General features: G+C 41.2%; 1 protein-coding gene and 1 non-coding gene across 2 annotated transcripts; both read right to left on the bottom strand.

Annotated features, from left to right (window-relative positions):
* Positions 1 to 2,712: 2,712 nt before the first annotated feature.
* On the bottom strand, positions 2,713 to 78,455 carry SUZ12 (SUZ12 polycomb repressive complex 2 subunit). The gene is made up of 16 exons (XM_056126850.1): positions 77,899 to 78,455; positions 75,636 to 75,682; positions 75,491 to 75,555; positions 67,059 to 67,127; positions 56,335 to 56,384; positions 48,818 to 48,903; positions 45,328 to 45,559; positions 39,996 to 40,089; positions 27,425 to 27,530; positions 21,931 to 22,108; positions 16,150 to 16,241; positions 15,723 to 15,866; positions 13,184 to 13,341; positions 11,192 to 11,390; positions 8,915 to 8,994; positions 2,713 to 5,005 (listed from the first exon to the last, which is right to left on the bottom strand). Exons 1-16 carry the CDS (start codon positions 78,203 to 78,205, stop codon positions 4,660 to 4,662), a joined length of 2,253 nt encoding a protein of 750 aa, XP_055982825.1. The 5' UTR covers positions 78,206 to 78,455; the 3' UTR covers positions 2,713 to 4,659.
* A 20,442-nt stretch (positions 78,456 to 98,897) lies between these two features.
* Positions 98,898 to 99,000, bottom strand: LOC130036378 (small nucleolar RNA U13). The gene has a single exon (XR_008794409.1). It is a non-coding gene; the product is annotated as a small nucleolar RNA U13 (small nucleolar RNA).
* Positions 99,001 to 110,804: the final 11,804 nt, after the last annotated feature.

Here is a 110,804-nt window from a genome sequence, read left to right as displayed (position 1 = left end):
TCTTTCCTGGTGCTGTGGCTAGAGAGGCCTGTTGGGGTTGTTTTTATTTTTGGTCTGAGCTGTTTGTATTTCCAGTTTGCTGGTTCCTGCAGTCCTGAGCTCGTGATGCAGAAGACAAAAAGAACCCCCAACTCCTGTCCCTTCTTGGGTTCCTACCAGTCGACCCTCTTCCACCCCCCTTCTGTTTCAGTTTCCATGGCTTTTAGTTAATTTGCAGAGGAATAGGAAAAATTCTCTACCCTCTCTGTAATAACAGGACTTCTCAATGTTGACTGTGCATTAGAATTTCCTGCGAAAAATGCTAAAACAGCAAAAATTTGACTTGTTATCAGTAGCACACAAGCCTTTCTTTTTGGATTTTGGGCCACCCAGCTGTGTTTGGGGGACGTTATGTGTGGTACCAGAAATTAAACCTGGTGGGCTGTATGCAAGGTTAAGTGCTCTACACATTGGCTGTACTGTTTCTCTGACCCAGGCTTTTTTCAAAAAATAAAATTATTTGGGTTGGTGAAATAATACACCAGGTACAGCTGCCTTGCCTGCAGTTGACTATGTTCTATCCCCAGGACCCCATTTGTTCCCAAGGCCACCAATGATTCCTGAGCAGAGTCAGGAATAAGCCCTGATCGCATGCAGCCAGGTGTTTGACCCAAAGGCAGATTTGGGAGTAATTGTTGTAAAGTATCAATCATTGGTGCCCATAGCATTCTTTTCTTTGGATGGATTTTGGGTCAGCTCAGCAGTGCTGGCTCAGGGGTCCATGTGGTGTCAGGGATCTGCTTTCTGGGCATGTGATCCAGTCCTTTTAACAAAATCTCCCCAGTTCCCCTGTGGTGATTTTTGGTAACTCTAAATTTAATCTATTTAAAAGACTATTCTTTTAAATAGGGCTCACTCAAAGTTCTGCAAGGAGGAATCACCCCTGGTGGGAAACCCTATGTGGTTCAAGCTGGCGAGTGCCCTACCAACTCCACTATCACTTCCCTCTTTTGTATACAACTAGTTGATCACTTGACTTCCCCTTACTCATCGATTTGCTCGAGCAGGCGCCAGTAACATCTCCATTTGTCCCTGTCGCATGCTAGTGTAGCCCAATGGCATCTGTTCGTTCTAGGAACATGAAGACACTCAAACCGATCGTTCAAGGTCTTGACGAAGTTTGGCCATCTGGTAGGTGGGTGGCCATGCGGTCTTTGATGTCCTGTGGAATCCAGTCTGTAACAGCTCTAGTCCAGTGGTCGTCTCCAAATCTCATTACATGTCCAGCCCATCTGATTTTTGATGCCTTGGCAAACGAGACAGCGTCCCTGATTTTTGACCGTCGATGGAGGTCGGAACTCCAGATTCTTTCTCTCATTTGAGTGAAACGTGATACTCCAAGCATAGCTCTTTCGATTCCTCTTTGGAAGACCCGAGTAGTGTTTTCATCCTGTTTTCATAGGGCTCAGGTCTCTGAGGCATATGTTAATGCAGCAAGAATGGTGGAATTGAAGAGATGTGCCCGGAGCCAGAGGTTCTTCGTCCTCTTAGTTATTTCTTTGATGCTCTTGAAGGTGTTCCAAGCTGTTCTCTTCCTCTTGCGCAACTCAGAAACCAGGTCATTTGTCATGTTGACTTCTCGACCTAGGTATACATAACTGTTGCATTCGGAGACGTTTGTCCCTTTGAGAGGGAATGGAACATGAGGAACGAGACCGTTTCTTATAAACATTATCTTTGTGAGATTCAGCTATAGTCCGACCTTTCCACACTCACGAAGTCAGCCAGTATTTGTGCCGCTTGGCTAATGTTTGATGTTATTAGAACGATATCATCAGCAAAGCAGAGGTAGTGTAGTTGCCAACCGTCTATCTTCATTTCCATTCCTTCCCATTCCAGTTGTTGCATGATGTTCTCGAGGGTGGCACTAAAGAGTTTCGGTGAAATGGTATCACCCTGCCGAACCCCTTCTCTTGACATCGATGATCACTTCCTTGTAGAATGGTGATATCTTGGTAGTGAATCTGTAATACAGCTCATGGAGGATCCTGATGTATTGCGTTTGAATGCCCTGATTGGCTAGGGCTTCAATGACTGCTTCTGTCTCAACAGAATCAAAGGCCTTCTTTAAATCAATGAACGTTAGACAGAGCGGCATCTTGAAATCCCGAGAAACCTCAATGAGCTTGGTTATCGTGTGGATATGGTCGATTGTGCTGAACACTTTTTGGAAACCGGCTTGCTCGCATGGTTGTCCTTCATCTAGGGTTCTGCCAATCTTCTTAAGGATAACTCGAGTAAACAGCTTGTAGATGACAGACAATAGGCAGATCAGGTGATAGTTGCCAATGTCAACTATTATATAACTAGTTATAATTGGTATTACTAGAAATTTTTTCCTTTTATATCCCCCCCCTTTGGGTCACACCCGAAGATGCTCAGGGGCTACTCCTGGCTCTGTCTGCACTCAGGAATTATTCCTGGCGGTGCTCCAGGAATATGGGATGCTGAGGAGTAGACTGCATGCAGCAACGCCCCCCCTACCTGCTGTACTATCTCTCTGGCCTGGGTATTACTAGACATTTAAGCAGGATTTCACATTGAGTTTTTCTTAATTTCTTATTAGTGCTAATAGATGGGTATATATTTTCTGGATACTTACTATTCTAGAAAAGCCGAAATTTTAGTACTTGTTCTGATAATGTACAATAATAAAAACAAAATCAATAAAACTTTTATATTATTGAACTTTATGTACAAAATCATTTGATTTCAAATAAACATTTAATGTAAAAACAAACATTCTTTTAAACTGATTTTTTTTACATCTATTGTACCATTCAAATGCTTTATCATCTTACATGATTTCTTCAAAATCTCTTACCAAGGGTACATATAGAAAAGCATTTTTTTATAAATAGAAACAAAGGGATTTTTTCAGCTTTTATTATAAGATGACATAAAAAGTTTACTCAACAGAAGTAATTTCATTACTATTTGGGGGAGGGTATCACCAACTTTTTGTGCAAACAATGCTAGCCTTCTTTTAAGCATTAAGAGCATGACTGCTTAAGAAATGACATAAGCAATAATTCTACACCTACATCTCCCCTAAAATAATCTATGTTTTTTTTTGTTGTTTTTTGTTTTTTTTACATATGTGCACAGCTTTAGCAAATTAAAGCCCGAGAGAAATGCTCGAGATCCACTATCCAGAGGCATGATCAGAGTTTACTGTAACTCAGCATTTGGAGAACTTACCAATCAAGGAGTCTGTAATGAAAGCTGCAGTTTCCCTCTTTCCTATTTTTTTTTTAAAAACACAAAATCAATGACTAAGAACTTAATACTGGATGACAAATCACATCCACACTATTAGTTAAATAGCCTCACAGTTTAACACATCTTAAAGACCAAATCAGTATTTACATTTTATAAATTTCTGAAGACACCATTAGAAAGCTTATACATCCCTTCATTAAACAAAATAGGGAACTGCATCTGACGGTGGTGGAATGAAATAAAAAATTAAAAATACCTGTATTTACAGCAGCATTGATCCTTTATAAATAAAGAATATGAAAATGCAATTATCTTTAAGGATAATAAAAAATTGAGGTGATGTTACTCAACCACAGTGCTTAGAGTTGGAATAAAAAGCTATTGGTGCTTGTTAATGTGCCAGTAGTGAAACCACTTTCTGTTGGAGAAAATCCAACTGCAAATATGTGCATAAAACACATACAACACAGGACAAAACTGCTCAAAACAATTCAAGTCAGCTTATCTGTATTGGATATTCTAATCATGAAATACATTACAAAGACATCCTTGTAAAGAAAAATAAACATTTCCTCCCTTGAAAGTGGTATCTAAAAATCTAACTCGTTTTTCTCTTGGTTTATAATCCTAAAAAAGATGCGGAGAGCTGAATTTTCCACATGATTACCTAATTGGAAAAATAAAAACCTAAAACCAACAAATTGTTCAAGTTTTAAAAAAAATATACTGGGTGAGCAATGCACTAAAATTATCCAGATAAAAACAAATGGTCAGTAATCATTTAAATCAGCATAACATTTCACTGTCAACAAGGTGAAAAGTCAATATCAAACAGGCATAAGATGAAGAAGTGCTATTTTTTAAAATGCAGAATGAATTTATGTAATGTAAAATATCTTGAAATTCTTCATTCCCAATTGATGATTTCTAACTCAAGGATCAAGGTTTCACTGGAAATAGTAATGGAACATTAACTTCACAAAAATTTTCCATTTAAAAAAAAAGGGAATTACATTCCAATTTCCCCTTCTCAATGAAATGTCTCACAATTTACAAGTAGAAAAACAGCCAGTCACAAATGCAAAAACATTTTTGAATATATGAAATTCCTAAATTTTCAATTCAATATATTTCATAAGACAGGTGAAAGGTTAAAAATACTCTGAAGTATTGCTTTTCATGCTCAAATTAAAGAATGTCATTACATGTAGATGTAATGCTGCATAATGAAGTGTGTAGAACCCTGATAAAAACATCCTTGCTGAAATCATTTACTTCATCTGACAGTACCTGTTTGGAAACTATGATTAAAAAACAAAACAAAATAAAATTCTTCCTAGAGGCTGAATTCCCTAGAATGCAATTTCAGTGTTTGTCCATAACAGGGGTTAGGCCTTTTCAGAGTTTTTGTTTCTTGGTCTGTTTTGAAACCCCTGAGACACCATCTGTTTCCAAAGCTTTCTCTTTTAAGTTAATTTCACTAAATCCGTTTGCTGTCCCATTTTGTTCTTCAGTGATTTCTTCATTTGGAGGGGAAGTTGATTCTCCTTTTTCTAATTTTTGCTGCATTTCACGGAGCTTTGTAACAGCTTTATCTATTGACATTATGCTAATAAGATTAAAGTCATGCATGCTGACTAGATGAAGCATGAAGTTTCGACATAAATTCTTCTTAATTATTTTCTGTCCATAGTTTTCTACAAACAGCATACACGCATGATTCATTTGATTGTCAGCAATAAACCTATTTAATAAAAATATGAAACATCAGAAGCAATACAGAGGATCTTCTATAATCATTACTGAACAGTAAGACATTATACATGTATATATAATTTTTTTTCTTTGAAAACAAATTTGGGGGCGAGGGGAAGGGAAAGTACATCCAGCTGTGTATGTTAACTCCTGCTAATTCCTAGCTCAGGGCTTTACTCTTGCCTCTTGGCTGTATTGGTGATTCCTGGTGGTGCTTGGGGGAACATGTATGGTGGAGGGGATTGAAACTGGGTCAGCAATGTGCAATCTAAGCGCACATTAACCTTAACCTTGTACTATGTCTCCCAACCACCAACCTCATTATTTTTTCCCTTGATCTTAACATGCTTTCCTATTTTGAAGCTGTATTTCTCTACATTTTCAGTTCATAGTAGATCTCTGAAGAAGATACCAAAAACATTACTGTGAAGCTGTGTTGGAGAAAATTAAGTGGAATACACAGAGTGAATAAAGCCTGACATACAAACCCCCCTCCCCCCACAAACCACCAATCCCCCAAAAACTGAATTAAGAAAATGGCTGCTCAGAACTCTATAAAACTGAGTCCTACCATCAAAGTTTTAAAAGTTAATTAAAAAAATCTATTTTAGGGCAGAGAGATTCTAATAGTAGGTAAGGTTCTTGCATGCAGCCAACCCCAGTTCAATCCATGGTACCATAAAATGGTATGTGGTCCCCTGAACAGAGAGCCAAGAGTAAGCTCTATGAACAGCTGGATATAGCACAAACCTGACCCCAACCCCAAATCAAAATACTTGACTCAACAGTACCTAGCACTTTACAGTGTCAGCATACAGTGAACTCCAACAATTAATTTCTGGATCAAGGAATTAAAATGGTACTTAAATATAGGGATCTATTTTCTTTTTTCTACTTAGGTTTTTTAACCGTATCTGGCTGTTCTCAGGGCTATTACTCCTGGCTCTGAATTCAGGGATAACTTCTGGTGGGACTCAAAAAAGACCATATGGGGCCAGACAAATAGTACAGAGGGTAGGATGTTTACCTTGCACACGGTCAACCATCCCCAGCATCCCATATGGTCTCCCAAGCACTGCCAGGAGTAATTCCTGAGCACAGAGCCAGGAGTAACTCCTGAGCATTGCTCGGTGTGACCCAAAAAGAAAAGAAAAAAAAAAAAAAAAGACCAAAAGGGATGCTAGGATTTAACCCAGGTCAGTCTCATGCAAGAAAAGCACCCTACCCTGTACTATCACTCCAATCCCAACAATTAATTTTCAATTCACCAATTCAGTAATTACTTAAACTAGATGAAATCATTATTTTTAAAATTTTACTTGTTTTTGAGGCCACTCTCTGCAATGTTCAGGGATCATTCCTGCTGGTGCTTGAGGAACCATTTAGTATGCTGGGGCTCGAACACAGGTTGACTATATGTACTGTACTATCACTCTGGTACCTGAAATTATTTCTTAAAAGTAGCATGTCAGGGGCTGGAGTGATAGTACAGTGAGTAGGGGGTCTGCCTTGCACACGGCTGACCCAGTTTCAATCCTCAGCACCCATATGGTTCCCTGAGCACTGCCCGGAGTGACTCATGAGCAGAGAACCAGGAGTATGCGCTGAGCACTGTTAGATGTGGCCGAGAAACAGTAAACAAAGGACAAAAAAAATTGCATATGAGGGGCTGGAGAGACAGGAAAGAAGGTAAGGTGCTTGTCGTGCATTAGGGTTCAATCCCTGGCATCCCACATGGTCCCCTGTACCTGGTAATAGTGATCCCTAACACAGAGCGAGGAGTAAGCCCTGAGCACCACTGGATATGGCCCAAAATACCAAAACCAAAAAAAGTAGCATGTCATGGTGCCTGGAAAATCAGTATACAGGTAAAGCATTTGCTCTGCAAGCAGCCAGATGGTACCCCTGAATACCACCAGGAGTGATCCCCAAGCATAGAATCAGGAGTAAGCCCTGAGCACAGTTGAGGATAGACTCAAAATAAAACATAAACTAAAAAAGTAGCATGTAAGAACAGAGCACCACCAGGAATAATTCCCAAGTGCATGAGCCAGGAATAACCACTGTGCATCACCGGGCAAAAGTCTTTTTTTTTTCCCCCAGGTAAAAGTTTTAATAGCTAAATCTGGTAAATATTTTCTTTATAACATGTTAGAAAGTATTTTAGGTTTTGCAAACTAAATGTGCTCTGCTATCTTCCTCTTTTTTTCTTTAATGTTACCTAGTAGAAATTGTGATTTTTCTTAGCTTAATATACCCCTCCCCACAAAAAGAGTGGCTATAAAAGCCATGTAATCCAGATATCTAATTGTAACTCATACATAATTCATATTCAGTTCTAATGAATAATGCCTTCCATTTTTCCCACTTAATCTAAGAGAAAAAAAAATCTTGGGTACTTGTGCTATAGAACAAAGTCTTAAGCGAAATCTAATAATAATGGACTGAAGAAATATGTGAACACTGGATAAAGCTCCCAGGAGAAAGGGACATAGAACCTCCTGACCCCACACCAAGCTGTCTTCACCGGGGCAACTCGGGGCAGGGCAGACTGAGTTTCCTTCCCAGGCCCAAAAGAACCCCAGCAGCTGAAAACCTCCACAACTCAACTGCAGCCATGCTCAAGGCCACTCTCCACAAGTTCGGATGAGCCTCACACACGAGAGGAACCTGCAGAAGAACCCAGGTATGTGGGACCCATGACGGAAATCTCTAAACTCAACCAGAGCAGGACTGGGCCTCCCCCCCAAGCAGCTCCCCAGTTTTCCAGTAGCTTTGCAGTCACACCCACAAATGCTGCCCCCAAGAACTCAGAGAAGCTAATTCCAATTAATCAAGCTACCCCCAAAATTGTGATGCTGGGCCAAAGAGATAGTATAGGAGGTTGGTAGTTCCTATGCATGTGACTAACCCTTATATCATCCCAGGTATCACATATGGTCCCGTGAGCACTGCCAGGAGTGATCCCTGTGCCAAAAGTCAGCCCTGAGCACCTTTGGGTGTGGCCCCAAAACCAAATGTAAATAAATTGTGGCACTATAACAATTTTATGAATTTCTGGGCATGTAGCACAAAGCATATTACTTTCATATACCATGGCAATAAAGAAAATAAAAAAGGGGTTGAAAGCAAGAAAAATAAATACTGGGTTAGAGCTAAAAGTGTGTATATAGATTCTTTTTTGTGTTTCGTTTTTGGGCCACACACATAGATGGTCAGAACTTTATCTTGGCTCTGCAGTCAGGAATCACTCCTGGAGGGGCTTGGGGAACAATATGGAGTGCCAAGGGATCAGAATCAGATTGGCCTTGTGCAAGGTAAGAGTCCACCAGCTGTACTGCTCCAGCCCTGAGATTTCTTTGTTGTTTTCATTTGGTTCTGCCGATGCTCAAGGCTTGTTCCATGCTCAAGGCTTGTTCCTGGCTTTATGCTCATGGATTACTCCTGGAAATACTCAAAAAACTATGTGCGTTGTTGGGGATCAAAGTGGGGGCAGTTGTCTGCAAGGCAAATCTCTCTGGCCCTTGTTTTTTGAAGTGTTAAGGGATTAAACTCAGAGTCATTCAACTTGTAATAACCATTTTTCATGATACTTTGCATTAGGCTGAGAATGAGGATACAAAATATCTAGATTAACACATTTTTCAACAAGATTCTTTTTTTTTTTTTTTTGCTCAAGCTTTTTGGTCACACCTGGCAATTGCTCCTGGCTCTGCACTCAGGAATAACTTCGGGCAGTGCTCAGGGGACCATATGGGATGCTGGGAATCAAACCCAGGTCGGCCTCGTGCAAGGTAAACGCCCTACCCGCTGTGCTATTGCCTCAGCCTCTCAACAAGATTCTAAGTAAATCTATATAATGTGAAGCAGAAAAAACATAAATTTAGAAATACCCTACCCATGCTTCATGACATGGAGATTCCATAGTTTCATCACTTCTTTTTCTCCTTCGTTAACATCAGAAAATTCTTCAATTTGCTAAAAACGAAAACAAAACAGAACACATATATAATTGTTTTTTTTTTCTGTTTTTACTTTGCTGAAGATTAAACACAATGTCTCATACATGCAAGGCAAGAACTCTACTGCTAAGCTACATCAACCAATTCCCGTTTTATTCTATTTTAAACTCCTTCACCATGGATATCCAGAAAGCAGCTGTCAGCATTGTATTGGTACATATGGGATTCAAGGTATTGAGCTTAGGGTCTGATGCCATCCCTGGGTGCTTTAAAAATCACTGAGTCACTTTCTAGGTCCTTTCTTGTTAGGGATCCTAAACAGCACAGCAGTTAGGAGTGCCTCAGCACATATGGACAGCACCAGGGTTTGAATTCAAAGTTCTACATTTACTTGCCAGGTAAATGCTGTAAGCCATTGAGCCCTGTTCTAATTCTTTAATTGGCATTTCTAAGAAAAAATTAAGACAATGTTAAGAAAAGTTTTTTTTTGCAATTAAGAATACTTTAAACAGGCAATGTTTCTTAAAATTAACAACTGGTTAGAGAGACACTGCAGAGGTTAAGGTGCTTCCATGCTTGCCTTCCATGCAGCTGATCCTAGCTGGATCCCCAGCACTACATATAGTCAGTCCCCTGCGTACCACCAGGAATGAGTTCTGCATAGACAAGTGTGGCCCAACCCCCTCCCCAACGTAATTTAAATAAAAGTAATTCAAAAAAGGAAAAACTCAGCAATGAAATAATTATCTGCAAATTGTAAAATAGGTCCAAAGGAAGAGCGCAGAGACCTAAGGACCTACCCTGCAAACACAGTCAGGTAAATCCCTGGTGTTTACCATGTGCAGTATGCAGCTTTTGTACAAGCCTGGTGGCTCTGTTGTAATTCCCAGCACGAATGATTTTTGGCTACACCAGACAAGTGTGTCCAAGCAACACAAAAAGGGGTCCAACCTCCAATGACCATCACAATTATAAAGATAAACAAGCAGCATGGACAGGAAATTTGACACTGGACATGCATGTATAATTTGTGTTATACCAACTCTGGAGCTATGGAGTTGGCTCAAAGGACGGGAAAACATGCACATGGTTGTAAACACTTGAGAAGGGGGATTAAAAAAATAAAAACAGCATTTTAAAAATATTAAACAGCATATTAAAAAAGTTAAATAAAACACATGTCAGGGAGGGAACTCTAGGTGACACCAATACTTTGCATGTTTGAGCTCTGAGTCCAATCCCTAGCACCATCAGGGATGACCCGTAAGTGCTGAGCTTAGAAAACCTTAAACACTGGAAAGTGAAATTCAAAAATCAAAACAAAAAAACCATGAACAAGTTTTCATAGAAAATATTTTTGCTATACTTCTTGTTGCCGGTGCCATATCTGACAATGTTGGGATGCCATAGGGCCAAACATTACTGAGAACTGAATCTAAGGCCTCATACACGTAAGCCATATGTTCCACTTCTGAGACCATATGCATGGCTCCTAGAACGGAAATATTGACCCTTTAATTGATAACTTTTTTCATTTTTTGGTTTTGGGACTACTCTAGGCAGTACTCAAGGGAATGGTCCTGGGAATCAAACTCTGAACTCCTGCACAAAATATGTGCTCCAAGATCACTGAGCTACTTCTCCAGTCCTAGCTGGAGGAGCCACCTGGCAGTGCTCACGGATCACTCCTGGTGGGTTTGTGAAACCATATGTGGTATTGGATATTAAACCCAGATTAGCTACATGCAAGGCTACGTGTCCTACAGCTGTACTATCTCTCTGGCCCTTCTAGCTGACAATTTTTTAAATAACACAATTGTAATACTATTGATTCCTAAATTCCTTAATTTATAAAGGGTATCTGTACAATTAGTTCATATTAAGTCATTAATATCATTAAAATTTAATGATAAAGATGTTTTTTTATCAGGGGCCATAGAGATAGTACAGGAGTTAAGGTTGATGTAAGGTGATGAACAGGTAATTCATTCAATCCTAACTGACACATGGTATCCTGAGCACTGCAGGAGGCAGTTCTAGAAGCACTGAGCACTAATCGAGGGCCTAGGAGATCTTTGGCACCACAGGGACCTCACATTAAACCATGAACCTAGTTGGCCAAGAATCACCACAGGGATCTAGGTTCAATTAGTATTGCTTGGGAGCAACCCCCATAAAAACAATTATCACATATTAACAATGATAATAATTACTGTAATGGTTTTTTCTCGTAGCCATTCAGGATCTTTTTCATCTTCACTATCTACTTCCATTTCTTGTGGACGAAGAGGTAAGCAGGTGTCACTATGGAAATACAGGCGATTGTGTCCACTACTGTATGTTCGTTGCTGTTCCACTTCACCATCTTCAGATTCAAGAAATTCAGACATACTTGCTTTTGTTCGTTTTGGCCTAATGAAAAGAAATGTTTTATGTAATAAAGCACTCAATAACATGATTATGAGTTGAGTTAGGCAATAATGTGCTTTTTATAAAACCATAAAACAATTGTATCTGAAGAAATACTCTATATAATTATAAAACTTAAGAATTTTCTTTGAATATAATGGAAAACATGCCTATTGTTGATTTAAACCCAGCATTGTAAAGGTGTGTCATTGTGGGTGTGAGAAATAGCACTGCAGCACTGTCCTCCTGTTGATCCATTTGCTTGAGCAGGCACCAATAATATCTTCATTGTGAGACTTGTTACTGTTTTTGGCATATCGAATAAGCCACGGGAAGCTTGCCAGGCTCTGCCATACGGGCGGGATACTCTCGGTAGCTTGCCGGGCTCTCCATGAGGGACAGAGGAATCGAACCTGGGTCAGCCGTGTGCAAAGCAAACAAACGCCCTACCCGCTGTGCTATAGCTCCAGGCCCAGGTTTGAGAAATACAGGGCGAAAAAAGCACTTTGAAAAATATCACATTTAACAGGGGGAAATGAAAAAGGAGAATGAAAGGTAAAGTAGAGGGGTTGTTTTGGTGATAAGAGTGGAGGTGTGAAGCTAAACTGAAATTCCACAGTACTGCAAATCAGTGATATATCAATAAATATATACATATGCACATACATGGGTATTTTTTAGGAGTCAGACCTGGCAATGCTCAAAGGTTACTCATGGCAGGCTCAGGGGACTATATGAAATACCGGGAATCAAACTCAGGTAAGTCGCATGCAAGGAAAAATGCCCTACCTGCTCTCCTATTACTCTGGCCCCAATAAATATTTTTTAAAAGACAAACATAGTTATGATTGTAAATCATGATGCCTTAAAAAAAAAAACCAAAAAGATAAGCTTGGTTAAAAGGAGAAAGGAAATACTAGTTAAGGAACTAAAATAAGAATACTAGTTAAGGAACTAAATAAGTCCTAAACATCAAGATTACATATCCTAAGCCATTTAAGCATATTCGCAAAGAACACTATAATACTGATTACAAAGATATATTAATCCAAAAATTATCTCACAAAGTTGAAAAATTCCCTTGTTACTTTAACCTTCTTAATATGAACACACCACTAGGACTATGAAGAATGGAAAGAGAGACAGTTCCATATGCCATCTAAAAATAGTGTCAAATGGACAATTGTCAAGGATAGTGTTCTTTATAGTTTACATCACTCAAACATTCTTTGTATTTCACATCCCTTTCTTTTTTGGAGGACACAACCAGTGGTGCTCCAGGCTTACTTCTGCACTCCTGGCAGGCTCGGGGGACCATATAGGGTACTGGGTATCGAATCCGGGCCATGTACAAGGCAAACACCCTACCCACTATATTACTTCAGCCCGAGTGATAGTAACATTTAAAACACAAACCAAAAAAATATTCTAAGAAGGGGATGGAGCTATAGTACAGTAGACAGGGTGTTTGCTTTGTTCGAGGATGACCAGGGTTCAATTCACGGCATCCCATATGGTTTCCTAGTACCACCAGGAGTAACTCGTGAATACAGAGCCTGAGCTGGGTGTGACCAAAAAAAAACACACACCCCCGAACTAGGTGTGACAAAAAAATTGTTTTTCTAAGAAGTCAGAAAACCTCTGCAGAGATAGGCATTTGGGATGATGACAAAAATACAATAGTTTTATACCTTAGTACTCAGTTAATAATGATTCCCACCTGACAGCTCCTTTACTCATCTTATCATCAATGAAAGGCAGAACATAAAGATTTGTTAAATGAACTTTGTCCTTACCTGCAAACAAGAATATGTGTGATAGGTGTTCTCTTTACTGGTCCATTGCGACTAAAAGCAAACCCAGGTTGGCGATGAATATCCTGAGGATTTCCTGCATAGGAGCCATCATAACACTCATTGATAGAAACATCTATCCTAGCACCTTTTGGATGATACTGCAACAAAAATGGAACTCTGTTTAGGTAAAGAAAATATCAACTGTCCTATTTTAAACACCTGTCATTTAAATTATTCAAAACTGCCTGTAGGGGCTTAAAAGATAGCTCCAAGGGTGACTAATCATGCTCTGCATATGGAAAGGAAATCCGGGTTGTTTTTTGTTTATTTTTGGTTTTAGGTTAAAACCAGTGGTGCTCAGGGCTTATTCCTAGCTTTGGAATGGTCCCTCAGGGGACCATGTAGGATGGTGGGAGATCAAACCCAATTTTGCTGAGTAGAAAACAAACACCCTAAGTATTGTACTATTACTCTGGCCTAAGGAAACCTAGGTTTGATCTTGGGCATTGTGTAGTTCCTTTAGAACTGCCAGAGCACCACACCAGGAGTATTTCCAAAGTACCACTGGTATGGTGCCAAAACAAACAAACAAACAAAAGGACACACAAACCAACCATGGACCTGAGCAACTTGCTGCAGAGATGGCCCTGATTTTGCAATATGCCCTTTCTGCTGGGCTGCTCCAGATTGGGGCAAGTGCCATCCCTCCACCTGCTCTTTAGGAGCCCACCATTTTTTACAAGTCAGCGACAAGCTCCAGGTACAAGTGGTGGTGGCGGCAGATACCAGGCCTCATGGGACAGGGGAGGAGTGGGCCCTTCTCCTTCCCACTGCCCCAACGGGACTCTGAGATTGACACCACCTCCGGCCACCGACTACTTAAAATACCTCACGGCCATGACACACAAACAAACTTCGGACCTGAGCAACTTGCTGCAGCGATCTCTTCAGACCCTAATTATTAAAATTTTAGAATTTCTAGAGCGCATAGCCGCTTCTGCAACATTATATGTATCCATAACAAGCAATACAAAACACATCGTCTAGCATTGCCTTTTTGGCAGGTATGAGTGGTGGTGGGACTGGTCTTGAAATATCAAGGACTGTAAAGTAGAGAAAGAGAGTTTTGTGCAAATAGTCTGCCATGCAGGCAGAGGAGGTGTGGAATGAGGGTGTGTATGTATGGGAGGGATATTGGGGATTTTGGTGGTGGAACACGTGCACTGGTGAAGGGATGGGTGTTTGATGGCTCTATGATCAAAGCTCAAACATGAAAGCTTTGTTACTGTACCTCACACTGAATCAATTTAAAAAAATAAAATGAAAAGAACATACTACATTAGGCACTAGCATAGAATGTTTTCAGAAGAAATGCTTAAGAGATTGCCTACTTTAGATGTCTTAGATGGAAGGGGAATTTATTTTTACTATATATTATTTTAAATTTTACAATGGGTATACTGTCAACTAATTTGACAATAAAAATAAGATAATCTAAGGTGAATAGAGGATTTTATGCATATCTTCTTAGAACATTTTTAAGAAAGTTATAGGAAATATACATATCATATATGCATATATATGAATTCTCTAAGTTTCGCTTAAATTAAAACATCAAACTAAAAAAAAAAAAAAAAGGGGGGGGGGGCAAGGAAGTTAGTACAGTGGGTAAGGTACCTTGCATGAAGCCAAATTGGGTTTGATCCTTGGCACTACATATTTCCCTAGCATGACCTAGAATGATCCCTGAGTAGAGATACCTGTGTATATACCCTGAGCACAAGTTGGTATGTCCTTCAAACAAAAAGTACCTTTTTTTTTTTTTTGCTTTTTGGGTCAGTCACACCCAGTGATACTCAGGGGTTACTCCTGGCTCTACACTAGGGAATTACTCCTGGCAGTGCTGGGGGACCATATGGGATGCCTGGGATCAAACCCAGGTCAGCCGCGTGCAAGGAAAACACCCTACCTGCTGTATTATGGCTCCGGCCCCAACAGTACTTAATATTTTAAAATGTTAAAAAAAAAAAATAGAAAAAATATATAGTAAAATAAGCAAAGCATACCAGCATGGTGAATAGGAAACCAGAAAACTGGAAATTTTTTTTGGTGTGTGAGAGGTTTTTTTCTTTTTTTTTGGGGGGGGGGGGAATACCCGGCGATGCACAGGGGTTACTCCTGGCTCATGCACTCAGGAATTACTCCTGGCAGTGCTTGGGGGACCACATGGGATGCTGCGAATCGAACCTAAGTCGGCTGCATGCAAGGCAAAAGCCCTACCCACTGTGCTATCGCTCCAGCCCCTGGAAACTAAAACATTTGTGTTAAAATCCTGACTTGTGCTACTTATTAATTCGTATGAATAAGAAACAGTTTGGTCGAGAATAAGGAAATTACTAAAGAGCTGGCATGAGGATGAATCAAAACAGATACATTAGGCAAATATTTGTAACTGATGCATTTACCAAATAATCACATGGAGTTTTATGAGTCACATTGTCTTATGAATGTTCCTGGTTTTAAAAAAAAAGTTACTTACAACATAATTGAAGATAAATCTGCTATGGCAGAGTTTAAGATGCTTGAGTAAACTATAAAGTTTGCGGCAGTTCAGTGTGCACCAAGGACAATGTAGGTCATCTCTTGCTTCAGTTTGTTGTCTTGTATTGTTGTTGTAAAGGAACTTGAAAAACAAAAACCACACCACAATGGAACAAATCTCATATTGTCTCAAGATAGAAAAGAAGTGTCAAAGAATCATTCTCTCTCTTTATATAAATGTAAAAAAACTCAGATGTAACATATACGGGATTCCTCTAGAAAACAAAACAAAACAAAAAAACAGAAAAAGAAAAAAAAAACAGATTGGGGACTGTCGCTCTGTGATGAACATTTGCTTTGCATGTGAGGCACTGAGTTTAATTCTCAGTCCCAAACACAAAAAATTAAAGGTCAGTCAGGTTTACCTGGTAAAATATTCTTAATTTTTGTCGGTTTTCATTAGAAGTATCCTTTTCTTTTCTTGTTTGCAGCTCTGTAGTCAATGATTCTTTAACAGCTGAAATGGAGTATTATTTACAGTTAGTGAAAACACTTGCTTCTAAAAATACTGATGCTGGATATTAACCCTAAGTGTTTTTTCAGTCTTCATCAGTGAATTGCCCCTTCTTCCACCCCCAAGTTTATCTTTAACCTTTCCTGTGTGCTTTACCTCTCCTTCTGTTAGCTACTAAATTCCCCAAGTCAGGTTTGGTTGCTTATAAAGTCAAACTTCTGGATTTTGTATTTTCAGTGAATTATTTGCTTTTCTCTTTCTCTTATAGGGTATTTTTCTATAGAGCATATTTTTCTGTAGAGCATATCATTTTCTGTATCATATTTTATCATCCTTTTCAATAGAGCAATGTTCTATGCTTAAACATAGACCAGTAATGTTTAAGTAATGTCCTTGCCGGTGTGACCCCAAAAGAAAGGGAGTTAAAATATATCTACATCTGTCACAATTACTTGACTCAGGCTCAGTTGCCATAGCTCCTAACATCCAAAAAGGCTGGGTCCCACCAAGGGACCGCCAGATAGACCCGGGGCAAGCAGCAAAGCTACCCTGGCATCGATATGGGACAATCTAGAAATCATAAAGCATGGTCTTGATACAAGCCATAATGACCTAAAAAGAGAGAACCCATTGGGTAAGAAATGCTAAACTGTCCTGATAACTTAGCCTGGGATTTACAGTAAAAGCCCAGCTGGCTCTCCGAACCCCTGCCTTCCCCGCTGAAAAAATAAGTTTTGGAATCTGTGTCTCTTACTGTGTTTATCCAAATAACTGCAAGTATTAATAAGAAGCAAACTTAACTGTTTAATATGTACTAGCAGCAAGGGAAAGGGAAAAACAATATAGATGCTTGTTGTCTCTGGAGAATTTCTCAGTATAGTCCCTAGAAGACTATCTCCTTGAGATAATCACCCCAAGAAAATTGCCTTCATCAAAACGTTTTACCTCAATCACACCTGCAGTCCCTATACTGTTGGATTACAGTTCTAAGCATTTTGGTTTGTCCTTGCCTCTCCCCATCCCCAGTTTAGGCTTACTGAGTTATTTTCATGGCAGTGCTCCCAAGGCACATCCAATTCCACTAGGCCCTCCCAATCCTCTGTGTTTATCTTTAACATCTCCTTTATGCTCTTCTCCTATCTGTTAATCACGCATATCCCCAAATCAGATCTTGTAACCTGTAGGTCAAATCTTCTAAGGGCTTTGAATTTTGTACATATATTGCTTTTCTCTTTCTTTTATGTCCTTTTCAAAGTTTATTTAGGAGCAATGTCCTTTTTTGTATAGACACAGGAAGACAGTTAATGCTATGCTTTTGTACATGGTAGTTAACTGACTCCGAATAATATTTACTCCTGGGCATCCGTCATATTTACTTGACTTAAAGTAAGGAACATCCCAGCAAAGGATAAGGATGAACCCAGGGCAAGCCACAAGCTACCCTGGCATGGGAAGGGGAAGAGTCAAGTGCCATAAGAAGTATAATTAAGAGCACATGGGGCTGGAGCAGTAGCATAGTGGGTAGGGCGTTTGCCTTGCACACGGCCGACCTGGGTTTGATCCCCAGCATCCCATATGGTCCCCTGAGCATGGCCAGGGCTGATTCCTGAGTGCAAAGCCAGGAGTAATTCCTGAGCATTGCTGGGTGTGACCCAAAAAGAAAGGGAAAAAAAAGAGCACAGTCATAGCCTAATTATCTAAAATTTTATCATTCCAGGAGAGTGCAGCCGCTCTTGCTGCCATGCAATATCTTATACTATTCATAACAAGCAATACAAAAGAGTATGGGGGAGACTGTCTGCCAGAGAGACAAGGGGAGGGGTAGAATGGGGGAATACTGGGGACATTGGTGGTAAAAAATGTGCACTGGTGGAGGAATGGGTGTTGAAAGCTTTGTTACTGTATATCACAGTAATTCAATTAAAAAAAAAGAAAGAAAAGAAAAGACAAAAGAGCACAGTTACAGACCAAATCCCGACAAGACCCAAAAAAGTGACTGAATAAGGGCCCTGCTGGGGTTCAGAAAGGACTATAGTCTGGAATATATAGCGAGATGTCCTAAGAAGAGTCAACATTTAAGTTTATATGTCTGTATTCAGACAAAATGACTAGAAATTTTATTAAGATGACTATTTAAATGGATTACTAGGTAAGGGAAGGAGAAAGCAATAGACCCTTGTAATTCCAGTCTAATTCCACCCAACAGTGGATTTCCTAGTAGGGATCTAGAGTACTGGATCCCCTTAGATGAGATTTTGTCCTTGAGTCAATCTCCTAGAAGAACATCCCTGAAGGAAGGGCTTTATGATACTGTTCAACCACACTTATGTATAATTGCTACGCGCAACCCTTCATGAACCTCCTCAGATGTTCTATAAGTACAGCTCTGAAATAAAGCGGCCATTTTAACTCGGTCTGTGGTCCCTCATCTCTGTTCCTTGCTGGGAGGCCGGAGAAGCAGTTCTCAGCCACCAAGTACATCATAGCAAGGAACCTGTGACACACTTTACTTCACACAGTACCTCTCACAAAAATATTAAAAGTTTCTGAGAATTCAGGATTGGAGTGATAGTACAGCAGGCAGTGCGTTTGCTTTCCACATGGCCAATCTGGGTTCAACCCCAGCATCCCATGCGGTCCCCCAAGACTTCCAGGAGTAATTCCAGAGATGAAGCAAGGAGTAACCTCTAATTATGGCTCCAAAAAAAAAAAAAAAACAAAACCGGTTTCAGAGAATTCTACTTTTATTATCACACATAATTTTGTTCCAAGCCTCTATTGATAACAGAAACTAATCATTCCCCTAATGAACAAACATAAGGGTCTCAGATACTAGGGTCTTTATTGGCAAGAGTGATTTACCCCACTTTATTATAGGGCAAACCCAGCTGTGCTCAGGCTTACTCCTGAGATTAAACCTCGTCATTTTCTAGCAGGGCAAGTAACTGCTTTATTATTTCTCCAATTCAATTTTGGTTTTTGAACCACACGTGGCCTGGTATTTAGGATACCATACGTAGTGCTACAGACTGAACCTGGGTCAGTTGCATGTAAGGCAAGTGTTTTACCTCCTGTTTTGTCTTTTCTTTTCTTTCTTTCTTCTTCTTCTTCTTCTTCTCTTTTGCTTTTTGGGTCACACCCAGAGATGCACAGGGGTTACTCCTGACTCTGCACTCAGGAATCACTCCTGGCGGTGTTCGGGGGACCATATGGGATGCTGGGGATTGAACCCGGATTGGCCATGTGCAAGGCAAATGCCCTCCCCACTGTGCAATCGCTCCAGCCCCATGTTCTGTCGTTTCAATCCCGATTTTTCCCCTTTAAAAACTACTTAAGTTACAAACCACTATAAAAGTGAGTTCATCATAACTATATGTAGTCCCTATTATATTTTAAACACCATAAGACCAGTGTGATTTAACTGATCTTGGATATATTGCCAGTACACAGCAGTGAGCAATCATCTGCCTGTGTTGGTTTAAGAAAATCAAAAATAAAAGATGTACTTGCGGGCTGGTAGACAGCTCAAAGGTATGGGTGTCGCTCTGCATGCAGAAGTCTCAAGTTTGATTTTTTATATTCCATGGAGTCAGCAATGCCAGGAACAATACCCGAGCAACTCACTGTGAGTAGACTGTGAGCACACCAAGGGGTGTGTTTTACTTCCCCAATTTATTATTTGCATCATTCCACATTAAAGGGAATCAAACTTTTCTGCCTCACTACCCTCTTCTCAGGAAAAATGTATTCTATGCTCCCTATAAAATGCACCTTATTCTTCACCACAGAATTCTTCCAGTGGTGTCTGAGGGACCATGTGGTCTTGGGGATTGAACTGGAGCTTTCAGCATGCATACCATGTACACTAACTCCTTTGAAGCAGCTCTCCAATTTTAACTGACTATCACTGCCCTCTGGGATCATTCATCAGAGATGAATGTGGAGAAGTGTTCCCAAAGTGGAAAACCCACTTTGGAAACATCTTGCCATATCCCAATGATAATGGTACTAATTTTAGGATATTTCTTTATAGACTTAAATTGTTTTCATTTTTCTCTAATCTAACTAATTAGGTACAAAACCAAGTTTCTGTGCAACTTTTTAAATCTATTCAACCTCACGAGTCTTAAGAGTATACTGGGACAGAGCAAGAGAGATTAAGGCTCAAAGACTGGATCACATGCAAAGCACCTGGGAGTACTACTTTGATCCCTGGAATTGCATGGTGCCCTGAGCACTGACTGGGAGTAGCCCCTAAGAACAGCTGAGAATGTCCTAACCCTGCAAAAAATAACCTCAGGGCTGGAGTGATAGCACAGAGAGTAGGGCGTCTGCTTTGCATGCAGCCCATCTAGGTTCGATTTGCAGCATCCCATATGGTCCCCCGAGCACTGCCAGGAGTAATTCCTAAGTGCAGAACCAGAAGTAATCTCTGTGCATCACGGAGTGTGACCCAAAAAGAAAAAAAAAGGGAAAAAAAAACCCTCAAAAAATTTTTAAAAATTATTTGGTTTTGGGGCCATACCTGGTGATGCTCAGGGGTTATTCGTAGCAGTGCTTGGTGTACCATATTAGATGCTAGAGATGAAACCTAGGTTGGTTACATACAGGGTGAGCACCTTATCAACTAAACTATGGCTCTGGCTCCCCAAATAAGTAATATTTTTTTTGTTTTTGTGTCATACCTGGCTGCGCTTAAGGGACCATATGGGATACTGAGAATCAAATCTGGGTCTTACTGACCGTACTATCATTCAGGCACCAAGTAAATAATTGATTTAAGAATTATAAGGATTTAAATAAAAGCACATGAATGCCCTCAGGACAAGGGCAATGTTGGCAGATACAAAATGACAGAACACTGCAACCTGGCTTTCACTCAGCAGAGCAAATTCTGTTTGTAAATATTTTTCTTCTTAAATATGCACCAAAGTATTTATTAACCTAATTAAACTTGATTCGTGATGGTCTTTTACCAAAATAGTAAAAACATTTAAATTCTGAATTCTCTACAAAATTTTGCATTCCTATCCCCTGATAAAAAGCCCTAGCTATTAATTCCAAAATTTTAAAAGCTCTAAAATCCAACTGAATTCTCTTGAGGAAAACTTGGTTAGTAAAAAAACTTGATCTAGGGCACCAGGGATGGTACTTAGTGGTAAAAAAAACATGTGTTGCATGTGTAAAGAACCTTGGGTTGATTCTTGACAAAACAGATGCATGCATGCACCATGCACACACGTGCATGCATGCACATATACACAATCAAAAATGGACATAAAACTATCTCTAATGTGCTTATTATGTAGATGTTATATAAGACACATACAGTATGTCTAAAATTTTCTGAGTATGGAGCTGGAGTGATAGGACAGCAGGTAGGGCGCCCCACATGGTCCCCCTAAGCACCTCCAGGAGTAACTCCTGAGTGCAAAGCCAGGAGTAACCCCTGTGCATCGTCAGGTGTTACCCAAAAAGTAAAAAAATAAACAAAAATTCTAAATAAACAAAATTCCCAGACATATCTGGGACAAAAGTTCTGGATACAAGAATACTGATTTGTACTTCAACACAAATATCACATTTGATAAAGAAAAATCCTAATTTACCAAGGCAAATAATTTGTCTAATAAGCCAAGTGAAATTTCTTACATAATTCTACAAAGCATGATTAGACAGCAGTATCTCTTACCAATAGTTTGAGTAGGTTTAACAGACCCAGGTTTATTTTCTTGATTGAGACTCTCTGAATTTCTAGTGGCAAGAGGCTTAGCAATAGGAGCAGTAGATTTATCATTGGTCTCTCCTGTCCATCGAAGAGTAAACTGCAGCGTAGGTCCCTGAGAAAATGTTTCAAATGGAGGCAGCCTCTGGAAAAAAAAAATCCCAAACACACAAAAAGTAAAGATTCATATAAAGAACTGAAATTGTAGGAATTAAAAAATAAAACCACATTAAGTCAATTTGAATTAAATAAGTTTTCTGAAAAATTTAAAACATGTATAGGATCATCAGGCAAGTAAAGTATGGCATGGTGCAGTACACACTTTACTACCATAGAGCCTCAGGCTATCAAAAGTGGCAGCCACTTATCAGCAACAGCTGAATTTTTGCCAAGCACGAACAATGGCCTAGAGAATATTTTGTCAGAAACTCAAGTTCTCACAGAAATCTTCTCATTTTTGTTATATTGGTAAATAATTCGAATATTATTAAAAACAATAGAGCAGGACATTGCTTAATTGGTAGGGCACATGTCTAGCATCCCTGGCACATCATGGTCCTCTAGAGTCACCCAAGTACAGCTGCAGGGCCTAAGCTGCTATAGTTCATATAAAAATAGTTCAAAATATTTAAACATACTCTGAAAGCTCTCCAGTTTGCAACCATGTTCTCAGATGACTGATAATTTTCTTTAATGGAAATTAGTAATTTTCCTTGATTGCTGTTACATCTGTGTGTGTGTGTTTGTGTATACACAAATGCACAATTATTGGAGGAGGTACTCTCGGGGATCACTCCTGGTGATCCTGAGGGACCATATGTATGCTGGGAATATAACCCAGGTAGGTTGCATGCAAGGTTGCTGCACTATCACCCCAGCTTCTGAAATTATATTTGACTCCTTTTTTTGTTTATTACCGACTATATATATTTTAGGAGGTTATGGGGGAACCACACCAGGCAGTGCTCAAGGGTTACTCCTGATTCTGAAATCAGGAATTAATTCTCATGGTGCTCAGGGAACCATAGAGGGTGCCAGAGATTGAACCAGGATGGCTGAGTGCAAGGCAAATGCCCTACCTGCTGTATTACCACTCAGTCCCATTATCACCAACTACATACTCTTATTTATTTTTTAGTTGTTGTTGCTGTTGTTTTGGGACCACACCTGGCTAAGCTCAGGTCTTAGTTCTGGCTCTACATTCCGGTATTAGTCCTGGTGGTGATCTGGGAACCATATGGGATGCCAGGGATTGAACCCGGGTCAGCTGCATGCAAGCCAAGTGCCCTACCTTCTATACTGCTGTTCCGGCCCCAACTATGTATCTTAAACTACCTTATTGCTTAAAACCTTAGCATTTCTTACTTCTAGTTTTACTTTTCAGTCCATATATAAGAAATCCAAAGAATCTCAAAGACTCTTTAATACTCCTTCTTTGAATGACGTTTCAGTGGAGTCAGTGACGTAGCTAGTGGTAGAGCGAAAGCCTTGTAAATGAGTCCCTGAGTTTGATCACTAGCACCACATCAAAAACAAAATCTTCACCAAATCTCAATAGATTTCATTAAATGTATTGACATACAGTCTACATATTTAAATTTTTATTTTTAGTTTTGGGGCCACACACAACAGTGCTCAGGGTTTACTCATGGTTCTCTGCCTGAGGATCACTTCTGAAGTTTAGGGGATCATACCAGGTGCTAGGGGTTGAACACAGGTAGGGAGCATGCAGGGAAAGTACCCTATTTGCCATACTACCACTCTAATCCCCAAATCTACTTTTCTTTTTTTTGCTTTTTGTGTCACACCTGGTGATGCACAGGGGTTACTCCCGGCTCTGTACTCAGGAATTACCCCTGGTGGTGCTCAGAGGACCGTATGGGATGCTGGGAATCGAACCAGGTCAGCACATGCAAGGCAAACGCCCTACACGCTGTGCTATTGCTCCAGCCCCCAAACCTACATTCTTATTGGAAATAATCCTCTTAAAACTTTATTTTAGTCTAGGTTGAGGTTGAAACTGCTATTATGCAGGCCAAAGAAATAGTACAGGGATCAAGGTGTGTCCCTGCATGCAGCCAATTCCCGTTTGAATCTGGCTAGCACATCAGGTCCTCCAACAGCAGCAGGAGAAATTCCCAAGTAAAGTGCAAGGAATAAGCCCTCAGCACAGCCAGGTGTGCCTCCCTCACAACTAAAAAGTTTACCGCATAAACTTGTTTTGAACAGTAGATTTTATTAAGGAATATAACTTATATGAGACTGCTTTAATAAATCATATGACACACACTCGAAGAAAAAAAACAGAGTCAGGACAGAACACTAGTCTTGCAACTGTGAGGTCCTAGATCTGATGCTTGGAACCACGAAAGGGAAACCAAACCACAGATCTTCTAAAAGGAAGCCAATTGGAATGGTATATAAAAGGTTGCCCGTTTTATGTCTCAATTTTGGGGTAAAATAAACAACTAATATAATCCTTATTTCTGTATGGAGGAACTTACTTGTATTTTTTTTTTTACTTATTTGTATTTTAAACACAAATTTAAAATACGAATAAAATACCTGCAGAAAAAACTTCAGGAAGCATAATGAAATTAAATATGTATATATCTTTTTGGGGGGAGGTTTTTTTGGGTAATACCTTGTGATGCTCAGGTGACACTCCTGGTTCTGCACTCAAAAGTTACTTCTAGCAGTGCTTAAAGGATCATATATGAGATGTTGGGGTCACGTGCAAGGCAAATGCCCTACCCATTGGGTTCTATTGCTTCATTCCCAAAATTAAATACATTTAAATTCCTCATCTAAAGGGATTATTACTTTAGAAAAATATTAAATTTAATTTTAGAAAAAATTTTTTCTAAAATAATACTATTTTAGGAAAATAGGGAGTATGGATATTGTTGAGTAAAAATTATCCTGTCACCTTCTCTTAAGTTTAAGGTGTTGCCAGATTTTTCATATATATATGAAATAAAATATATATATATAGGAGGTGAGAGGTTTTGGGCCACACCCAGTGGTGCTTGAGATTATTCCTGGCTCTCTGCTCCAGGGCTGCTCTCATGGCAGTGCTCAACAGAGTATATGAATGGATGGGGATTGAACCTGGGTCAGCAGCTTGCAAGGCAAGCATCTTACCCAGTGTATTATCTCTCTGGTACCCCTATCTAAAATTTTTTGATTTAGAGGTTTTATTTACACTTCTTTAGTTGACTAACTTCTACCTTGTAAAAAAAATTTTAAAAGTGGAATTTAATTTCTAATGACTACAAATACAGCATTTTTATGTGTCTGGTGCTGGGGATCTTAAAAGAGCTAAGACATGCAAGGAAAGTGCTCTATCATTGATCTACATCCCCATCACATAAATTAAGTTTTATCCATTACGCTTGTCCACCCTCCTGTAAGGTTATAACAACTTACCCTTCTATCAAAGTATTATGTGTTGCTTAATGATATTTTGGTCAAAAATGTACCTCATGTATAATATATACTGTTGTATATTCTAGTTTGTGTAAAACTACGACATTCACATAATGCATTTCTTCTTCTTTTTGTTTTTAGGCCACACCCATTGGCGCTCAGAGTTTACTCCTAGCTCTAAACTCAGGGTTTACACCTGGTAGGGCTTGGGATAGCATCTAGTGTACTAAGGATTACACCTGTGTCGACTTCATGCAAAGGAAGAGCTCTACCCACTATACTATCATTGAAGTCCGTATGATAAATTTCTTAAAACATATACACATCACTAAGATGTATTTGAATAGTCCTTTTCTTTGCTTTAGGAGCCATATTTGGCAGTGCTCAGGGCTTATTACTGGTGTGCTCTGGGGACTATATGGGATGCCAGAGATTGAACCCAGAACAGCAGCATTTAAGGCAAGCGCCCTATCCACAATACTACTGCTCCGGTTAGATACTAAAAGTTTTCTTTTTTTTTGGGGGGGGGGGCAGCAGTTTAGGCCACACCCAGCAATGCTCATTATTCCTGGATCTGCTCTGGAATTATTCCTGGTGGTGTTCAGGGGACCATATGGGATGATGAGGATCGAACCCAGGTTGGGCACATGCAAGGCAGGAGCCCTACCTGCTGTACTATCTCTTAGGACTGGGATCCTGATACTAAAACTTAACTTGCTGTTTTTGTTTTTGATTATTTTTGGACCATACCCAGCAATGCTCAGGGGATATTCCAGGCTCTGCACTCTGGAATTATTCCTGGCAGTGCTTAAGAGACCATATGGGATGCCAGGGAAAAAACCCAGGTGAGCTGCGTGTAAGGCAAGTGCCTTACCTGGTATACTATCTCTCTGACCCCAACTTGATATTAATCTTAAGGATTAAAAAAAAATTTATTCATGGTTTTGCTTCTGCTGGCACAATAATCTATTTGGAAATAAATAGCATTATTATTCTGCTCAAGAAATAAATGTACCAATAAATAAAATGTATTTTACTTCTTAAGTCTCAGAAATTGTCCTTGTTTTTGGTTTTTGGGCAACACCCAATGGTACTCAGGGTTTACTCCTGACTCTAAGTTCAGGGATCACTCCTTGTGGGGTTTGGGAACCACATGAGGTCCCAGAGATGGAATCCAAGTTGAACACAAGTCAAGCAAGCATCCTACCCTACCACTGTACTATAGCTCTGAGCCTCAGAACCTTTTCTTTTTAAATGTAGAAGTACTGCTATTTGTTCAGCCACTGACTATTTTTGTTTTGGGGGTCATACCAAGTGGTGCTCAAGGCTTACTACTGGCTCTGCTCAGAGGGATCAATCCTAGCAGGCTCAGGAGAACATAAGGGGTATTAAGAATAGAACCCAGGTTGGGGATGTGCAAGGCAAGCACCACACCTACTGTACCATTGCTCTAGCTCCTCGGAAATTTCCTTTAAAATGTACTCTTTTCTTAATTTTGCAGATTTGTGGATAAATTCATTACTAATCATCTCTTACCTGCTGTTAATATGAATGGGGTTTAAAATAGCAATTAACAGTTATTGAGCACTTAATTTATGTCAGGAAAAAGCTAAGCATATTTTATTATTTCATTTTAACAGGGCAGGAAGGCAGGAGACACACAGCCCTAATGTTTGGGGTACCACGCAATGCCAGGGACTGAACCTAAGTGTCCCTCCCATATGCAATGCATGTTCTCCAGTCATTTTAATATTACCCATTCAATCCATCAATTTTATGTCTCATTTTACTGATGAAAAACTCTTAACATCTTAATATTAATATCTTGCCAGATACCATATAGCTATTTAAACCTGGCACTCTGGCTTGAAGAATAATGCCTTTCATTACTGACTAGAAGAGTTTTACTTATGTTTTTCAAAATATCAAACTTAAGAACTTTTCTTTTTTTAACATGAATTTACACTTGGGGAGAAAACACAAAATGGGAGTTCATAACTATAAAGTGCTCAACCTTCTAAGCAATTCATACCTTCCCATCAAGAATAGTCTCCCATGTTGCTCTTTTCTTGCTTATTGGACATTCTTCCATTTCCTGCATGGCTACTTCATATTCCCCATCTAAAAGCTGTAAGCGCCTGTTAGACAAACATATACACTTTAAAGTAACCTGTGTGTCATTGTAAGTACACAAATTCTACATCTTTAATTAATAAGCATTTATAATACTTAAAAGTTAAAAACTAGTTTACATACTCAACATTTAAAAATATACCTACGCTCGGGGCTGGAGCAATAGCACAGTGGGTAGGGCATTTGCCTTGCACATGGCCAACCTAAGTTTGATTCCCAGCATCCCATATGGTCCCCAGAGCACCACTAGGAGTAATTCCTGAGTGCAGAGCCAGGAGTAACCCCTGAACATCGGCGGGCATGACCCAAAAAAAAAAAAAAATATATATATATATATTTACACTCAATACCTGACAAAAGCAATGATTTGCTTTAATCACTAGTGCTATTATTGCAACAGAAATATTGTATTACTGTACCTACCCAATTATAACTTTGATTTGGGGGTGGAGAACATCCCAAATTGTGTTCAAATCTTTGGGGCCACTCCCTGCAATTCTTGGCCAATGGGGTCAGCAATTCAATACATAGACCTAAGAAATGAGGTACTGATTGGCTCTGTGGTGCCAGGGATGAGAGAGCCACCACACAGTGCTCAGAGAGACATGTCAGGGATTCAACCAGTCTGATATATGCATCCAAATACACATACTATATTCTCAGATTCACAAATGGAACTTTAAACATTTAAGGTTTAGAATGTCTAAAGTATAAAATTTTAGTAATATTTTTAACTGATTTTTTTTGTTCTTTTTTTGGGGCAGTGTTAGGGATCAGACCCAGGGTCTCATACAAATGAAGTATACATTTTACCATGAGTTAGATCACCAGCCCAGAAGTTCTAAGTTTTAAATATTAATTATAAATATGTATACAGGAACTAAGCTGTAGTTAAGTCATTCTGTGTATGTGGCGAGGGAGTTGTATTTAGGTCATATCTGGAGATGCTTACAATTGGTTCTGTGCTCTGAGGACCATATGTAGAGGGCCATATGTAGAACCTGAGATCAAACTGAGGTCAGCCACACACCAAATGGTACTGGGACTATCCCTAGTGGTGCTTGGTATTAAATTGAGATTACAGCATGAACCAGCACTCTGGAGCAGAATCTACTTTCTCTGTAAATACCTGAACTACTGTGAATACTAGCACTAGATAGCTTTATTCTAGATCAGTACACTATAATAGTCAACATTCTGAAAAATATAAGATCCTGGAGGGACCTGACACAGGTAACTCAAACATTTCAGGAAATAATGAAAAAATACCAAAGATTCAATAAATCTATACTCCAAGAATGATTTTACATGCCATAGATAGGTGGCATGTATGTAATTTGTATTATTTCCACTCCACTTTTTGTTTGTTTTTTGTTTTGTCTTTAGGTCATATCTGGAGATGTTTTTTTGGACACACCCACTGATGCTCGGGGATTACTCCTGGTTCTGCACTCAGGAATTACTCCCGGTGGTGCTTGAAGTATTGTATGGGATTCTGGGGATTGAACCCAGGTCGGCCACGAAGAAGACAAATGCCCCACCCGCTGTACTATCACTCCAGTCTCCCCTAATTTTTGGATGTGGGGAGAGTCCATTCCTGGTTTGGTGCGAAAAAGACAATGTGATATGAAAGATAAAACTCTGGTCTCCAATATCCATTTTAATGCTGTATACATAATTCGCTTAATCTTCTCAATAATTTCATGGATATCACAGTTTACAAAAAAGGAAACTGAAGCAGAGAGGTTAAGTAACAAAGTCACATTGTAGTTAGCCAGAGGTAGCAAGTGAATACAAATAATCTAACTTCAAAAGTCTGACTTTTAACACCAAATGATTCTGACACTTAAGTATTTGCCTTTGGACTGGATATGGCACAGTTGTAGAACACCTGTCTTGTATGTTTGAAGTCCTAGACTCAAATCTTAGTTTTTATGCTGTTATCACTTGAACAAGACATAAAAGTTTTTTTTTTCCTTTTTGAGTCACACCCAGCGATGTACAGGGGTCACTCCTGGCTCTGCATTCAGAGGAGTTACTCCTGGTGGTTCTCAAAGGACCATATGGGATGCTGGGAATTGAACCTGGGTCAGCCGCGTGCAAGGCAAACGCCCTACCTGCTGTGCTATTTCTCCAGCTCCAAAAAAAGGTATTTTTAATGTTGTTTCTAGGATTTTGCTCGAGAGGGCCCAGTAACGTCTCCATTGGAGATTTTGTTGTTACTGTGTTTGGCATATCGAATACAATCACGGGTGGCTTGCCAGGCTCTGCCGTGCGGGCGAGATACTATCAGTAGCTTGCCAGGCTCTCCGAGAGGGGTGGAGGAATCGAACTCGGGTCGGCCATGTTGGCTGCGTGCAAGGCAAACGCCCTACCGCTGTGCTATTTCTAGGAGAGGAGGCTGAGGCAATACCCAGTAATGTTCAGGGCTTATTCCTGGCTCTTTGTTTAGGGGATCCCCTAGTGGTGCTTGTGGTACACCATGAGGTGCTGGGGATCAAACCCTGGTCAATCATAGTCAAAGAGCCTTGCTCACTGTACTATCTCTCCAACTCCCTAAATTTCTTATTTTTTAAAGCAAACTTTGTGGCGGCCAGAGAGATAGTACAGTGGGCGGGGTCCTTGCCTTGCAAATGGATGATCTGTATTTGATCCCCAGCAACTCATATCGTCCCACACTTCCAGGTGTGGCCCAAAAAACAAAAGTAAAATAAAATTTTCAATGGAGGATATAGCTCAAGTAGTAGAGCACATGCTTAGCAAGTTCAAGGATTATTCCTGGCACCTTAAGGCTCAAGCACAAATAGATATGGACCTTTAATAAAAAATAAAGATACCTTTATTCATTTGAATAATACACTCATAAACTAAATTTCAACTTCTAATTAAGCTCTTGTGCATGGTTCCCTTATATATTTACATGGGTAGTAATTAGGGTAGGGATAGAGCATGGGCCTACTATAAACAAAACCTCCTGCTTTGGCCCTATTGAACTATCTCCTTGACCCTCAGTGTACTATTACATGAAAATCTTTTACTTAAGAATGACATGTGTAGGGGGCTGGAGAGAGAGCATAGCGGGTAGGGCGTTTGCCTTGCACGCAGCAGACCCAGGTTCGATTCCCAGCATCCCATATGGTCCCCTGAGGACCACGAGGAGTAACTCCTGAGTGCATGAGCCAGGAGTAACCCCTGTGCATTGCCAGGTGTGACCCAAAAAGAAAAAAAAAAAAAAGAATGACATATGTAGGGTCTGGAGTACCGAGGGTGTTTGCTTGCATGTGGCCAACCTAGGTTCAATTCCTGACACTTTGTATGTTCTCGAGCCCTCCAGGAGTGATTCCTCTGTGCAGAGCAAGAACTAAGCCCTAAGCATTACCAGGCGTGGCCCCCAAACAAAACAAAAAAACCAACTAAACAAACAAAAAAAAGGATCACATACATATGCTAAAAAATATTTGGTAAACATGTTGATAATCCTGACTCATTTATTCTTGTGTTGGGCTATGGCATTTTTCTTTTTCTGACCATACCTGGTAGTACTTAGCTTCTATGTTTAGTGGTACACAGAATATCAAGGGGCTAGGAATCAAACCTGGACCTCCTACAAGCAAAGCATACATTCTAGACCGTTAAGTACTTACCCTGGTCCCAAATATTCTTTTTATCTCTATCACCCTTTTAGGTGCAGTGCTAGGGATTGAACCCATGGCCTCGTATGTGTAAGGAAAGTGTTTAAATGTTTTACTGCTGACCTACATCCCCAACCTTGTTTCTTATTTTTACTTAGTATGATCTTTTAACTTAAGAGGAATGAGACATCTATCCAAAGTACTAAATAAAATTAATTTTCTTTTAGCTTGTGTTTTTCAAGAGGGGAGCACCCAGTGGTGCTTAAGGTGTAGGGGGGGAGAGGGGGGAGAAAATAATCAGTGGGGTCAAACCGAGGCCAACCACACCCAGCCCCTGGCTCTTGGTTTCAAAACTCTAATATGGTGAAGTATTTCGTGCATGTTTTCTACATGGCTTCTGAATTTATACTTTGTTTTTTGGGAAGTGTGATCTAAGCAGTACTCAAGGAGCCTCTCCCAGAGACTGTCACTGTCCTGTCATTGTCCTCCCGTTGTTCATCGATTTGCTCGAGCGGGCCCAGTAACATCTCCATTGTGAGACTTCTTGTTATTGTCTTTGGCATATCGAATACGTCACAGGGAGCTTGCCAGGCTTTGCCCTGCGGGCAAGATATTCTTGGTAGCTTGCCAGGCTCTCCAAGAGGGGCAGAGGAATAGAACCCAGCTCGGCCGGGCTGGCTGCGAGCAAGGCAAATGCCCTACCGCTGTGCTATCACTCCAGCCCCTTAACTAATTAAAAATAACTTTTTCAATGAGTATGTTACATTTCAAGATGAAGTTAACAGTTACAAACTGCTGCAAAACCTTTGAAGAAATTTATATTTAATTCTGAAGAGATCATATTTGGTCACAAGGATGCAGAGAGGATCTCAAGAAATTATTTAACAAACCGAAAGTGGGTTTTGATTAAATTTTGTAGAGTTCTTCAGCACATACATTTGCACATGCTATACCATATTATGTAGTTGATTACCAGTATGAAAGATTGCCATCCAGCTCTATATTGTGGCTAATCATCAAAAATATGTTATTAATATGTTAGTAAACTAATGGTGTTTCAAAAGGACAGTTCTACCTTTGATAATATAAATTTTTGCCTCATAAAAAATGAGATTTGAAGTTTTCAAATATGGTTTTTGCTTTTGAAAATAAAGTCATTAATATCAGAAAAATTTGCAAGTTGCATAAAGGAGAAAATGTGAATAGATTTTATTTTTGTTGAATTTACAATAATGCATAAAGATAAGAAATATGATTGTTACTCGGTATTACTGTGTTTAAAGGTTTAATTGGACAAGGGTGGGGGCGCACATCCGGCAACGTTCAGGGTTTACTCCTGGCACTGCACTGAGGCTCAGGGAACCATATAGGATCTGGAGGTGGGCGGGGTGGAGCCCGAGTTGGCTGCTTGTAAGGCAAGTAGCCTATCAACCATACTATCTCTCTGGAACCTAAGGTTTAACTGAGTCTCATGCTCTACTAACTAAGCTAGGGGAGCACTCCTAAGGCTTATTTGTTTTTTCTAAATTCACAAGGCTGATTGGCAGCATTAAATTACTAATTTGGAATTTCAATTTGAAACTTAAAATCTGAAATAATCTGGTCACTAAAAAAAACTCTGTGCCAGTCATCCTTCAGATCCTAATTGAAAAACATGATGCACAGTTTAAAACTGTGAAGTATGAATAAACTATTAGAATTCTATAAGTCACCCAATTAAAGTAGACAGAGTATCACAGAAGTCAAAGAGGTCAGTCTCTTCTATTCCTTCAGTGGTCCTTAATAAAAATCTAAAAATATGTATAAAGGTAAAGGTAAAGGTAAAGGCCCTCCCGTTGATCGTCGATTTGCTCGAGCGGGCCCAGTAACGTCTCCACTGGAGACTTTGTTTTTACTGTGTCTGGCATATCGAATACTCTCGGTAGCTTGCCGGGCTCTCCGAAAAAATATGTATAATTGTATAAATTTCTTCAAAGGTTTTGCAGCAGCTTGTAACTGTTAACTTCATCTTGAAATGTAACATACTCCCAGAGACTGTTGGCCAATATTAGCCAGCAGTTCATTTTAAGGGCCTGTGGATACAATGCTCTTTGGGCACTGTACTACTGGGATATGGGAAATGCCAGGCTACACCTGGTGCTGGAGACTGAATGAGGGAATCATACACATGTAAGACATGCTTTAACACCTATACTATCATTAAGATCCTCTGAATTTTGGTTATTTTAAAGCATTTGCACGGTTCATTGAGCTATCTCCTATCTCGTTGGCCTAATTCTGGTTATTTCTTTTTATTTTTTTTGTTTTTGGGGCCACACCTGGCGATACTCAGGAATGATTCCTGGCAGTGCTCAGGGGACTGTATGGGGCAACAGGGATTGAATCCAGTTGGCCGCATGCAACCGCTGTACTATCACTCCAGCCCATGGCTATTCTTTTTTTTTTTTTTTGATGTTCTCTCAAGCAGTGTTCACAGATTCCAGGGACTACTCCTAGTGGCATTTAGCCAATGAGAAAATGCAATGAAGTTCAAGGAATTCCTGGTTCACTACAGCAGTCCTTAAGGTGTTTCTAAGAATGCACCAAATGATGGTAAGAGGACCACAAGGTGATGTAGATTGAACAGGGAGTTGGCTGAAAAGGTATGGGACTTAAACCCTATACTGTATCTCCACCATTTTTTCCACAGATTTGGGAGCCACAACTGGCAGTGCTCAGAGGGACCATACTGGGTGCAGTTGGATCACTTGCATGCAAGGTAAGTGTAGCACCCATGAAAATATTTCTCTCCACCCCTCCCAATTTTGATTATTCTTATTGGGAGATATGCATAGCGATGCTCAGTTTTACTCCTGAGTCTGAGTTACATTTACTACTGGTGGTGCTGGGGGGGGGGGGGGGCGGGGGGAAGAGGGGACTATATGGGATGCTGAGAATCAAACCTGGGTCTGTCATGTGCATGGCAGGGGCTCTACCCACTGTACTATCTCTGCAGCCCCCAATTTTTATTATTCTTAAGTAGACAATCTGATTTCCTGTCAGTTTATGAAAAGAATTTTAACACACCTAACACCCTAGATTATGGCTTACAAATATGGTTCCTACACTAAGGAAACAAGATTTCTTGAGGGGAAAAAAAGCCCATTACAAAACACAGGAAACAAAGGATAAGGCTGAAAAATTGAACAGTAAAGTCAAAAGGGCACAGAACTCTTGCTTGGAGGGCTCCTCCAGATCAAATAAGAGAAATTACAAATAAAGGGAACTGTAGAGAGAGTACAGCAAACAGGGCACTTGCCTTGCACACTGTCAACCCAGTATCCTATATGGTCTCCTGAGTCCCGCCAGGAGTGATTCCTGAGTGCCGAGCCAGGAGTAACCTTTAAGCATTGCCCAGAGTGGTCCCAAAACAAACCCCCCACAAACAAAAACATGAAAGGATTAAAAAACTGAATACAAATTGTTCATATGTACTGTTAAATCCTGAAAGAGATACTCTCCTTCATAGGAAAAAGGCAATACACATGGAAGTAGCTACTATTTGGCAATTGCCAAAAAGTAACTTACTCAAACACCATTCATGTACAATGCTAAAATAATGGGCGAAAAAGCTACCTGAAGGGCTGGAGAATAGCAGGGTATCTGCCTTGCACACTGCCAACCCAAATTTAATCCCTGACACACCCTGGCTTCCCCTGAGAGATCCCCGAGTTTCAAGCCAGGATTAAGCCCTGAGCACTTTTCATGAGCACCACCATCACCAAAAAAAATGAAGTTTCTTGGCATACAAGGAAGACTGAACTAAGGACTAGAGCACGTTTTGTAGACTGGAGTTATGCTTGATACTTGGCACCACATGGTGACCCACTGATCCCTGAGCACTTCTGAGTGATTCCCCCAATCACCCTCATAACCCAACAAAAATACCAGAAAAGATTATTGGGAGATCTAGCACTGCAGGGTTCTAGCACTGAGCCATTAGGCCTATACCTCAGATTTTAAGTATCAATGGAAACAGGTCCCTGATGAGTGAAGCCCCTTAAAAAAGAAAACTGAGAAGGGCTGGAGATAATAAAGGGTTGGTGAAGCTTCTGTCCTGTGAACAGTTGACTCTGAATTGATTTGTAGCAACACATAAGGTCAAACAAACATCGCTAGGAGTTACCCCTAACCACCCTAAACACAAGCAGGAAAAGTAAAGTTAGAGCTAGAGAGAAAGAGATCAATGGGCTGGAGTGTAACCTTTGCAAGCAGGAGGACCAGATTTGATCCCTGGTACTAGACTGCCCCAGGAGCACTGGAAAAGTGATTCCTATGGGTAACTATGGGTATTGACAAAACCAAAAACATAAAGCTATTGATAGAATTAAGGACAGTTATCCCTTTTTTATGTATGACCATAGATTCCATAATTAAATCAATTAAAGGAAGAAGTAATTGCTCCAGAAGAAAAATTAGTATCACCTAACCAAGGGATCAAACCTATATCTTGTGTATATGACTTACAAACATATCATTTCAGAAACGTTTCATGTTCACCAAATCACCCTAACAATAGGGTAACAGTCACAACAATCCAATAGCACAGGCATTCTGCAAAACTACAGATCTGTAGTCTTTGTTTGTTGTTGGACCACACCCATTAATACCCAGGCACAAGTTCTGCCTAGGTACTTTGTGGTCAATCCCTGATATGCTTTGAATATCATGCAGTGCTGGGAACTGAATCCAGGGCTCCTTTGAGCAAAGCATGCATTCCAGTCCTTCGAACCATCTACTCAGCCCTATACTTTAAAAATAAAAAGGGGGGAAGGGAGGAGTTGGTGGTGGGAAATGTACGCTGGTGGAAGGATGTGTGTTGGGAACGTTGTATGATGGAAACCCAATAATGAACAGCTTTGTAAAGGTTTATTTCATGGTGACTCAATAAAAAGAAAAGAACCATCTACTCAGCCCTATACTTTAAAAAAAAGGGGGGGGGAAGGGAGGAGTTGGTGGTGGGAAATGTACGCTGGTGGAAGGATGTGTGTTGGGAACGTTGTATGACGGAAACCCAATAATGAACAGCTTTGTAATGGTTTATCTCATGGTGACTCAATAATAAGAAAAGGACAAAAGGGGGTGGGAAAGGGAAGATGGGAACCATAGAGTTAATATAGTGATTAAGATGTTTGCTTTAATTGCATTCATCTGGGGAACATAAAGTAACAAAATAGGAGACTAACACCCAAGAATGGCCGAGATTCGTACCAGGACTTTTACTCCATGGCTTGGAGGCCAACCACACATACTAGGGGAAAAGGGAGCTCAGATAAAGAAGGGAACACCAAATAAAGGTGTTGGGAGGATCCTCCCAGGATGGGAGAAGCATGCGGAAAGTAGACTATAGACTAAACATGATTGTCACCCATTGCCTCTTTTGCAAACCACAACACCCAATAAGAGAGAGAGAGAACAAGAGTGGGATGGGGGGACTGGGATCCGTGGTGGTAGGAAATGGGCACCGGTGGAGGATGGGTATTTGATCATTGTATAATTGAAACCCAAGCACAAAAATGTGTAAGTCTGCAACTGTACCTCATGATGTCTCACTATTAAAAAAATTTTAAATAAAAAATAAATAAATAAAATTTAAAAAAAATAAAATAGAAAAAAAAAAGTTTGCTTTACATGTGGCCAATGCCAATCTGATCCCCAAAACCACAGCCCCCTGAGCACTGCTTGGAGTGACTCAGAGTGTGGGTTCCTGAAACTCCCCAATGAAAATAAGTAAAACTTCAATATAAATATAAAAAGAGGTCCAGAGAGAGTGTACAGGGGTTAAGGTACTTTCCGTTCATCTGACAAGCCCAGCTGAAACCCTAAGAACTGCCAGAGTCACTTCTGAGCAGAGTTCGAAATAAGTTCTGAGCATCAGGAGGTATGGCTCAAACCAACTCTATTTAAAAAAACTTGAAAAAAGTTGGGCTGGAATGGTAATTTAGCGGGGAGGGCGTTTGTCTTGCATGTGGCCAACCCATGTTTGATTCTTGGTATCCCATATGGCCCCCTGAGCACCACCAGGAGTAATGCAGAGCCAGGAGTAACCCGAGTATTGCCACACAACCCTGAAATCTAACAAACAAAAATCTTAAAAAAAAATCTTAAGGGGCTGGAGTAATAGCACAGAGGGTAGGGCGTTTGCCTTGCACACAGCCGACCCGGGTTCGATCCCCTGCATCCCATATGGTCTCCCAAGTAGCACCAGGAGTAATTTCTGAGTGCAAAGCCAGGAGTAACCCCCGAGCATTGCTGGGTGTGACCCAAAAAAAAAAAAATCCTTAAAAAAAATTAAAAAAAAAGATGCTTGGAGGATGTAGCTTGATAGTACTGCATATATCTGACATGTATGAGGCCCTTGGTTGATGCCTGGCACTCAAAAAAAAAATTTAAGAAGGCAAAACACAAAACTGAGAACTATTCCAAATTGAATTAGAATGTACATACACATGACACATAAAATCTTAATGATTACAGGAGAGGTAAACATTACTGGAATAAATGGGGGAAGTAATACTATATTCACTGTATTAAATTTTCTGAGTATGATGGTGTATTATGGTTATGGAGGGAAATGTTCTGGAGATATAAATAAAGCTGTCACTTTTTTTTTAACTCTGAAGTGATACAACAAAAAATAAGATATATACAAAAAAAGCAAAAGCTAAAATGTTAACATCTGATGAATCTAGGTAAAGCCTCTATAGTTATTATCTGTGCTTTTCCCCTAACTCTGTTGTAGGTTTGGAATTTTTCCATGTAAGTTAGGAAAATGCTTCATTCCTCCCTGGTTTCCACTTGGCACTATTTTCATTAAACAAAAAGTTGTCCACTTTCTGCTTATAAGAAATATCCTAATATATATGTAAGGTAAAAGGGCAGAATGTATATCTCATGCTGATAGTACCAACATAAATAAGCCCAGTGTACCATATTTCAACTGCTTTTCCCACAGACACAACTACACTCTCCTAGCACATTTGTTTAATTTAAGTGTTTTCCAGATTAGGTGATACCATTTCAAGAGGTAGTAGAATGATTAGAGGGTGAGAATCCTACTTGTTTAAAGTAGATTTCTAGGTAGCACTGAACAATTTTTTTCTTTTCCCTTTGAAAAGGAGTCAACCAGTCAAATAAGTCTGAGAACCAGTGATTTAAACTTTTGGGCTAGGAGAGAAATCAGTGGGCGAGTACATGGCTAGAATGGGGCTCCAGAATTTAATCCGTTAATGGTACAGACACTCCAGCAGCACTAGACATGGTTCCAGGCCCTTTGAAAGTGATGAGGCCCAGGCCTTCATCTGACCAAAAAAAAAAAAAAAAAAAAAAATCAATCTTACTTAAATTTCTGCACTACAATCAGATTTTTACTTTAAAAAGACACTACTGGTTTCTGCCAGTATTAAGTGAAATAAGTGATATATTCCAAACATGGTAGTCAGAATATAATAATGCACCTCAAACACCTATTCCTTACACTATACACTATCTCTCTGGCTATGTACATTTTTTAATAGCAGAGGAATATACTGGTTGCTCTTGCAAGGCACATTCTCTCTTATATGGACTGTAATCACTACCAATGAGCAGCCCAAAACATTATGATTATCGGAAAATATACACTTCATCCTTTACAGTGTAAATAAAGCATTTGCTATTTACATTTTGTCAATAATGCTTCATTTTCAAATGAAAACTGTGAAAATGTTTATAAATCTATGTGTTATATACTATCCTGTACCAAATAAATACAGAGCTAAATGATGATTAAAAATTATTTTTTTCCTTTTTGTAAATATCTAAGGATTGACACCAGGCCCAATTTATTCAGATCTCTGTTCAAAGACCCAAAGGCTATTCTCTATAAAATAATAACCATATATTCTTTTTCTTCACAGCACTCACCACTGTGATATTACTTGACATAATATTTTTCTTGAGGGTATACTGTTTCTTCCATTAAGTTAAGCTTTGCTAAAGCAGGGATTTTGTTTCCATCTCTCTACCTTGAGGTATCTAATAAAGACATATAAAAAACTACTTGCCAAATTTTTTTTCACATTTTGGTTTTGGGGCCACACTTGTTGGTACTCAGGGCTCACTCCTGATAATGCTCCAGGGTGAACACAGGCTACGGAAGATTAATCCCTAGTCAGCCATGTGCAAGATAAATTCCCTACCCGCTGTACTACTTTTTTGCAGGGAAAAGTTTGGGGCCACAGCTGGCAGTTTTCAGGGGTCATTGTAGACACCCATGTGGTCATGAGTTCTACCAGGAGTGATCAAACAGAAGTCTGAACACTTCTGGGTATGGCCAAAATACAAAAAACACAAAAATTAGGGTTGGATACATACATAGTCAGAGCCTTATCCCCTATACATCTTCCTGGCTCCTTAAAAAATATATACATATCTTCTTCTTCATCTTTTTGTTTTGTTTTGGGGCTACACGCAGAAAACTATTCCTGGTCCTTCACTTAGGAGTGACCATTGGCAGGGCTTATTCCTGGTACATGGTGCCAGGGATACAAAACAAGATTGGCCTCAAGCAAGGAAACTGCTTTAGCTCCTGTACTATTTCTCCAGCCCAAAATAAACGAGTATCTGAGCAAATCAAATAGTTTCTCCTCTGTGTTTACTGATATCTGTATGACAGAGAGAAAATGTCAGTATTTACAAATCTGTTTTTCATTTATAAAAATAAAAAGAACCAAAAGGGAAAAAATCCTGTAAAATTCTGCTTCAGAATAAAAACAACTTTGAGAATTTTCCGAAACACAGCTTATCCATTAGCATTACCTGTTTTTATCAAACACCGTCATTTGTGCAACAAATGTCTTTTCACCATCTTCACGATTTCGTTTTCTTCTAGCTGGGAGTTCTTCATTAACATCTGAATTTGACAAACATTTCTTATTAATCATATATTCAAATAGAATACCATAATTATAATAAATCCCTTAACATGCTAAACTTATCCCAAACGAGATGCAAATTACACAAGCTGCAATACACTATCGAGACTTGGTTTCTGGGCCATACTGGCGGTGCTCAGGAAACATTCCTGACAGGGCACAAGTGACGAAATGGAGTGCCAAGGATCAAACCCCGGTTGGTCATGGGCAAGGCAAATACCTTACCCACTATACTGTCTCTCCAGTCCCACTATACAGACTCTTTGCATCTATACCATGTGTATTAAGTCCTTACTTTTCTGGTATTCTTTGACAATAATCCTTTATTTTTGCAAATGCTTATTTCTGTTCAGAATGGTTTTCTTTGCTATGTAGGAGAGAAGAAATCCTCATTTCAGATACTTTAAATCTCAACAGTTATTTTTTCCAAATGCTTTCTCACTCACTCACTATATACCATTAATTTTATTACAATTCTGTTTCTCCTTTTTTTTTGGGGGGGGGGGGGAGGATGATAGGATGGGGAAGCACAATTGGCAGTGTTCAATGGTGGTGGTACTCAGGGAACCATACGTGTGCTGGGGAATAAATCTGAGTCCACATACGGCAAGGCAAACACTGTTCTTTGCTGTACTATCTCTCCACCTCCAATTCTTTTTGCTCCCTAGTTTTTGGGACTGGCAAACTCCTCATGGCATAGTTGATATGCCAAAAACAGTAACAAGTCTCACAATGGAGATGTTACTGGTGCCCACTTGAGCAAATCGATGAACGGGAGGACAGTGCTACAGTTTTTGCGCCACTTGTCAGTGCTCAGCGGCTACTGCCAACAGAGTTCCAATGACCATTTGGTGCTGGAATCACAATGCAAAGCGTGCCCTCTAGGCCACTAAGCTCTCTCCTAGCCTCCAATTATTTAGTCTATCTCCATACTAAGTTGTTAGCCAGTGGATGAATTTTTTGGGTTTTGAGGCAACACCCACCAGTGCTCAGGGTTTACTCCTGGCCTCACACTCAGGGGATCAACCCTGGTGGGGCTCAGGATACCAAGGTGGTACTGGGGAACAAAACTGAGTTGGCCACATTTAAGTAAAGCACTCTACCGCCTACACTATGACTCTCATCACTGGAGCCAGTGGATATAACTGCGTATTTTGGTCATCTTTGCATATCCAGCACCAGTATATTGGTTGAATCACTGTCCTCCCGTTCTTCATCAATTTGCTCGAGCGGGCCCACTAATGTCTCCATCATGAGACTTGTTGTTACTGTGTTTGGCATATCAAATACGTCATGGATAGCTTGCCAGGCTTTGCCATGTAGGCAAGATAACTCTCGGTAGCTTGCCAGGCTCTCCAAGAGGGGCGGAGGAATCGAACTCGGGTTGGCCATGTTGGCTGTTTGCAAGGCAAACGCCCTACCCACTGTGCTATCGCTCCAGCCCATTGGTTGAATAATTATCTCAAAAGTAAAATCTTAACTGTTAGAAAGAATGAAAGGCAGAAATGTGTCAAGGAGCATAAAAAAACAGACTGTGGTAAAAAGGTATTCCATACAAAAATTCTTTTACTGAGGCGAGGGAAAAAATATATGCAGGGCCAAGTCCGGTTCCTGGAACAAACTGGCCCTCTAATACTGCTGGGTATAGTCCAAACTGTCAGTCTTACATAACAGATCTGAGCATCATTGGAAACAGCCCATGCCACCAAACATCTCTGGTCGTAGGTTCTATTTAAAAAACATTATTTTGGGGCCAGAGAAATATTATAGCATGTAGCACACTTGCCTGACACATGGCCAACACAGGTTCAATCCTTGGCACCCCATATGTTTCTCTGAGCACTGATGGGTGTGAGCAAACACTCAAAGTAAAATAAAAATTAAAAATTGTTCTTGAAGTAGTGTTTTGTACTTTTCTTTGTATAGATACTTCACCTCTTTATTTTTTTTTTAAATTTATCTAGTTGTTGTACTTGGGATGATTCATTAAACTGATCTTTTCTGCATGAAACTTATATTTATCAACAAAGACATCAAACTTTCTAAGGCAAAAATAATTTCTATCAATGAACTTACATATTTCCTTTTTATAATGTTAAAAAATATTTTTTTCAGTTTGGTAGAAATCCTAGAACTGAATTTGAAGTTTCCTTTCAGTGATTATGTAAATATTTCCTGAATCCTTGACCTCTTAGTAATATTTTTAATTTTTATTAGCGAAACACCGTGAGGTATAGTTGTAGACGTACAAATTTTTGTGCTTGGGTTTCAGTTATACAATGATCGAGTACCCATACCTCCACCAGTGCCCATTCTCCACCACCAAGGATCCCAGTATCCCTCCCACCCCCCATCCCATCCTGCCTCTGTGGCAGGGCATTCCCTTTTGTTCTCTCTCTCCTTTGGGGGTGGTTTGCAAAAGAGGCATTGAGTGGCAATCATGTTCGGTCTATAGTCTACTTTCAGCATGTATCTCGCATCCTGGGAGGATCCTCTTCACCTCTTTAATTAAGCTGATTCCAAGGTACTTGATCTTATGAGGCACAATTTTCTGTAAAAGGGATTTTTAAAAAATATCTCTTTTGGGCCACTTCAGGGGGGGAAAGGGTGCTATCCCTCCACCTGCTCCCCCTTGATGGCTCGGTGGTCACCATCCTCTAGAGGCCATTGGACAGTCAGATTTGGGCCTGCAGTGATGAGACACGTGGAGCCTCACGAGATGGAGGTGCAGCGGGCCCTTTCCTCCCCGCCCAACGAGACCCCAAGTTGTCGCCCATGAACGGCCTCTCTGGCTCATGATCACAGACTCAGGAACAAATCTCGGAACCCAGCAGGTTTTGGCAGAAATCCCTCCAGATTTAATTGTTGAAATTTCAGAATTCCAAAACTGCACAGCCACTACTGTAGGCGCATGACATCATATGTTTCACGGTCATGGTCCTCCCGTTATTCATCGATTTGATCGAGCGGGCCCAGTAACATCTCCATCGTGAGACTTGTTGTTACTGTGTTTGGCATATCGAATATGTCACGGGGAGCTTGCCAGGCTTTGCCGTACGGGCGAGATACTCTCAGTAGCTTGCTGGGCTCTCTGAGAGGGGCGGAGGAATCGAACTCCGGCCGGCCATATTGGCCGCTTGCAAGGCAAACACTTTACCCGCTGTGCTATCGCTCCAGTTCATCATATGCTATTCATAACCAGCAACAGAAAACAAAATGTCTACTGCTGCCTTTTCAGCAGATCTAAATGATGGGATAAAATCCCAAATAATAATGGTGGGTCTGATGTCAAATACTGAATGTAATCAAAGTAGAGAGAGAGAAATGTGGAAATCATCTGCCCCACAGGCAGGGGGAGGTTGTGGGATGGGGGTTATACTGGGATTTTTGGTGGTGGAGAATGAGCACTGGTGAAGGTAGGGGTGTTTCATTGTATGACCGAGACTTAAACCCGAAAGCTTACGGTGATTCAATAAATCAAATTATAAAAAAGGGGAAAAAAAAGGTAGAGTTCATGTCCAATTCAATCAGCCTAATCGATGGCTGAATAAACAGCAATACTCCTACATAAAAAAATAAACAAACAAACAAATGCACTTAGGGTCACCCAGGTAGCAATTAGGTAAATCAAGCCCGGGACACTGTGGGAAGCTCCAGAATCTGTGAACCTACCCCTTCACTTGGGTGAGGGACAATCTCTGTACCTCCTGTAACTGATTTAGGTGAAGAAGTCAATGCCACTCTTTGTGAACTCTGTAACCCTATTGCTATCACAAAAGTTATTCCCAAGAAATAAACTTTTTTCCCCTCTGTTATTTAAGTAAAGTAAAAGTAAAGTAAAGGCCCTCCCGTTGATCATCGATTTGCTCGAGCAGGCCCAGTAACGTCTCCATTGGAGACTTTGTTGTTACCGTGTCTGGCATACTGAATACTCTCGGTAGCTTGCCGGGCTCTCCGAGAGGGGCGGAGGAATCGAACTCGGGTCAGCCATGTTGGCTGCGTGCAAGGCAGACGCCCTACCCGCTGTGCTATAGGAAAGTCATAGACTTTGGAGTACTGATTTTATAATCCTGCCTCTTTACTATACTAACCTATTGCTTCTAGGAGCCTTTTGATTGAGTGTTGAGGATTTTCTAAGTATAGTATCATGTCATCTGCAAATAGTGATACCTTGACTTCTTCCTTTTCTATCTGTATGTCCTTGATATCTTTTTCTTGCCTAAATGCTATGGCAAATACTTGCAATATTATATTGAACAAAAGTGATGAGGGTGGGTAACCTTGTCTTATGCCTATAAAAATTCTTCTGACAGTTCTCTATGCATAAAAATGTTCGTAATAAAATATGTCACATTTATAAGGCCCTGGGTTAACTCCTGGGAAGAAAACTAAGTAAGACATAAAATGTTGGGGTAGATGAATTAATTGCTGAAAGACTAATTTTAAATACCAGACGTTTTCAGCAAATGTTCGATGCAGCTGAAGCTTCAGGGTACCTGCCTTGAATGTGATCAACCTGGGTTCAATCCCCAGCATCCCTTAGATCAGATACCCATAGACTGGACCCTGTCGGGACTGATCCCTGAGTACAGAGCCAGGAGTAAGCCTTGAAGCTGGGTGTGGCCCCCAAAAAAACCAAAAATTTTTTTACATCATTTTACTATATTAAAATAAGTTTCACCAATGACAACTTTAGAGATTCAAGTATCTGGTCTAGCAGAAGAGTTAACTGTCTAAGAGCAAAGAGCAAAGGCAACCTAGCATAAAATGATCTCAAACTATTGAGGTGTGCAAGTAAAAGACTACACTACTAGTATACATGCAACTTTTCCCCCCCTGTGGTGTTGGGGATCAAATCCAGTGTCTCATGTGCAAGGTATAAGTCTTACCACTGGGCAACATTACCAGGCCCATCTTTATTTCTAGTTCTTTATCATTTTCTTTCTTGAAATGGCAAAGCTTTTTGTGTTGGTTTTTAGGCCATGAAGAGCTTTGCTGGGGGGACCATATGTGGTACTGGGGATCAAACAATAGTTGGCCATGTGTAAAGCAGGGCTTTAACCCCTTTTCTATTGCTCTGGCCTGGCCCAGAAAGTTTGAATAGAGCAAAATAAATAACCTGTGATCAATTATAAATATGAAGACATACTGGTTCATTTTCACCAATGTTAATGTCACATGAAGAACACTAGTAAAGTTATTAAAATTAAAATTACCAATATTTTCATTGGTTTCTCCATTAATCATTCCATTAAACTCTCTTCTTCCAGGACGAGTCACTCTAAATAGCAATGAGTAAGACTTCACCATATGGCTGTTACTAGGTTCAAATTCATTACTGGAAACTGCAAGTGACGGAAAATTTCCTGGTTTTGTTTGATTGAGGTCAGGATTCAAAGGCACCTGCTTTTTACCTGTCGGAACTTGTCGTATTGGACAACTTACATCCTGTAAAGACAAAGATGATTAAATGCATAAATGCAATTCTATAAAACTAATTTTAAATTAGAAATATGAGGCTAAAACCATACTTATAAGATGTTTATTTATATAAACCCATCTTTTCCAATAAATTTTCTATTTTAACAGAATTATAGCATCATTAGAAAATTATTATGAGTCCATTGTCAATGTTATGTGAAACATAACATTGTTATGTTATGTCAAACATTTATACATTTAAATATAATGGTTAACAGAAACAGTATTATTCATCCTATGAGTTATGTTCTATAATTAAATAAGTAAAATTATGCTCAGTGAGCATAACAAAAAATTTAAAAGAGTCAAGGTTTTTTTTTTTGGAGGGGCCATACCCAGCAGTATTCTGGGGTCACTTCTGGCTCTGTACCCAGAAATCACTTCTGACAGGCTTGTGGACCATATGGGATGCCAGGGAACAAACCAAGGTAAGCCACATGCAAGACTAGTGCCTTATCCACTGTATTATAGCTCCAGCCCCAATGCAAGATCTTTTAACAAGGAAATAGTATATAATTTTATAGTAATTTCTGTTTTAAAAGAAACAGAAAACATTTTAATGAGCTACAAAATATTCACTATAAAAAAGGAAATCAAAGTTTCCTTTATTAACTAGGCCTTACATGCCACAAATGACTAGTATTAATAATTGGAGATACCTATGTATCCCCTTCCAAAAGGTTTATGCCTATTAAGTTTTTAACATGTAAAAAGTATCAAATATACTACATTCACATTTTTGCCTAAATAATAGCACAGTAGCACTCTTGCTGTTCATCGAGTTGCTCGAGCGGGCCCAGTAACGTCTCCATTTTGAGACATCTTGTTACTGTGTTTGGAATATCAAATACATCAAGGGGAGCTTCCCAGGCTTTGCTGTGCAGGCGAGACACTCTCAATAGCTTGCTGAGCTCTCCAAGAGGGGCGGAGGAATCGAACCTGGCTCCACCGGGCCGGCCACCAGAGGTGCAAAGCAAATGCCCTACCTCTGTGCTATTGCTCCAGCCCACCTAAATAACAACACAGCTTGAAGTATTTTTATGTAACACTTGCCATTAAATAGAGTGGGAAATTGAGAGGATTATTTCTTTAGAAATTTTAACTATCACCTATTTTTGCTATCACCTCAGTCCATTCACTCCATACCTAAACTCTAGCAGTTTTAAAGCCTTGTACCACTATAATTTGGGAAGAACCTCAGCAATTAAGAACTTCTATACAAGCTACCCAAGGACATGAAGAAACTGAAAGTATGTTTACTACTTTTAGTAATAAGCAACAAGAGAGTATTTTCGGGAAAAGTTATCTACCCTTAGCTCTTATTTAAAATTTCAATGGGGGGGACTGGAGTGATGGAGTGATAGCACAGCAGGTAGGGCGTCTGCCTTATACGCGGCCGACCCGGGTTCAATTCCCAGCATCCCATATGGTCCCAAGCACCGCCAGGAATAATTCCTGAGTGCAGAGCTAGGAGTAACCCTTGTGGATCGCCGGGTGTGACCAAAAAAGTAAATAAATAAATAAATAAGTAAAATTCCAATGGGCGGGCTGGAGTAACAGCACAGCAGGTAGGGCGTTTGCCTTATACACGGCCAACCTGGGTTCGATTTCCAGCATCCCATATGGTCCCCTGAGCACTGCCAGGGATAATTCCTGAGTGCAGAGCCAGGAGTGACCCCTGTGCATCGATGGGTGTGACCCAAAAAGCAAAAAAATTAAAAAAAGAAAAAGAAAATTAATTCCAATGGGTATAAATAATTAATAAGATAATAAATGAAGTGGCAGAGAAGCAGCTAAATTTGTTTATTTATTTTTAAATTTAACTCAAATATTTACTTATGTAATTATATGGAATACTGGGAATCGAACTCAGGTCGGCTGCGTGCAAGACAAACGTCCTCTCCGCTGTACTATCGCTCCAGCCCCCAAGCAGCTAAATTTATTATAAAATGCTGAAAGACAGCTTATTCTCTAATGATTAACTCCTAAAGGAGAAAGTTTTATGCAGTGATCTAGACTGACACAATAAACAAAGACCTGGAAGTCTTACAAGAAGGCTATCAGTTTGATAATTTAACCATCAATATATTTCAAGGCATTAAAGTTACAAAGTGTAATATACATGAATATATAATTAAGAAAATTATTCTAGGGGAATTCCAAAAATATCTCAGGAGACAAAACTCCGTGCCTGGCAAGCTTAGGGCAGGAATTCAATTCTTGGTGTTGCTCATACACACTGTGTATAACCCAGGCACTTCTGTTTAGGACCCCCAGTGGCACAGCACTGTGACAGCTCGCCATAGTCAAAAGTGCAAGTACTGTGACTTAAATCTGCAACCCCTGACAGCACAACAATAAAAAAATGTGCAAGCAACATAATTAAAGGGTGATCTCACACTAGTGGTGGGAAATATATATACACATGGAAGGGATGGGTGCTGAACATTTTGTGACTGAAACCCAGACAACTATGTAACTGTGCAGCTCACTGTGATTCAATTAAAAAAAAATAAAAGGTGATCCCCTCCCACCTCCCCTCGACCCATTAAGCTGATGTGCAATACCACAGTCCAGTGTGAGAGTACCAAAATCAAGTGTATGCGCAATCCTCCGTTACCACAATCCAGGGAAAGGAGAAAAAAAATAAATGAAACATGGTGTCAATAGACCCATATCTTAAAAACAGAAAATTATTCAACTTAATCTACTGACATCATTTATGTTACCTTTTCTTTTTAATCTTAATTTTGGTTAATTTTTATTTTATTTTATAAAACAGTTCACAATATTTGATTACATTTAGTATTCGAACACCAATCCACCACCATTATACCTTCTCACCACTATATTTTGGAAATTTCCATTCCAAACCCCAACCACTGCCCCAAAGCAGAACCGAATAATTTATTTGTATTGTTTGTTATGAATAAGCCACTGAAAATGCTCCAAAAAACTTTCCTTAGGAGAGTGTGTGAAGATTGTTGTATTTCACACAGAGATCATTAAGCTCTTCTGTAAGAGATTACATGCTAGGGCCAAGCTTCACCCATGAGTAAACCTACCCCTGGACCGTGAGGCCACAAATGCCTCATACCTCACACCACTCATACTCCAAGAGTAGCACACCACATTTGATGGGGTTTAAAGCAGAAGGCAACCAATCTTAGAGGGTAAGATATTTTTACAGCACATAAGGCTCAACCCTTAAAACATATTAGTTACCTTTCTTTTTTTGTGGCAAACTTTCACAAGCAGGACTTCCAGGGTAACAGAATTTTGTTCATTTTCTGAATTTTGAGATGGCTTATCTAAACAGAAGAATCAATAGTTTTAAAATGATTTTTGGAAATATATACAGCACTCATTTTCCTAAGAAGTTTTGAAATTTGTTTTGAAGTTTAGAAATTTGAAACAAAGAAAAAGGCTCCTTATAAGTGAATTCAACACATTTTTTCCGAATCTAAATCAACTACAAATTTGCAACAAACTCTTAGCAACATAAAGGGGTAGAGAGATAGTTCAAAGGATAGAGCACATGCTTTCCAAGCAAGAGGCCTGGATTCAATTCCCAGCATCAACAGGAGACACCGCTGAGCATCAAGATAGGAAAAGCCCTACCACTGGTGGGACCTCAAAACAAAAGGAGGAGGGAAAAAAGTGTAGAACCATTAAAAATAAACCTATTACAGATGAACCAAAATTATCTCCCCTATATATTATTTTCTTTCGTTTCAAATCGAATGACTTCACTGTTTTCTTATTTTTCACTGTTGCCAAAATTAAATGAAACTTCTGGAGTGTTTTTTTTTTGTTTTTTGGGGGGCCACACATGGCAGTGATTAATACTCCTGGGTCTATGCTCAGAGATCAATCTTGGCAAGGCATGGGGGGACCATATGGGGTGCTAGGAATTTAACCTGGCATTGCTATGTGCAAAAAAACACCCTACCTGCTGTAGTATCATTCTGGTCCCACACTGAAATTTCTGATATCAAGATTTAATTAAGATAACATAGCAAATTTCAACCCAAAAGCTTTGTTAATTTTTTTAGTTTTGAAGCCACACTGGGCAGTGTTCAGGGATATTCCTGGCTCTGTTCTTGGGGGTTGATGATGCTGTTCAGCATGTGGTGAGAAAACATGTGGTGCTGTGGACTGAACCTGGGGCTTCTAGATCCAAAGTATGTGCTCAGTTCACCAGTCTATCTCTCTAACCCTCATAAGCATTCTGACTTACAAAGTTAAAGCGTTTTAATGGAACAATTAAATAAAATAGTTCAGAAAGACAACCACAAAATGAAACACCAAAAGAGAAAGAAAAAAAAGACCAATCAGATATCTTTTAATGTTTTCCCCAAAAACACTTTCATTAGAAGTTGAATTATACTATTAGACTAAAATGCTTTTTTTAAAGTTTTTTTTTTGGCCCACACCCAGCTGTGCTCAGGGTTTACTCCTGACTCTGTACTCAGAGATCATTCCTGCTGTGGCTCAGGGAATGAACCTAGATTGGCCACATGCAAGACAAGTGCCCTACCTGGTATACTACAGATCTGTCTCCTATTACAATACATTTAAATTATACCAGTTTCTATTTAAAAGTGCTTCTTGGGGGTAAGACGGGTGTTGGGGATGAAACCTATCAGTGTTCTGGAGATGACTCTGTGCTGAGTTTTGATCCTGGGGTTCACTCATGCAAAACATGGATTCCTCCTTTTGTGACATCTTCCCAGCCCAAACATTTCATTTGGAGGGTGGGTGTTTCAGGTCACACCTGATGCTGCTTAGGGGTTTCTCCCATCAGTGCTGGGGTATTACTTCAAAGTCAACCATATATAAGGCAAGCACCTTAACCCCTGTACTATCTCTCTGACCCCACATTTCATTTTTAATTTAGATGTTAAACTAGTTTTTTGGATTAGGACTTGTGATCAAAGGAAGAAAAATAATTCCAAACTAGTAAAAATTATATTTAACTTTAACAAAGTTTGTACAAAGTTTACTTGTCATTAATCTTAAAGATATTTACTCATACACATACATACAAAGCTACTCTAATAAATGAATATAACAATCAAAATAACTTATTTTTTATTATTGTATAACTGAAATCCAAGCACGAAAGTTTGTAAGTCTACAACTGTACTTCATGGTGTTTCACTAATTAAAAAAATTATTTTTTAAACTTTTGACTGAATTTACATCATAACATATTCTAGTGAGCATAATTATAGATCCTCACCTGCACATATTATAGGCTTGCCACTAAAAATTCAATCCTATTCTTTACCTGGATTTTTTCTTTTCTAAGGAGGGAAACTTTTGGCTACTCCAGGCTCTGTGCTGTGCTGAGGGCTCACTAATGACAATGCAGTGCTGGGGATCGAAAATGGTAGGGCAACATGCAAAGTAAGTGTCTTAACCCCTGGAACTCACTCTCTCTCTCTCTCTCTCTCTCTCCTTCTTTTACCTGGATTTTGAATAAAAATGCTTTCGTACTTAAAAATGACCCTAGGTACCAACCCCCTAAGCACCAAGCCTGAAGTAAACCATAACACCACTGAATGTGGACCAAAAAACCAAACCAAGTAGATAAACATTTTTCTGGGGCCAGAGAATTTTCTCTGGCTAAAGCACAAGCCTTTTATGTGCAAGGGTTTCCTTTCCAACAATACAGAGTACTTCATGAACTGTCAGATGTGGTACCTATTAACAACAAAATTGTACTTTTCTGCAGGGTGTGTACATAAAATATATTTGGACAAATCACTTTGTAATTTATTCAGGAAAAAAATATTCTCATGTAGTAAAAAATAAACCACTGACACTGGTAGAGGGATTGGTGTTGAATAACCCGAGTTATTCAATAAGCTTGAATAACCAAGTATGACCCCCTTCAAAAAGGGGACGGGAGGGTTAGGGAGCCTGGATCTGACTGCCAAGAAACACCAAAATCAACTATTCAAGCAATAACCAAGAAGTCCCTAAGCATCCCTAAGTACCTCAGGTGTGGCCCCAAAGCAAAAATCCAGAAAATGACCCAAATGACCTCTGTAGAATCTATATAGTTTCATGAAATAATTTCTCAATAAAAGCTTCCATTAAAAAAAAAAATAGAGGGCCGAGCAATAGCACGATAGCACAGCAGGCAGAATGTTTGCCTTGCACGTGGCTGACCCGGGTTCGATCTCTGGCATTCCTTATGATCCCCAAAGCACCGCCAGGAGTAATTCCTGAGTGCAAAGCTAGGAGTAACCCCTGCACATTGCTGAGTGTGACCCCAAAAAATAAATAAAATTGGCTTAAAAAAAATAGAAAGGGGCACAAAATGACAGCACAGTTGTAGGGCTTTTTCCTTGCACGCAGCCAACCTGGGTTCCAACCCCAGCACACATATGATTACCTGAGCCTGCTAGGACTGATCCCTAGGCACAGAATACAGCCAGGAGAATCCAAAACCAAAAAACTAAATACAGAAAAAAAAAAGAGGCCCCTAGCGATAGCACAGTAGAATGGGCACTTGCCTTGCATGTGGCCTATCTCAATATGATTCCTAACACTATGTACTGTGCCTGAGCCCACCAGGAGTGATCCTTGAGCAGAGCCAAGTAAAAGCCCTGAGCAATACCAGATGTGACCCCCAAAAACAAAAAGTAAAATAAAACAAAAAAAGGGTGGATAAGGCTGGAGAGAGTACAGTGGGTAAGGCTCTTAGCCTGTATATGGCTGACCCAGATTCAATTACCGGTACCCCATATGGTTCCCTGAATCTGTCAAGTGATGACTGAGTATAAAGCCAGGAATAAGCCGTAAGTCAAGCCAGTTTTGGCCCCTAGTCCCCAAAAAGGAAGTCAGAGAGATAGCTGAAAGAGCTGGAACATCCATCTATAAAAGGCCAAAGTTGGATCCCCAAGCCTGATTTTATGAGTTTTAATTTTCTTTAAATTTCCTAAATTTTAAAGAGGAACCATATGGAATAGCAGGGACTGAACCCAGGTTGGCTCCATGCAAAGCAAATGCCCTACCCTACCCACTATACTATCATTTCAGCCCAACATTTTCAATTATTCTATATAATCATTATAATTTGTGAAAAGACAAATAGCATCCAAGTTTTCTTTCTCATTTACTCAGTAAAATAAAATCTTCATATGAATTTGAACTCCCCCCCCCCCCCCCCCCCCAGCCAGGGCTATTTCTAACATAGCTCAGAGAACACCAGGGTCATACCCTACAATATAGGGGCAGTACATATGGTGTCAAAGATCAAATTTCAGTGCTTCTCCTATACTAAGTATGTACTCTACCGCTTGAACAATACCCTTAGTCCTGAACAAGATTTAAAGTTCAGAAACTTTGCTCATTAAACAGAAAAGTTGAATACATTTCACTTCAACAAATCATTTTAACGTTTATTCCATAGTATTTATCAAATAGTTCTTAAATGAACACACTCACCTCCTACAATGCAATATCCAGTAGTAAATTTAATAATGATATTTTGTTTCTTTTTCTGGGCCATACCTGGCAGTGCTCTAGGGACTATGTGGTACCAGGGATCAGAACTAGCCCTCCCACATGAAGAGCACATGGTCTAGCCCAGTAAGTCTGTCCAACCCTGTATAATTTTTTGAAGGGGTCTTCCCAGTGGTTCTCCAGAATCTGAGGATTATTGTCCATAATACTTAGGCCTGAGAGTATAAGCCTCAGGGTTCAGTGATATGGTACTGTTTGGATTGTGTGAGGGTGGGAAACACTAAGACCATATTTAGATGCCAGGGATAAAATTGAACTGTGCACATGCAAGGCAGACATCTGCTCGACTCCTTTGGTGGCTATCTCTGCCACCCAGTAAGGAATAATTTATATATGCATTAAAAAATCCTGGGAACAAAGAGTTAATGACTTTAATAATATAAGCTTTTACAGTGATTGAGTTGAAACCACTTTAGAAGTATTTTAAGTCTGGATATGGAACAGCACAGTGGCTTAGAGTGCCCACCTTCCCAGGTATGGTCATGAATTAAATTCCCAGCGTCCCACATGCACCAAGCACAATCCTGGCAGCCTTCAATTCCCGGCATCACAAGCAATTTTAGCTGCACCACAGCAGGAGTTCACAAGAACCGAAAAAAAAAAAAAAAAGCCAGGGAGAGGGGGAAGTGCAACTTCCAACAAATACCACAATGAAAAATGGTATCTATTGGGGAAAGAAAACAGATAGGAAGGGTCCTTAAGATACCGTGGAAAAAACTGGGCACTCTGGTAGTGGATCTAATGCTGGAAAATCTATGTATAAAACTGTCATGATGGGGCTGGAGAGATAGCACAGTGGGTAGGGTGTTTGCCTTGCACGCAGCCAAGATGGCCAATACAGGTTCGATTCCCAGCATCCCATATGGTCTCCCGAGCACCGCCAGGAATGATTCCTGAGTGCATGAGCCAGGAGTAACCCCTAAGCATCGCCAGGTGTGATCCAAAAAGTAAAAAAAAAAAAAAACTGTCATAAGTAGTACCGCCAGGAATGATTCCTGAGTGCATGAGCCAGGAGTAACCCCTAAGCATCGCCAGGTGTGATCCAAAAAGTAAAAAAAAAAAACTGTCATGAGTAGTACTGTAAATCATGATACCTCAAAAATAAAGCAAAGAAAAAGATGTATAAAAGACTAAAAGGGAGACTGGATAGGGTTCCTGTCTTTCATGTGGCCAACCTAAGTTTGACAAACAGCACCCCTATATGATCCCCAAGTCCACCAAGAATGATCACCGAGCATCTTCAGGTGTGGCACAAAAACAAAAATAGGAAGAAAAATAAATAAGAGGTAAGTGGTGAAAAGCAAGGCAACTCTTAGCAAAAGCCAAGTGCAAATCGTAAACACTGTGCCTGAGTATACAAGTACCACAGCTAAAACTGGCCAGTTATCACATCATCAATGAAGGTAAAGAGTGAGGGAATGGTAAGAAATGATTTAAGGAGTGGCGTTCATGCCGAATTCAATTAGCCTAATCAATGGCAGAATAAATAGCACTTACTCCTACATAAGAAAAAAAAAAAAGAAATGATTTAAGGAAATAAGAACATAGGAATGTTTACTTCTACAAAGGGTCAGTTCTATTTTTAAAAAAACAGATTTAAATCAAAACTAGTTGTATCATTTGCTAATAGAAAAAAGATTTCAGGGCTGGAGAGACAATGCTGGAGGTAGTACACTTGCCTTACAAGGGGTCAAGGTGGGTGTAATTTCCAGCATCATTTATGATCCTCCAAGCCCCACCAAGTGTGATCCCTTAAAGCACAGCACCAGGAATAAGCCCTGAGCAAAGCCCGGTATGGTCCCAAGACAAAACAGATCAGATTTCAAATTTTATATTAAAAATCTAATTAGGTGACAAAGACAAAGCTCAAATGGCTAAAAGTTTGCTATGCATGTAGGAGGCCTAGGTTGGATCCCCACAGAATCAAATAGTTTCCTGGGTTCCTATAGGAAATGGTCCCTGAGTATAGAGCCAGGAACAGACCCCAGTACCACCAGGTATAGTCAAAAAGAACCAAACCAAACAAACCCTGATTGGTAAATTGTTTGTTGTTATTTTTTGTGGTTTTTAGGCAACACCCCCAGAAATGGCTTTGGGAGCACATTAGAACCTTATTGTGCCAGGGACTGAACTCAGTATACCTGCACAAAAAGTATGCTCTTAGCTCATTAAATTCTTTCCTCAAACAGTTTTAATACATGGCTATTTATTATTAAACTTTGCTTCTCACAGAATAATAAAGGATGATCAACTAGATGGTTCTTTAAAAAAAAACAAAAAACCTTTTGTCTTGAGGTCTCATCTGGCAATGCTCAGGGGTTACTCTTGACTGCACTCAGAAATTACTCCTGGCAGTGCTTGGAGGACCAAGTGACAATATGGATGCTGGGGATCAAAGCCAGGTTGTCCATGTTCGAGGCAAACATGCTACCCGCTGTACTATTGCTCCAGCCCCTTGGTTTTTATAAAGGGTTTATTCCATCAAATGGTAGTTAACATTTTAGAATGGTCAGAGGGGGCCATAAAGATAGCTCAAAGAGATAGAAATCTTATCTTGCATAAGCCATTGTCTAAATTTAATCCCTGATATAGCTTGGGTGGCCCCTGAGCACTCAGGCCAAGTGCTGAACTGTATGATGAAAACAGCAGGTCAAAGAACACAGGGAATGGGTCCCCACAAAAAGAAACAATTTAAAATGGTCATGCCACAAGACATTGTATCCATTTTGAAACCAACTGAAACTTTAGTCACCTCTTCTAATTAAGTAACATATGACTATATAATCTTTTGTTTGAGTCACACCTAGCTGTGCTCAAGGTTTAATCCTGGTTCTGCTCTCAGGGATCACTACTGAAGGACTAAGATGGAACCATATGAGGGACTGTAAAGGAACAGAATCCAAATCAGTCCAAGCCAGTTGCATGCAAAGCAAATGCCTTATCTGCTGTACTATCTCTCTAGTCCTGACTATATAATCTTTTAAAATACCTAATGATATGGTGATATATCCCATAGAAAGCAATTACTGCATTATTGGCCTAAATATCATTTTATTTAAATATAAATTAAAATATGTCAAACTATTTTCCAGTAAATATAACAAATTTATGAATTTACACGAACATAAAATAATAAACTTTTTTTTTTTACATTCAGAAAAGTGTTGCTGATTTAATGCCAATGTCCATTTTTAAGTACATACCATTTTTGTGGAAGAAACCAGTAAATGTAAGTTGCAGATGAGCTGACAGGCTAAACAATACAAACAAAAAATGTTATCACTTTAATGTTCTATAATAGCCTAGATTTTAAATATAGCACTGATACCAGTTACTTTAATTTATAAATATTTGATTTTCTTATTCTTAACATGACTCCATGCTTTCCCTGTTAAACAACATCCCAAACTACGTGTCTGTACATATAAAAAAAACTAAGTAAATAAAACAAAACACACACACACAAATCAATGGAATAAGAAAACAGAGAAGAGGCAAAATAAAATTTGTGATTTATTGTTCTATCTAAAAAATGGTGAGGTTTTTTTCTCTTAACCCTCAAAAGAAAATTTTAATAAAGGTAACAACAGATCTGTGCAAAAGTGATCAAACATTCTAAAGCTATGGAAATTTAACCTTAACAAATAATGCAGAACCATTACCTTCCACTTCAACTGGAATGAAATACAAATGACCTATCAGGATTTGCAAGCTACTGTTTCAACATGTTTTTACCTCTTTTTTGGGGGGCCACACCCTAGAATGTTCAGTGGATGCGAGATGGAAGTCTTGTCAGCTACAGGCTAGGCAAGTGCCCCCTGCCTCTGTACTATCTCTCCAGCGCGGAACATATTTCCACTTTTAGAAACAATGGAAAAGGTAAAGAAAGGAACACAAACTACAGCATCCTTTTGTTTTGAAAACTACCTACTATAATAGAAAAGCTATTGAAATTGGATAGAAGAGAAACAAACAGGCTTTTATAGTACTCTTAAAATGCAAAAAAAAAAAAAATGGGGCTAGAGAGAAGGTACAGGTTTTAAAAAACATGCTTTTTATGCAGCTGACCCTGGTTTAATCCCCAACATAGTCATCCATTACCACTGGTAGTGATCCCGAAGGTGCTTGTCACCAGAGTGCCCAAGCAACTCCACAGCTTCATGCCCTCATAAGGAATTGTCAAGACTGTCAAATCAAGAATCGTAGGAGGGGTCGACGGTCCCCAAATAAACTGTATATGAAATTTATCTTTTGAATAGCAGCAGTTCATGTCCCAAAACATAATTTCTGTCATGTGAAACAGACAATAGGTAACAGTTATAGGTAACAGATATTGAGGAAAGAATACTAATCCCTTACTCTAAAATGAAAATTAAAAATCAGTGATTAGGAAGTATGCTTACATTTAAAAAAATACAACCTAAGGATTTAAAATTTTATAAATTTTGCATAAATAGAAAAATCACACAAAATAGACAATTATAAAAAGACATTGAAGAGAGTATAAGTAATGACTGATGGGGCCAGTGTACCATTAAAGTGGTAGAGTTCATGGGCCTGTGCCCCATCCTCTAAGGGTGTGGCCCTAGGTTCACACACTAGGGGCACTGGAAGCGTCCACGTGATCAAGTACCATTGGGAGGTCCATATTAGTAAAAAATAAAGCAAAGATCAAAAAATGGAACATATTTTAAAGAAAATAACCTTGTACTTTGCCTGGAATATCTTAGAGAAGAGCTGAACAAGGTAACTAAACAGAAGATGAGGATTCACTCTTTCTCAATCGGCTATGTCATGAAACTTCATGTTAAAAAATAGAATATGAGGCTGGAGTTAGCCCTGAGCACAGCTGGGTATGGCCGAAAAATAAAACAAAACAAAAACCCTACAGAATGAGGCAGGAGTGGATCTAAGGTGATTGTTTTTCATATAGCTGACCAAGGTTCAATTCCTAGCACCATATGGTCCCTGAGCACCACAAAGTGATCCCTAAGCACTGCTGGTTATGGCCCAAAAATCAAACCAAAACAAGCAAAAAAAAAAAAGACCTTGTAAAAAGGGGTTATAGAAGAGCATTTCTAGGACAGTATTAGTAGATAATAGAAAAACAATGGAAAATGTACATATCAAGACAAGAGTTAGAACATGAGAAGAAAACATCTATAACAAGGATCAAGAAAACAAAAATGGTACAACAGTTCATGTATGTCACTCACTTTCTAATATGAATCAGAAAAGTCCATACATACTATGGGGGGGAGCAGAAAGGGATTAAGTTACTCTTGAGGTGCGCTATGATACCTCATGGTTCTATGCTCAAGAATCACTACTAATGGTGCTGAGGGATGAAAAGCAGTGCCAGATATAAAACTAGATTTGGCCACATGCAAGACAAGCACTCTACCCACTATATTATTTCCTCAGTCTCAGCAAATACAATGTTTTATTTATTTTTATATCACACCTCACAGTGCTCAGGGAATATCCCTGGTTCTGCCCTCAGTAATCAGTTTTGGTGGTACTCTGGGGAACCAAATGCCTTGTGAGGGTGATGAAGCTTAACCAAAGAGATCATGTTTGCATGTATGAGATCCTGTGTTCAATTCCTGGTGCCACACATACACAAACACGAAAATAAAAGGTAATGACTAGGGGTCAGAGAGTATAGCAGGTAAGTTGCTTCATGTGGCAGAACTGGTTTGAATCCCTAGCATTCCTTATGGTTCCCTGAGCCCACCAGGAGTAATCCATAAGTGCAGAGTCAGGAGTTACCCCAGAAGCATAACCAGGTATGGCCCCAAACAAAACAAAACATAAAACACAAAATCACAAAACACAATTTCCTGTCTTCTTCTCACTCACATGAATACTCAGCTATTGAGGTAATAATGTAACAAGGAGGCCTTCCATTAAGGAATGGCTATTTGAGGGAGGTCCAAACTCACAGAGCCCAGGAGCACAGTTTGTAACAGGGATCAAACCCAGGGCTACCAGCATAAGCTCCAAACCTTTGAGTCATATGCACAGATAATTGGTTAAACTGACTCAGATGTTAAAGAATTATGTAGGCTTGTTCAGGCTTATTAGAACTAGCTCAGATGATCACAATAAGCTACCAGGCTAAGAATTTGGTTTATCTATGTGGTATGTTCCCTGTTTTGGTTTGCTGTATTTTTGGAATCTACCTAACAGTGCTTGGAGGCTATTCTCAGCTCACTGCTGGATTATATCAAGTTATTGCTCAGGGAACTATGTGGTGCCAGGAATTGAACTCAGGCCTCCCACATGCAGCACACGTGGTTTTTATAGCCACATTCCCTATCTTTTAAAGAACAAGCAATAGGCATTATAATTTTGAGGTAAGATTCTTAATATTGGGGGGCCAGAATGATAATAATGTGGATAGGGTGCTTCCCTTGCACACAGCTAACCTGGGTTCTATTCTTAGCATCCCAAAGCACTGAACACTGAGCCAGTAACCCTTGGGCACAGTCAGATGTGGCCCAAACACAAACAAACAAAAAAAAAAGATTAAGTACAAGGCAGATAGTACAGTAGGTATGGTGCTTGCCTTGCATTTGGCTGACCAGGATTTGATTTCTGGCATCACATATGTGTATGGTCTCCAAAGCACTGCCAGGAGTGGATGATCCTTAATCCTGAGTACAAAGCCAGGAGTAACCCTGAGCACTGCTGGGTGTGCTTCCCTACATCCCCTCCTCCCTCCAAAAGAAGATTCTAAGTACTGCACGGGGGAACATAGTTCAACTGGAAGATATGTATGGGGCCCTAAGTTAGATCCACAACACAGAATGGCATCCCAAGCACCACTAGGCATGGGACTCGTGACCTGTCTGTAATCACTGAACATCAGGCCTGCACTGCAAAGGAAGGCTCCTATTAAAAAAAAAAAAAAAAAAAAAAAAAAAAAACCAATAAAAAAAAATCAAAATTACAAATACTAGATATTTCTGAAGCAATCTAAAAAATTAGGTTTAGGCGTTGGAGGATAGCCTAGCGGGTATTTGGCCAAATCAACATGGTCTCACAAGCACTGCCAGGAGTAATTCCTGAACATCAATGGTTGTGGCCCTCCATTACATACACACACAAAAAATTAGGTTTATATTTAAATATAGCACTATAGCACTGTCCTCCCACTGTTCATCAATTTGCTCAAGTGGGCCCTGTAACGTCTCCATTGTGAAATTTGTTGTTACTGTGGTTGGCATATCGAATACGTTATGGGTAGCTTGCCAGGATTTGCCGGGAGGGCGAGATACTCTCGATAGCTTGGCAGGCTCTCTGAAATGGGCGGAGGAATCAAACCCAGGTCAGCCGCGTGCAAGGCAAATGCCCTATCTGCTTGTGCTATGGCTCCAGCCCATATTTAAGTGTATACAATGTAAATGTTTTGAGATCAGACTGAATAGGAAACTTAAATTTTAAGTATATAGCAAGATTCCACAAGCCAAACAGTATTTTTGGGGGGAGGTAGATGACGGGGGAGAAGAGGGGAGGGGGTAACCACACCTGGAGGAGCTTAGGGCTTACAATGGCTCTGCACTCTGGGGTCACTCCTGGAGAACTAGAAGGACCATATGAGATACCAAGAGTTGAAACCATGCTGGCTGCTTTTGGGCAAGTGCCTTACCAGCTATACTATCTCTCCAGCCCCCAAGCCAAAGTTTGTATGTTGAGGTCTGGGGATAGAGTTCAGAGGCAAAGCATTTGCTTTGCATGAATGAGGATCCGGGTTGAACAAAAAAATGTATAGCCCCCCACATCCTGGAGTTTTCGGGCTACACCAGCTGTATTCAGGGATTACTTCAGCCTTTCTGTTCAAGGATCACTCTTGGTGGACTCTTATGGGGAACCATATGGAGCATAATGCTGTACTATCTCTCTGGCCCCGAAAATTTTAGTTTTTAATGCTTAAGAGACCTCTACTTTTTGTAATGCTAATGTATAAAACTGAGGAACTGATAACTAAATCAAATCTATTATTCTGAAATTCATTGTTTCAAAATTGAGATTTTAGACACAAAGGAAAACTATGAAGTTAAAAAAAACTGAACTGATTAGGTATAATTGTCTCCCACAAATATTGTAGACAAAACAAAGGAATTCTCAAAGACCCAAAGTTTATAGAGGGAGCATTCCAAAGCTCTTCCAAAAGTCTTAAAATTTTAAGAATATACTCAATGGCAACTGAAAAGGTACCTTCAGGAATAGGTGTGTAAAGAGAAACTTGAGACCAAAATTTTAAAAATACAAATAAACCTACAAAAGACTAGAAAAAGACCATTAAAGCAATACACCTGGTCTAGAGGAATAGCACAGTGTCACATCCCTGGGAAATACTTTTGGATATAAGTCCAATTCTGGAATCTTTTCAGGCCATCCTTCAGTCACAGATGTACTTACAACTAGAAAATTCCATAACTGGTAGAAAATAAGCACAAGAGATTCTTTGATTTCATGATAGCAAAGAAAAACAATGTTCTTTTCTCCCCTCCTCCCCTAGAATACTGTGGGGGCCACCCCCACTGGTACTCAGGGTCACCAGAATCACACCCAGTCATACTAATGGGTGATGAGGTGCTGGGGACCAAATCTGTGGCATCATATACATGCCATGTCCTCTATCTACTACTTGGGCCACGACCCCAGCCCCCAGTAATTCAGTAAAAAAGCTATAGCTCTTAGTAAATATCTAAAGTAAATTCAAAACACAAAATAAACTGTAGAGCCAGAACAATAGCTAGAGAAGATATACTACATCATATCTCAAACATGCCCCCAACCAGTAACCTGGATACTGAAGGTACAACCACTACGAATTTTTTGTGCTGTTTTGGAATGTTCTATTAGTCATTCTTCAATGAAACAATCTTCAAAATGGCAGACATTGAGCTTTTTTTTTTTTTTGCTTTTTGGGTCATACCTGGTTATGCACAGGGGTTACTCCTGGTTCATGCACTCAGGAATTACTCCTGCCGGTGCCCAGGATACCATATGGGATGCTGGGAATCGAACCTGGGTTGGCCACATGCAAGGCAAACGCCCTACCCGCTGTGCTATCGCCCCAGTCCCAGACATTGAGCTTTAAGATTACAAAGGACAATTCTGATTTAACAAACACCTTAAAAAAAAACAAACAAGGGGCTGGAGAGAGAGCACAGCGGGTAGGACATTTGCCTTGCATGTGGCCGACCCAGGTTCAAATCCCAGCATCCCATATGGTCCCCTGAGCACTGTCAGGAATGACTCCTGAGTGCAGAGCCAGGAGTAACCCCTGTGCATTGCCAGGTGTGACCCAAAAAGCAAAAAAAAAAAAAAACAAAACAAAAAAACAAACAAAAACTCATGAAGTAGTCAATGGTCTTTTTTTGCTTTTCCTATCAGCTCCTTTCATTAAGTTTTTGCCATTATCTCTGATTAAGACAGCAGCAGACAGCAACAAACTCATTTTGCAAAGATAATTCTAGAATTTGTTTTATAAATCAAACTGGGGCCAGAGAGAGAGTACAATGGGTAGTGTATTTGCATTGCTTGCAGCTGACCTAGGCTGAAGTTCCAGCATTCCATTTGGTTCCTTGACCACCACCAGGAGTAATTCCTGACTGCAGAGCCAGGAGTAACCCCTGAGCCCCACTAGATGTGGCCCAAACATCTAAATAAATAAATAAATAAAAGAAAAAGAAAATGGGGTCAGAGTAATGGTACAGCAGATAGGACACTTGCCTTGCATGTGGCCAACCTGGGTCCCATCCCCAGCATCCCATATGGTCTCCCAAGCCTCAGCAGGAGTAATTCCTGAGCATTGAGCCAGGAGTAAGGTCTGAACACTGCCAGGTATGGCCCAAAAAACCAAACAAACAAAAAGCTAAAATTATTACATGGCACATTGTAACCACTCAATCATTGTTATTTAAATTTGCTCACGGATTTCCAAATTTATTCATCAAACCCATCAGATGAGCATCCACTTTTTACCAGGTATATGACAGACACCTCAATTACACAAATCACTTGTAATCCTACCCCCAGAGGAGAAAACTTTTTAAAAATACCAAAGACAGGAGCTAGCAAGTGTCCAGTGAGTAGGGCGCTTATTCTGTACTCAGCTGACACAAGTTGATCTTAGCACCCCATATGATCCTTCATGTTGATTCCTGAGCACAAAGCCAGGATTGCAAAGTCAGGAGTTATCCCTGAACATTGCCAGGTGTGGCCCAAATAACAAAACCAAAACCAAAAAATTTCAAGCCAATATTCTCCTTCGAACATACTGAGTCTCACTTGCTTGTCTGTGTCTTAGCTTTTTCCACTCTGAAAAACCTGTTTCTTCTCTTTCTCTTCCCTCACATCTTTCTAAATAAGTTTCACTCAATAAAAACTTATCTTGCTTCACTTATTAAAAAAAAAAAAAGACCTGAAGCTACAACTCTGGGGTTGTTAAATCAGATTCAAAGAGTCTGTAAACTTAAATAAGAAGGAAACTTTTATTCTTGTTTATATAAACTTCTAAGTAAAATTTAGCATTTTCTTCAAATACTAAATTACTGACACAGTCAGAGTAGTGCTAGCAGGGCCTATGGCTTTGCTTCCAAGAAAAATTATAGATCCATAGATAATAAGATGTCATCTTATTATGACATCTTATTATCTCATTCCTACTTTGGACAAACTGGCAGGCTACCGAATGTAACCTGCCCACACGGCAGAGTCTGGCAAACTCCCTGTGGTGTACCCAATATGCCAAATACCAGTAACAATGATGGGTCTCATTCTCCTAAAGAGCCTTGAATATAGCACTTTCTTAAAAATCTCAGGGCTCTGGGGGGCCCCTTCCCCCCACCCCCTTCCTTGGAGAAAACTGGAACCAAACCCGCCTGATGTCCCTGCACTGGCCGCGTCTGGACACAGCACTGAGGGGCCTGGAGAAAGGCAACACCCCCCCCCCCCCCACGTCAGCTATTCAAGTATTTAACAGCCGTCAAAAAAAGAAAAAAAAATCTCAGGGTTAGGATGAAGGAGACGTTACTGGGGCCTGCTCGAGGCAATCGATGAATAAAAATTATAGATCTTTAACCTCAATATTACTTTGATATCAATATTTATCTGATAAATATTAAATGTATAAAGTATAAATGTATAAAGTCTTAACTAGGTCAAGCAATGAATTCTTTTAAACTTTTGGGCTATAGTACTATGGTAATTTAGCGAGTGGTGATTTTATTTTTTTTTTAGTTTTTGGGCCATGCCCATAGATTCTCAGGTGACTCCTAGCTCTGAGCTCAGGAATTATTCCTGGCAATGTTTGGGGGACCATATGGGATCCTGGGAATTGAACCCAGATCAGCTGCATGCAGGGTAAATGCTATACTATAGCTCCAGACCACTGTGGTGTTTCTGTGTATCTCAGTATGTTCAGAAGTAAAGACATTACAACTTTGGATATGCTGAAAAACTGAAAGAAAAACTCCAGACTAAACTGCTAAACTATAATTCAATAAAAACAAATATAAATCTATAATTCTTAATTGAAAAAGACCTCTGTATTAGGTTGCACAGAGTAACAACACAGCCAGAAAAGAGACCTTTTAAAATGTTGGGTTTTTTTTCTCCTTCTTTTTGGGCCACACCTGGTGATGAACAGGGGTTACTCCTGGCTCTACACTCAGGAATTACTCCTGGCGGTGCTCTGGGGACCATAAGGGATGCTGGGAATCGAACCTGGGTCAGCCTCGTGCAAGGCAAAAGCCCTCGCCGTTGTGCTATTGCTCCAGCCCCTTAAAATGTTTTTTATTTGGGCTAAACCCAGCTATGCTCAGGACTCCTGGCTCTGCTTTCAGGAATCATTCCCAGCAAGTGTCGAGGGACCACATAGGACTGAACCCAAGTCAGTAGTGTTCATGGCAAGTGCCTTACCCACTGTACACTATCTCTGCAGCTCCCAACACTTATTTCTACATGTAAGATTTTATCATTTTGGGGGGTCCAAGGGGGAGGGCAGAAAAATGTTGGACCACACTCCATTGTTCTCATGGCCTACTTCTGTCAGGGCCTGAGAGACCATATGCATTGTTAGGAGTAAAATCCAGGACAGCTGCGTGCAAGGTCTTACTTGCTGTATTATCTCTCTGGCCCTAATATTTTAACTTCTAATTAATGTCATGGAACAAAGATTTTGTTCTCATGTAAGAAAATTTGACCTGGGTCTAGAGTAACAGTACGATGGATAGGGTGCTTGTCTTGCATGCAGCTGATGCTGGTTTGATCCCAAACACCCAGATGCTTTCCCAAGTCCTGCAAGGAGTGATTCTTGGGCGCAAAGCTCTACGAATCACCAGTTGTGCCCTGTGCCCAAAAAGATCAAAGATACCAAAGTTTATATCATAAGCATTATAAGTGATTCCAAGCAATGTTGCATATCAAATTTAGTAGAGTAGAAAAACTATGCCCAAATTGTGTAAGAAATAGACGGGACCAGAGAGATATCTCTATAGGATGAGTGCATGCTTTATATGCAGGAGGCCTAGATTCAATGCCCAGCACTGCATGGTACCCTGGGCACAATGAGGAATGATCCCTAAGCTGAGAGCTAGGAACAGCCTGAAAGCACTAGTGTGGGGTTGCCAAAGAATACAAACAAAAAGAAACGCACTGAAGCAATATAATAATGGAGTCTTAGGAGCAGATGTGTAAAGATGCAATTTCCCAATTTATTCTATAACTGGATGAAACATTAACAGATTCATAAGATCATGAAATGGCCAAGTCATTGTTCCTAGTCAAATTCTAAAGACTCAAAGTGTTCACAGGGCCAAAGAGATAGGGGATAGATCTCTTGCCGTGCACATAGCCAAACAGATTCAGCACCTCATATGGTCTCCAGAAGACTGCTCAGCAAAGCCAGGAGTAAAGTCTGATCACTGCTAGCTGTACTGTTGGGTCATTCCTCCACCCCCCAAATCCATAAGGGGGCTGAAAAGATCATAAAGGAGCTACCTGCTGAACCCAGTTCAATCCCAGGCACCACATATGATCCCCCAGGATGGCCAGGGATCATGTCTGACCACAGAACCAGGAATAACCCCCAAGGTGCATAGGTGTGGCCCATCATCTACCCCACAAAAACGTGATCACATGGTCTTTGAGCACTGCACCCGGAGTAGCCCCCAAGCATCTCAAGTGTGGCCCCAAAAAAGTAGTCAACAAAAGAACACATACCACCCAAGTTCATGTTTATCTTTAAAACAATATTCAATTTTCCTTTGGTTTCCACATCAATGCATTCTACCTAAGAATAGACATATACTGTCTAGTCCAGATGTAGATATTAGGCTAAACAAAATAATTTGAATTAGTTTTGAGTACCAAATCTGAAAACAATCTGAGGATTAAATTTCTGAAACTACCCGTGATAAACTAAGTTAAATATAAAGTTAGGAATATTTTGCCAACAACACAAATTTAAAATGAGGGGGAAAAAGCCTTTCTCAAGTCTGAAGATGGTTACTTTAAAAATTTCTGATGCTATGATACATATGGCACAGCAACTACCACAAAATTAGGGAGATAAGTGTGTCTCCATCACTTTTTAGATGAAGTAAATACAGGACTAATACCAACCACAGAAGCTACAAAACCTCTACTCAAATATAAGAAATTGCTAATATATTTAAATAATAATGAACACTACTGCTTCACAAAACTGAGTTCCCAGCAGTAGAAGTACTAAACACAATCCTTAGGATTTTCTGCTAGGGATAATATAGAAGTAATTACTGATTTGTGCATGAGCATGGACCCAAGAAATTTCTAATGCTTCAAATTTCTTACAAATTTGTAGTGATCACTAGGAAAACGATCACTGTAAATTTTTCTTTTCTCAACATAAACTGATAGGTTATCTTACCTATGAGATTCTTGCTCTCCTCTCATTTTCTCTACTTTTGATAACATATCATCAACTTTAAATGTTTTCCTGGAAAAAACAGATAAACAAAATAATCACTTCTCAACTGGGAAAAACAAACAGATTACACTTTATTGTCACTATAATAGGCAATTCTGAAATTTGATTTTGATGATTTTTTAAGATAAACTATGGACAATTAGCCGTAACAATAAATACTACTGAAGCAAGTGTATGTTATAAAACAGCACACAAGAGTTTAAGTCCGAACTTGGATGTTACCTATTCCATAAGATCATATAACTATTCCCAAACCAGACTAACTATGGCTCTTAATTTCTATTTATTTTGACAGCCTTCAACAAATATTCAGTATAAATATCTTATTTCCTTTACTAGATTATAAGCTCCTCCAGGGCAGAGATTGCTATTTCTCAAGGAAAGTTGCAAAGTGCTTGGCACAATGCCTTGTATTTGGTAATGTTCAGATATTTGTCCAACTGAGTCAAATGCAAGTTATGTCTATTTTAAAACATTCATATTTATATAAACAAGTTTACTGTATATTAGCATTATTAAACTATATAATATCTGAAGTTATTATAATATCATTAGACTGATAGCTAAATTTAAATGACTAGTAAAGAGATGGTTGTCATTATCATGATACAATTCTAAAGTTTAAATCCTAATAAACTTGCATGCTTTTAAATTCACAAACATTTTCTTTAGTCACAACAGAAATTTAAACTAAGAGCTCATTTAATAAATTAAAGAATGGATTCCAAAGCGTCCAGCTTCCATATTCAGGGGCTGCTCCATGACGGTACTCTGGACTATGAAGTGTTAGGATCAAACTTGGGTCTCCTACATGTAAAACCATGAGCTCTAGCTTCCTGAGCTATCTCTCCTGCCTTCATCTTAGTTCCTAAGATATTCTACTCTCCATGTCACCTGAGATAAAACTAATCTAGACCCATATATAATTTACTAATTATAACAAATTACTTCCCTTTATGTTTTTACAATGTCTTCAAATTTAGAACTTGAAAACCTTGAAGGGCTAGGGAGATAGCACAGGGTCTTGCAAGCATCTCCTTTTCAATCCCACATGAACCCCAGCAACAACTACAACAGGCTGTAACCCTGGAGGACCCTGGCATTGCAGGGCTTTCAAGGAGGTATCACATTCTCCTATAATACTTCCTTCAGTGATTCACTAAATGGCTCAATGTCTTCTCATTCAAGTTATTGGCCACATTGCCCAAGTATCATTAGGAATGGCCTCTAGGCAACTGGGCCCCTGAAACACTGCTTAAAAGGCTCTCCCTCCAAAAAATTTTTTAAAAAAAAGGGGGGGGGAGAAAAATTTAACTATTTCTACATTACTATGTAAAGCTTAAATTCAGATAATAGAAATCAGTGACATACTCATTCCTCAAAAGGAGCTACTGTACCCAACCCCTACAAAATTTTTCATTGAACAGATGTTCACGTAGAAGCAAGAAAGATAGCATATAAGGCTCTTGCCCTGCATGTGGCCAACCCACATTCAATCCCTTTGCACAGAATCAGGAGTAAACTCTGAAAGTATCTGGGTGTAGTCCAACTCCTATCCCTACCACCACCAAAATAAGTATGTTCATGTAACTGGACAGAAATGTGGCTAAATGGTAGCGCCCATATGATCTGTTTGTATGAGGCCTTGGGTTCAATACCCAGTACAACAAAGAAAAGAAGAAAAAAAGAACTGTTAGTATTAGTATAGTGTAATAAAGTATCACTCATAGGAAGAGTCAATACAATCTGTATTTCAGGTGAATAAAGAGAATCCATTAAAAAGAGATTTTTTTGCAAAAGAGGCATTGAGTGGCAATCATATTTGGTCTGAAGTCTATTTTCAGCATGCTTCTCCCATCCTGGGAGGGAATGTAAACGATGGAGAATGGGCACTGGTGGAGGGATGGGTACTGGATCACTGTATAACTGAAACCCAAGCACAAAAATTTGTAAGTCTACACGGGGGTATGGTGCCGCCAGCAGGTCAATCTGTACCTGTGAGGCGAGTGCATCAGCAGCCTGAGGGCGCCTTCAGACTTCCAGATACCCCAAAATTGCTGCTGTGTCTTTGGCCAGACCCCAAAAACTTGGGGCAAAGTTTACCAAGAAAGGAAACAGCCAAAAGTTAGGTATGTGGGAAACACACCCACAAACCACCTCCGGCTCAGCTATATAATTGGAGGCAAGGCCTCTTTGGTTCCTGACTGAACTGCTTAATGGACATGATCCCAGAGACTCAGAAACGAATCTCAGAACCCAGTGGCTTTAGGTAGAAATGTGTCTGGTCTCTGCAGTAGGCTACCGGTGCTGGGCCAACCCAGGTGGGAATAGGTTTCGTGCCTTGGCCTGTTCCCCCTGGCGGCCCAGTGGCCGCCATCCGTCTGAGGCCACTGGATAGTCACATTTGGGCCCCCAGTGACGAGACACACAGGGCCTCACGGGATGGGGGTGGAGCCGGGCTTGTCCTCCCCACCCCAACGAGACCCCAAGTCATCGCCCACGAATGGCCTCTCTGGCTCCTGATCAAGCTGCTTAATGGCCATGATCCCAGAGACTCAGAAACAAATCTCAAAACCCAGTGGCTTTTGGCAGAAATGCGTCCGGACCCCACAGTACGTTACTGTCGCCGGGCCACCCCAGGGAGGAAAGGGTACTGTCACTCCACCCGCTCCCTCTTGGCGGCTCGGTGGATCATCCTCCAGAGGCCACTGGACAGTCAGGCTTGGGCCCACAGTGACGAAACTTGTTGGGCCTCACGGGATGGGGAGGGAGCCGGGCCTGTCCTCCCCTCCCCAGCGAGACCCCAAGCCATGGCCCACGAATGACCTCTCTGACTCCTGATCAAGCTGCTTAACGGCCTTGATCTCAAAGACTCAGAAACAAATCTCGAAACCCTCGAAACCCAGCGGCTTTTGGCAGAAATGTGTCCTGCAGTAGGTTACTGTTGCTGGGCCACCCCAGGGGGGAAAGGGTGCAGTCCCTCCGCCTGTTTCCCCCTGGCGGCTCGGTGGCTGCCATCCTCCAGAGGCCATTGGACAGTCAAGCTTGGGCCCGCAGTGACTTGTTGGGCTTCACGGGATGGGGTGGAGCCGGGCCTGTCCTCCCCACCCCAACGAGACCACAAGTCATTGCCCAAGAACTGCCTCTCTGGCTCCAGATCAAGCAGCTCAACAGCCATGATCCCAGAGACTCAGGAGCAAATCTCGAAACCCAGTGGCTTTTGGCAGAAATCCCTCCAGATTTAAGTGTTAAAATTTCGGAATTTCAAAATCACATGGCCCTACTGCAGCCATGCGTCATCATATGTTATTCATAACCAGCAATAGAACACAAATTGTCTATTGTTGCCTTTTCAGCATATCTGAGTGTTGGGGTAAAATCTCAAATAATAATGGTGGTCTGGTGTTGAAATATTGAATGTGATCAAAGTAGAGAGAGAGTAATGTGGAAATCATCTGCCCCACAGGTGGGGATAGGGTGTGGGATGGGGTTATACTAGGGTTTTTGGTGGTGGAGAATGGGCACTGGTGAAGGTACAGGTGTTTCATTGTATTACCGAGACTTAGACCCAAAAGCTGTGTAGCTGCTCTCACGGTGATTCAATAAATAAAATTATAAAAAAAAAATTGTAAGTCTACAACTGTACCTCGTGTTTCACTAATAAAAATTTAAAAATAAAAGTTTTCCTTAAAAAAAAGATTTTTTAAAAATTTTTAGAGAAACACCATGAGGTACAGTTGTAGACTTACAAATTTTGTGCTTGGGTTTCAGTTATACAATGATCGAGTACCCATCCCTCCACTAGTGCCCATTCCCCACCTCCAATGCTCCCACTATCGGGGCTGGAGAGACAGCACAGTGGGTAGGGCGTTTGCCTTGCATGTGGCCGACCCAGGTTCGATTCCCAGCATCCCATATGGTCCCCTGAGCACCGGCAGGAGTAACTCCTGAGTGAAGAGCCAGGAGTAAGCCCTGTGCATCGCCAGGTGTGACCCAAAAAGAAAAAAAAACAAAAAAAAAAACAATGCTCCCACTATCCCTCCCACTTCCCCCACCCCACCATCCCACCCCACCCGTGGCAGGGCATTCCCTTTTGTTCTCTCTCTCCTTTTGGGTGCTGTGGTTTGCAAAAGAGGCATTGAATGGCAATAGTGTTCGGTCTATAGTCTATTTTCAGCATGTATCTCTCATCCTGGGAGGATCCTCCCAATACCCTTTACTTGGTGCTCCCCTCTCTATCTGAGCTGCCTTCTAAAAGAGATTAAAAAAAAAAAACAACTCTTTACCTTCCTTTGGAGTTACTAAATATTTTAATATTAAAACTTTGATCAAAAAGAGTATAGGAAGAAGCATCTTATTTTAGGATAATACATTTTTAATCTTCACAGACAAGAGAGGAGAAAGAAAAATGTTGGATATTTTAGGGTAGTAAGAACTTAATATAAAGATTAAAATGTTCTACAGCAGAGTACTGGAAAGTTACTAGAATCTTCGAAGAATGGTATAGCTACCTTTACGTAATGAGTGAGAAAAAAATCCTGTCTATAGGAAGAAAAAGGTAAGACAATGGTTGTCTCTTGATTATGGAGTCAGGCACTGAAGTATATAGGAGAACTGAATGTTAAAGACCATTGGAAACATCCTCAGCAATCCCGACTTTATGAGGAAAAATAAAATGAACTATATAAGCAACTATACAAAAGCAGCTCCTCCCCACTAAACCAAGCATTTCTATTTCTCTAAAAAGGTACTCTTACTGTAGCTTGTATTTAACAAGATAGTTTTCAAAAGATCAGCAAAAAGAGAACTTTTAAAATTCAAGAAATTTCAGGAAGACTCAGGAAGTTTAACTGGGAGATTTTAGAAACAGCTTACATTAAACCCATTAAAATGAATTCAAAAGATACCCTCCTCTTGACCAGTATTTACACTGTGTCAGTATAGTGTTAGCTAACAGAATCTTTAAACCTCTATAAAGTAAGTACTTTCCTTAAAGTACAAGGAAAGTTTAACTAATATACTAGAATTAACAACAAAGTATATGACTTTAAAGGGAGTTATTTTTATCCCAGCTATGAATAGTAGTTGTTGTAGTAGTAAAAAGGAATTCTAAAAACAACCGAATAAAGACCATAATTACTGGGCTACATCTTCCATTTTTCAAAGTCATCAACTACTTTGAAGAAGGCAGCACTCATCTGAAGATATAAATTGCAATAAAATTTGTTCAAAATAATTTTTTTCCAAAATAAGTTTTACTGTATAAGACAGCAAAAGGTCTTATAAAAGTAAAAGACAGTAATAGGTCAAGCATGTAAGTCACTTAACTCTGACTCCTATTGTCAAAAACAATATATCCCATAATGTGTCTAAAAACCAAACGACACAAAATGAACTTACATCTTAAAAATACATAATTTTTATCCACTTATGTTTTAATTCAAATTTATTTTGAAAATACTTAATCACGCAGCTGGAGAATATAGCGAGTAGTGCACTTGTCTAGTATGTGGCCGACCTGTGTTTAATCCCTGGCACTCTATATGGTCCCCAGACCCACCAGAAATGATCCCTGCAAACAGAACCATGAGTAAGCTTTTAGCACCACCTGGTGTGGCCCCCCCAAATAAACAAAACAGTTAATCACTTAAATTAAAATCAGGTACCATGGGTCAGGAGGAGAGTGCAAAGGGTGGGAATGCATGCTTTGCATTAAGAAGGCCTGGGTTTGATTCCCAGTACCATATGGTTCCCTCACAAGCATCAATGGGAGTGAACCCTGAGCACAGATCTGTGACCAAAATAATAAAAATAATAATCAGGCAGCAACTAGGTAATTCAACTAATCTCCCATACTAAAAAAAAGAAGAAACTAAAAGAACTGGGGAGACAGGACAAGAGGTGGATCATGTGTCCAACAAGTGCAAAGCCCTGAGTTCAATTCAGTTCACTCTTCATGACTCCACAAGCACATGATTGTGGCTGGGTGTGGCCCCAGGTTACCAAGCACTGCCAAGTGAGACGCATGGAAAAATAAAATTATTTTAAAAATGAGAAAAAAAGGAAACCGCTGCTAAAATTCTCTGGGTTTTATAGACTGAATAGAGGATGAATGGATGAACAAACTGGATTATTGACCAAATCCAGTCTACAGCCTGCTGTCCCACAACTCCTTAACCAAGAATGGCTTTCACAGATAAACATTTACAACTGATTTTATGATCTAGAAACAATAACTCTAAGTCTCAATTAATTTAAATGTTATCTCTCCTGAATAAAAAGCTTTCTAGGATCAGAAGACAGCTCAAGTGATAAAGCATACGCCCAGCTTATGTATTAGATCCTGGCACTGCATAACACCCACCCCATCACTTGTCACTGTGGTCATGGTGGCTCAAGTACAAGTGGAGGTGGCTCCTATAAAGGTAAAAAAAAAGAATTCCACACTTCTCACTAGTAGGTCTGTATTAGAAAACATCATAATTAAACTGTATTTTGAATTTAATCACTAAAACATCTGTGAACAAAAAGATTGCGAAAAAGTAAAGTTTTTCCCCCTCTTTTTGCTGAAGTACACATCCTATCTAAAATCCTCAATTTTGCCTCCTACTTATATTTAAAATCTAAAGTATTCGCCATCTGGTCCTACATAAAAAGTTTGCCAAATCTTGGCATAGTTCACATAATAGGAGTAGAGCTGCAAAGAGGAAACAAACTGTACTGTATTGTCCAGTCCATTCACCTACGTAATGTACAAAGCCAAACTAAACTGTATCTTGCTATAGAAAACATAATGCCTACTTAATAACCAGTGGGAAAGTCTAAAAGAACTATCTGTGATACTTTGTATCTCAAAGTCTGTTGAGATAACAATGGTTTTGGGCTAGAGAGATAGTACAAAGGTTTATGGCTCTTGCCTTGCATGCAGTCAACCCTTGTTTTGATTCTCTGGTACCACATATGGTCCAGGAGAATTGCTAGCAGTGGTCTCTAAGTAAAGAGCCAGAAATAGACCTTAAGTACGTTCATGTTTGGCCCTGAAAACAAAAACAAAACAACACAAAAAACCACCTTAATAAGTTTCACTGACTATAATGACATCATCAAATACTTAATAGAAATTTCCTTTAAAATTATTTACTTCAGGCACTGGATAATATAATGGAAAGTGTACTAGCCATGCATGCAAGCTGACCCAAGTTCAGATCTCAGCACCCCATAAAGTCCAAAACACTGCCAGGAGTGATCCCTCAGAGTCTTGTGTGACCCAACACCCCAATCCCTACCAACACCAATTAAAACCTGTTCACTTAATATACTCAAATAACCTTGCATTTAGGAGAAAAAAACTAGCATGCTTGAATTATATGAGACTAAGTATGAAGTGTTATAAAGCAAAAATAAACACTGTCCAACACCACCAGATTCCATTTTAAGACTAGATTAAGATGTCTGATTAAGAACAGTTACCCTACTATCTTCCAAGAATTTTTCATTTAGAGTTCGGAATGAACCCAATGATACAGTGTGCATTTCACATTGCTAGGTTTGATCCCCAGCACTGCCCTCACCAAAAAACATTTCCTTGAACCAGAACAGCACAGTGTATTGGGTGCTTGGCTTGCACGCAGCCGACCTGGATTCAAAACCCCGGAATCCACATGGTACAACCTATATATCCAAGTCTGCCAGGAGTGATTCCAGAGTAATGTCAAGATAAATCCTGACTAGCACCAGGTATGGCCCAAACCCACATCTTCCTCCCTATTAATAAAATGTCCCTCTTAATAATACTACCACCACAGGTACAAAACAAGCATTTCTGAGGCTTGAGTGATAGTACAACGGGCAGGATGCTTGCCTTGCAAACAGCCAATGCCAGTTCAATCCCTTCAATCCCAGGCATCCCATATGGTCTCCCAGAACAGCCAGGAATAATTCCTGAGTACAGAGCCAGGAGTAACCCCTGAGCATTGCCAGGCATGGCCCAAAAACCAAAATAAGTAGGTAAATAGATAAGCATTTCTTAGGTAAATTATTTGTTAAGCACATAAGAAGTCAACAAAACTTAACTACTAAATATGTACCAGTAATAGTTTTCTTAAACTGATAGATATTCCTCAACTTTAACCAATTTTAATAACTAGTAGCAGTATATTAAAACATAAGTCAGTAAAATCACTTCATTCACTTCACTATTAAAACACTTCCGTTAAGAAAATAATGCTTATAAACTAGAATTTACAAAAAGACATTATTAAAAACATGGCAATCAATTTAACCACTTTCATCTGGCTTTCATATTTAATCTTTTATCTGAAATACAACTTTCAAACAAAATATTAACATGAGTAAAGATTAATAAAATGTACCTTTTGATGTTTGTTCTGGAATTTCGATGGGACATGTACGTAAGAGTTCTGTGCAAAAATATAGGCTATAAAAAAATTAAAAAGTATTACAATGAAATAAATGATAATGTAAGAAAAAGTCTTCAGAATTTTATTGATTACTTACTGCTATAAGATTTCGTGTTCGAAGAAATCTATAGATCTGTGTTGGTTCTAGATAACGGGAAACAAAATCCAAACATTATCTAAATTTACTTAGCATTTGTTTTTAAAATACCAACCTTCCCTGTACTATAACAAATATAAAACAATCATAACTTATGGGAATTATGTACTAAATACATCAAAATTAGCATTAACAATAAGACTGAGGTCAAATCTCATGATTCACATTGACAAACTTCATCTACATTGATCTTAAAATTTACTTACAACTTGTCCTTTGACCTTGCATTTCTACATCAATTTTTAAAATGTATATATGTAGAATGGTTACAATCACTTAATTTAGGTAACTTAGACTACTTATAATCCATCTCCTATCAAAAGCAGCTGAAATGAGGTTACCTGGATTCAGTAAAACAAAATTTTAATTTTTGTTTTAAAAACCCTCGTGCAGTAGTCATCCAAAATAGAATGTTTCCAAGATTTTCTAAGAGGTATGATGAAAGCCAATCGGTATTGTAAGAAATTAGACGCAATTTATAGAGAAAAATTTTTAGTTTTTACGTATTTTGCACAACTTAAATATTACTTCATGTTAAAACAGCAATATTTTTTAAATAATAGAAGAAGCCCAAAATGTTTGGAAGATTTTAAATTGTTATAAAAGACTTAAGTCACAGATTAAAAAATATTTTACATACAAACTTCATTGTACCATCCAGAGATAAACAAGAACCATTTCTATCTTAAAACAAGACAGTGTAAAAATAAACTAAAGTATTAGTACATACATTGAAACATGTAAATATCTCAGAAACTATGATCAGTATTAGAGAAGGATCAAGTTGTACAGAGACCAAATACAACTCTGAAGACTTCACTTCTCTGGAGTATACTGATCAGAAAGCAAAATAACTTTGTCGGAGGTCTTGTCTTCTCATGACATTTAGAAAAGTATTTTGAAATTTCCAGTTAACCCTGAGTTTTCGCTTCAAATAAACTGAAAGATGAAAGCTATGTTAGCATGGGTACAGTTAATTATATACGTATGTTTATTGTCATCAAACCCCTTCCTTTCTTCAGTGCATTTCCAATTTAATGCCTCTCCACACTTCTGAGTGTATATTTAGCCAAAAGTATGGCTGTGAATCTTCATCAAGCAGGTTCAATATTTGTTTCCAGAAAAATCGAAATTTCTCGTATTGAATTTCAACCAGAATTTCACGAAGCATTAATGAGAGCCGATGAAAGACGGGCATCAAACAATGTAATACATTTTTCCAAGCACAGCTGATACCATGCCCTTCACATATGCCACGGTAAAAATTGTAAATAAAGACATTGGGTGGCAGAGCCGGATTGATTCAAGATGCTGCGAGATCCCGAGCCATCAAAGCCCCTCCGAACGGTAACAGGCACACAAAAGCCCAACAGGAAAAGCCCCGGGAAGGAACGTTCCTGCAGGAGCCGTGGAGGTGACGAGAGTCGGTATGTTTTGGATAAATTCTATTGTTTGTTTCCAGGTACGTTGCTCCCCTCTGCAAAGTGAGCGGGAGTTCAGGAGGGGGGGCCTGCCCGGGGACCTGGGAGCCCCTTGCAAGCCCTCGGGAAACGGGGTTCGGGGAAGCCGGGCGCCGGGAACGGGCAGCGTCCTCCCGGGGACGGCGTGCGGGGACGTCGTGCGTGCCTTCCCGGCTCAGTTGTACAGCTCCGGGAAATGGGTATGGGCGGCTCGGCCACGGGGCTAGGCGTCCGAGGGGGGCCCGCGCCCGCAGGCACCGGGCCGGCGAGCGAGCCCCCGGGATGGCTGACAATCGGGGCGACGGGCACCGCACTCCTCGCCCGGCGGGCCGAGCTCGGCGCCCCACTGCCCGGCCCGAACCCCGCGGCCGTCCCGAGCCCGCAAAGGCAGGAGAGAAAAACAAGCACTAGACTGGGGGGGGGCGGTCTAGAGGTGTGGGGGGGGGCTCTGCCGGCCGCCTCGGGCCAACTCCTCCGAGGACTCTTGGAACGTGGGGACCCGCCGAGCGCGGGGGAGCGCGGCGCCTCGTCGGGTCCCCTCACGCCACCGCCCCCCCGAGAGGTGCCGGCTCCGTCCGTCCGTCCGCCCGCCCCGGAGCCCCGCTCGACGTCCTCCCTCGGCTCCCTGACCCGGCGGACCCCCCGGCTGAGGGAAAGCGGGGGGCCCCCCGCGAGCGTCCCGTCCCCCGCGCCCGCCGCCGCGCGGGGGATCCCCCGGCACTCTCCGCCTCCCGCATACTCACTCTCGAAGGCCTGGAGGAAAAGCTCGTGGTCAGCCTGGACGTGCTCCATTTTCGGCTTCTTCACCGGCAACACGGCGGCCCCCGCCGCGGCCGCCGCCGACGAGGAGGCGGCCGAGTAACCGCCGCCGCCGCCGCCGCCGCCACCGCCGCCGCCGCCTCCGCCGCCGCCACAGCCCCCGCCGCCCGATTTGCCGCCCGACGCAGTCGCCGCCGCCACCGCCGCCGAACCCCCGAAGCCGCCTCCCCCGGACCCCGCGCTGGGCCCCGAGCCGCCCCCTCCCCCACCGCCGTGCTTCTGAGGCGCCATCGCGGTTCCTGCCTCCTCCCCGCCAGCTACCCGCCGGGCGGCCCCGGAGAGTGAGCGCCCGCGACGCCGCACGCTCGCCCCAGCAGCCTCGGGCCGACCGAGGGGGGAAGGAGGAGAGAGGGGAGGAGAGGGGAAGGGAAGGGAGGAGGAGAGGAGGGAAGGAGGGAGGAAAAAAAAGTGTCTCCTCCTGAGAGCCCCGCTCCGCTCCGGAGGCTGCTCACCCTACCCTGGCCTCGCTCCGCCCACTTCCCCCGCCCGGCGCGCTGATTGGCTGGCGGGAGCGCGCGCCGCCCGGCCGCCCAGCCCGTTGGTCCGCGGATTCTCCCGTCAGTCACGCGGAGGCGCTTCTCGCGGAGGCGCGGCTTGGTTGGCCCGTGCGCGCTGCCGATCGCGGGCCCGGCCGCCTCTTTGAACTGAATTCGCGGGAAAATTAGGGGTCGGAGCGGCCTTCCTGCTGGCCCCGGTGCATTGTGGGGAGAGAGGGACCCAGCGAGCGGCTTAGGGAGCCGTTTCTCGCGTACCGAGCGTCGGCAGTCATCGCCACCAGGGGGGTTCAGGACCCCTGAAGAGAGGCGGGCCTCTGAGGAACTGGGGGCGAGGGGCCCGCTGAGGGAACTTGGGATTCACGAGCGATTTTAGAGTCCCTAACTTCACAGACGGGGGCCGGCCCAGAGGGGCGCCTCTCGTCGGAGAGGCCAGTTTGGGGGGGTGTGGGTCAGGGATCGCGGCCCCTGGTCCCCTCGTCACCACGTGCCGCAAAGCCACCCACGGACCGAATCCCACGCAGCAAAGCCGCGGGGAGTACCGGGGGCAGCGAGAGGTTTTGGCTGAAGCTCGGGGACGTGTGACAGGGCTCCCTCAAGGGAGCGATTTGTCTGTGAACAGGGACGTCCAGGAGTTCAGCTCTGATGTGGGTGCTGGGAGGCAGCATGCCAGGAGCATTAGGGATAGAGCCACTCCTCAACCTAGTGGCATCAAAAGCGAGAGCCGGAGAGGCGCAAGGCGCCCCGTGCACGCGAAGTGGCCACCACCCGCCGGTTACTTGCAAGTCCGCGCACGCTGCCCGCGAACCGAGGCTTTTTTGCGCTACGAAACTTGAGAGGAATTCGGGGTTTTTGCGGGAGTCGCTGAACTGGACGCAGAGGCCCGATGATGGTCCAGACTGGTTTAGCGTGCTGCTGATAAAAGATTGAAATTTCAGGTTCCGCGAGATGATCGACAAGGATGTCCTTTTCCATTCAAACCTGGCGATCTTAAAATTGCAATCTGATCTTTCAATGACCCACTCCATAAACATTCACACGCTGGATAGCATTTTTTCCCAGAAGCCTGCTTTGGGTCCCCCGCTCCCCCACAAGTGAATTGCAAAACACTGTTTACAAAAGTTTCCAAGTATCTTTGGGATTTTTCTTTTTCAAATAAGATCGTGGTTTCATCAAAGCTTTTGCCACTAGGAAGTGAGCTCTGCGAAGTTTGCGTGTCAGAAATCGGACATTGTGGGAACACATCAAAAATGAGATGAACCTGTGGCTGCGGACAAAATTTTTTTAGTCAGACAAATGTGATGTCAGTACTCTGTACTTTTCTTAAAATTCCTTTTGCACAAAAATGTTTTTAACCACTGAAATAATCCTTCTCTGAGTAATGCCACCCCACAGAGACTTGTGGGCTTTTAGATCTTGGGAAACTGCTCGTTTTCAGCTTTCTAGGATCGGAACGTGAAGTTCCATCAATTCAACCAGGACCTGGATAATTAATTCACACTAAGAAAATTACAAAACAGTGACTTCGAAACCAGAATACTAACCAATTAATTAACCTTTATTATAACTGCCAAAGTGACCTGTCTTCATCATTTGTACAGGTTTTTGTTTTGTTTTGATGGGGTGAGGGAAGAAGACCAAAAGCAGTCAATACTAAGTCACAAGTTATAGTCTTTGAAGGCTAGAACTGCATTTATAGCAGAGAAAATGTATATTCTTATCTTTTAAGACAGTCAAAGTAGTGCTTTCTGAGAAGCCTCTAATGTTCAATTAGTTGACCAGTACTTGACACCACAATCAGTCAACCACTTTTGGGAGGGGGAGAGGCATAGGACCATATTGTTACTTTGTGTATTCCGCTTTGTTTATAATGTATGTGGAACTCTGAAAACAATCTTACTCTTGCTTAGCCCCCTCCAAGGTAAGAATTAAGAGAGGTTAGATTGGTTACACTACAGTTTTCATTTTAATAAGATCTTCTACTCTAAAGTATCATCTGAGGGTGGATACCTCTGTCCCAGATGTTATTTGTAAGTTTAGGGTGGCAACTTTTTGAAACTTGGTATCAATTCTCTATCACTAACATGTATATGTGTGATCTACTACCTTATCCTGAATTAGAATTGCTCTTTAAGATTTTTTTTTCTTTTTGGGTCACACCTGGCAATGTACAGGGGTTACTCCTGGCTTTGCATTCAGGAATTATCCCTGGCAGTGCTCAGGGGACCATATGGGATGCTGGGAATCGAACCCAGGTCAACCGTGTGCAAGGCAAACACCCTACCCTCTGTGCTATCGCTCCAGCCCCATCTTTAAGATTTTGTTATAAGGCCCTCCCGTTGATCGTCGATTTGCTCGAGCGGGCCCAGTAACATCTCCATTGGAGACTTTGTTGTTACTGTGTTTGGCATATCGAATACTCTCGGTAGCTTGCCGGGCTCTCTGAGAGGGGCGGAGGAATCGAACTCGGGTCAGCCATGTTGGCCGCTTGTAAGGTGAACGCCCTACCTGCTGTGCTATCGCTCCAGCCCATGGGCAAAATCCTAAAAAAAGCCAAGGCATTGTCCATTGTTTTATGTTTCCTAACAGGACTTGATACAATGAAATAATAGAAATCAGACTAACCTTTGCAATTGTCAGCATGCTTTTATTTCTATTATTTCACTTTTTCATAATGATTTTATAACACTTATTTTCTTTTTATAGGTGAGGAAATAGTTTAGAGAATTTATGTGACTTCTTCATTTAGTGTCTGTGCTATGGCTTGGATCCAGTTAAAACATTTCATTCTGGTGTACTTACACAAATCAGAATGAAATTATCCTTAGTCCCTCAAACTATTTTTTAATAGGACCACCTAGTTTCTCTTACAAAAAAATCATTTTGCATTCCTTCCTATTGTGCTTTTTAATGTATCCTCCCACTTTATCTTGCACAGACTTATGTACTGGGATTTTTAACCTTCTGAGTGCCAGGGAACCCTTTGGCAGTCAGATAAAGCCTGTGGATTCCTTCTTTTGAAAGCTCAAAAATAAGGGCCAAAGATATAGTACAAGACTTAAGGAATTTCCTTGCAGACTCTGGTTCAGTTCCTTGAACCATCTGTGGTTCCCCCAAGCAATACCAGGAATGAGCCATGAGCACAGAACAAGAAGGCCATCCTGAGCATCACTGGATGTGGCACAAAATAAAAAGTAAAAACTCAAAGGGACCAGAGAGACAGTACAGCAGGTAAGGTGATTGCCTTGCATGCAGATGGCCCGGGTTCTATCTCGGTCACCACATATGGTCCCCTGAACACTTCTAAAAGTGATCCTTAAGCACAAAGCAAGGAGTACCCTATTTGTTGTACTATCTTTCTGGTCCCACATTTACTTATTCTTATATTTGAAAAAAATAAAATCAAATTGGATTTAAAAGAGTGACCACAAATAAATAAGATAAGGAATAGCATTTAAAGTTAAAACATTAATAACCTTCCTCATAAAATGTAGTGTGTGGGCTGAACGGATAGCTCAACATACAGATAGCTTTGCATACAGGAGGCCTGGGTTCTGGCACCACATATAGCCCCTGAACCAATAGCCAGCACTGCCCAGGTGTGACCCAAAAACCAGGATGGTGGGTGGGAAAAGCTAGTATGAAGGAATAATTATTTTTGAAGAAAAAAATTTTACAGTTTTATTAACAGTAAAATCCCGAAGTTTACTCATTTTTGTTTCCTTTGTCTAGAAAAGACCAAGAACCATGGAAATTTCATTGTGTATTATGAAGTTTTATAACAAACCACTGATTGGTGTGTGTGTGTGTGTGTGTGTGTGTGTGTTTATCTAGATTTAACTAGTTATAACAAGGGTATTTTAAAGCTATAGTTAGAACCCCTGGGATAAGAAGAAACTTGACACTAATAACCTAAGGGAGGAAAAAATCCACCTGAGACAAATTGGAAATATCTAAACCTGAATTTGTGGGGATGTGTGTGTGTGTGCACGCGCACACACATACACCCAGTTGTATGCAACTCAAAATTCCATGTGTTTTCCAGTATAACTAAGGCATCCAGGTTGTGATATTTAAATCCCCAGGTGAAGGGAAGTCCCCCAGGGAACCGGTCATGCTGTGATATGGTGGGTTCTGTTTACCTTCTGTTAGAGCTGTTCTGCTTTGAGCTCTTGTCATTTTGAGCTCTTATTTCTTGAAAATAATTGAATGCTGGTCAATTATGTGCAAGACCTTACCTGCTGGACTCTCTCTGGCCCCCTCTAAGAAATTTATTGAGATTGTAAAAGCACTCAACAATAGAAATCAGAAGTCAGGCCAGAGGGATAAGTACAGAGGTAGAGCATATACCTTGCACATGACCGACCCTGATTCAATCCGTGGCATCCCATATGGTCCTCTGAACACCTCCAGGAGTAATTTCTAAGTGCAGACCCAGGAGTAACCCCTGAGCATTGCAAGCTATGACCCAAAAAGCAAAAAAAGAAAAAGAAGAAAAGAAATCAGAATTCTGTAACTATTTTCTATCAGAGGCGCTATAAAGATAGAGACATTTGGAGGAACAAGATTTATATTTATATAAAAATAAATTAAGCCCCTATAATTTTTTTTGAGGGAAGTGTCACTCCCAGCTCAGTGCTTAGGGATCACTCTGGTAATACTCAAGGAACCATATGGTCCGAGGGATTGAATTTGGGCTTCCTGACCGAGAAACCAACACACTAGCTCCTCAGGCTATCTTTCTGACTCCAAGTTTCTATACTTTTAGTGTATTCAGATTAAATTAACAGAGGTCAAGGAATTCTAATTTAGATTTTACTCAGAGAGCACTCTTTGAAGAGCACTCTCTTAATAGGAGAGAAATATTAAAATGTTTCTATTTCTTCTTATTTTTTTTGACCACACCTAGTGGTGTTCAGAGATTACTTCTGGCTCTGCACTCAGGACTTAATCAGCAGTGCTTGCGGGACCATTTGGGATAAAGAGGATACCCAGGTCAGCCATATGCAAAGAGAGTGCTCTACCCACTGTATTATATGGCTGCAGTCCCTATTTCTATTTTTAAAATCCATTGTTACCTCAAACTCCACTGCAACAAATTTAGCAGAAGTAACAATTTACTATGAATCAAGATTAGACTAAGTCATTAATTCACAGTGTGAATTTAAGGAAGTTAGTTGAGGCTGGGGAGGTGGCTCCATAGTAGAGCAATAGCCTTGCATGCATGCCCTTGGTTCAGTTCCTGGAACTGCATGTTTCTCTGAGAACCATTGAGACTTAATCCCAAGCAATGAGCCAGGAGTAGCCTCTGAATATCACTGGGTAATGGACTAAAATACAAACGTATATGATTTCTCAGAATCCTTGGATGCTGAGGATGGGTCATTCTTAACTTGCAAAGTTATTTGTACTTTCGCCATTTTTCAACCACTCCCACTGGTGCTTAGGGTTATACTTGGCTCAGTATTTGGGACTCATTCATGATAGTGGTTGGGACCATGTGCAATGTGAGGAATTGAGCATGGGGTCCCACATGCAAAGAATATACTTCAGCCCTTTGAGCCACCTCCCTGGCCTCTCATTTATACTTGTATACTCATTTATATTGTAATAATTGAAAATAAAATTCAGGTGACATATAAAAGAAATACAGTCTTTTAGGGCATTAGGAATCTTCCCCCTTCCCTTTGTTGCTGTTTTGACTGGGATCACATACTAGGCTGAAGTGCTCTTCAGAGGTCACTCTCTTTAAAGATGACATACTCTGTTGTAGCCCTGAGAATCCCAAAGGGCAGTGCTTTCCAGTATTGCTGGGACTGAACTCAGGATGTGGGACAGTACCAGGATAAAACTTAGAACCTCATGCATAAAAAGTGGACACTTGGGGCTGGAGTGATAGCACAGCGGGTAGGGGGCGTTTGCCTTGCATGTGGCCGACCCAGGTTCAATTCCCAGCATTCCATATGGTCCCCTGAGCACCTCCAGGAGTAATTCATGAGTGCAAAGCCAGGAGTAACCCCTATGCATTGCTGGGTGTGACCCCCCCAAAAAAAAGTGGGCACTTTACCAGAACTATTCTCAATCCCTAAATAAGAATAACTTAAAAAGAAAAATTAGACAGTTGGGGTCAGAGCAATAGTACAGCAGGTGAGGTGTTTGCCTTGCATGTGATTGACCGTGGTTTGCTTCCTGAGACATTCCATATGGTCCCCCAAGCACCACCAGGAGTGGTTCCTGAGTGCACAGCCAGGAGTAACCCCTGATCATCTCCGGGTATGACCCAAAAAGAAAGAAAAAATTAGACAGGAGGGTCTTTGAGATGACTCAAAGGGCCAGAGCTCAGGCTTTGCATGTTAGAGCCCTGGGATGAATCCCTGGAAATGCATGATCACCTGATCACCACTTGGAGCCATTCAAACATCACCAGGTAATAAATAATCTTAGCACCACCACAAGTGGCCCCAAAATATAGAAAAAAATTAGACCTGGAGGTTGGAGGGAATCAAAAGTGAAATCAAGGTTCTTGTCTAAGTTCTCCCAGATATTTAATGCTAAGAAAATTCTAGAAATTTCCCTTCGGTGGTTATACCAACATGTAAATTAAATGATCCTTATCTATAAAATATAAGGCTTGTAGGTTAGAAAGATAGTACAGTGGGTAGAGGGCTTACCTTTCTTGCAGCTTACCTTTCTTGCAGGGTTAAAATAGTCAATTATTTTTATTGTTCTCAGAATGTTTAAATATGTATATTTTCTGTTTACAAAGTTTACTGTATTTTTCACCAACTATCCTTCTGTTCACTGATCTACGGCTTAATTTTTATTTTTTAACTTGTTGGCTTTTGGAGCCATTCCTGATGGTTGGGTTCACCACTGGTGGGAATCAAGGGAACATATGGAGTGTCATGGATCAAGCCAGGGTTGGTTGTGTGCAAGGCAATCACCCTATCTGCTGTGCTATCTCTCCAGCCCTTTATAAGGAAAAACATTTTGAGCTTTTCTTAGGAGTCTGGGAGGCATTCCTTTCTTACTTTGCGCATACCTTTTGTACTGTATTTACCACATTCAAAGGCATATATTTAAGTTTTTGCTTCTCCTATTATACTGTACCTCTAAAAAGAAAATGTATATTATTCATTTTTGTATCCTTAGCCTCTTGCTTAAGATCTTGCCCAAAGCAAATACTCCTGATCAATATTTGTTTAAGGAATAAATAAGTAAAGTGGAATATAAATTGAGTATTCACTGTTAAGGGGCTAATAGGCAGAAGAGCAATAAAGAGATTCACTCAGGAAAACGATGTGAATCAGAACTTCATTTGGAAAAATCACTAATTTAGTTTTACTAAGTTGGAGGCTGTGATTTTCAATTTTGAAGGGGTTTGCTAGAATTAGATGATATCATCTTACAAAGAACCAACTCTTAAATTTTCAAGAATTTTGTTAAAGAGAGGCCAGAGTGATTGTACAGTGGGTAGGGCACTTGCCTTGTACTCAGCCAACCCAGGGTGGCATCCCATCTGGTCTCCTGAGCACCATCAAGAATAATTTCTGTGTACAGAGCTAAAAGTAATCCCTGAGCATTGCTGGATGTGGCCCCCAAATAAAACAAAACCAAAAAAAGAAAAGGAATTTTGTTAAAGAGTCATCATTAAAAGTTAGATTATATAGTTAAATCTAGTTTTAACTACAATAGTTTATTACAACAGAGGTTGAAGAGATAGTACAGTGGGCAGAGCACTTGCCTTGCATGCAGATGACACAGGTCTAATCCCCAGCATCTCATATGGATCCCTAAGGACCTCTGGAGTAATTCCTGAGTACAAAGGCTAGGAGTTACCCCTGAGCATCACCGGATATGGGGTGAAAAAAAAGTTTTAAAAAGTTTATTACAACAAAAGTAATTAAGTACTCAAAACTTATCACTTCCAATTTGTCTATCACATTGATATGGTAGAAATGTAATATACAAAATAAGAGACTACAGTTCTACCTCTGCATTTAGTGATAAAAGATTAATAGCTTGAAATCTGTTGTGGTTAAATATTTACATTATAAAGAATGGGAAAATAGTGCCAATCAAGGCTCTTCACCACTTCAGAGAGTGTTTGGAAGGTAGTCACTAGCACAATTTGTTTATGCAAAAACAAAATTGGAAAAGGGGCATTGGAAAGTTTGGAGAATAAATTGAGGAAATTTGCAGACACTAATTGGGGAAAGGGATATGAAGTGGAAAAGAACAAAGAATTCAAACTATCTGGACATTGCAATATAGAATTAACAAGACATTCCCCCAAAAAAGTATTTTTTAAAAGAAAATACTACTCTTGCTCCTCAATACTTTTTTGGGGTCACACCCGGCGATGCTCAGGGGTGTGCATGATACTCCTGGCTCTGCACTCAGGAATTTCTCCTGGCAGTGCTCGGGGGACCATATGGGATGCTTGAAATCGAACCCAGGTTGGCTGCATGCAAGGCAAACCCCCTACCCACTGTGCTATCGCTCCAGCCCCTGCTCTTCAATTTTCAAAAATTAACAGGAACTTAAGATTTTAAAAACAATAAAAATGAGAATGGATCATTTTTATTTGTATTTTTGGGAATTTGGAGGGTTAGTCCTGGCTCTGCACTGAGGAATTACTCCTAGCTGGTCACTAAATGAGATTCTGGTGATCAAACTAATCAGGCTGCGTGCAAGGCAAGTACCTTACCTGCTGAACTATCTTTCCATCCACCAGCCTGAGAATGGAGCATTTTTAAAATGAAGATGAGGGGCTAGAGTGATAGTACAGCAGGTAGGATGCTTACCTTGCACGTGTCTGACCCAGATTGTCCATCCCTGACATCCCACATAGGCCACTCAGCACTGCCAAGAGTGATCCTTGAGCAAAGAGCTAGGAGTAACTCCTGAGTATTGTGGGGTATGAACCAAAAACAACAACAAAAATAAAAAACAAAATGAATATGAGAGAGAAACTTCCATGAGGCTGGAGAGATAGTACCGCAGCTAAAACATTTGTGTTGCATGTGGTTGACCTGATTTTGGTCTTTGACACTCTTCCATATGGTATCTAAGCACAGTTAGGAGTGATCACTGAGCATAGAGTCAGAAGTCCTGAACTCAACCACGTCGCCCCACCCCCAAAAATAACTCCCACAAATATAAAATATTTAAAAAATGAAAAGGGCCAGAAAGATAATACCTCTAGTAACATGTTTGCCTTGCAGATAGCTGACCTGAAGTTCAATCCCTGGCTCATATCGTCCCATGAGCCTGGCAAAAGTGATCCCTGAGCACAAAGCCAGGAGTAAATCCTAAGCACAGCCCCCAAACAAAATGAAATAAAAAAGAAGAAAGAAAAAGAAATACACAAAAGGCCCAGTTTAGTGGTAGAGCACAGGTTTCCCATGAGGCCTTAGGTCTGTCAGTCCCACGAACAACTACCACAAAAAAGTGTTTTAAAAATACACAAAGAGATAGCTATAGATGGATCAAGAGTAAAAATTTCCTTATGAGTCTCAGCAATAATACTGGAAACTAGAAGATACTTTGTAGTTGAAGGAAAAATGAATTCCTATCAGGGTGAGGGAATTGGTTTAAACAGTTGGACTATGGGGTCTGGGTTCTGTCCCTGGCTTACTGGATCCCAAGTACCTTTATAAATTGCCCTGGTAGGCTGGAGCAGCACCACCTCACCAAGTGCTGGCACAGAACCCTGAAGGCCCTGCCCCAAATAATCACATCTAACAGGTGAGGTGGTCAAATAAAGACATTTTCAGACCTGCAACATCTAAAGTAAAACAGATCTCTTTCACATACTTTCTAAGAAAGCTACTGAAAAATGGACTGTACCAACATAAGACAAACAAGCTATAAACACAGGACATTGGATACTCACAGAAAAAATGGGAAAATTCCCAGCCAATGCTTGCAGGATGGCAACAGAGCTGTCCCAGTGCAGTTCTGGCTGGAAAACATGGATAAATGACCCCAATGAGTTTTGTTTTTATGATTGGAAAGGGGATGGCACATCCACCAGTGCTCAGGGCTTACTGCTACCTCTATGTTCAGGGATCACTTCTGGCAGGGTTAAGGGGAACAAAAGGGGTGTCGGGGTCCAATCCTGGCCAACTTGAGGTGTGAGGTGCCTACCTCATCAAAACCTGATGAGTTTTGAATTGACAGAGATTTATACTTCGGGCAGAACAACTGGGGAGGAAATGAAAGGTAGGTAAGATTTACCCAACAAAATATTGCAACAAGGATTACCAACCCTAAGGAAAGGCAAAGGGGGGGGGGGCGGGGGAAGGAACCATAATCAAAGTATCTGACCACAGAAGCCCACTGTGAAAAGTTTTTTCAAATACATCATTGAGGAAACGAAAATCAAGTATTTAACCCAAAGATGTGCTGTCAGCTTTGGGCAGGCGGGTTGAGGGGAGGGAGGAGGATGAGTGTGAGGAGATGGGCGGGAGGAGCGGGTGACAAGTCAGTAATGGGGACCACACTTAGTAGGAAACAAGTTTCCACTCCCTAAACCCTAAACAGGAAATTCCTCTCAAAACTGTTGAGGTGTTTGAGTCTTACCCCCACCCCCGCCCTGCTTAGTTTCATAAAGCACTTAAAAACCAAGGAGGGTCAGTACGAGGGTCAGTACGGAAACTTGGAGGGCACCGGCGGCGCGAGTTCCTCCGCAAGGATAAGACACTGTGATCCCGCTTTGGAGCAAGGGACAGGGTCTTCCTTATCCTCCACCCCGAGCTCAGTGGGGCCTCTCGGCCGCGTGGTTCAAGCAGGAAAGCGAAGTCCCGCGCACAGAATCCGCGGAGCTGGGCCCGGGCAGCGACCGCTGACTCGGCCGGGGGCCGCCGCGCGTGGCTGGAGGGAAGCGGGGGTCGCTCCGGAGGACCCGCTGGAACCCGCCGAGGTCAGGGCCGCTGGTAGCGAAGCTCCAGCGCTCGGGCTCTGAGGGCTCACAGCCCCACCGCTCGGCTCCACCAGCAGCCGCCCGACCCTCAGTCCCAGCCCTCAACCCCCAACTATGACCTCTGTGCCCCAACTCCATCCCGACGCTCCCCCACCGATCTCAGACCTTGACCCCACCCACCGAGCCTGGCATACCCCATCCCAGTCCCGACGCTGGCCCACCTATCCCTGTCGTGCTTCCTCAACCATGCGACCCTCGGGTCTCCCAGCACCCTGACCCTCTCCCCAGATACTGACCCTCGCCCCCCACCCTCTCGCCCCCATCCCACCCACCCACTCCCCTTAACTCCTAGGTCATGGGGAGGCTTCCCCCCCAACACACACACTCACCCTGTTAATTAATTCCTTATGTGGGGGTCCTAGCGACTCACTGAAGAAGGGGACCCTGCTGAAGTTTCCAACCTAGAAAGAGAGTGACCGGTGAACTCAAGCGAAAGGAGCAGATGAGTAGACTGTCGCGTGGAGACCTGGCCAGATTCCCTTCAGTCTGTGCAAAGCCCGGGCGGCACGTGTTATCTGGCAAACCCGTTAGACCTCGGTTAGACGTCGTGGAAAAGGCTCCACGTGGTTGCAAAACTGCAGAGGGGAAGGGGCGAGAAAACGTTGGTTTTCTTTACAAAGCTTGGATTACCAGTCGACTCTTATTTAATTAGGGACAGGGTGAGCCTCCAAAGGGCTTGAGCGGACTGTGTGGCTTCCAGGAGCCTCAGGTTGGAAACCTAATACCTAACTACCACAATAGCTACCAACCCCTCCCCACCCCCATCTCAACAGTATTGGGAGAGGCCCTGAGCATTACCAGGTGCAGACCCCAAAGCAACAATGAACAGTTAAAGAAAAGAAGCAGGGCCTTAGAGAGAGAACAGCAAGTGAACCGCTTGCCTTGTTTTCAGCTGATTCAGGTTTGATCCCCAGCACCCCATACGGTCCCTGAGTTTTACAGGAGAGATCCCTGAGCAAAAAGCCAGAAGTAAACCCTGAGCACAGCCACGTGTGGTCTCAAAAATAAAATAATAAAAGAGAGAAATGGGTAAGATCGGTTGTGACTTTTAACAAGTCTAAAGCCTAGGTTCCCCATCAAGTTCCCTTTTTCACTAGCTAGTTGTGTCATCTTGGGCAAGTCCCTTTATTCTTTGGAGCATTGGTGTGTTCATCCATAGGGTATTATCTGGGGCTGGAGCAGTAGTACAGGAGTTGGACTGCTTGTAGCACTTGACCAACCAGGGTTCAATTTCTGCTACCCTGATCACCATCAAGTCCTGACTACAGTTGAGTGTGGCCCAAAAAACTAAAATACCGGAGAGAGTACAGTGGGTAAGGCGCTTGGCTTGCATGCAGCTGACCTGGGTTCTATCCTCGATATCCTATATGCTCCCCCAAGAGTAATCTACCAGGAGTAAGCCCTGAGCACAGCCAGGTGTGGCCAAAAAACAAAACAAACAAAAAATAAATAAAGCTACTATCACCCACACACAGAGTAGCTGTGAGGATTGGTGACAAGGTTGGCGAAAGTGCTTTGTCAGTGCCTTGTTGATGGGCACAAACTAGTTGTTCAATGAACCTTATAAAGTTATTCAGAAATGAATGAAGGGTTTGTATAGCCCAAGGGCCTCTTGCCCACAATACCTGTGTGCTGAAGGGCTGGAGTGGATGTGAACCAATTTGAATGTGTTTTTTCAGCCAACCAAGACTGCAAAGGAGACAGCAATAATAGAGCTGCTTGTGTGAACAACTTGAGGTCTTTTTAAATGTTAATTTGTACCTGGACAGCTCCCAGGTTGTGGAGGCACCAGGAAAGATGCAGAGAAAAGGGTGCAGGGCTTGCAAGAGACAGAACATGCCCTATTTATTGTGGGTATCTTATTAATAAACAGACAGGGACTGAAATTATCCACCTTACAAAAAGTATTGCTCATGTGAAAAATGGATTTCATGAGAAATTTTTCCTTGGTGAAAAAAACAACAACATGTTTAATAAAAGCTGAGGTGTTTCATCAATTGCTGTGTTATTTATTAGAAGTTCAGAAAAAGCAAATTTTAATATTCCAACTAACCTCAATCAATGACAGAATTGGGATTTGAAACTGAGTTTGATTCTAAATCTGCTTCTTTCAGTTTTCTTTCCTCTATTTTTTTTTTAAATTTACAAAAATAACATACTTTTGTTGTATTACTTTAAAAATACAGCAATGTATAAAGTCTGTTCAACTTTTCAGAGGAACCAGCATGTAATGGCTCTGTGGGCAATTCTCCAAGCATTTTTTTCTTCATATATACATTTAAAATGTATTATGCAATAACTATTGCTCTGCAACTTGCCTTTTAAAGATTAACAATAGGCCTATTTCCATCTCATTACATACACCTACTCCTCATTCTCTTTTATAGTTATATATGTGGCTGTGATAGAACATATAGAATTTAAAAAAGTTTTCTGCAATCAAAAATATTGCTGGGCTGGAGCGATAGCACAGCAGGTAGGGCGTTTGCCTTGCACGCAGCCAACATGGCTGACACAGGTTCAATTCCCAGCATCCCATATGGTCCCCCGAGCACCGCCAGGAGCAATTCCTGAGTGCATGAGCCAGGAATAACCCCTGAGCATCGCTGTGTGTGACCCAAAAAGCAAAAAAAAAAAAAAATATATTGCTTCAGTGGCCAAAGTGATAGTGCAGTGGGTAGGATGTTTGCCTAGCATGTGGTTAACCTGGGTTCTATCCAAATATGTTCCCCCTAGCACCGCCAGGAGTGATTCCTGAGTGCAGAGCTGGGAGTAAGCCCTGAGCACTAACAAGTAAGTCCAAAGCCAAAACAAAAAATCCTGAGCAAACATTGCTTCAGTGACCATCTTTACACTTGTAAGTTTGTGCGCTTTTTGGAATTGGAGAGATAGCACAGGAATTAAGGTGCTTGTCTTGCATGCTGCCAACCCTGGCACCATCTATGGTCCCCTGAGTCCTGCCAGGAGTTGTCCCTGAGCACAGAGCAAGGAGTAAGACCTACACACTTCCAGGTGTGACCCAAAAGTCAACAAAAAGAAATGTGCACTTTTTTTTGTTGTTTTTAGGCTCTACCTGACTGTGCTCAGGGATCCCTCCTGGTGGTGCTTGGGAAACCAAGTGTGTTAGCAGAGATCAAACTCATTAGCTGCATGCAAGGCAAGGGCCCTACCTGCTGTTCTATTGCTTTGGACCCCAAAATGTGCTCTTTTGTTAGAATTTTTTTCTTTACTTTTTTTAAATTTTTGTAGGTTTTTGGGCCACACCTGGTAGTGCTCAGGGGCAACTCCTGACTGAGTGCTCAGGGATCATATGTCTATCTACCATAGTGCTCAAGGGAACATGAAGTGCTGGGAATAAAATCCCTGGGCTCCTACATGCAAAACATGTGCTCCAGATCTTTGAGTCATCTCCCTGGCTCCTTGTGAGTACTTCTGTCTCCAGAAATTCTAGATTTGTAGGTGTTAAAATTAAGACTTGGAAAAAAGAGTGAAAACTCGGTTTTTTGTTTGTTTTGCTTTTGTTCACATTCAGTAGAGCTCAGGGCTCACTTCTGGCTTTGTGCTCAGGGATTACACCTGGCCAGGCTTAGGGGAGCATATTGGGTGTTGTGGATTGAATCTGGGTCAGCTACTAGCAAAGCAAGCATCTTATATATATGTCTGACCCAAGACCAGGTTTTAAGGCATGTCATGTATATAATGTTAGCAGATATTGCCAAAATATACTCAAAATAAAGCTGGAGGTCTCAGTTATGTGCTACAGTAAATTAAATAACACACTTTTGTGACATGGCTTGGCCCTAGATTCAATCTCTGGCACAACGTGGTCTCCTGAGCATGGATCCAGGAATAACCCCTGAGTATTCCCAGCTATAATCACAACAACCCCCAGAAAATACATTTTAAAACAAATTTGTTTCTTCTGTGGGAGCTCTATGAACTCACAGAGGGGGCTATGGATATTAAAAAATTAAAAAGAGAGAAAGAGTCTGACCAAGTTTGAAGCAGAGAGCCAATTTCCTTAGGTGCTTTGTGTCACCCAAGTCAATGAACTTTCTTCATTGAAACTTAGGGGAACCTATACTTGTGGCTCTTTTTATGGTCCATAGGTTCTCACTATTTAAAATGGTATTTTAATTTCTTACTTTGTATTATTGTTATTAGGATACAATATGTTATGATATTATATCATATGTTATTACAATAACATACGATTGATTGTTATTAATAACAATCAAGTAATTGGCCAGGGAAATGGCTCAAAAGTTTAGAGTGCAGAGGCTGGAGAAATAGCACAGCAGGTAGGGCATTTGCCTTGCACGCGGCTGACCCGGGTTCAATTCCCGGCATTCCATGTGGTCCCCTGAGCACTGCCAGGAGTAACTCCTGAGTGCAGAGCCAGGAGTAACCCCTGTGCATCGCCAGGTGTGACCCAAAAAGCAAAAAAAAAAAAATTAGAGTGCATGGATTGCAGGCAGGAGGTGTGGGTTTGATCCCTGGTGCTGCGTAGTCCCCTGGTGCACTGGGTATGACTTATAAGCCCAAACCAAAGCCATACAGAGAAAAAATAAATAAAAAAGCCAAATAAAAAGCTGCTAAGGGTAAATATAAAAAATGATACATATTTTGAGTCCACAACTGAGGAGCTCGGGGGTACTCTGTGCCCATGGTACTACTGCCTCAGTGCTTAGGGGTTGTCCCCTGTGATGTTCAGGAAAACAAGGAGTGTCAGGGGTAGAACCTGGGTCTCCTGCCTGCAAAGTATGTGCTCTAGCCAGTCGAACCACCTCCCCAGTACAGCAAATAATCTATTGCTATAAATCCAGAGTTTCAAATTGGTTTAGAGCAAGGTATAATCACACTGTACATGGATTCTAACTTGCTGATGGAGTGTGAGTTTAAGAGAAACCAAGTGAGACTTCAGAAAAGGTTCCTCCCAGCGCTTCCTTAATGCATGTTCAAAGCTTCAGGGGTGAATTTCCTAAAGCTTTGAAGAACATCTCAGAAAAATCATTTGATAGAAGATATGATACAAAATACCTTCACTTCTCTACATGAGACAGCAAATCACTGTCACTGTCCTCCCTTGGTTCATCGAAGCGGGCCCAGTAATATCTCCATTGTGACAATTGTTACTGTGTTTGACATATCGAATACATCACGGGTAGCTTGCCAGGCTTTGCTGTGTGGGCTAGATACTCTCGGTAGCTTGCCGGGCTCTCTGAGAGGGGCAAAGGAATTGAACTCAGGTCGGCCATATTGGCTGTTTGCAAGGCAAATGCCCTACAGCTGTGCTATTGCTCCAGCCTGAGACAGCAAATAAATGAACAAAAACTAGTATTTAGTTAAAAGTTGAGAATTACAAAGGAGATATCTTTTTTTAGCTATTATTTTATTTTTAAATATATATATGTATTTTTTTGGGGGGGGGCTGTACCAGTGGTGCACAGAGATTACTCCTAGCTCTACACTTAGGGATCACTCCTGGTGGGGCTTGGAGGACCATATGGGGTGCGAAGGATCGAACTTGGGTCTACTGCATGTAAGGCATGCATCCTGCCTGCTGTACTATTGCTTGGCCAGTATTTATTATATTTATTATATATTAGGTGGCATGGTTACAATGGTGTTAAAGTTTACAGTATTGATCTGAAAAGTTACTATACCTTCCCCACCACCAAAGAGCCCCTGATCCTCTACTACTGTCCTTGAGTTGCTTTTAGTCTGTTTGTTTCTTGACATGCTCCTGACCATTCCCTAACAGTTTTGAAAGTCAAGGGTGTTTATCATTATTTGATACTATTCCATTATTTAGTTCCTCTATCTTCCATAGATGAGTGAGATCATCTAATACTTGTTATTCTCCCTATGACTTTGTTTAGTATTTTGCCCTACAATTCCATCCATGTGCAGCAATTAATTTTTCCTCACAGCTTTCATCTTCTTGTACAGCTGCATAGTATTCCATTGCACTAACACAGCTTCTATATTCATTCACCTGTAGTTGGACATTTGGGTTGCTTCCATATCCTGATTATTGCACTTAGCTCTGTAATGAACATAGGTGTGCACAACTCATTTCAAATGAATGCTTTTATGTTTTGCAGACAGAGGCAAAGAAGTGACTTACTGGGCTATATTGGAGTCTGTGCTTAGGTATCACTGCTGGTGGGGCTCTGAGGTCCATATGGGACACTGGGGATTGAATTTGGGTAGACCACAAGGGGGCAAATACCCTGCCAGCTGTACTATCATTCCAACTCCTGTTCTTATGTGTTTTGGTTACCCCCAGCAGTGCTGAGGTCTTACTCCTGGCTCTGCACTCAGAGATCACTCATGACAGGGCTCGTGTACATGTACATATGGGGTGCAGGGGCATCAAATGGGATGGCTATGTGCAAGGTAAGGACCCTACCAACCATATTATCATACTGGCCTCTACTCTTTTTTTTTTCCTTTTGAGGAACTCTATACTGTCTTCCATCAAGGCTGAACCAGAGGACACTCTCATTAAGACTGAATGATGGTGGGCTGGATCTATAGTACAGCGGGTAGAGCGTTTGCATGGCATGCGGTCAACCCAAGATTTGTTTCCTGGTACCCAATAAGGTCACTAAGTTACCAGGAGAAATCCCTGACACAGAGTCAGAAGTAAACCTTGAACATAGCTGGGTATGGCCCCAAAATGAAAACAAACAAAAAAGATTTAATGATGAGCCCCTTTTTTTGTGGGGGAGGGCACGGCATACTGGAAGTACTCAGGGGATTTTCTTGGCTCTGCACTCGGGAATTACTCCTGGCAGGCTTAAGGGACACAGGGGATCAAACCCAGGTTGACCACGGGCAAGGCAAGCACCCTATCTGCTGTACTATCACTCTGACCTCAATGGGTCCATTTTGACCACATCCCCATCAACAATGGTTGATTCCTTTGGGTGTGTGGGGAAGGGCACAACCCCAGTTGTCTAGTCCTGGCTCTGCACTCAGGAATCACTCCTGGTAATATCTGGTAGTATTAAGATTCCACTCCTTTTTTTTTCTTTTTGGGTCACACCTGGTAATGCAGAGGGGTTACTCCAGGCTTTGCACTCAGGAATTACTCCTGGCGGTGCTTGAGGGAACCATATGGGATGCTGGGAATCAAACCGGGTTGGGGCAAGGCAAACACCCTACCCCTACCCACTGGCTGTACTATTGCTCCAGCCCCTCTGTTTCCACTCTTGATTAAGCCATTCTCACTATGGTGAGATGATAAGGAGATCCTGTTTGAAGGCACCTTGAACAATTGGCCAGGATTCTTAGTTGACACTGAAAGCAGAGCCTTTAGGGGAACTAGATTAAAAACTATTCAAAATGGGATTTGGGGCAGGATAGACTGGGAGTGCATGTTTTATTTGCAGGAGTGCTATTTCAATCCCCAGAGCCAGACTTGTGCCTTGGGGGAGGGAGTGATCCTGTGTACTGAGCAAGAAGTAGTCGCAACTCTCTCTCTTCTCTAACACCATCAAGTACCATTGCCCCTGGATGTGGCCCAAAAACCTAAAACCACAATAAAAAAAATTATAAAACAATAAAAATAGGGCTTCGATGGCAGGAGTTCATGGATCCTCACTCTCTGGTGGTCATAGTAACAAGACTTGGAGACACATTGATTTCTGTTAGGATTTATAACTCTTTTTTTTTTTTTAAATCTTTCAGTATCTGTATTGCAAACCATAATGCCCCAAAGGAGAGAGAGAGAGCGAGAGGGGTTGGGCTTGCTGTACAGGCAAACTGGGGGTGGGGGGTAGAAGGAGGGAATTTGGGGACATTGGTGATGGGAAATGTACACCAATGAAGGGAGGGTGTTGGAACATTGCATAATTGAAACTCAATCATGAACAACTTTGTAACTGTGTATCTCATGATGATTCAATAAAAAAGAAAAAGAAAAAAATGGGAACAAAAGAAAATTAAATAGTCACATATTTTGTAAGTATAAAAATAAATTGTCAAGTTCCTCTGTACCTTTCCTGCTTAGGAATAGAGATTTAAACTGAATCTGGTACTAGTGGACTCTGGTTTTGCATGAATTCAGCATTCAAGACTTTCCACTATTAGAGAAATACTTTGCTAATAAATGCAACCTAATCAACTGGAAACAAAAAGTTAAATACTTGAAATGGGAAGAGAAGAAAATAATCTTCCCTTCTTTTCTTTTTTTTTTTTGCATTTTTATTATAAACAGATGTTTAATTTTGTCAGATGTTTTTATCTTTTTTTTTAATTAGTGAAACACCATGAGGTACAGTTGTAGACTTACAAATTTTTGTGCTTGGGTTTTTGTTGTACAATGATCGAGTACCCATCCCTCCACCAGTGCCCATTTTCCACCACCACTGATCCCAGTACCCCTCCCACCCCGTTATCCCCCCATCCCACCCTGCCTCTGTGGAAGGGCACTCCCTTTTGTTCTCTCTTTCCTTTTGGGTGCTGTGGCCTGCAAAAGAGGCATCGAGTGGCAACATGTTCGGTCCAGAGTCTAGTCTCAGCATGCTTCTCCCATCCTGGGGGGATCCTTCCAATACCCCCCATTTGGTGCTCCCTTCTACATCTGGGCTGCCTTTACCCTTATAGTGTGAAGCTGGCCTCCAAGCCATGGCTACACTCAAGGCATCATGGGAAAGAACAAGCTGAACACAGGCCTTCTTTTCTCCATCAGGTCTTATCAGGGCATTGACATTGGCATGTCCATGTACTAGGGATTTTCCTGAACTGCTTACTCTGGTGCTCCTTGGCCTTGACACCCACAGTGAACACAAGTGTGTAGTTACTTTTTATCTTCTCCATTGATGGCTCAGTGCTCAGAGGGTGCTCGATGATGGTACAGCGGTCAAGCTTATTTCTCTGGGGGTGCTCTCAGAGAATATCTGGCTGCCTTCTTAGCTGCAGCCTTTTGGGTCTTGGGTCTTCAGAAGGTGGGTGACATGAGGCTTCTTTTTGTGGTGTGTACACCTTTCAGCACTTCTTTCTTTCTCTCTTTCTCTCTTTCTCTTTCTCTCTTTCTCTCTTTCTCTCTTTCTCTCTTTCTCTCTTTCTCTCTCTTTCTCTCTTTCTTTCTTTCTTTCTTTCTTTCTTTCTTTCTTTCTTTCTTTCTTTCTTTCTTTCTTTCTTTCTTTCTCTCTTCTGTCTTTGGGACCACACCTGGCAGTGCTCAGGGATTACTCCAGGCTCTGCACTCAGGAATCACTCCTGGTAATATGGGATGCCAGGGATGGAACCCAGGTTGGCCACATGCAAGGCAAGTGCCTACCTGATGTCTTTTCTTTCCAGAACCCTCAGCACTGCTTCTTAGTCTTCAAATCTTTGACTTTGGCTTCAGCTTTGAGGGGGCAGGGTCTTTCATCTAGGCTTTATGCTCCATCTTTTGAAAAATTTTTTACATTTCCCCCCTCTAAGTTCAAATCAGATGAGTAATGTGCCAAATATATAACAAGATTTAAGGGAGGCATATGTTACACAAACAGCGAACAACCAATCATCATGCTTGTGAGCCAGAAAAAGATCCAAAGCTTTTTACTTTTTAAATTTATTTCCAAATTAATTTTGGCCACACTATTTGGTCTTTTTCCTGGCTCTGTGCTCAGGGATCACTCCTGGCGGGCTTGGGGACCATAAGAGGTGCCAGGGATCCTGGTCAGCTGCCTGTAAGACAAGCACCTTACTTGCTATTTTCTCTCTGGCCTCCTTCCCTCTATCTTTAAGTTTAATGCTTATTTATTTTATTGAATTACATGGCATTATAATACATAGTTCATAAGTCCTTTTTTCTTCTTATTTTAGGGGAGTTAAGTTCAATTTTGTTTGTTTAGTTTTTTTTTTTTTTCCCCAGAGCGTTGGAGAAAGAACTCAAAGGGCCGAGGGCATTGCTTTGCTTGTGGGAGAACTGGCTCCAGTTCTTGATACTGCATGGTCCCTGAAGGACCTCCACAGGTGAGCCTCAGACCCAGAACCAAGAATAGCTCGTAAGCACCATGAAGTATGATCTTAAAACCCCCAAATAATGAGTTGTCTTTGAGTCATATGTCTAATGACATAGGTCTTACCCAGGACCCTGTGGTAAGAAAAAAGTAAAAGTAGAAGAGATTCAGTATCAATATTGCAAACCACAATGCTCAAAAGGAGAGAGAGAGAGAGAGAGAGAGAGAGAGGAGAGAGAGAGAGAGAGAGAGAGAGAGAACAAAAGCGCTTGCCATAGAGGCAGGTGGGGGTGGGGGCTGGGGGTAATGGGAGGGAACCTGGGGACACTGGTGCTGGATATGTACACGAGTGGAAGGATGGGTGTTGGAATACTGTATGACAGAAATCAAATCATGAACATCTTTGTAAGGGTATATCTCACAGTGATTCAATTAAAAAGTTAAAAAAAAGAGTAGAAGTGGGGCTGGAGCAATAGCACAGTGGGTAGGGTGTTTGCCTTGCATGCGGCTGACCCAGGTTCGATTCCCAGCAACCCATATGGTCCCCTAAGCACTGACAGGGAGTAATTCCTGAGTGCAGAACCAGGAGTAACCCCTGTGCATCGCCGGGTGTGACCCAAAAAGAAAAAAAAATTATCTTTGAGCACAAAGCTAGGAGTAATCCATGCGCACAATCAGGTATGCCCACAAAACAAAAATGAAAGCAAACAAAAATCCCCAAACACTAAAATTGGTAGCTTGATGCATGTAGAAGAAGAACTATGTGGTCCCTGAGTTCTTCTGAGTGCAAAACCCAAGCAGAGAGCTGGGAGTCCACTAGATATGTTTCTCCCACACATAACAAAAAAATTAAATAAACAAAAATAAAACCACAACAGGTACCAGAGAGATAACTCAATGGGATGAGTGCATTTTTCATATGTAAGATGCCGGTATTCCATTTTTGGCATGGCATGATCCCTTGAGCACTACTGTGTATCCCCAAACCACAAAAATCTTCCCCCACCCACAGATAAACACATAAAAAAAAGAACAAAACCAAAATGTCAGGCTAATAAAAACAAAACCAAGAGGGTCAGGCTATAGTGAAAGAGTCTAGTAAGAGTCTAGATGTGAGTGGTGATTTGTACAAAGGTGATATTAGCAGTGATGGGGACAAATTATGTTCAATCTGTTTTGAGATTGGATTGCTGGCAAATTGGACAGAGTCAGGGTTAACTTCCAGACTTTTAGCCTGAAAAATTGAAAGAATTGATTTGCCACTAACCAGAAGAAGATTAAAACAAGAACAGATTTTTAGTGAAAATATCAGCAATTTAATTTTGGACATACTGCTTATGAAATCTCCAAGTGCAGGTTGCTGAGTAGGCACTTAGGTATACTGGCATGATTCTGGAGATCAGGGCACAGTTATGGTTTGGTGCACACTTGACAGTACTCAGGAAACACTCATGGTTGGCTTAGGGATAGCTTCCTGTGGTGCTTAGGGGTGATGTGGTGCTTGGGATAGGACCTGGGTCTTCCTCATGCGAAGACTGTGCTCAGTCCATTGAGCTGTATCTTTCTGGCCACAGTACATTTAGGAGTCATTATGTTGATGTATAACTCCTAGAGGCCTAAGGCAATTGATGACTAAATGAATGAAATTAAATAAAATAAATAAAATAAATGAAATGAAAGAAATTCTCAGTTGCCCTAGTCATATTTCAAGTATTTATTAGGTCTTTGGGAAATTTGATGAATGACATTTGATGTGATAAAAATGTAGTGTGATGTCCATTTTCAATTTCTTTAAGCTTTGTTCCATAAATATTTAAAAGATTTTATTCTTTAGATAAAATCTAAAGAATTAGTGAGAGGGAGAAAATGGTATTTGAAGACTGAGAGCGCTTCATGTCAATGTAGATGTGAGTACACAGATTGGTGGAGGTAATGAAAGGGTGAGGGATAGAAGAAATTCTAGGAGTCTGGAGAAATAGCCCAGTGGATAGGGTGCTTGCCTTGCACATGGCAGACCTGGGTTCAATCACCAGCATCCCATATGGTATACGAGGCACCACCAGGATTAATTCCTGAGTGTAGAGCCAGAAATAAGCCTTGAACATTGTCAGGTGGCCCCCAAACCATAATGCAAGCAAACAAAAAATTCCAGGTACAGAGAATAGTACCTGGAATAGTGCAGAGAATAGGGCTGGAGCACTAACACAGCTGGTAGGGTGTTTGCCTTGCACACGGCTGACTCGGGTTCGATTCCTTGGTCCCTCTCGGAGAGCCCGGCAAGCTACTGAGAATATCCTGCCCGCATGGCAGAACCTGGCAAATTCCCCGTGGCATTTTCAATATGCCAAAAAACAGTAACAATAAGTCTCACAATGGAGACGTTATGGGAGCCCGCTCCAGCAAATCCAATGAACAACGGGAGACAGTGCTATAGTGCTACGGAGAATAGTGGGTGTTAATAAAAGTATAAAATAGTATTGTCTTGTTGGGGAACTAAAAGAGTACTGGAAATTTCTGGATTTAATTAAGTATGGATGTCATTTTGGAATCATTCAAAATTCCATATGCAACACAACTTCAAATCTTATCGTTGCTTCGATGTTTTTTCAGTCTGAGCATGTGGTACTCGGGCTAATCAGTCCAAGGCTAATTGGAGAGCAGAATGAGAAGGTCAGAAAGAACTTTCCTTGCCACTTGTAAAGTGTGGGCTGGGCTGGGCAGTAGAATTAAATTTAGAGAAAAGATTACTACTTCATACCATTTCAGTGATAAAAATGTAGTGTGATGTCCATTTTCAATTTCTTTAAGCTTTGTTCCATAAAGACTTGAAAATTATTTATGTAGGGACAGGTTTTCTACTCAGATTGGGGGAAAAGTGAAAAAGAAAAAAAATTGATGTAGCTAATCAGCTATGGCTTTGATGAAATGTATTCAGACACGAACAATGGGCTGGCCCATCTGAAGAGCCAGTCATTCCAGAACATGCTTTTTCAAGAATCAGTTTAATAGTAGGTTTTTATTCCCAAACGGTTGTATTATTTTTATTTTTTAGTCTATAAGATAGCAGTAATTTAAGCCATAGGAAGAAAAATTTGCAAAAATACTTTTTAGCCAATTAAAAAACACTTTATTGACAAGCATTTTGAACTAAAATGTCTTCATTTTAGAAAAAAAGCTTTCTTTAGAAAAAAAGCTTCTAAAAAAAAGTAGAATCTATTAGGATCTCACGTTGTCACTCTCTGCTTCTTCAGTTGAAGACCATGTCATTATTTCCATTCAACTCACCTCCTAATTTTCGGGGCTTATTAGCCTGGCTGTAAAAACTTGCTCCGGTTGAAATTTGGCAAGCTGACAAGGCTGGGTGCCAGAAGTAATTTACTATCCAGTGCGGTTTGCAAAGTAAAAGAAGCTATATATAATAGAAAAATACACGCAAAGTTCCTGGTTCCAAATATCTTAATGTGTATAATGTGTGTCACCTCAAACTCTCTGCTCTTATTAGGAATGTGAGATAACATGAAAGGTTTGAAAAAAGTACAGATGCTTTGCAGTCACATTAAACTGAGGGCCCCGATGTTCCTCGGCATCAAAGCCCAGTTTGTGTCCATCACCTCTGCTCCGACTTTGAAGTCTACCGGGGCTGTGTGTGGGAGAAAGAGGCTGGGGACTTCGCCCAAGGCGAGGGGAAGGGACTCCAGGTGTCTCACCTCTCATTATCCCTGAAATTAGCTACTTCCCTTTACCAGAAAATAAAAAATAAAAAGGCTCCAGGGATTTTTTTCTGCTTTTCTCTGGCCCTGCTATTATTCTTCAGTTGTGACAATGCATAGTTTAAGGACAAGTTCAAGTGTACCATGTTTTCATTTACATTTAAGTGCTCTGAAGGCAAGAGGAGAAATTCTGACTTGATTTGCAGTTCTTTGGTTACTGATTCATCTGGCTAACTGCAACTGAGATGGTCTGAGGAACTGTGTATGAGACCCAGTTTTCCAAAAGCACTGAATCAAGCCCAAGTTTTTCCTTAAACTATGAGGTGAGCCAGGGTACAAAAAGCTTCGTTGGATCAATATTTCTTGGCACTTTAGAAAAAAAATAATTTATAACAAGATGAATATTAATACCTTGTAAGTGGGAATGCAACATTCTTTTGGAGAGGGCAAAATGCTTCTGTGAAGTCGTTTGTACTTCAATATTTCGGAGCCTCTTGGAGAGAATAGCATCGTCAAAGAGAGAACTTCGCACTTTTTGAGGGATATAAAAAAAATCGTATGAGACTATTACTCATGGACAATAGAAATAAGGACCAGGAGGGCTGGCCCATACTTGGAACCTTGTCATACTTGGGGGGGAAGAGGGAGAGGGCAGTGAGGGCAGAAAAGGGACCACTATGAAAATGACAGAAATGATCACTCTGAACAAGATTTTTTTCTTTTTGGGTAACACCCAGCGATGCTCAGGGGTTCTTCCTGGCTCTGTACTCGGGAATCACTCCTGGTGGTGCTTGGGGGACTATAAGGGATGCCAGGTGTCAAACCTGGGTTGGTCATGTATAAGGCAAATGCCCTACCTGCTGTACTATCGCTCCAGCACACTGAACAAGAATTGAATAGGTAAAGGGATATACAGGATCACTTTGCGGTACCTGTTTCACAAACCATAATGAACAAAAAAGGACAGAGAGAGAGAGGGAGAGGGAGAGGGAGAGGGAGAGGGAGAGAGAGAGAGAGAGAGAGAGAGAGAGAGAGAGAGAGAGAGAGAGAGAGATGTCTGCTTAGACTGGGGGTGGGGCGGGAAGGAGAAGAACTGGAACTTGGTGGTGAGAAACATACACTGAAGGGATGGGTGTTGGAACATTGTATCACTAAAACCTAATCATGAACAACTTTGTAACTTTTTTAACTTCTCTTTATCTCAGTGATTTAATTTAAAAAATTCTTTTAAAGGAGAGAATTTAATTATTAAAGTTTTCTTTTCTTGTTTTTGGGGGGGTGAGGGAGTCACACCCAGCAATGTATAGGGTTACTCCTGGCTTTGCACTCAGGAATTACTCCTGGCGGTGCTCAGGGGACCATATGAGATGCTGGGGATTGAACCTGGCTCTACCGCATGCAAGGCAAACGTCCTACCCCCTGTACTATTACTCCAGTCCCTACAGTTTTCTTTTCAGCAAAACATAACTTTCAGGGGCCAGGGGGATACCTCAAAGGACTAATGTACATGCTTTACAAGCAGGAAACCCAGCTTGAATCTCCTGGTCCCCCACCCAGTTCCCCACCCCCTCCTACTACCATTGGGAACAACCTGTGAACACAGAGCAGCCAGCCGTCCAGAGCATTTCCAGTGTGCCTCAAAGAATGTGGAAAAATAAACATAACTTTTAGAAAGAGCACAGACCCAAGTATATACTTCAGTGAATGGGGATTTGCATTTTTGGCTATGTAACACACAAGTAATGACCACCCCAGGGCCCAGAAAGCTACACTCCTGTGGCCCGTTAGCCAGCATCTTCTTGCTAATCTGAATATTTGTGGTCAATTTCACTATTTATTTATTTATTGGGTCCTATATTGCAGTGTTGGGGGCTGTTCCTGGTATTGTGTTCAAAAAACACTCCAAGAGAGGTTGAGGATCATGTGATGCCAGGGTTGGAACCTGGGCCCCACATATGTTACCTGTGCTCCAACCCTTTAAGCCATCTCCTGGTTCCTTTGGGGGCAGGGTGGGGGTAAAAGCTTTGCAGTCAGCACACAACGCATGTGCCACAGCCCTTCAGTAACTCTCAGGTCCACAGAGAGATCTGGTTTTATGCTGAGCAGAGCTAGGGTGAAACGTGCATATTTAGTTGTTTTTCAGGGCAATCATACATATTCATGAATCATGAATGGAAAATTGAGGAATATGCATATGTTGAAAACATACAATGAACACATGTGGCATGTTCAGCATAGGTGAAGAAACATCATCACGGGTGTTTTAAATATGATAAAGGGGAGAAAGATGTCTGGGAGCTGAGGGGGGGTCCATGGGCAGTATCCCCTCACCAAAGGTGACCACAAAAATGTTCCTAAGGTCTGTCCTGGGCCAACAAGAGCCCAAAGAATGTAGCAGGGTGATTGCTCCCAGGGAGGGCTTGTCCCACCCTCCCACCCTCCAAACTACAAACTAGAAGCCAGTCTTTGTTTCTTTCTCTTTGTTGCTGTTGTAGTGGCCATGACTAAGGGGTGGGGGTGAATGTCACACGGACTTAGCTGTGCTGTTCACAGGGGGCTGCTGTGGTGCTCATGCTCATACCTGAGGAGGGTCTTGGTCTCAGTGGTCCCACAAGGTGAGTTGCAGTGCTCACACACACAGCTGGCTATACACAGCTGGCTACCGTGTTCGTACACAGCTGATTGTAGTGCTCGCACAAAATGGCTGCAGTGCTCAGACCAGCTGGCTACAGTGCTTGCACCAAACAGGTGGTTGCAGTGCTCACACACAGGTGGCTACAGTGCTCCAGAGAGTACACTCTGGAGGGGTGGTGTGTTTTGGGGCGAGAAATTCCCCAATAAGTCTTTTTTTTTTCTTTTTGGGTTACACCTGGTGATGCTCAGGGGTTACTCCTGGCTCATGCACTCAGGAATTACTCCTGGCGGTGCTCAGGGGACCATATGGGATGCTGGGAATCGAACCCGGGTCAGTCGCGTGCAAGGCAAATGCCCTACCCGCTGTGCTATCGCTCTAGCCCCCAGGCAGAGTTTTTATACATTCTTATCACATCTTACTTGGCTACATCAATCAGTTTTCTTCTAACTAAGCAAGCAAGCATGGTACAGAAGCTAGACTTTCACGGTCAGCCTTGAACAGTTAAAAACATTTTTTCTTGGGGCTGGAGCGATTGCACAGCAGGTAGGGTGTTTGCCTTGCACGTGACTGACCCAAGTTTGATTCCCATCATCCCATATGGTCCCCTGAGCACCGCCAGGAGGATGTAGAGCCAGGAGTAACCTTTGCGCATTGCCGGGTGTGACACCCCCCCAAAAGAAAAAGCAAAAACAAAAAAAAAAAACACCTTTCTGCTAGGCAGTCTGAAAGAGCAGTGTGTGACAGCTCCTCACTCTGCATTCGGATTTTCTCTGGGCCTCCTATGCCTGCATCCTGCAGTGTCTCACCTGTGTCTCACCCTGCTTCCCAGCTGTCTTTTAGCAGCCTCCTGCTTTTCTGCTTACTTTGGTTCACCTCATCACAGGTGGCCCAGGGCAGCAGAGCTACCAGGATGACAGTCACGTGGGTGCACCAGGGACCGAAATTCTGGTCTCTTTGCAAGGCAAGTGTTTCAGCCACAGAGCCACACCCCTGCCAGGACCTGTTTTCGTTTTCTTCCTTAACCTTCTCTGAAATTAATAAAATGACTTTAAAAAGTTTTGGGGGACCACACCAGCTCAGGGCTGGCTCCCAACGTGCCAGGCAATCAGTTTTCTCTCCAGTCCAACTGGATTAATTTTTAGATTTTAAAATTGGGGGAAAGCTTTATTTTTGATTACTTGGTTACATAAATAAATTAGGCACTGAGATTTGTAATAGAGTTGATGTTAATCTTTTGGGAACATGATGTTTCTCCCAGCATCCCCCCACCGCTGTGTCTAGGTGTTTTTGTTTTCTTTATTTGGGGTAAAGGGGGTTGAGCTACAACCCTGGTGCTCAGGGGCTACTCCTGGAGGTGCACAGGGGACCAAGTGTGGTACCAACAAATGAAATTTAGGTGAGTTGTTTGCAAGGCAAGCACCTTCACCTCTGTACTATCTCTCTGGCCTTGCTTGTTTTGGGGCCACACTCCACCTTGCCGTGTTCAGGGCTTATTTCTGGTTACATTCAGGGATCATTCCTAGTGAGACTTAGGGGACCATGTGGGATGCCAGGAATGGAACCTGGCTTGAACCTGGGTGTGCAAGACTAGCACCCTACCTGCTGTACTATCTCTTTTGATCCATTTATTTTTGAGGCCACACCCAACAATGCTCAAGGGTTATTCCTGGCTCTGCATTTAAGAATTATTCATGGCAGTGCTTGGGGAACCACATGGAATGTCAGGAATTGAACCTAGGTTGGATCAAACCTGGGTAGGCCTCGTGCAAGGCAAATACCCCCATGCACTGTACTATCTCTCCAGTCTGGTTTTGTTTTTTTAAACTTTGAGACTTCATCTAAGTTTGGGGGGAGGTTTTATTTATTTTTGATGATTTGGTTACATAAGTAAATTAGGGTTTTTTTAAAATTTCCTTTTCTTTTCTATCCTGCTTTAATTTATTTATATATTGGGTGCTTATTACATGCTCAGCACTATTCTGAGTACCCAGGAGTAGAGTGAAAAGTAACCCCAATTCGAACATAAAGTAACAAAATAGGAGACTAACACCCAAGAATGGCCGAGATTAGTACCAGGAATTTTGCTCCATGGCTTGGAGGCCAGCCACACATGCTAGGGGAAAAGGCAGCTTAGATAGAGAAGGGAGCACCAAATAAAGGGTGTTGGGAGGATCCTCCCAGGATGGGAGAAGCATGCTGAAAGTAGACTATAGACCGAACATGATTGCCACGCAATGCCTCTTTTGCAAACCACAACACCCAAAAGGAGAGAGAGAACAAAGGGGAATGCCCTGCCACAGAGACAGGGTGGGTGGGGGGAATGGGGGGTGGGAGGGATACTGGGATCCGTGGTGATGGGAAATGGGCATTGGTGGAGGGATGGGTATTTGATCATTGTATAAATGAAACCCAAGCACAAAATTTGTAAGTCTACAACTGTACCTCATGGTGTCTCACTAATAAAAATTAAAAAAAAAATGTAACCCCAATTCCCTGCTTGCATGGGTTTACTCTAGTGTCACCCCTACCTTTCAACCCAGACCCCAGAGACTTTCCAATTACAAAGAAATTCTATATCACTTATACATCTACGATACCCTTCTGCTTTTCTCATGTGTGATAGTCAAGGGAATCAAGAAATGATGAAGCCTACACCAGTTTGCAATTCAGAGACCAGTAGGGTAAAATCTGAGAGGGAAAAAAAGAAAGGGAAGCTCAGAGGTGAAACATGGTTAATTGCTAAGCCTGTTCCTTTTTCATAAATCACACCGAGGATCAAGGTGCTAAGGGGAATGTTGAAATAAACAGGTCTAACAAGAACTCCTGCTTTTTTTTTTAAATATCTTTCAGAACTTAAAAAAGAATGGAGGCATGCAGTCATTATTTAGGTTCAGTAATCACACCAGGAATGTAGCTTCCAAGTTGCATTATCTGAAGGTTCTCTTAGACATGCTGTTGCAAAAAAAAAAAAAAAAAAAAAAAAAGGAAAGAAAAAAATGAAAGAAAGAAAAGAAGAAGAAAAAAGAAAAAGGCAAAAGAAAAAGAAATACTGTTACTTGGGTTACTTAGGCTTGGGCAAAGACTTGAGAACTTGCATCATACTAATTTATTTAGGTAACTCCAAACTTCCAATGTCAAATTCTCCTTTCTCTTTTCTTTCCTTTCCTTTTCTTTTCTGTTCTTTTCTTTTCTGTCCTTTTCTTTTGTGGGAGGCAAGACTTTGTATTGAAACTTATTTAGAAAGATATGAGGGGAGAGAAAGTCTTGGAGAACACAGGCTTCTCCAAAGTGGAAATAAGCAAGCAAAGAAATGAAGAGATAAGCAAGTGAGATACATATTCAAGGGAGAACATGACTTGAAAGAGCAGCCTAGTTCTTTCTCTCTCTCTCTCTTTCTTTCTTTCTTTCTTTCTTTCTTTCTTTCTTTCTTTCTTTCTTTCTTTCTTTCGTGTGTAGTCACACCCAGTAGTGCTAGGAGTACCCCTACCCCAGATGTTGGGGATGGAAGATGAGGCTCCCGGAGTCCACAACTCATGTTTCAGCTCTTTGAGCTAACTCACCAGAACCATCAAGATTTGATTATCTTTTCTTTCCTTTCCCTTTTCATTTTCGTTTCTGGACCATGCCTAGTGATGCTCAGGCTCTGAACTTAGGGACCATATGGGATGGGGAAGATTGGTCCCACGTGGGCCTTGTGCAAGGCAAACACCCTATCTGCTTACTATGATTCTGGTTCCAGATTTCCTTAAAATTTTTTTTAACTATTTATTTATTTTTGTTAAAGCACCACGATTTACAAAGTTATTCATAGTTGAGTTTTAGACATACAATATTGTAGTACCAATCCCACCACCAGTGTCAACTTCTCTCCACCAGTGTTCTCAGAATGCCTCCCATTTCCCCCTCCAGTCCTCCAGCTTGCCCTCTGGTCAGGCACCTTTTTAAGTTGTTTATGTTTGGGTCTCTTGATTTCAGTGTTGTTGATCTGTGGTTTGGAAATTTGCCTCTATCATTCCTTAACACCACTTTCTTACTTTAAAGCCTATTGGTTCTTACCTGTCTTTTCTCCCTCACCCCTCCACTCTTTTCTTTTCTTCTCCTTATACCCTAGGGTGAAGGTTGATCTGGGCATTCCACTCTTTAAGACATTGCATTCCTTCATCCAGCTATTCTAAATACCACCTATACGGGAACATACCATCCTGCATTTCTCCTTCCAGATTTCATTTTCTTAAAAAAAAAAGGTTTTGATAATAACTTAGAGCTATGTATTTTGAAAGATCTTGCCTACTAAGTCAGGATAATTATTTAACTAAGAATTTCTTCCCTTAGTTAAAGGGGCTGGAGCAATAGCACAGCTGGAGCAATAGCTTTGCCTTGCAAGCGGTGGACCTGGGTTCAATTTTCGGCATCTCATATGGTCTCCGGAGCACCACCAGCAGTAATTCCTGAGTGCAGAGCCAGGAGTAAGCCCTGAGAATAGCAGCGTATAAGACCCCCCCCAATTTTTTTCTCCCATAAAAACAAACAAACAAACAAACAAAAACCCCGGGCTGGAGCGATAGCATCGGGGTAGGGCCTTGCACACGGCGGACCCGGTTTCGATTCTCAGCATCCCATGTGGTCTCCTGAGCACCATCAGGAGTAATTCTTGAGTGCAAAGCCATGAGTAACCCCTGTGCATCGAGGGGTGTGACCCAAAAAACAAAACAACCTCTCCCCAAAAACCCACAGCTTTTTAATAAACAATTAAAAGTCTGTATTATCACACTGACTTACTAAGAGCCCAAATTATATCAGGGTTTTGCTTTAGGTTGTTGGTCAGTTTTAATGGCCCCTAAAATTTTCATTACTGTCTTTGTTTACGTAGTTATTATAACTACGATATCCTCTGTCCATTCCCTTTGCTTTATCTTATTTTTTTCTAGTTTGTTTTTTTGGTGTTGGAACGTGAGGACGACGAACCGAGCAGCACGAAAGACGGCAGAAAACACATTTCGTGCTCAACCAGGTCTACTAGACCTGGTGGAGCTTTCTCTGATCCC

Source organism: Sorex fumeus, unplaced genomic scaffold (assembly GCF_029834395.1).
Source record: "Sorex fumeus unplaced genomic scaffold, SorFum_2.1 ptg000063l, whole genome shotgun sequence".
NCBI classification, from domain to species: domain Eukaryota; kingdom Metazoa; phylum Chordata; class Mammalia; order Eulipotyphla; family Soricidae; genus Sorex; species Sorex fumeus.
Note: the sequence above shows the minus strand (reverse complement) of the source record. Positions and strands in the feature narration are given on the sequence as shown.

Excerpts from the sequence above, each read along its gene's own strand:
- SUZ12 (XM_056126850.1), bottom strand. The coding sequence starts at position 78,205 with ATGGCGCCTCAGAAGCACGGCGGTGGGGGAGGGGGCGGCTCGGGGCCC. Across the intron at positions 22,109-27,424 it reads AGACTATTCTTGATGGGAAG|AGGCTGCCTCCATTTGAAAC; the intron begins GTATGAATTGCT and ends TTTTTTTTCCAG. Across the intron at positions 5,006-8,914 it reads CTCCATGTCATGAAGCATGG|GTTTATTGCTGACAATCAAA; the intron begins GTAGGGTATTTC and ends TTTATTAAATAG.